Source organism: Anarhichas minor, unplaced genomic scaffold, assembly GCF_050575085.1.
Source record: "Anarhichas minor isolate MPS153535 unplaced genomic scaffold, ASM5057508v1 ptg000011l, whole genome shotgun sequence".
Classification (NCBI taxonomy): Eukaryota; Metazoa; Chordata; class Actinopteri; order Perciformes; family Anarhichadidae; genus Anarhichas; species Anarhichas minor.
This window is the reverse complement of record NW_027466457.1, coordinates 5,642,625-5,786,803: the sequence shown is the minus strand read 5'-3', so window position 1 is coordinate 5,786,803 and position 144,179 is coordinate 5,642,625. Positions and strand designations below refer to the sequence as shown.

At 41.8% G+C, this 144,179-nt stretch overlaps 2 protein-coding genes across 5 annotated transcripts; both read right to left on the bottom strand.

Moving 5' to 3' along the window:
* Positions 1-49,570: 49,570 nt before the first annotated feature.
* mctp2a (multiple C2 domains, transmembrane 2a) lies at positions 49,571-79,594 on the bottom strand. Its single transcript, XM_076089892.1, has 22 exons — positions 78,584-79,594; positions 77,577-77,633; positions 77,384-77,489; positions 74,710-74,852; positions 74,522-74,598; positions 74,298-74,412; positions 74,171-74,194; positions 71,609-71,785; positions 70,786-70,916; positions 70,493-70,679; positions 70,206-70,299; positions 69,998-70,100; positions 69,805-69,907; positions 69,596-69,697; positions 69,407-69,481; positions 68,999-69,118; positions 59,211-59,330; positions 58,105-58,146; positions 53,262-53,371; positions 53,053-53,162; positions 51,780-51,877; positions 49,571-49,630 (listed from the first exon to the last, which is right to left on the bottom strand). Exons 1-22 carry the CDS (start codon positions 79,583-79,585, stop codon positions 49,571-49,573), a joined length of 3,156 nt encoding a protein of 1,051 aa, XP_075946007.1. The 5' UTR covers positions 79,586-79,594.
* Positions 79,595-82,864: 3,270 nt separating this feature from the next.
* mef2aa (myocyte enhancer factor 2aa) lies at positions 82,865-140,497 on the bottom strand. Of its 4 annotated transcripts, none has more exons than XM_076089040.1 (10): positions 140,338-140,497; positions 122,856-123,058; positions 115,291-115,494; positions 98,991-99,122; positions 97,212-97,425; positions 89,972-90,156; positions 88,542-88,565; positions 86,989-87,118; positions 86,719-86,842; positions 82,865-86,526 (listed from the first exon to the last, which is right to left on the bottom strand). In XM_076089040.1, the coding sequence occupies exons 2-10, from the start codon at positions 122,907-122,909 to the stop codon at positions 86,190-86,192; spliced, it is 1,404 nt and encodes a 467-aa protein (XP_075945155.1). In that variant the 5' UTR covers positions 122,910-123,058; positions 140,338-140,497; the 3' UTR covers positions 82,865-86,189. The 4 variants fall into 4 exon arrangements, with proteins under 4 accessions (XP_075945155.1, XP_075945154.1, XP_075945157.1 ...); XM_076089039.1 differs by lacking the exon at positions 98,991-99,122 and adding an exon at positions 98,788-98,922; XM_076089042.1 differs by lacking the exon at positions 88,542-88,565.
* Positions 140,498-144,179: the final 3,682 nt, after the last annotated feature.

Genomic DNA, 144,179 nt, shown 5'->3' with positions numbered 1-144,179 from the left:
CATCATCCAGTTTTTTTTTTTTTTTTACATAAACCTCCTCTACAAGAGGAAAAATAAATGGCGTAGTTTGCAGTTGCTACATAGGGGTGAAAGCATTCCGAATAGTATTCACTATTCACCAGAAGACATTTATTTAATTCAAGCATTAGAAAAATATTGAAGCTCAAATTCAGTGTCATTCTAAAGTTGGTTATAAGCAAAACGTATTTCAGCTGCATTACAGACTGTTTTGCTTTAGTGTTCAAAGTTGACTCAACCACAAAAATAATGGTAAAAATTCATTTTAATTTTAAATTTAATAAATAACGCGTTGTGTTCCATCCCTTATAGTAATAGTAACTATATTTCCTTACTTCTTCCAGAGGAAACAGACTGGCCAATTTATACCATTTGTTGATTACATCATCGTATTTGAGCTGGTATTGATTCTCTCACTGACTAGATCATTACAGTATGGTTAGTCATTTTGTGGTTCCTTTTTTTTAGGGTTGTCTAAATGCAGGACTTCGGAAAAGGGCCCCTCACTGAAGTGAAAAATGAAAAACATTCAGCAGCTGGAACATGCTTGAAGCCCACTCCCACATCCCAGATGTTTTATACAAGTGGAACCGTCGCCCTCCTCAAGTCCCTGCTGCTCAATGTCCAAGCTTCTGCTAATGTGAGACAGGAAATGGCTGCAACAAGGCTTAATGGCTAATGTCTACCTACTCTGTCTGTAAAGTGGTTCTCTAAAGAGCTACGAGGACTGAATGTTAGTGCAGAGAGGAGAGGGGTGCTGTTGGTTGAGGTGCACTGTAGGGGGCAGAGAGACGTAATAAAGTGATGATACATGGCATCTAAAAGTTAAATATAGTGAATGATGGAAGACAGGAGAAGTCAGATTTGTTTTAAATTGTCTGTCAGACGGAGTGTGTCTTCATGTATGACTATAAGGGAAGGGTTTTGGAATGTTAACCATCAGTCAGTAAGTCAATGGTTCTAAGACTGTTGGCTTCTGTATAGACGATGGCTCTCAGATGAAAGCCTTGGACTCTCCTCAAAAACCTTGGAAATGGAGCAGGGTATATAGCAGTGATAACAAGAATTTGGCTTCAAACAGGGAGAACATCAAATACCTCAGTGTGTGTGTGTGTGTGTGTGTGCCAATGTCCACTGTGTGTGTTTTCTTGCATGTAGGTGTGTGTGTGTGTGTGTGTGTGTGTGTGTGTGAACATGCTTGCTGTGCATTTTTGTGTTTTATCCGCCATTATATGTTTGATATGTGTACGTGTGTTTGTACGTGTGTATTTTTTGCAGCAAAACCCTCCCATTTCAGGTCTAATGACACAGTATGTCTAGGCTGAGGCCACAGGATTTCAACATATGTTCACCTTTCTTTTGATGAACAGAAATTGAGACCAGAAGAAAGGCGACAACATTTGGACCAGGGATTCACCAAAGGGAATAAGATGAAAAGGGAAAGACTAGATGGCTAGTGAAACCCTGTCATGACCAGCAGAGTGGCCCATTCATCTGCTCTATTTCAGGGCATTAGTGCCTCACAGGATCAACATTGTCAAGGCTACAAACAAGAATTGTTATAGACTTCACTGCTGTCGATTCTTTCATGTGTCTCGCAGCATTCTTTTATGCAGTGGATTTCATAAGTGTCTGATAGTAGGGTCATTACGGTGGCATCAGCGTGAAGTGCAACACTTTAAAGAAACACAACATGAAAATAGTTTAGTACACAAAACACAATGTTTGTTTTCCAAAGTGCTGAGAATGTGTCCTGTGCACATATGCTGTGACCTTAAGAGCAATATGAGTAATAAGTGTTAGCATGATTAATCACCACATCTGCCACTGAATCTTTGAGGACTGCTGATATTCTATCTCCAAATTTTGTATCGATTCTGATCAGACTGTGTAAAGTTGTGGCATGACCTTTCTTTACAATTCCCCTGCTTGGGTCTCTCTCAGCATCTGTGTCTCTCAGCACTAGAAAGGCTCATTAATGGTTTTGCAGGTGCCTTTATTACTATGTCCCATCTTTGGACCTATGATTGATTGTTGGCATCGAGTGAAATTGGAAATGCTCTTTGCTGTGATTGTTTTGTTAAACACCTGCACAGTATTTATTGCAAAGGTCAGATCACATTGGTTCCCTAATCTAAGAACATATGATTCCAATCTGCCTCACAAAAGAGTTTCATTTGGATATACCTTTATACTTCACTGCTTCTATAGATGGAGCGTTCCACTGCAGCATTCGGCTTTAGAAATGGTAACGCATCTTTTTTATTTTCTGCAGATACTAACAGTGGTGATATTCAGATGTCTGTCTCCATCATAGCTCAATGTCATTTCGCTTTGTGATCAGCACCCTTGTTTTAATTAAGCTGTCATATTTTGCATATTCTTTTTAATAGCTGCGCTATTTGATTATTTGTCTTTTACAGCCACATCTGTATGGTTGAGATCAATAGCTGATTATCAGCGACGCAAAATGTGTGTCAAAGCTTATAAGCATCCAGCTGGAGCTTTAAAGACATGGAGCGCAGTGAACAAATTACCTTTTCATTTCCACAGTCAGACCTGCAGGCAAACATATAATGACAAAGTTGTGTACTAGAACACACAGATTTATGACATGAGTGTGATGTCTTCAATCAGAAACTTGTATATTCATTTACTGTATATAGTAATGTAATGATTGTATTTGGAATATGTTATTATCAAAATGTAACATATAATATGCCTGACCAAACATTTATCCTATTTGTTCAGAGTGATTTTATAAATAAATTGATATTCTCAAAATATCTTAGACTTGAATCAAAGTATAGAGTTAATACACACAATAATAAACTTATAGTCTGTTATATTATAATGATAGGCAGTATCATACAGTAGTTTGGTGATTTACTGAAGCTGTCAAATTTTCAATTTAAGTATTGATTGCAAGCATTACAATATACGGGATACGTACACTACCTGAAGACGTTGAGGTCTGCAGCAAATGAAAGTGTGCACACAAAACACTGATCCACATTAAACAATGCATGCACGAGTTTAGTTCAGTTTAATGTTGTATCATTCATGTTCAAATATGCAGTAAAGGTAAAACATCTGCCTCAGGTTTGAAGAAAATTATGAAATTAGGTTTCAACCATGATCGTACACAAGTCTTTAATTAATTGAATTATCAAAAGTAAGTACATCTGCTGCAGTAATCAGTATAATTGAAGTGGTGTATGCTTAATGAGTTGCTCACTAAGGGCTCTGATATAAAGTGCCTCACACCACTTCCAATTTTTATATTTAGTTAGTGTCCATTTACCTTAATTATATTGAAATTAGATTAGAAATATGCATATTATCTACTGGTATGTTTGCACCATTTTATTTAATTTGTAATGTATTGATTAAACCAAGTAGAAGATTATCAAAGTGGTCCTCTGGTCTCTCATTTGACTCCAGTAAATTATGTTTTATTTTCAGGAATCACAGGATTTTCAAGTTTCAAAATAACACCAGTGTGTTTTACAAGTGCTTTGCAATGACAAACCGCCCTTAGTACACATTACAGGCCATACATTTGAACTTCACAGTTCAAATAGGATTTCCAAGCCAGCATTGTGTATGCTACAAAAGAGGAAAAGTATTGATCCTTTAATGCTGTCCCAAAGGGTCCAGTGGTGGGGTAAAATAAAGAAGCCCTTAAACTCTGCAATTGCCAATAATGAGCCATCATCACTCAAATTACAGCAAGCACTGATTGGGTTTAAAGTAATGAAGAAAACAACATGATTAATCATCATCAAGGCTTGATGTCGTCATGTCAGAGCTCGGGCCTTGTGCTGTTACTGGTGGGGCAGAGCGTCATCTACAGGGGCCAGGACTGGGCCATGTCCTTGGGGCATCCATCCATCCTCCAACATCAACATCTCGGAAACAGCAGCACCTGAAGCGTTCACTTTGATTTTACAGTAAAATATTGCCATGAGCAACACCTAATGATAAACTTAGAGCTACATCAACCAGATGACAGGAAGGTAACTGTAGTGTATATGATGATAATGGTCCAATGCAGGCTTATTTTTCATGGGCACTGCTATCCCGATGCTGACTTTTGTCTGTCTTTTGGCAGTCATTTCCACTGGAGTTGAGATTTGTAAAGAGCTGAATATAATAGTTACTTTTCATAATCTCCACCATGGACGGCTTGTCAAGCACCCACACGCTCTATTATCATTTAAATACCCTGCTTGGACTTATTTCACCAGGGTGCTGACAGAATGGTTTGAGAGTAAGTCGTCTTATGGAGGAGGAAAATTATTTTCGCCTGGTTCATCACAGATAGCTCAATTAAGATAAGAAGGAACAAATTTAAGTCACATTATGAGGAATATGTAAATGGCAAGAAAGCTTTAGGCAGCACGGAGGAGCATTATTGGCCTAATTAGGATATTGCTATTATTGTTTCGCATGGTAATCGTTTTGACAAAATTAAATAGTGAGAATAGTCGAGCCATTCAACATCTAGGCTAATAACCTTTTAGTAGGTCCATGGTATTGTATGCAGGTATTCTCATTTTCTATGTGCACTCTGTCAACTCATCTTCTCCCACTTACTTGCCACTCAACAGTTCAACCAGCCTGCCTGCCCTCAATCTCAAGCAGGGGATGCAGGAGGCACAAAACAAAGTTTTATTGCTGATCCAATCCCTGTTTAGATTCAACGTGCATGAAAGCTCCTAAAGTTGCCTACCATCAATAATGAGGTCTCATTTACACAAATTACTCTGAACGCTGATTAGGTATTATCTAACAGAAAGGGCCACCTCGATCAATCATCATCAGCCTGTGGAGCGTCAATGGACATCGAAAGGTTAACCCAGATCTTGGAGGCCCTGCCAGAGTCAGCAGAATCAGAGTGGGAGGTCTCTATGCTGTCGATTGAGCAGCCAGACAATTAGGTAATGATTAAAATAGCGGCACCTGGGACTCAATAAGAAAATGAGCCATCCCGGCATAATTTGAGAATGATTTGTTTACCAATCCATATAGCTGTAGACGAAAGTCACTGAAGTGCATTGTATTAAATGTACTGAGTCCTTTTTTTTTTGCCACGACAAACTTTCTTAAGTAGTGTATGGACTACTGTGCAGTTGGACACTGTAGGTACTGTATTGTCCCGGAGGTGTACATCTTTAGTACTTTCCATCCGCATTATGTGAAAGTCATCAACCAAGGGAGAGAATTGTAGCCTCAGACTTAACCAAGCATCCTTTATCCTGACTGCGTCACCCTCAAATGCAACGCTGTCAGAGAACACTGAAAATCATCATGCAATGATGTCGAAAGGAAAAATAATGAGTTGAAACAGCAAAAATGCTACTCTTCAGAATATGCCTTTTTCCACGGAAGACATTTTGACATGTCACAGTGAAAAAAGCACAGGTGTAAATAATAAAATGAATAATGGCTGAATTCCATTTAGCTGCTTTAGTTTCAGGTCCCTGGTATTGTGTATGCTGGCTAAGCGGGTGCGAAATGACGAGATTATCATTCAACACAATATTGGTTGGCCTCGATAATGGTCCTCACATTTCCACAATAACGGTCCTCAAGTGTCCACGTTAACAGAACTATATTCAATTATGCAAAGCCGGTTATGAATTCAAGTCTTTCTCTTTGTCCTCTTGCTTCAACAGATTGTTGTAACAAAAAAGTTGCTAGACTGCCCCGTTAATACAGAGGATGCATGAGAGTAAACAGTTTTTGACCGAAGTGAATGAAGCAGAATATGTTTTAGATACAAACACGTTGTACAGTTTCTGTACAGTGATTTGTAAGCTGTGCAATAAACAAGTCAGGACTAAAGATGGACACCCCACGAATCTCCACTGCCATTTTAAAACGAACCAACACAATACGCAAGTCTGCTACCGACTCCATCCACGAAGAGCAGCCGAACCAAAACTTCTATCACAGTGAGCAATCAACCCTCAATCATTGAGGGCTTTTGCAAAGTTAACAAAATATAAACGTGACTGTCCACAGTAAAAGGGCAGGTACTACCAGTTGATTGATCTGATTTATTGATCTCAGCATTCCCTCGTGTAAAATAGCGCTTACTGCCTGTACACTGTGGCCCCGTAAATGGACTTAAACTTGATTTTGTATATTGCTATTCTAGTCTTCTGACCACTGAAAGCGCTGTACACTACATGTCAACATTCACCCGTTCACACACATTCATACACTGATGGCAGAGGCTGCCATGCAAAAGTACCAACCTGCCCATCAGGATCTAATCTAAACATTCATTGTGACACATTCACACACGGATAGCACAGCCTTCAGGAGCAATTTCAGGTTCAGTATCTTGCCCAAGGACATTTCAACATGAGGACTGGAGGAGCCGGGAATCAAACCACGATCCACCATTAAAAATGTACTTCTTTCTTTTTTTTTTGACATTGGTTTGTATAAATTCAGTGTTTAGAGAAATCTAATGAAGAACTAAAATGTCTGCCTTGACAGCATGCACATGTAAGATTGAAGAAAAGCTCTTTTGCTCTCAGACTATGAATGTTGGAACAGAGAGTTTCAAAACAGTTGTGTTGAGATGAATATGTGGTTGACAGTAAGGATGGATTAGTTGCTTGTAGGAATATGCATTCGGAATGTCAGTTACATTTTCAACACTATAAATTAGCATTCAGAGCACCCGAGATGTTTCCCGACACAGAATGGCCCATGTACTGTACAGACCACAGGCATAATGCCCGCTCATGTGTGGGCTTCAAAGTGTTAATGTATCCTCACAGGCCATTTAGACCTCATTGGTGCACTTCAGCTGAGCAAGAGATGCAGCATAACATTCAAAAGTTTGCCAGCTCGGTGGGAAGTTATCTGCCCCTCCATGTGAGAATAACAGCCTCAAGACAAAAGTGAAAATGTAACCTAGTAGACACTCTATGGACAAATGACATCCAGGGGGCAGACATCATATCTGTGGCTGGTGTTCTAAATTATTGCACACTTAATTCCTGACATTTACTCAAGCAAGTCACTCTTCTCTCTGTAAGACAGTACGATAAAACATGTTGGGCTATCTGTCAATGCCTTAATTCCCTCAGTTATGAAGAAATATGATTTTTAGAAAAGAGTTGTTTTGTATTCAGAGTCCATGTGAGGGTGTTTCTGAGTAATTATTACTCCTTTTGTTAAGAAGCGGGGTTTTCAGGGAAAGAACAGCCATGTCGACTACACTGCAGTCTTCTGGTTTGAATAATGAAAATAAATCCCACATCTATATCTCTTTTCCCTCATTTGTTTGACTAGCATTTAGTCTGGGACAGGATATGATGACAATAATTTGAATAATTTGACCTCTAATTTTAGAAAGTATTTGTACTACATTACCAAGGAACAATTGGCAAATGAGAGTAAATTATGAGGGGAGTGGTACTTTAATCAGTAAAAACATGATTAAACTCTGTATATATTATTATAAAAAAGAATAATGAGCAATGGTAAGTTCTGTCTGAAGCTGCAAATATTCAGGGCATTATTGGATATATTACAGTGTTTGACATCTGGACAAGTAGGATTTGCCACCAGGAGTATCATGACACAAAGCCAAAATCTAATACCACACTACTCATTACATACTTTTTATTCAGCACCACTTGGAAGCTACCTCAATCCAAATATTTGCTCTTTGGAAAACCTTGTTACCCAAATCAGCTGGAGGCCCTCAGTATACATCCATCCCATAAGGAGTGAGTGCCAGAGCATGCTGTGTGCGTCCACTAATACAAATGAACTTCTTCAGATAGGTCTGACACTTACAGCGGTGAACAAACAGTGCAGCCTCTTTATGTAATGGGTAGCAGTGGGGCACTGGAAAGAAATGATGAGACATGAAGGGCCACTGCCTCTGGTGCTATCGGGCTGCAAGGATTAAAACATGTCCCCCACAGCCAAGTCACATGCCTGCCCTGCTCTCCGCCAAACAAGTAGGGTTACAAGTGTTATTACTCTCACCTTTCAGAGGGGTTTTGGATAGAGAGATCATTAAATTAACCGCAGGGCACTGCATTTGTGACCAGAAGTACATAAGCCACTCGAGGGTGGTGGCCTGCACCCCGTGTTGCTTGAGATGCACGCACGTATAGCTGTCCTCAGAGAGCCGGTATGACACTGAGGTGAGCCTAGGTCTGTAATAGGGTTAGCCTTTTGATCATTATGTGCTTAACACAGTAGATCTTCATTATCGAGGCTATTTTTCGCTGAATTCACTTAGTTGAACATTATTTTTCCGTGACCCAGTTCAATATCTGGTACTTCACGCTAACTTGACTGGGAGCTCTCCTCTTAGAGGATGGTGAAAGGTAATGAACGAGTGCCTCAAAGAATTCATCATCCATCAGTCTGCAGCCTTTCAAAGAGGAGGTGATTGACAACATCACATCAGTGTAAGTGTGCAGCGTATTATCATAGTTGTCCATCCTGTCTAACAGCAGAGGATGTCCCTGTCTTCAGACGATGCTTTTCATGAAGTGGTTCTGCCCGATCGTTGTCAATAAATAAATCTGATAATTGTCAGTGCAGACAGCTGTTTGTGACAGCTTTGTTGTCTTGACTCACTGCATCCTGTCATTCTCAGAGAGGGAAAAGTGAGTTTTATATACTCTGACTGCCATCCGGGGAGCAGAGCCATTTGCACATGAATCAATTGTCAGCATCACTGTACTCTGACAACTCAGTTGACAGCTCGAATACACCGAGAATGGTGTTGTGCACATTTTTCTCAGCGGCATCCAGAGTTAGTGCAGATATTTTTCCCAGTCATGTGATTCAAGGAATCTGGAATATCAAGGTTATATCTATCATTATAAAAAAACAGAAGTGCAGAAATCTTCAGAATTATGGACTCGAGCAGAACAGGAGAGCAGATGAAACATCTTCTTTTTTTTTTTTTTTTTTCTTTTTTTTTTTTGAATATCTCCTCTTTCAACAGCTACTTGAAAGTGAGCCTCTCCGATTATGATTGTGGCTCTTGTTGCTCAAGATAACTGCTTGACATTTGCTAAATCAGTCAGCGTCAGTCTTGCATACTCAATTTCCCTCCACTTGAAAGCTCTCTCCAACTTTGGCATTTTGCAATGTTCTGTCACTCAAACAGTATTTGCTATGGGTATCGATAAACAAAAAGTCTGACAGCACAGCAAACAAAGAGCTGGTTTTTTTTATGACAGAAATAACTCACAGTGCCTTCCATCAGAGCATCTGGACTTAAATTTGATAGGTGCAGTAAAAAGCAATGCGTTACATGAATCAACATATAGTATTTTAGATTCACCTTGCAATAGTGTGCATTTGACCGTGTTAATATCCTACGCTAAAAAAAAAATCTCACTTAAATGATGGCCGACTGTAGAAATCCTCACTTTACTTTTTGCCTTTTAGTAACATTCTTATCTTTACTGCCTTACGGTGAGTGAGTAGATAGGAGTTTGGCATCTTAATAAGGTATACAAGGTATCAGAAGTGTGATTACAGATTGGAAGTACTGTATGCTGCAGGGATCTATCTGATGAACCTTCTTATACAAGATGGGTTATTGGAGCACTTGGAGATTACTAGACTTGGTTTCAGAAATAAAAGCAGTTAAATATTGTTCTCTGTACATGTTTTGTAATGCCATCAGTAGGCATCACAACCCACGGGTTAATAAGTTTAGAAAAATGAAGATGACCTTCTGTCAACAACAAGCCACTTACCCTGGTAGGCCGTGGCATATTGATCTAGTGGTGAAAGGAACCCTCTCCAGTCGCACTTCATCCTGGACATCTCTTAAATGTTTTGGTATAGTGTCAGTGCACTTTGAGTGCTCCCGGTGAAAAGATAATCACTGCGATCAGTGTTCTTTAAGGCTTGACCAGCCACAGTAATCTGTTCACATCAACGATTGTGCACTCACTTGTGCCTAATGGTTCTTAAGTTCCCCCGCCCTACAACTCCTCTGACTAGCAGCCTGCGAGCTCCGGGGCTGATCAATTAAAACGACTTGAACATTTAAAGGCCCGTCAATAAACAGTCCCCTATGACTCAACACTACCTGTTGAAGTGTGTGGATTTGGATCATGTGCAGAGTTACTTCTACCAGTCATTGCACCTCAATGTCATAAACACAACTAATTATTAGCCAGCGTAAATAAACCAGATTTGTACTGGTGTCAGAACAGTTTAAGTGTAAAAATGTAAAACAGTGGTTAAATTAATTGCATATGTACAGGACAGGTATATTTATGGAAATTATACTGAGATCATTTAAATTTGAATCATTAAAAAATGACCAACCAAGAATATTTCATTATTTCTAAGTTTGTAGCCATTTAGCTGTTGTTGGAATATGTTGTACATTATCCAATAATGCAGATAACAACCCAAAATCTAAATAAACTGCCGTGTTGTTCTATAGATCAGCATGTAAAGGACTGTGCTTTCAGTTGCTGCTGTTGTACTTACCCTCTGTACACCAGCATCAATCCTGAGTCATTAGTTCATCTCCGTCTACCCTTCTGTACTAATTTGTCCTCTTTTATTAAGGACAGAAGCTAAAATGTGTATTGGTGGGAAAACAGAACCAAGACATCCATCCCTCCTTTATTTCCATACCTATATATGGTACAAAAGACTCATCACTAAATTAATAGATTAAATTATGAAAAGTATAGAAGTACCAGGTGCAATTAGAGTTAAGAGAAAAAAAAGAAACCTTGCATTTGCATGAGGAGCGCGAGCTGTAGTCACCTCTCCGTTGTTACAGATTAGATTGAAGTTGATGTTATAAATGGGCCGGGTAACTCCCTTAAGGGAGCCTCGGTTGACATGTGTTACTAAATCTTATGGAGATGCCATCTGCCGCTGTGCTAACTGTTGGGAAATGCTGACCTCTGCAGACACTGAAGTCATCCAAAACTGATCTGATCCTGAGAGGCAGACTCACAGACTCACGGTTTTAAACAGGTTGACGGTCCCTTCTTTTTTTTAATTTTGGAAATCTTCATTTTTCTCTTGACACAAATGGAAAAAAATACCAGGTATAAAACATAGTACTACTATATGACAGCATGTCTCTGTGTACGCATCTCAACTTTTTCTTTCTGCAGCTGAAGTTATCTGCTCAAAACATGGGAAAAAAAATTATCGACTTCCTTCCTCACGCTGCAAGTACATTTTATATGTTTATTTTGTTCAGTGGCCCAAAGTAGAAGAGTTGGATTGAGCATGGTGATCAAGTCCAGACTGTGTAACTGACACTGTGGAGTTGGTCGTGGGTGGATACACTTGCCTGGAGCGTGGGGTCATGACATTGACGTACCAGGCTCTCTGTCCTTAGCAGTGAGTGACAGGAGGAGGCAGCCCGCTGATGCCTTTCACGTGGGAATCACAGCTTGCAGCAATACTGAAACAAAAACGTCTGCAAGACTTTGTGGGAAAATTCAATTGTGAGTTTTTTGGTCCCTTAATGTTTCTCTTAAAGTAAACTGCCGTCCAAAGTTTATTAGTTCAGATAACATTTTTGTCCAAAGAAATGAACAGCTGTGTTTTCAGTCCTGCCCACAAGGTCACTCAATAGACACCGACTAAATATAACCGCTTCTAAAATTCCTTGTTTCAACAATTGTTGTAGATTCAGACGCAGGGACGGTGCTCGTTTCACGTATAATTATTTGTTATCAAAAGAAATCAGTCTTTATTTTCACTTCAACTAATTAATCTAATTTAACGAGTGGATTCTTAATCTATTCTGACAATTGGATGGGACACAAACAGCATATTAGCTGTGACATTTGACTAAAAGGGAAGCTTCAAAGTATGTTCTCCTTAGCAGTGTTTGACAATGAAGGTATCAGTTGTGTCAAAGTATCTGCTTTGCTGTCTTGAACCGTTGTGCAGCGCTAATCAGTTTGTGAGCATTTGGAACTTCTCCTGACTACTGAGCCATACAATCGGCACACCTCAAAGACACCTTTCCTATGGAACAGCGGGGGGCTGCTCGCTTTACAGTTTGTAAGTTCTTCACTGAGTCTTGTGTAGAAGTTTGCAGGCTTATTACTCAAGGGGGGGTCTTCACTGTTTTCCTTGCATGTCCCATGGGTGTCTTTCTCAGCTGTAATGAGGCCTCCTGGACCAGAAAGCTCTCTTTAAAACAGGGAGTAATGAGTCCTTGTTGGCAGAGAGAATGGGGATTTGCACTACTCAGTGGAAAGGGAAGGTCACTGAGAGGAGTTTTATTTTGGGAAACTGTCTTGTTTCTGAACCAAACAAAGCTTAAAGGGAAACACTACAAAGTCCTAGTCCAGGGATTGACTATCATAGTCTAAAGGCAGCAACTCAACACCTTGGAAAGTTCCTACGACTTGACAGCTTATGTTCTATATCCTTGTCCTGATGGCAAGATTTATTACAGTCAGCGATAGAATTTAGCAACAGAATATTTTATTTTTTACTTTATGAAATGCGTGCATTGCACTGGATGTATTTAGGTATTTAAAGCCAGAGCAAACACATACCGGTAACTTCAATGAAACATGGAATAAAAGAGAACACTTCAGGCGTGTCAAATATGGTTTAATTCATGTTATTATTGAGCTTTTCAAGGTCTGGATATGAGCTGTGCAATTGCATTCAGAGCCTAATGGAAACGTATGCTTTTACAAACAATTATTCACAAGCTGTAAATAACCAGCTAGGCATATTTATCTTGTCAAGAATGCCTGTTCTTTGTCCACAAGGCCTTGCCTCAAAGGTAAAGACATGAAAGAGAAATAAACAGACGGATAGATAGATGGATCAAACACAAGATCTCAACCAATGGCGTGAAAAATAAGTGCAATTTGTACTCATTCAACAATCCATGCTAAGTGTAACCTGAAGATGGGTTGTCGCTCTACATCGACCTACAGTGAGGAAGACTGAGGGCAGCACCTGCTAACCTGGGGTTTGGTGGTGGTGGTGGTGGTGGTGGTGGTGGTGGGGGGGGGGGGCAGTTTGTGACAGCCACACGTCATCCCACTGGACCAGTAATAGCAGTCACACAGCCTGCTACCATGACACATCCAAGCATAATTGGCCCTGACAAGAGGGCGAATCATCAACACAGGCCTGATAAGCATTACAGCCAGATGACAGCATACAGAAGTGTATTAGCAGCAGTGTGACATATCACATTACCACTGCGAATACAATAAAGGGGATACTAAACACTATGGCAGCTTCAATGACCATCCATTTCTTCCACGGTGCCATTATGCCATATAATTTATTGCACACAACTGACACCTTAGACAAAGTACATGGATATGATGCATACAGTATGGTGATAGTGGAGATATGCAGTTCAATTATGGAAAGGGTTGAACCCTTTTCCATTCCATCCCTCTTTACTATAGACCATGTTTTGTCTTTTTAGGGGGGACAGGGGATCTCAGGGGGAGATAGCAGGTCAACAATAGATGCCATATAGAGGTGGTATACTAGTAAAACAAATCAATGAATCAATGAATTGGTTAAAATAAATTGTGAAAACGTATAGGGATATGAAGATTATGTGATCAGCAGTATATGATCACTTATGTCTGATAAGTTGTTTTGGCAATTAGTTGGCAAGCACTTCTGTTCTGGAAACTGCTAAGAAGCCCTCTTATTGATTTGAAGTTTCTTTAACTCTAGTTTGTGGTTGTAAAGTTTCATGAGGCTGCAATTAACCTAGAGGTCACAACAGGTCATGCTATACACTGAGGTCAAGATTAAAAAACAATGGTCTCACTATGTGAAACGGCTACTATGAGGACTAACATCGTCCCACTTGAATACAATTTGGCTCAAGCATCTCAGCTTTCAAGTCAAACCCAGGTTATGCGATTCCAACACTGTTTATGGACACCAGTTTGCATTCATATTTAAATACACCATTTTAAAATAGGTGAAATTAGCACATTTATACTACATTAAAAAAGCTGCATTGTTTTTCCCCCAAACTGAACGGTGGGTATGTCTTTAAGGGGGAGACTTGCAGATACCCACAGAACCCGTTTTCATTCTGATATCTTGAGGCGAGAGGTCAAGGGGTTCTGTGAATATGGCCATGTCAGTTTTTCACTCGCAAAAATGTAGCCTAACTTCAGAGCGTTATTTAGCCTCCTTCCAAATAAGCTAGCATGACATTGTTGGTAAAAATGTATTAATTAGGATTTGTTATGATCCCAGTACCATCACTATAGCTCTAAAACTGGAACTTGGGGCTTTTATGATGGACTTGCTAGGCTGCTATTTGACATGCAGACAGTGGAAAATCCATTTCCCTTAATTGTTTTACCACTTGTATTAAAGGCAGTGCCATGTGTAACAGGAGTCTTCAGATACTGGGACAGGTCTTGAACCTGATAACTTGTACATGTTTTATGGCTGTTACATTATAAATTATTTCCACAGACTGAGGCCTTGAGGGATCATATTCTCTCAGCTTCAGTTACTGGTAACATCTTTTAATGATATTAACAAATTTGCAGCTCTAGTGTTTCAGCTCTATCTGGGAAATCTTAAACGGCTCCATGGTAAATACTTGGTTATGATATTATCAGGCACAGCCCATTGTGTGCTGGGTGGATCGTATGGCTATTAAAAGTGGGCCAGCAGTGGTAATAACTAAGCTCATAAAGGACTGTTTTGCTGCCTAACAGCCTGTCTGCATTTCCTGTTGTAACAGTGAGATACTGGCTGGAAAAGCAGGAAAGCACAACCATTTTAATGGTTGCAAAAAGCAGCTTTTTACAGTTTATTTTTAATGGCTCTATGGTGCTTTGTTAAACCTCTCATTAACCTTGTTTTAACTTCCTCTGCCATATTTGAAACAGTATTGTATTTCTGCTCTGCTTCAATGGTGCCATTACTAATGAGGCCCTCAGACAAAAAGCGTATGCCAAAATAAATGTGTTTTAGGGTTCACACTCTTCCAGCCTTTTGTAATGTTCAATTAGCCTCACACTGTTTGCACGTATGGATTCCTTTGGCAAGTTGAGTCTATTTGTTATTAGCAGTATATGTACCTTGCCATGTCTTCTCAATAGTTGCATGTGGGTTTTTATGTTCCAGAACAGTTGTTAAAAGACGGAGGTGTTACTATCAGAGGATAAACAGAGCAATATATCAGAGGCATACGACAACTAATCAAGCTGTTTAACGTATATGTGGTCTATAGGGCTGCCACTAACGACTAGTTTCCATGTGATTAATCTATCCCCCTGAAGGTCAAAAAAACATTTCAGATGAGTTCATTGTATTTTGGCAAACTGCCATTGTATAATGCAGCACAAGAAAAAATATAAAACAAAGGTTTTCATGTTAAAGTGTGAAATGTATATGCTATCGAGATGAGCTACTACTAGCACATGAAAATAATTTCTCGAGTCAGTTGAAAATTGGTAAAGTTTCCCTTCGAACACAGTTTCAATGTAATTTATAATGTAGCAAGTAGATTACTTTATGGTTTTCTGAGTGTATTTAACAGCTAAAAGGACAAAAACGTGAGAAAAAAAAAACATGGATCGGATTAGAATATTGAACATTGCATTTTCAACATCAACGTCACTGATGTTGCCGACTGAAGCTTTGTTTATACTCGCACTTGCATCCGCAGATGGCGTGCGAGCTCTGAGCATGCACGTTTATGCACTATATACGCTATTTGAAATGGCAGAGGGCGTTCAAACAAAATTAACTATGAAGAATCAAAAAGACAACAAGTGTAACCCGGTGTAACCAGCAAAAAGTCAAAAACCAAAGTCCACAATGCCGAGGAGGGATTGTAATTCCATATCTCATATTCATGGGATTCTTTATTGCCTTTGTACAAGCCCTGTAAAGAAACAAGTCAAGTATTACATTCATTATAAAGAAACAAAGGTTTTTAAGACCTCCTGTTTCTAAAGCATTTAAAAATGATATTGGCCTTCTTTTCATAATTCCTACACATGTAAACAGTGCTTTTATATGCTTTTACTACTACTTGCAACAGTCACATGATCGTGCGTCACAATCGTGGACGAACAAGCACACCGACCACTTGCTTAGCACGTCATTTTCTGGCACACGTGCTTCGCGCCGGCTTCACTACGCCGAGTACAAACTAAGCTTAATTGCGGCAGTACTATGTCTACGTTCTCTTTCACAGAGTAATAAAATCCCAACATTGGCCTTCTCAAAAATATTACCATTTGTCATTTGAAGAGTGGAAGCAAAAACTACCTGACAATAAGGAATGGAAGATTGGAGAACATCTACTTCAAAAATGTATCATGTTTAAGTTTTTATGACATTGTAATCCAGAAAAAAATATATAAAATGAGTTCATTCTTATCTCTTTTATATCTGATACCAATGGGAATGTGCATGAAATAATGAGCTGCCAGATAAGATCCTAAAAAGCCATGAAAACCTCTGTGGCCACACAAGACATGACAACTTTTAATCTCAGCATGGAAGTATGCCAAAGCCCATTTTATCCCGAAGACAGGGAGAGGGATTTGCCTCCACTAATGAAGTTCAAAGATTGCAGCATGTCAGATAAGGAGTCATGGGAAGTGAGTGACAGCACTAGGTATGAAGTAGGGAAGGGTATGTACATAGCTATGTGAGTGCTTGTGTGTTGTTTAAAAGTTTTTTTTTTTTTGCTCCATCACTCGTCAGCCACTGTCACAGTATTGTTTTGTAGCAGCAGTTCTGACTTTTAATAGAGTAAACGTCGAGAATGTGGAAATGATGCACCAAAGCTGCTCAGAATCAGAGTCAGAGGAGCACCGGCAGGATAAGACCAGACAGCTATTTATGGGAGATGACAGTTTGCAAATATCTCAATCTGGGAAAGGTTCTCGGGGTGACAATGAGGAGTGCCGTAGAATTGGAGGAGTCAGCAGCCAGCATTTATTTCATCAGGCTTTTTCCAATGAGGTGCAATTGCCTGACAGCATGAGGTTATTGGTGGATATGTCATAACACCCACAAACCCATTCTGCATGAATATGTTTCTAATGAAAATGTGTATTCCAGAAAGACAAAAGAATGGCAGGGAAATAAGCCAATACTTTGAGGTAAAATGTTGATGTTGATGTTGTCTAAAGGACGCTAGTTTCACAATAGCAAAATCATGACTTTGATATGATACCTTCTTAAAGTATCTCAAAACCAATACCACGGCAAAAAGTAATGGAATAATAGATGACAAAGCATCAATGCAAGGTGGAGGAAGTGAAAAGAAGCCATAAAACAAAAAGGGAATTATTGTACCATAGTGTGTTCATACATTACACAGCCAACCAGGACTGGAAAAACTTAAGATCAGCTACAAATTCACATGTCTCCACCTTCACGTCACACTGCAGCTTCTAAAATGTTAAATCCTCGCAGAGTGAACAGTAAAATAAGCTATATTGTTGATATCTCCCACACAGACAGTATACTGTCTATGGTTACCACAGACACGTAGCGCGGCTGTGGTGTCCAAACAGACAGCATTTCTGCTGAGGTCGGCGCTGCTACTGCACGTCTTAAACAGATCATTTTCACTATCTATTTTTTGCTGGGGAAAAGAAATAGGCGCAACACGCCAAATCTCTAGATGAGCTGCCCGCAGCCAAGCCGCGCTGCTCACGATATTGCGATAAATACTGTAATATAAATAATTGTAGTTGTAGACTCCATACAGAAGTTAAACGCATCAATCTGGTGTACTTTCAGAGCAACATTAAAAAAGGCTTGACATACAATATTGTGCTCTATAAAACAATTTAAACAAAGACACATTGTATAGATATGAATCATAATAACACAGCAAAAAAATGGACACCCACAAAGCATGGTGAAGGAGATGTTTCCGTGTTTCGCCAGGAGCCCTGTCTCAGCAAGTCCAGCGTCCACGAAAATGGTAGCACAACGCATGTAGCATGTTTGAGTTCATTTTTTAACATTGCGCATGCGCACATTGTGATGAGGATGCTGAAAAAATATATTGTGCAGCCTTAATGTAATCACTTTTTCAACAAGTAAAATGCAAGTAAGAGTATAAGAAATTGATACTGAAGTCTGGACACAATTTTATTTCCAGAATTGAACTAATTAGACTGTAAATTGCCATTAAAACATGTTATATGTTGCGGTTATTAGACATGTCATAAGAATGCCCTTATGTGACTTTATTCTTACCAAATTACATAACAAAATGGTAATACAATTCTACTATATCAACCAGAACGTTGACCACTGAGTGGCTCCTGTGTATACTCAGCCTACATCCACCACACAAACCCCATTCTACCCTCAGAATGGTGCACAATCAGTCCTACTTTTTGCATCAAAGCTGTGTCACGGCCAATGACTTCCATGAGATACTGAATTAGAGGAGACAGGAAACCAGTATGTGCAGCTCAGTATTACAGCTGTATAAACATTACTAAACAAACTGGGGAAATATTTTCAAAAGGAAGCCGGTAATTCACCCAGAAATCAAGGGCAAGGTGGGGATGAAACAAGGAGTGAATTGCTTGCAACTGAACCTCCGACCTGTGACCTAAATCATTTCAAACATGCTCTCATAGCACCAAACTCAGCCATTTGGTACTTTGGACTGTACTCAAGTAACGCTTTCAAAAGTAAATATGAACTAAAAGCCACATTGAAAATGTAATTATGTTAAGTGCAGGCATATGTTGAATCACAGGCCTATGCTATGCATTGTCATTTTGGTCAACTCTGACCTTTAAATGAGGTCTGGAACCAACTGATTTCATCAGCAACAGCTGCACTTTTTCATGACTTCCAAAATGCTCACATTCCTAAGAGGCTCATATTTCTGTCCACTTGCACCAGTCAAGACCTTTCTCGCTACTTTTAGTTTCAACTGGTATTATGTTGACCTGGATTTTATTGAGCGTGACAGCGTGTCCGCGGCGCGCTGTTTAAACGCCTGATGTCATGGTGAGGTAAAGCGTTCAGGTTAGAAGACTTTCAGCTGGGATTGCAAAAAGTATGAATATCTCCACAAAAGATCTGCACCTACACAGTGTCTGTGAATGTCACCTATTAAATGTGGCCCATCGACTTTCAGAGATTGGGTTCTCATGGGTCTGTTCTTCTAAATCCTTTGATCGTCACCAATATAACGTCACAGCACTTTGACAGAGTGGTCACTGGAGTGCACATCCAGCACAAGTTGGACTTTGGTTCAGGAAACTAATATAGAGACAAGACGAAAAACGACATAATATATACTGTATATTGAAAAAAGGTTAGTGTCACACAGACCTTAATTGCTTGTGAGTCTAAAACACTACATGAATTGAGAGTATGAGGCTTTGTAACATCAAGAAATGCAAAAATATACCGTAAAACTGGGGTAAAGGCATGTAGCTCAAAATTCTACAATGTCCCCAATTCATTTTTTTCTTTAAAACATTTATTTGGAGGTGAAAACAAAAGTTTGTACCTTAACAGTTGAATATATAGACTTGATTTCATATACACTCAAATATCCCTACCACCATCAAAAACTTGTAGAAGAAAACACAAGATCATACTGACCAATCATAGTTCTTGCTTTATATATATATATATATGGCCACTGTAACTTAGGCATGTAGTGTAGCACCTCTCAATATAATGCCCAAGTTGGTGTAACTAACTTTAAATTAAATGAAAACCATAGAACTCAACAAATAAATTGTCAAACTTAGCAGTGGATCTAATCAAGTTGACTATGCTTTATTTTATATAACTGACCCAAGACAAATATTCTGAATGAAAGGGAATAACAAAGTAAGTTGAAATAAGTTGAAAGAAAATTTAAACACAAATAACCCAAATTAAACTTGTATTCAAATTACAAATAGTAATCTTTAAAATAATATTAAACAAATATACCTCTACTGAAATTAGCAGATCAATTAAGTACCTGAAAACAATAAGCAAAATGGAATTGGCTTATACCAAAATATCATGGCCTATTATTGTAATCGCTCAGGTTTCTTTGGCAAAATCCCTGTTTGTCACCCCTTTAACCTCTACTTTCCTTTTGTAAACCGAGCTAAAGTACTTGACCTTTATACCCTGAAGCCCACAGTGGGCCCACAAACACAAAGAGGAGTTGCAGGCCTGCGTGTTGCTCCTCAGGAAGGCAAAAGCACAGACGGGCTAACTCACGGTTCCGCGTCAGTGCTGGAGAAACTGCTCGTTGTCCGAAAGATGAAACCAGACAGCAGCGGAGATGAAGTCCTCCTCTCCAGGGCAGCGATGGCCTAAGCGACTCCCCCACGTCAGCATAGCAGTTGGCACAGACTCTTGCGCACAAACCTTTCACTGTATCAACTGAGCTCAAAGAAAACGTGTGCGTTACGTATTTCTTTTGTTTACGTAACGGTCGCTAATCTACCGTAGTGTTTCTCTTCCCTCGCATCTCTTCACCGTGTTTACTTCTCTTTCTCCCGGCCTCTTCCTGACCTACGACCAATAACCAGAGGTGACACTGACTGATACCTTACAACAACCAATCAAACACAATACCTGAAACTAAAGGATCAATCTGTGTCTTTTTATTCATTTAACCACTGTTTGACTTTCATTATTGTTAACTATTTAATACTGTGGCTTTTGAACAATAGCAGAAATCAACCTACAGTGAGGCTCATACCATGAGCGACCAACATCTTTGTGCTGATTTAGGGATCAGCACAAAGATGCTTGTATAATATGTTTGTTCCATGAAGAGTTAAAACCCACAGAGCCAACATTACTACTCTAAATGACAAGGCAATACACGAATAATGAACGTATCAAAACACGTTTTTGAGCTTCACACGTTTTCTATATGAAATCAATAAGCCTTTACTTTTAATCTATTCATGCCAGATATGCAGGTTAAAGTAAGGTCAAACATGTAGCGCTGCACATGTTTACCTGACAGTAAGAGAAAAGCTGATGTAAAACATATCATTTAGGAGGGGCTGTTTGTGAGGTGATACTTTTTAATTGCTTCAGACAAATTTGTTTTGAGACAAGCATCAAATTCAGAACATTAAAGTGGATTTCAGCGGATGAGCACGTAAAAGGCGTGTCCTTGGGGAGCACTGTGATGTGCTGGTAATGAGTGGAGGTAATGAAAGACTTCACATAGACAGATGTATCCATTTAAAATAGTAATAACTACAGTTAAGATGGCAAAGAGCAAATTACACACAACTTTCACTAAAGCACATGTTTATTCAGACTCCACAGGGACCTGTCATTTTTACTGAGTCCCCGGGAAGTAAAGGGAGCTCCTGACGACTCTCATTGCCCCTCAAACAAGGTCAAAACTGTGATAGAGCCAGCATGACAAGTGCTAGGCTTCTGGGTACTGTACCTCTGAGACCAGACTTGGCTCATCCACTGTTGTGTATGGCAATGTGTATCAATTAAAGTGCAAGTTAAAATGCTTTCTCTAATGTATGAGCATAGTGGTTTATCTTATACATGTCTCTTTACATGATTTAACATGATTTTAACACCAATCCATCACACGGTAAAGTCAGTTTGAAGTATCATATGCATAATTTCTTCATTGAATCCATTTGCACAGGCCATGTACTGTGTAAAGATGTTGCTATCGATGATGATGGACAAGAGATATCCATCACAGAGAGTGAACTTGTGTCCCAAACGGTCTGCAGGCAGAGCATGTGTGACCTAGAGAGGATGCATGTCCATCCATATGGATGGTGTATCTGCCATTTGACAAGGTAAATGACACTTTATAGAGCTGTGTCACTCATCAGGCTGCGTGATGTATGCTGGTGCGTAGGTTAGGCCCAAACCCTTCACCTCGTGTCTGTTGTTTCAGGTACAGCCTGCCGGTGAATCTTCAGAGGTCAATAGACTCAAATGACAGAGCTGAACACTTCTTCATTCTGCTCTGATGGAAAGCGGAGAGCAAGTTAAAGACAACACTGTTGTTCGACAGCAACTCGCTCTCTGCCTGAGCAATCATTTGTGCCATGTAATTCCCCTGGCACTGTGTCACAGAGATATTTCCCAGACAGCTGTGTGGGTTTCAGAGCCTTTGTTGTGGAGTCACATGAAGTGATGGATAGTGCACCATTGAATGAAGATGAACCTCTTCCTGTGCATGAGAAGGTGTCTGCACTATGTGTGTTCGTGCACTCAGCAGTGCTGCCTCCTCCTTGTCTTCTCTTGGAAGATCCGGCCATTTATCCTGATTTAGTCTGGAGTGGTAACATCAGTACTTCCCCTTTGTGCTGGACAGAGACTAATATTCAGCCTCTTGCTGCCTTAGTGGCTTTTGCTGCAAATCTGTGGCGTAAAACTCTGAAGAATGCGTGTTTGTTTAAAACTCTGAAGAATGGAGTGGTATTTTTTGCATTGTGTGTGCATTTGTGTGAGACAGAGCGAGAGAAGGACAGAGAGGAGAAAAGGGAGAAACAGTGAGTACATGAGTGTCTTTGTTTGTGAGAACTGTTGCCTCTCACAGTCTGCGTGCACAGAGCTCGCCTGTGCCAAAGCAGTGCTTCCCACGCAGCTAATGGCGGAGATGTGGAAATGAGTGGCTTGGCGGGGCGGTGGAGGCAGGGGATGTGTTAATTGAAAGTTAGGATCACTTTGTGGCCATTACAAGGAAACCTGAGACGTGTTAACGCAACAGAGTTAGGCAGCACCTGCTGTCACTAGCTAATTGTGTTGGGTTTGGTCATGTGTGTCAGGAGCGGGTTCCCATCACGCTCTGCCTCCAGTTACAGCTGTATTACTGCTAGAGTTGACATTACAGCAGCAGCCACAGGGGAGTTGGAGCCCAACCTGCGACCTCACTGCATGGCTCAGGCTGATGGATCCTCAAAAGCCAATATAAATCTCAGTCATGTCATTATTGTGCCATTTCTCTGATTTCGATTGCATTTTATTCATCTTGATATACCGGTTATACTTTGGATACAGCATATAAGTAGTGTGCCCTTTTTAACATATACTATTTTAGATTCCTCTGAAAGTATTGTATTGACTGACAGAAGGATCCGCGGGCAGGATAAGAAAAGAACGAGCTGCGTGTTTCCAATTCATCCTCACTTACATATGCATCAGTCACAAACCAGGGTGCTGTGCAGATGACTCACTGAGGAGGCATACTGTGCTTTTGAGGACCTGCTAGGGGCAGCAATGTATAATCTGATTTAGACTAGAGCAAGCTCCTATTTATTTTTAATTGTCCCACTTTAGCATTTAAGAGCTATTGATCCCCGGAAAAGCATTAAGTGACAGAATCACTATTACTGTTTGTGCTCCCTGCTTGGGGAAGGCACATCAAAGGACATTTTAATGTCACTGACTTTCTGAGGGAATTTGAAGCCTGGTTTTGAACAGGCCAGCCTATGAACGGAAAGGACACACAATAGACAAACGCAGAAACAAATGTGAGGGCAATTTGCACCTAATCAAAGAATAGCTGGGAATCGATTTTTTTTTTTTTCTGGGTGTTTGTAGTGCAAGGATTTCATAAAACAACATCATTTTAAAAGTCATGTTGGTTTCTTGTTAAATCCCAAATGTTGATGGTCACACTTTATAAAGAAAATGTGGCAGAAACATGAAGAGAAACATTGGACCTATAATGCTGCATCTTTTCTTTGAGATTATAAAATGATTCAGATCCTTGTTGCTTTATTTGAGCACTATTTCTTTGCAGATATCACACCTGTAATCTACCCAGAGCTCTTTGTTGAACAGTTGCCTTGCATTGACTGCGCTCACAAAATACGTCCCTTTCAAGTGAGACCTCCCCCCCTCTTTTGCCACGATCCCCAGATGTTTTGATTAGCAGCAACTCGTATGCTGGTCAGATCCCGGGATTAATGATGGATAATTTGCCTAAGGTTGGCACAGCACACCGCCACGCTGCCAGCCTTTGGATGCCATATGGGCAGAAGCAGCTGTTTTCATTACTCTCCCTTGCCCAGATGTGTCAAACAGGATGCCGACTTCAATCCGCAGTCTTGCTGGCACTTGGTGGGGGGTGCTTTCTACTAGCTCGGCAGCTAATTACTTTAATGTAGCCGAGTATAGAGGCCCTGCTTGTTTTTTAAAGGCCTTTTACAAACAGCTGAATGCCAGCTGTCACCTCTGTGCACAATGAGGGAAGATGGATAGGTAGTAGCTGAGTGTCTGATGAGGTTGGCCGCGGGCACAGACCCAGCCCTAACCAGGGGCAGGCCAGCCTCTGCTCACGAACAATGGGAAGGTCATCCCAAATACATGCTGGCGAGCCACGTGGCCGCAGCACCACAGTGAAACCTTTCACTTTACTAAAATCTGCGCTTTTAGATCCGACCTTGCCCATGTCGTCCATGTCGCTACGTTTGCCCTCTCTCCGCCCAAAAAAGCTACTGCGGAGCTCGTTGGATGGAACCGAATGTGAATGTGGTAATCTGAGCTGCGGGGGTACAGTGCCAAGTCACAGCAAAGACCACACACAGGATAAGCTGGCACAAGAGCAGAGAACGGCAAGCGAAAACAGAAAGGAGGACGCTGCCAGAATGTCAGCTGGGTCTTTACATGAGATTGCACACACCATGGAACATGTGTTCAATGTGTCCCATTTCCTGCTGAGCAGCTCTGTTTTATTGTTCAGTGATAAATCCTGAGATTTGTCCCAACTGCCACATTTTTCATTGTTCAGACATGTATGCCACTGCTGTCTTCAAACTGCATATAATGGTGCCTGAGATCAGTCAGATAAAACCTTCCGTTTTATTCTGGGACATTGACACATGTCAAACGCCCTGAATAATACAAATAATAGCTTGGTGCATTCAGTCAATTTCGTCATTACAGCTGCACAGGGCATCAATAAGTTTTCATTATGTTGAGGTGCCATGTCTATATTATCACTTAAACAGTGCCCAGCAGCCAGGGTTGAGCATTGACATCATGAAAGGGTCAACAGCGCCTGTCTGTGGCTTTGATATTTCCATCAATAAGACTTCATGTTTCCACACCTGTATGTCCTCACTCCTATAATGATCAACAAGGGGTTGCTCTCAGTCAATACAGTATGATAGTTTCTTCCCATGGGCAGGAGATGATGAAAGCATCTTCATCCCGCGCCTCCAGCCACCAAGGTGCTGTAACGTGTCCAACGACCTGACGTTTTTACTGTAATGTGTTTTGTTTTTTTTAACCAGAGAAACGTTGAATTCAAACATTTGGAATTTGAGGCATTGCTCGTTTTATTGACGGGCCTAAGAACACGGGCGGCGTGGGGATAGCAGCAGCAGTAGTGCTCCCTTGCAGCTCGATCCAACAGAGTCACCGGGGTGTTGTTTTCTTGCTGTTGTTTTTGTTAAGTATTGATCTTAATGTTGCACTTCATGTTCGGCCTCCATTGGGGAAAAGATGAGCAAAGCATTTAGTAAATCAAAAAAAATCTTCTTTTAAACAAGGGTACCGCAAGCTTTCTTCTCTTTCTTCCTTTCTTTGTATTTTGAGTGACATTTTGTTCAAATTACTGACAGTGCCTTAGGGAAGGTGATGCCGAGCCTTTTAACTGTTATCATTGTACATACAAGTGCTGCTTTATTTCCTCGATGTACTTCATAATTTGAAATGGTGTTTGCCCAGAATAACTCCTAGACTTTTCCATGTAGTGTGCATTCCCTCCACAGCACTTTTACGGTCATGCTCACTTTTGGGCCTTAGCCTCTTCTCCCATAGGAACCTATTATCCTTCTTAACATATGCAACAGCTTGCTGGATTGTGCATCATACTCTCTTAGGGACTTGACACACTCGTATTATGAGGCCCGTACTTGTGTGCGAGCTGCTCAGCATTATTGTAGGGGTACTTCTCATTTAGAAAGCTCTCCTCGTTCTGAGGGCTTTCACAAAGAAAGTCATTGTAAGTTGTGATTGAACATGAAGGGTCATACATCAGAGAGAAGACATTAACATGCCTTGGTATGAGTTTAATGACAATATGGGAGACTGCACATTATTAATTTGACCTATATTCAGCGTTTATCCATCTTTTTAGTTCAAAGATGGAAGGTATAACCTTGCATTTCTTCTTTCTAGTATACTGGAAACATGTTTTGGGTATTTTATTCACCTACAGACCATTGAATTCTTTTTGAAGAAGCAAAATGTGATAAATATATTTAATTAGATTTGAGGACACAGAAAAACAAGCAGTTTTTCTCATCATCACGCCTGTTCTGAAAGCATAGAGATGGGGGCACCTCAGCAATGCTTTGATTTCAGCTATGAAATTTTAATTTGAAAAAAAGAAAGGAGGGAACATATTGCGCTCATTCAAATCTAACTTTGTTCCCTCAAACTGGAAGATTGGATTTTCTTAATTAAATTATCCCCCTTGTTCACATACTCAAGGGGGCCATTGGCTCAAGGCAGTGAGAAAAATGTGTCTGGGTTTTTGGATGCACGGCTGGCATAATGCTGGTTTGTGAAGAGAATGAAATGTTTTGTTCTGGTTAGACTCCTTTTTTCCATTCCATTTGGACTCCTTTTTTTTAACTGGCCGTCCCTGCTTTCTTCTGTGCTCCTCTGTGTTGTGCCAGCATCAGCCCTGAGCCTCTCACCGAGAGAACGCTTTGATGTGTCCCCACTGTGCCGCCGCCCCCCTGTGCCCTGATTGGTGGATAGCAGGCGGGGCTGGCGGGGCAATGTGGGAGTGGATGGGGGATGAAAGCGAGCGGGGCAGCGAGGGGGCACCTGCACACAGAGCCTTGCCTGTGTGTCTGCTTCATCTTCAACTGCTTCCCTTGACCGCAGGCTGAACTCCTGTGTCAGCGACCATCACACGGTCGCTATGACCTCCCTCTCCCTCTCTCTCCCCCTCTCTCAATTTATTTCCTTTCTCTCTCCCTCCATATCCTCCTCTTTTCTTTCGCTCCCTTTTGTCTGTCTCTCTATTAATGTGTTATGAGAGAGTAGCAGATGACAGGTGAATCTCTCTGTGTGTGGAGCATTAAGCAGAATATGAATCAAATGAGATTCCTTCTTTATTCAGACTGATTTACCAAAGCAGAGAAATAAATTATTATTCTGTGAACCATAAGGTATAACTTTAGAACAACAGTCTTGTGTTAATAATGATAGTCGCTGCATAATTTTATAAATATAAGGCAGATGAACAGTACCCGCCTACATCTTACATCAACTGTAAAGCTGCTCTCCTGATTCTCTGCTCTGTGGGAATTTGATTAACCATAAAACGGTGCATTATGTCATTCCTATTGATGCGATTTAGAGCTGCCAGAAGGTCAGAGCCAAAGGACCCCTTTTTTACTTTTATTGAGATGTCTCAGCAATAAGGGCACTGTTTCAGCACAGCTGTATATCAAGAGAGGCCAATCACCAACAATGAATGTCTCTGTGCCATCACACGCAGACTTTCCTGTGTTCAGAGGAAAAGGGGATTTGGTTCATGGCTGAAGTATGCTTAGGTCATATTACTGACGGAATAGATTTACATTTAGCTTTGAAAAAGTGGTTCATATTGTGCAGGTTTTTTTTCAAACCTACGCTGTGATTAAAACAATATTTCTAAACATATGCTTATATGAAGACCTGCGTGAATATATATAAAGCTGGTTTCATTCTTCATGTTGAAAAATAAATAAATAAACATGTGACATCATATCAATGTATATATACATATAGTATAGACATATGATTTCTCTCCATTTGCATTGTTGTATTTCTTTTGATGCCAGGCTGAGATGTGACCCTTTTCACTTATGTTGCTGATGTGCATTCGTGTCTCCACTCGACACTATATCATTAAGATCTGTCTGCTTTTTAGAGATTTTTGGTGTGCAGAGATCTTAGCTGACCCTGTGTAAATGCAGTTGTTGCAGAGGTGACCTGCTTGTAAATGAGGGTCATGGTTCAGGTGTTAGAGGTCACAGGAGTTGGCCCTCTCTGTGCACGAGGGCACCTTTAGTGGCTGCCACTGCCTCGACCCCCAAATGCTGAACGTGCATTTGATTGTGTTAGGGCCAATAACGTATGGAGCTCAGAGGCAACAGAGAGGTCACGTCTGGGCCCATTGAGATGTGAAAGGTGACAGGCAGCAGGATCTAAGCCAATAGAACTCAAAGAGCATCTGTCAGATGTCTTCGACAGGAGTGTTTGCTCAGCAATCAGACGGCATTCTTTTAAAGACACTTTGTGGATGGAAAGATATTATCTATAGTTAACGATAATGCCATTTCATACTGTTTGACAGCTTGACAGAGGGCAATTATTCAAAATAATAAAATAGCTGTTAAAAATAATATAGTAATATAAATAATATAATATTATTAATATAATATATATAATATATCCTCTAAACAATCTTCTGTTGACTTTAGCCTTGTTTTCACTCACCGAGATGTTTGTGAGAAACTGGAAGGGAATGTTAAAAAAGTGTAAAAGACTTTCATGGCTGCCTGTGCTTGAGAATTTCAGAGCAAAGCATCACAACGCACAGCACTTAGGCCAAATCCCAAAGGCCGTGACTGGCGCAGCGTGTCCCACATTAGCTCAACCACAGCTCCCTGAAATGGACTCGCCTGAGTGGAATGAAGCCCATAAGGCACCATGCACACCACGCCAGCGGCTTTATCAGACAAAGATCAATGGACGGCAGCATTCACTCTGAGCACCCAAGCTGCAAGGACAAATACAGTATCTTGGGGGGTTGTGAGAGTCATTGATAGGCTTAGGCTGTGTATGTGTACGTCTCGCCTCCTTTAATCAGGTTTCCCAACAGCAAACACTGGGCGTCAAGTGATGCGTTTCAGGCAGTGAGGCCTTTCAGGCAGTACAAAAGGTGGGAGAAGCTGTGGGACTCAGGGCCCGGGCCCTTTCCTTCGGTGAATGTTTCTCAGTTTTCCAGTGGAGCTCAAAAGGCCTTTGCCCTTCCAGCTGTAAAATTGGCAGACGGGGAGCCTCTAAAATCCCCTTCTTCTGCGAGTCCACACAAATCTGCAGCATTTACTCTGAGGGAGCTGACCGGGTTTTAGCATAGCCCGTATCAGACAGTGGTAGTGACTAAAAACAACATATTTTACACTGGATAGGTTGTTATACATGATGTGAAAGAGGATTATTGTTAAAACAATGTGAGGTATGATGAATGAAAACAGGTCTTTTTATACAAGTCAGATTTTTAGACGGTTTAGTTTAGAGTTTATTGTTATTTAACACTTTGTGTTGCTTCAACAATGTTGTTTGAGTATATGGATTTGCTATTACTAGAAAGAAACAACAATTGATATTATAGTATTTCTCAGTTACAGTTTTGGTTGAATCAACCTGATATACATAATTATTCCAGTACCATACACTACATCATATCACTACACACCATTCATTTTCAGTAAGAGAAAAAATGGTCATAGATGTTTTTGATATGATGACACAATGAATTTAGAACATAAGTCTTTCTTGTTACAGATTGTGTCTATGCACCATTTGCTACTTGAACATTGCTTCATATAGTGATCCTTGTGTTGTAAGTCTCTATACATTAAAGCACTAAGTGAAAGGGCTGAAGGTCTGCATTCATCATTATTGCATCACAAGCCAGTGAACTGAACTAAACTGGAGCCACAAGCCTCTCAGTGGAGAATATCATTTATTTATGAAGTGGCCCGTGACTTAAGAGGATCATGGATCTTATGAGGGATTAGCAGTACAAACTGTATCATAAAACAGCCGATGTGCATTTAAACAAAGTAACAGGTCATCATTACAAAGCTGTTTATCGTAGCTTCAGAGATCCCTCAAGGTCCCATGAACCCATGTGATAGTAAGTAACATTAACTTTAACATCAGACTCCTGTGGTGCTGTGCAATTCACGCCCTTACTCTGTTGTTTAAACACGATTTGACACGTGAACATTTCTTTAAAATAGAGCTTAAAAAGTTATTTTAGGCTATGCGCAAGAATGATCATGCCACGCTAATGCTAATTACTTAAATGCTTAATAATCTGGGATGTTTTAATCTTCTTAAAAAGATCTGATGGTCAGGTATGACGTTAGATTTTCCATGTGTATTACTAATGTAAATCAACTTTTACTGTCACACATTGTGTTGTACACAGCACAGCACACTGTGAAATTTAGACTACTCTACTGGTATAGAATGATGTATTTTTGCATGCCAACTGGTTCCCTTGACAAGAAGCACATTGGATAATAGATTATTGCAGAAAATAAACTGTGGCAAACACAAGTTTATGACACTTACACGTTTTGTTAAGTTAGATAATCTTCCCAAATGATCAACACTTTTATGATTTTTGAAGTGTGAATGCAATCGGCAGACGTAAAAAGCTAACATTATGCTTTAAACTGACTACACTGCGGTCACATGATTGTAAATATCCCCAACGAGGCTGTGAAGGCGGACTAGTGGGCTTGATGTAGTTTTGTATTCCTATTTAGTTCGTAACCATATACGTAAAAGTATCAAATTCATTCAATTACTTTGAGACAAGGGAACCAGAAGTGCCAAACTTAATTTCAGATTTTATGTCTCCTTCATGCTGCTATTTATAGGAGCAGTGGGCAGCTACTATGCAGCGCCTAGAGAGCAGTTTGGGGGTCTAGTGCATGGCTCAAGGGCTCCTCGGTAGTGCCCAGCAGACTCCAGCTACCAGTCAACACTCCGCACTTGCTCCTTACAGAGACTTGACCGGGTGACCCTTCTGTTCCCGCCCCCAATGACAGGAAGACACATTACACCGCGTATTTGACAGTTCAATTGTTGTTCATGATTGTTTCAGCTTTGGTTCTTTGATTCTGCTCTAATGGTAAATATCTTATAGGCTAAAATCGCCTATGGTAATCGTCGCCTATAACTGACAATCTCAAAGCCTCATATTAGCTCTGAGAAAACACGCTGTAAATGTTTGCTTATCTCTTTTACTACTACTATATCCATGTTGGAGAAAATTGACACCATGAAAAGAAAATACAGCAGATAGACTACTAATTAGAAAGAGTAAGTGGTCTTCTCCAACCTTGAGCAAATTTATGAAATAAGGTAACGACAAGGTTACAACATAGGCACCAGGACACTTTGAAGAAAGACAGTGGAAGAGATGTGCAGTTGACACAGAGCCCATCAGTCAGGGCCTGGCTATGTTGTTTACATGATTCACAGGACTCGCTGCTCATCACGGCCAGTGGCACTCTGTCAGGAAAAGAGTGGAAGGATTGTAACTTTGGCCCTTTTGTTTAACAGCTCCCAAAGACGGAGGACACAGAAATTATTCTGAAGAGCAGGAGGCACACGGTGGAAAATGACCTTTAACTGCACTTCCTTAGCTGAATCTCATCCAATTAGAGCACTGTATATTTCCCCTAATAGCAGCTGATGAGGCAGGGCGTATGAGCGAGCACGCCCGACCGGCGTTGCTATGCAGCGAGATGGCTGCTTAGCACCAGAGGAGCGCTAGGGAATAAGTGAGCAGAGAGCTTTAATTTGATAGGGTTAGAATCCTGCAGGCTCCAGGGTCGTGGGTCACCAGGAGCTTGTCTCACACTGAATATGAAGAAATCAGAAGTAAATTGCTTACATCTGCTGCCAGTGGCTGTGAAGGCTGTGATTGGATCCCAGAGGTGTGCACTATCTAACGCAGGCAGCGGAAGGGGGCCTTGGTGCAAAGAAGGCTTGTAATTGGAGTAATTCTCCATTAATAGATGTTAAAAATCCTCCAAGCAGCTGGTTTGAAAAGCAGTGCCTTCATGAAATGCAGCAGGATCACGGGGGCGTTGTTCCCTTTTTTTCTTTTCCTCTTTCTTCTTGTTCTCGTTCTTCCTCTTTAAATGCCTGCACTACATTGCAATCACAGCAGCCGGCTGTAAATGCTCTGTCTCCCTGATGAAGGCAATAATGGTTATGTCAGACACCACGGCGGATAAATATCGTAAACAAAAGTGACATGTGAAAATTGCATCAACAATGTCCACAGTCTGGAATGAGAGGAAATAGCTTGTAATATTACTGCCAATGAATAATGTTATAGCAGGTCAAAGTTCGAGGTGCTCCATATTGCATCCTCCATGTTTCCATCTATAGATTCCATACCGGCTATCTGGTTTGTTTGCCTTGTACTCATTGTGATGACTGCTGTGCTGAGCTATTTCATCACGCTACAAATACTGTACATTTTCTCTTGTCAGTGTGACACTGTCGAGTGGATCATGTTTCTCATCACAGCGCCTACTTTGGGACTGTGTCCAACAGAAAATGGGACAGGCTGTGAATTATCACAAATGCTCTGGCAAATGACACTTCATTGGAAGGTCTTTGTCACCAATTATGTGTCTATTAAGAAACAGTCAATCAGTCAATGTGCAAATAGCTAACCCTCCAAGGGCTCAGCTATTGACAGGATGCTGTCAATAGTCCATCTAATATGATTTAGCTGTGGAAGATATGTGCTCACCGCAGAAGCTTGACAATCCCGCTGACCATTTGGAGGCTAGCTTCTACTCCTGCTAGTTTATTGACCAACAAATATTATAATGACTCTCAGCCTTTTTAATGTAAACATATTATTCATATCGGATTTGTGGAGCAGCTCGCTGTGTGAGAACCTTGTGATTACCAGGTCCTCAGTACATCAAGTGTAGGCAATTTTTTTTGCTTTGCAAAATAAAAGTTTCTATTTCACATCAAGAGCATTGCATTTGCGTTATGTAACGCAAATGAGCCACTTTCCTCTCGTCTTGTGGCCTCCAGCATATCATGCAGCGGCTACATTTGACTAAACCAAAACGCAAATTGGATGTCTGGCAGACTAATTAGATTTCCCAAAAACCCTGAAATTCAAACCCTGTTAGTTACCTCAAATGATGGACACTAATATTGTGTTTTCAGCATGTAACTGCAGCTCGGCAGACTATCCCATCCCAATCAAAACAGTCACTTCCCAAATGTTATTACATTATGTTGCCATTTTCAGATAAATGACTGTAAAACGGCTCTGCCTCACATTTACTGGCTTACTCTGGTTTCATAGAGCCCCACTGTCTCGTTTAAGTAACTTATATACTTGAGATAATGTGCCACAGAACCATCACTGTGGATTAAAAAAAAAACATCTCTTAACTACATACAGCAATGGCATGGAAGCAGACAATGCAGAATCCATTAATCCTCCTCCTACTACAGGAAAAAGTAAGTACATTTTCAATGGCTCCTGCCTTTCACACACTATTCCTGTCAAAGAATGACTTGGATTGTCAGTAAGCGAATTATAACATGAATGACACTTCTGTGATATTGCATTTGCCTTAACCAGTCGGCTGGTTACAGTGGCACTCACTCACATTCTGACACAGCCTGATGGATAATCAAACATAGCAGCTGAATATGGCCACAGGGCACATGCTGATACTATACCTCAAATACAGTTATTCCTTGCCATAAAATGCATGTGATTTGCCTCAGCTATTGCCATTAGGTAGATAAGTGCATCTTTTCAATTTCCCTCAAGCTCACAGGAGACTCTTTATGCTCAGGATAGATCAGACCGGCAGTGAGCGAGTTGAGGACCTGATGGTCCTCAACTATCCACCATAATTACCATGACAGACTCACTTAAGCTTCTCCTCCATCTAGCAGTATTACTGACATGGATAGATCTCTGGATTCTTGTTGTGCATAATGGTCATACACCGCCGTAAAAAGCAGAGAGGTTACGGCGTCTACAGTTTAGACCTTGTTCTTGTAATGAAAGGTGTCAGAGGAACGTAGGTGGACTGAATATATTCCACCGGGATGCCGTTTAAAGACTGACATGGATTAGATTAATTCAATTTATATTGAAATCTCTTTTTTACTGACTTCCTGTACATAAAAACACATTCATTTAAAAATAGAAATTAAACCAAATGAGTAATTAACTTCAAAATAAACTTTTTAAAATACCCCCCTCCCAGAGGGCATTTCAAAATAAATTGTCTTTTCTTGCATCTTATTTTTACACCTCAGAATTTTCTCAACAGGCAGAAGACTCCAATACTGTGATTCCTTTGATTCCCTTTTTTTTGACACATTTGAATAATATTTCCTGTTTCCTTGTTCCTGATATGATTTGTGGGGAGGAAAATAAACAGATAACCATTAAAAGCAGAGTAGTCGCCAGCTCATAAATCAGTGGTGGGTGTTCCAGCTGAGGTAGCTCAATAAGCTTTCCCTTAAACATTGGCCCATGGTAATGGGAATATCTGAGGGTCAATCGGGGTTAGGCAGTCTTCCTCAACAGGAAATGAGCTTTTGGTGGGCTGTGTTCCCAAGGTAATGAGCAATGTGTGTGTGTGTTTAATTTCAGCTAATATTGTTATAATAACTGGATAAATTATTAAAAACAAGCAAATGGTAACATTCTAAAGACCACCACTGCAACTTGAATTTGTTGCATTATTTTACTTTTAGCAGTGGAGGTTCCATTACTGTGAGCTGTGTGTGGGGGGTTAGATATACTGTATATATAAGATATAACCTCTGTTTTCTTGGGTTAAAGGTCATTGCTACATTACTTACACAAACTCCTGCTCTTCTGGTAAACTTCCTCATCACGTCCATGTTTTTCCCTCCTGTAATTCTTTGCAAATACTGCATTTACTGCCGTCAAATCTTTGTTCTTTTCATCAGCTGTAAGGTCGTTATTGCCTCGAATCTGCCGTGGAGCAGCAGCGGTGAGGGGGGATACATTTCTTGTCCTAATATGCAAATTAATTCATGAATGCTCCATATTGTATAACCGCATGCATCTGGCATGATTGGGCAGTGTGGGACAAATTGTCCTCAGCCAAGGCATTTTGCTACTCAGCAAAAGCTAATGTTGAGGAGTGGAACCGTGTTCACAATTACCATGATAAAGGTGAGCAAGGGAGGAATAAATCGGGAAATTGGGAACTTCTGTGTGCGCGGCAAAAAAAAAAAAGAGTCACCTATATAAATACAATACTTAGTAGTGAAAGCACAGAACAAATGCATCAAATAAATACTATGTGGAGCTAATTTCACCCCGCCATTTTGATCACGTCATTCCCTCTGGAAAATTGCAATTAAGTTTGGAGAGATAAAACATGCCAACTACTCTGCATTTCAAGGCTTGATTGGCCTATCAGCTAGTCAGTATGCCGCCATGGTTTTCATCACTGTTAATTGATCCTTTCTTTAATTAATCTGGAAAGGAAAGCCCATATCTCTATCCTGTCTGATCGTCCCCTCTGTCTGTCATAACACAATAAAGGCCCTATCCTACTGCTGGTAACTCTGCCTTAGCCTCTCCCTCTGGCTCTCGGCCAAATGGACTATTTATGGTGCACCTATCTAACGACAAGCCTGCTGTATGGAGTTCAATGGCTGGGTTCATTAACAGTGCTTTACCCAGGCTACCTCTAATTTGCATGCAGTGACACCTTGCTTTGAATATGGATGTGAAGGTTAGTGGTAGGCCAAGCCACTTTCTCAACGACCATTGCTCTAAATATTGTACTTCCAGCTCCATGTCCCCCCACTGTCACTAACACCGCCTCACTTTCCCTTGATTCAATTACACCACCTCTTTTTTTTTTCATGCTTTGTTCCTCTGCTGGCATTCGTCATGTATGTTAGCATGCATGATGTTGGCGTACCCCGCTGCCACATGGAATAAAACTTTGATTCACATGAATGGAGACCGATTGATTTCTTTGATTGTGAGTAATGTGTTAAGCAGAACGTTATGCTGAAGCAAACAGCTCGTAAAATATAACGAGCATACAACCCAATTGTTTAAATATATGTTTTTGAAAAGTTATACTGAGTGAAACAAGACTGTCTTGTGTCTTGATATCATTATGACTTTATCAAATATGAGTATTTCTGTCTTTTTGAATAAATACTGTTTCTATCGGTCTTTGTTTGAGTAGCATGGGTGTGGTCTTCAGCCAAGAGGACACCTCAAAACTTTTTCAAAAATACTTTCTTTATCCATGGAAAGAAAAGTCTCTGCCCTCTCTTTTGTGTATTTTAACAGTTGGCCTGTGATTCTGACAGCTCTACCTGCTTTAATGGTTGCCTCTAGGAGGTGTGAAACAAGGCCTTAACACTTGGCTTTTCACTATGAATGTGTGGTTCTTTCTGTGCTCACAGTTAAAGTTGCAATTGGACCATAAAGCGTTTTTCCCCAACAGACTGTAAAGAAATGGATGGGAGGCAGCTGAGAAATGAACATGTGAGTATCTGTTTCTGTCTAATTAAATCCGCAGAACAGCCTCAAGCCTTCCTCTGCCAAGACCGGATTCAGACAACTTGCAGATACTGTGGCCGCCTTCTGTGGTAGCACACTGCCACCTATTGTTCAAGGTCCTCACGTCTTCCTCTGAAACCTTTGTCTGTCTTCTCTCTCGATTGTTGAAAAGACAAGTTAGCTGGTAACAGATACCTGATGATGGTGACATCAGTCATATGCTGGGATAAAACACTCTTTTAAGATCACATATCTCTTTTGAAGACTTCTTTATTACTATTTGTACAACACATAGGCTACCTCTAATGGCACAAATCATCTGAGCAGGAGAGTAATGTAACCCCAGCTCTTATGTGTTATCATTGTGAAATGTGTTTTCTTAGTGTGGTATTCTGCAAAGGCCCATTTGTTGTTGTTGCTCTTGAGAACAAAGCAAAAGAAGAAGTGGCAGCTGGAGGAGCAATTTTTGTCCATCAAGGGCTATTGAGGGTTCAATTATTTATCTTGTGAAGTGTTCCAAGGATGTGGTCAGCTCATCAGGGTTATAATGCATGTAGTGAGAGGACATGTGCATGGAACACAGGGAGGAGGATGTTGTTGTAGTCTGAAAAAAGTCAGCCAAAGCTTGTTTCCAGATACTAGCTCTCCCACGCTCTCTGCAGCTGATGAGGTGGTCTTTAGAAACGGACATTGTTCATATATCTGCTGGTGAGGAGGACAAAACTGTGAATGCTCAACACTCAATGAACTTAAACTGACAATAACGAGCAGAGTCGGGAGAGAACAAGTCCATTCCTCTTTTAAAAATATGTATTTGTTGCAAGTGTAAAAAGTGAAACTCAAGGTCAAGTCTGCTGGCCACTCACACAGAAACTTCCGAAACATTCAGTGGGAGTCTTAATGGTAATACACAGTTCATAAAGTGTCCGGAGTTGATGTTTGAATGAAAGAGAATCAACAAAATTAACATAAATAAGAAAATTATATTTTAGGATTCTAAATGGATTTTATGGCAAAAGAGACTGTGATGGTGTTTGAAATTGTATATTGTACATTTTTAAATAGTTATATTAGATCATGGATAGTGGACTCAAAGACAATGTCTTACGAAGTTTATGGACATACTGTACTTAACATCATGCACTGTATTGACAGCCCTGCAGCCCTGTAGTGTGATAACAAGTACAAAGTAACAAAATAAACTGGAAATTGTTTTGCACTGTTTTTTTTACAATTTAGACAATTTATACACCATATAGTTTAAAGGGGAATACTGAATGAGTAGCACGAGAAGAAAATCCCTGCTAGCCGTCCCCAGAGATCATCTTCCTTACACACTACGTGACCAAAATGTTTGAAACCATCCAGCAAACGTTTCCATTCTTTGACATGCTTGATCTGACCGGCCGGACCAAAGCGAATATATTTTTATCCTGAGGTTACAACTACTGTATGCCAAATCTTCATTCAAACATTGGTTGAGTGGCGGAAGAAATGCTGAACTCATCACAGGAGAATTTATCATCTACGCTTAAAGCCAAGGACCCTTCGGCCATATCTTTTCTCGCAAAGATACATAACAACAGTTAATGGAGGAAGGTTGGCAGGGGGAAACAAAAAATGCATTATGTCCATAAAGAACGTCAAAGTGCTGTATGACATCATTGACTGTTTTTGGTCTATCTGTAGCAATAACTAAAGAATAGCATAACAAGTATAGCATATATCATGAATATGATTTTTATTGTTTCTATGTGCGATCAATTATTGGTGAAAATGCCGCCACTATACTACACCTCCATCTTTCACAGAGAGACCTTCACTCTGAATTCTGATTGAACGAACGGTCTCTCACAAAGCTTACAATTCACCAGCATTTCAAATGAAAGGTGCTCTAATGTTCATTGGCCAGGCTCATCGATGCACCAGACCTTCTGGCCCTTCACATCAAGGAAAGACAAAGGCAGCTTCAACCCGTTGAGCCCAACCCCCTGCTATATTCTTTTTCAACATATCGGAACTTGCATAAATACTTTAAAAAGTGTACAAATCTGACGTTACCACAATGCATTTGACAAAAGACAGTAGAAGTGAGATCCAGTGAATTTCAAGCGACTGTTAAAACAGCACCTGAGGCAAAATCCATCACTAGTTTATCCTCCCAAAAAAATGGATCACTTTCAGAATTCCTGCTAATGTCCATCCATTTCTCCCAGTCAAATGGACTCTGGAGAAGTGACTGATTTTACACTGAACTCAATAATCCAAAGCCTGTGCAGCGTAAGTCATGGAGCTCCACTGTGCGTATGTTAACACCATTAAATCACCTCAAATGTCTACATGATTCAATCTTTTTCACAGTGGACGACAACTGAATTGAATTTCCCCAAAGTGGCTGTCCATTTCCTGTCTGTGTGTGACGAGTGGCTATGGTTGCTGGGGAATTCAGAAACACTCTCCCATTCACTTAACTTCCATATCACATTTAGCACAAAGCAAGAGGCTGCCCATTTTTCCAAAAAAAAAAAAGACATTACATGAAAATCTAACAAAATCTACAAGGTAAACATATCCTGGTTTTCTTTGTTTTATTAAACATTTATTCATTTTCAACAGTGAGTAAATATTCGGGACCGATTAATTCTGTTTTATTTCTGCAAGGATATCTTTTCTATATATGTCTCAACAGTGGACCGTATTCAGTGCCTAAATTCTGGCATTGCAGCCAGATGAGGCCCTGGCCTTGTACGAGCCTGTCAGTGGGACTCTATAGCACAGCGGCTCTTAGTGGCCGTGACTCCATGACCTGCTTTCCCGCTTCGTTGTGAATAGCTGCTGGCACATCTCTCCAGCCTGTCTACAAGATGAGGAGCAAGTTTAAAGGGATACAGCGTGTTTTATTCACAACCATTACGTTTTTGCCTTGATTATGTTATTAAACTATATGCTATGTCTGAACGGTTCAGCACAGTTTGACAATGCCCTCCAGGCCAGGTATGAGAATAACAAAAAAAGGAGTCCCCTTCTGTGTTCCTCAAAGAATCTTTGTATAGTTGCACTACACTCCATGGAAATGCTCAGCAGCAATTAAGAAATACAGAGAAAATGTAGGGACAGTGTTTGGCATTAGAACCAAGGAGTTTATTTGGCGTTTCCCAACAAACCTAATTTAACAACCATTGTAGCTGGCAAACACACTAAATATGAAAGAAAAAAAATGAATTTGTACTACTATTTGACATCCATATTCCCAGTAGCTTTTATCAAAAGTCAGAGACGTTTTGCAATGTTTATATTTCCGTGTAACAATTGCGCTTCTGAAGTATGAGCTCTCTAATCAATTGTAAGATAAAACCTTCCACAGTGAGTGCCGCTGCATACGGGCTGAGACAGACGATGTACTCGTAGGCTGGGGAACACTGATTCCCTCAGACAGACTGGGCCTGTTTGCTACCTGCTTAATCCCCAGCATTTTAAAACTGTGTTTGGAATAAACGGACAAAAGGGAATAGAGCACCTAAGAGCTCAAGAAATGGAGAGCTCTGCCGGCTTGATTGGCAGGTCTTGTCAGTAAGTCTCTTCCAGTAAGAGGCACCTGCCTCAGCCCTAGTGGGATCCGCGCTCCAAAGTGAAGCGCAAAGGCATTGTCTTAATTATCCCTCTCCCCAACCCGCCCCCCACCTCCCCCCACCACATCTCAAGAAGAAGAAGAGGAGGAAAAAAAAACACAATTAACGGTAAGCGTTTAGGGGAGAGAGATTATTTACTGGGGCCCATCCAGTGGAGACAGACGCTCACTGGTCCTGAGAGACAAGCATGTCCATCAGCTTGGGGAAGCCAAGCAATCCAATTAAAGTAGAGATCTTTCAGGCGGTCAGTGCTAACCAGTAGTGTTCATCCTCCAATAGTATTTCTTTCATTCCAGTCGTTTTTAATCTTTTAAGGGTAACACTGTAAAATATGCACGATCATCAGTTGTTTGTATCAAGAACATCCTTAAAATGGTCCAAATCACTTTGATTGCACTTGTTAATTAATTAATTCATAGGTGGTATAGAAGAATAGCTGTGGTGATGTTACAGTATGCATGTAGCCAAACCAGTCGTCATGGAGGGTTGACCACTCCGCGATGAACAAGAGGATTCTTACTAAGACAACAGAAGACATGCGAGGATGTGACAGTAAGATTCCAGTACTTACTATAGTATGCAGACTTGACTACAGACCCTCCAGGCTGGGCAAAAAAAAAATAAGAAGAAAAAGATTGCTGTAATTCAAAGAAGAGGACTTTACTTTGAGAAAGGCAAACCAAATGAGAGTCTGGGCCTCGGGTCCCCGGGTCAGCTAGCAGGTGGGAATGAGATGAAGCAGAGCGGGTGGGGGGGGACAGGATGGCGGAGTGGGGACGTCACATCTGGGCTGAATTAGGAAAGTAATACGGCGGGCCCAGGAAAGTGTTTGAGGATCTGGGAGGCAGATCTCCTTTCCTTAGGAACAGCAGGTTAGTATGTCAGCAGGGAGTCCAGATGTGAATGATTAGAGGTGGCCTTTGAGGAGCAGGTGCCTCTTCTACCTCTGCTGCTTATAGCACTGAATTGGCCGTCATTAATCTTACATTGTCATAAGGCATTTAAGCAGATGATACTTTATGAGCTTGTCAAAATCCACCTTGTATGTGGTTTGTTTCAAATGGAGAATTTTCTGCATATGGGCCATTATGGCGCAGCGCTTCATTGAGGTCAACAAGCCTTGAAGTTGAAACTGGAATCTGCTGGTAAAGGAAGAAAAAAGAAAACGGGGCCTCTTAATCATTGTAAGTGGATTACCTCACCTTTACATTACATCACGGTGGAATTTGTGAACGCGTTATTTGACAATATCACAAAATAAAGTCATGTGGCCAGCAAATTTAACATCGCCCGACCAGTTGCTACCAACTATTAAACTGAAGATACATCCACTGACAAAATCCTGTAAGAAGCCGAGAGTAACAACAGTGTCTTCTTAATAGTCTCGTAATTCCCCCTATGGCTCTATCATCCTCACTGTCTCCCTCCGCTCCCCCAACCCGCCTGCTCTGTATAGCAGGGACAGACACATTTGAGAATTGATTCAGCGCTACATTAAGTAATCTAGTAATCATTTACACCAACTGTTTTTTTTTGGAGAAACAGAAGCATATTAAACAGGCATTAATGCCACTATGAGGAGAATGGAGCGGTTTGGGTGCGATGTGAGTGCTATCTGACTTGGACGGCCCACGTTGGGGTTTCGCTCTCAGTTACCTCCTCGAGCGGCACAATGAAGTGGAAGATCTCCTTTTTCACGCCACCGTTTCCACCCAGTTTCTTTGGATTTCATTGTTATCCCTATCTCCAAAACAATTCAGTCAGTCATGAGACCGAAAAGAGCAAAGAATGCATCTGCTCGCAGGCGAGTGGGAAGAGCAGCTGTGGACACAGACCACTGCATGAGAACTACAGTGTAGGTGTTTGTCAACATAAAAGACTAGACAGACAGAGATGCTCTTTTACAATTTCAGATCCGCAGTGGAGCACTCTTTTGTTATTCATTCCACCTCATGATTGTATGCATTTCCAGTATATTCTGCTGCACTTAAGCATTGTTGTACTGATACAAGTAGTGATGTAGGGGGCATAGATTATGTTTTTTTTCTTAGTTTGACGAGTTGTCCGTGAAATATCTTTTGTTCATTTTTGCAAAAAAATGATTTTTAAAACACACCTTTCTGTTTTGTCTATGAAAGCTGAAGTGCTTTAATAAGACTTGTATGCTCTGTAGCTGTGAGCTATCTTAAACCTTAAACCTTGGACAAAGACAAGGAGATGGAAAAGAAATCTGAGCCAAAGGCAGTCTAGTTTGAACAGCTTTGCAGACTTGCCTCAAGTGCGTTGTGCAGATTTTGGGGTGCAAAAGAAGGAAAATGGTTATTCTCACCTGACAATGGTCTTTGCTTAAAAGAGAAAAAGGGTTCGAGTAAAAGAGATTTGAGATGGTTGTTTTCATTCTATGAGAAAAAAGTGAAGTCTGAGGAGACAAAATATTAACTATTGAATGTTACAAGGTTCAAAAAATGTTTGCATGATTTAAAAACATGAATAAAGCGAACATAACAAATATATGTAAATAATACATTTAAAATTTGGATATCTGCAAAACAATGGAGACAATTATGTACATTAGTCTATAAAGTTGACCACACACACATTTTTTTTTTGGTTGATTTGGTTAGATGAGAAATAAACTTTTGAAATGATATTCATCTGCTTCAGCTGCTCAAAACTTTGGCCTGAGTGAAGTGCAGTCTCATCTTCTCGCCTCAGTTTAGGTGTGGGTGTGGGTGGCTGCAGATCAGTAATGATTTACAAATAATAAGTAGTGGAATGAACAAATCAATAAATCAGTAGATCTCTGGATATTTGTGGGGCAACCTTATTTCTTTATTTATCTGGTTGTTTTATTTGTTTTCAGCTCTCCAAGGCAGGAGCAGGAATCCCAAATTATCCAGGGGGTTAGGGGGCGCAGTGCCCCTGAGCCCCGAGCCCCATAGCGGAGGTAACGTATTCAATGGCCTGGGGCGAGTGGAGGAGAAGAGCGGCCCTGCTGCATACTGATGGCAGGGAGAGAAGCCAGTAATTGGAGCTGCAGAGGAGAGGGGAGAGGAGGGCAAGCACTGGGAGATGATGGCTTTGTTTTCTCTCTTCCTGTCTGTACCGCTCAAACTCCTCCCCCCAGACCTCTCTCTCCCTCACACTCACTAAGTAGAGATATGGAGAAATTGAATAGAGATACTTGCTAATTGGTCTCTTGCTGCTTGCTTAAAGGACCATAGACATTTCTTTTTCATTTGCCTATTGAAACTAATAAACTGTCTGTCCGTGTTTGTGTGTGTGTGTGTGTGTGTGTGTGTGTGTGAGTGTGTGTATAGTAATTCAAGGATTACATGAAGCACTGCGTACTTCTAATGGAGAAAAGAAGAAGGTGTGAAGGACTGCTATGACAGTGGTTTTAAGAACAGTGGTTATTGTTATCAAGACTGAAAAAGAAGCTGCTTGCTAAAATGAGCATGTCCTCTAAAAGAGAGTATTTATAATACCATATCAAAGCTGGACTAGATCATTTAGTGCTTTTCTCTTGTGGTAAAACATATGCATTACGTCCATGGAAGCCAATATAAACCCAGTGCTGCCTGATATGATGTAAATTGGTAAATACTATTCTAATCAGAGCACATCGAAGTTAATTAAGAAAATTACTTTGACAAACGGTTTGAAGCTGGTGTAAGAGCTAAAGCCAACATTGCAATCAGGCTCATTCCTTATGGTGGCGCTCCCTCATGTGGGTAAGGAATGCTGAATAGGCTGTTACATACATTACAGAGCATCACTATCAAATCAGCCAGGAGAAAGTGGCGTGGAACTGAATCTGTAGCCTAAACACTTCCAAAGCATTATCCCCGGCGTACTCTGTTGACACAGTTAAATGGTATGAAATATACTGGCAAATGGCCTGAAAGGAGGAGGGAGGTCGTGGTGGCATGTTGGAGTCACCGCTGTTGGCCAGTCTGCCCTTCACAGGTTGAAGCCCACGGGTCACTCAAAGGACATAAGCAAGAGCAGCTTTCATTTCCTGTCAAAGAGGAGCAGCGAGAAGGTTTTCTAAGGCATCAGTCGCAGGCTAATTGGGCCCCGGTGGGTGACACTGCAGCAGCATAAATAAAACAAACACAGTTGTGGTGTTTCTGCCACTGGACTCTTTAAACCTTCATCATAGAGCAAGCAGTTCCGATGAAACACCCAGCCTAATTACTCTGGTACGGGGCTGTTATCTATTCTGCCTCGCAGTAATTGATCCTCTTTTTTCTGCACGCATTTATGTTTTTAATCAGAAATGAGAGCATGCATTGCCTGGGAGCTTGAAGACCTTGTAGGAGCCGATAATTAGCCGCTCTGGTTAATGGGCCTAACTGTGCTCGTGTGCTACATGACTCTCTTGTGTCATAATGTGGCAGAGCTTTGGAGGAGACGGTGCTCAGGGGTGAAACACATGTGATTAGTCTCCTCACTTCACCACAGCCCTCTTCACACCTTAGCTTTGCAGTCAGCACCACAAACCTCTGGTGTAGCAAATGACATACCCTAAACCGCACTCACTAATCAGATCAGCTCTTTGTGAACCTCTGACTGATCCATGACCAGTGTTAGGGTTTAATGTTTTTTTTTTCTTTTTCATTCTCTTGACAGGAACAGAGATGCTGGAACACACAAGTAGTGTCAATGTGTTTTCCAAGTATGAGGAGTAATGCTTCAAGTGTACCAGATGAAAGAAATGTGGCCTCTTTATGTGCTGCATTTGTCTGTTTGTATACCGGCATTTATGCTAATTTGGCTAAATATACAACTTGCCCTTGGCCGTGAATTATAATAATAATAATAATACACATAAGAGTCTGCTGCTTCTTTTAAATTCACATTGGATCAAAATACCCCGATTGTCATGGCGTGCATTCTTCATTCTGCTGGAGATTTCACTTTGTTATTCAGCTTGTGGCTCCTTCCTTGGGAGCATATATCCATATTCATTCAGAACCTATAGAATGTGTCAAATAGAGGTGTCCTAATTGTGTCCTTGATGAAAGGCTATTAATATTGAACACTTTCACATTCACCCATGTGCCAGCACGGAGGAAATGTGTTTTCCCCTTCTTTCAGCGAGACAAAAAGCAGATCTGTTCATATCTCTAATGATACCTGATTCCCCAGGGGTTAGTGGCGAGACTTGCGGTGGCTTTAGCAGATTCATCAAACAAAATATGGTGCTTTTTCCTCAGGAGGCTGAGAGTCACATTGCGTTCTATCACTGTTAATTAGAATGCAATATGCAGTTCAATTATTCTTTGTATTGGTTCCTGACACATGTGCTTGTGCTAACTATAGAGCACTGATGTAACACCAAATGTTAGAAAGCTTAACACTTTATTTCCTCTCCTTTCTTCAAAGCCTCAGTGCAGTTATTTTGTCCAACAGTTTATCCGTCTTTTAACATAACAAAGTAAGCTCATACCATGCAGTGGCCATAGAAAATAAAGCATTTAAGAGTTTGAAGGTTCTTGTAGTTCTCATAAGTACTGAGTACTGTCTCAGTACTGTCATGATTGTGGCAGTAGCTGGCCTGATTGGCTGGGTGGCCGGGTGGCTGTTCCCATGTGACATTGTTTTTCAGTCAGGCAGTAGCTGTCCTGTTGCCGGTGTCAGCATCCAACAACCTCTGATCCGGGATCAGCAACTGTCAGGCCTGCACCTGTAACACTGAGACCTTCTGCCCCCCCCCCATCCACAACGTTGGGTTGCGCTCAGACATGCTTTGCATCTCAGAGGCACTCATTGGCCCAAGCAATACTCACGAGACTGGGCATGATCCCAGCTGTTGTCTTCATTTTAATGCACTCTGAATAATATTAAAGCAGAATCAGTTGAATTTATTAATGCAACTTGGCCCTTGGAGAGATGCTTTTAAAGGCCAATGATTTAATTTCAGCTCTTAAAGGCCATCTTCTATTCTTGATGCTATAAAGAATTATGGCTTTTGCCATGTCTTAACACCAGTGTGTACTGTGGGCCACAAAAGGAATTATTAGTAAACTGGAGCTCCTGTAAACAGTTGCTATTAGCGACCATTTTTCTCTCGGTTGTTATAGCAGTCATATTCCCTCCCTTATTCCCAGAGACAACATCCATCCTGGTTACCATGATTTATACATTCTATCATCGGGAGAGACTGAAGCAATGTGCCGAATGGTTAAGTTACAATCTGGAACGAACAGCAAATGCAGGCAACCGCATCATTTTAAAAGCTCCCCATGCAGCCTCCTCAGGTAGCTGTGCTCATATAGGCAGGACAATCTAACTGTAGCAAACTCAGTCTGTTCTGCCATTTGGACTGCGTTTTCCACCGAGTTGATGCCCTGGCAGATCCTGCTCTTTATTGGTGTCAGAGTTCTGTCTAGAGGCAGACCGTAACCTCTGCACCTTTAATTTAGGCCAGTTGGGACTTGGAGCGCAGCCACTGATCTCCATGACCTGCTTCTCAGGTGGTACAAGCAGACCAAATAACACATGCATAAGAGCTTTAACACATGTAAGTCAACGATGAGTCGTGCTTTTCTTACTTTGTCCTACTGTGCACATTATGTCCCTCGGAGAGGAGGTCAGAGAACGTTAACAGCATTGCACATGTAACAATTACTAAGGAGGTGCTGAGAATAGTGGCTTATTCAAATGAGGTTTCTTTTTTTTCTTTTTTTTTTGCTATGCATCTCCTTGTAAAGCAGCGCAGAACTGCGACAGAGAGAAAGGGTGCAGTGTTCTCTCTCTCTGCACTTGGTAGTTTGACGCCCGCTCCGGGGCTGAACATCAGAGGAGCGGCTGCTGAAAAAACAGGTTGTATGGGTCCTTGCACACAGCCAGCCTGTGGTGCCGCCTGAAGGACTGCCATGGAAACAAGGAGTGTGACAGGCTCTGGGGGGATCCGCCACAGCTGCAGGCACTTCCTTTTTGACAGCCTGATGAAGACATCACTGCCACACCATGCACAACAACAACAACTAGTCGGGGGGGAAAAAAATGCGATCAGACAATGTTAACTGCCGTGTGGCTCAAATGTTCATTAGCAAGCTTGTAGAACATCCAGGGATTTTCCCCACTGCATTCGGGGCCCATATTGCACAGTGACTTCCTCTGCTGAGATTCGTACCCTCTCCCAGGAGAAAAAGCATTGACGAATAATTCCTTAAATATGATTACGCCTCTTTGAAGAGAAGCGTGTGTGCGCACCATATGTGTGCGCATTGTTGCATGCAGAGCCGAATCAACAATTGTTGTAACCCTGTCACACTCTTCTGTATGATCCATTGAATATGAATGATACAGAGAACATCCAAGTCCATGACCCCAGTGCCACAGATCCAAAGATTTGACAGCTTGGAGGCAGGCAACCGTACTCCCATACGACTTCTCGTAATGTCACTGGCAGCATTTGCCTCAATGATATATCTGCCACATCCGACACACTTATTTCAACTTAAAAATCGCTTTTCATCAAAGTCAGTATTTTTTTAAAGTTAAATTTGGCTCCATGTGGCCAGTAAATCTCAGGCCCTCCTTTTTATGGGTTCTGTCGGAGATTTAGATGTCCCGGTGCTGCAATTTGAATGTTTGCTGAAATGTCGATTAAGTGGACCCTGGGAATATTGCTTAATTGGTTTCACCTCTTGGGGACACTTCATCGGGTCTTCCCAGTGATCTCCTTGTACACTCCACACCTCCCTCCCCGGCTCTGCCCTCCTCCCATCACAGCTAAAGCCAGCCCCCCAGCCCCAATGGAGCCAAGAATGTAGGAGGGTTTCAGCCAGTGTGTGGGATTTAGCTCGTCAGAAGCTCAGGGTCACCTCCACACCCTCTCACTTTGAAATGGACCCCTGGTGGCAGATCCTGGGAGAGCCCAGTGATGTCTCTATCAGCCTGTCAAAAGAGATAGCCCGGGGCTCCACCAGGTCCCCCTGAGCCAATCAAACTCTTCACAAAGCACAGATGGATGCTCTTTCACCAGCGTGCTACTGCTGAAGAGGGGGGAACCCGGTCGCGATGCTCAGTCCCCCAATCAGTTAGAACAAACTCCCAGTGGTGGGGTCCAAGGCTCAGTTCAGCCCAACTTCGGTTCTTACTCTGAATACTTTAAAAGAGTGTTTGCCATTTGTCTACTATCAGAGAGACAGAGAGAAGGTAAAGGAGGAAACACATGGTGAACTGCCTCTTATGTAGACTACTGCAGCTAATATAAATAGTTGTTTTTTCCCTTTCTCAGTAGGGCACTCATGTGAGAAACAGAAATGGCCAGAAGTGTCTATAATATATTTTTTGTATGTAAACTAAATATGGATGAGAACATTTATAGAGGATATACTACACCCTCTTCTTGGAAATCGTATTGTGGGGAGACGGATGGAAAAAAAAAAACAGTATGTGTGTGTGTGTGTAACCATTAGATAGACCAGGTGATTTTAGTGGAAATGTAAAGCACTAAGTGCTGAGGATGGAGAGAGTACTCTCTGTGAGATGAGCTCTTTCTCTCTCTCATCTGGACCCTGTTATTGTGAGAAGGCAACAAAGCAATGCATTAGGAAGCACACTGGAGCTACACAGCTTTGATGTGAGCTCGGTAACCAAGGCACAGCGGTGGCCGGTGTGTGAGCTCTGTTCCAATGGCTGTGTTGTGTAATCAGATGTGTTTACTGTGTATTCAAGTAAAGAAGTGGTGTAATCCATCCTCACTAGAGTGCAGTTATTGAAAAAACACAGGCAAAAAACAAGAGCTCAAACTGATCAAGATTCTTTACTCAGGACTCCTGCAAATTCTCCATTTGATGAAGCAGACAAGATACCGGGTGAAAATAAAACTCAAATTAATACAGTGACATAAAAAGTCAGCTGGAAATAAAGCACATGCAATACATAAATATATATTTGTTGCCGACATAAAAATAAGAAAGCTGAGAGAATTATATTATATACATTAAATCCTTACCACAAAAACAATAGCATTCAGTACTCTGTCCTAATATGTTAAATGTGCGAGAAAACATATTTTGATTATAACATAAAAATCTATTGCGAGATATATGACCTTTTGATCTTTAATTCTATTAACACATGAATAAAGAAAAACATTTCCATGTTCGGTTGAAGTTGTATTAACTTGACCGGAAGGCAAATTTCTTAGTTCCAAAGTAAATAAAAGAGAATTTAAAAAGAAGCAATACATTAGAGGTCTAAGGTAAGCCAAACCCGACGATTTTCATTCCTTTTCTAAATGATATCCAAAGATGAAGGCTGAGCCTTGCAGCGCTCTCTTTTCTTTACCTCCAGGCTTGTGATTGACAGCGCCATGTGCTGCCCTTCTAGCTGCTGCAGTTCACAGCCTCTGTCTGGGGGGGGGTGGCACACACGCACCAGCCAGAGAGCGGCTGGCTGCCCCTCAGCAGCAGGGGGCAGAGTTAGGATGGTATGGTGAGGGGGAGGGAGGGAGGGGGGTGCACATGGGTCAGGGGCTCTGCTGGCACTGGAGCATTGTTGTCAGGTGGACTGCATCGTAGCGTATTCAAAAGGAGACCAGCCTTTCATCCAGCAACGCTTACCTCTTCTTCCGCGGCTGGTTCTGGCTGGTGGGCGCTCTCAGCACGCTGTGCTGCACCTGTAAAAACAAACAGGAGTTTGGTCAGAGGCAGGTAATCTGAGCTCAGTGGAGCGCACGGTAATGGCTCCCCTGAGGAGAGCTGGTGCAGGGGAAAGCGAGGCGGGCTCGCCTGTAATGAATCATTTTTTAAACACAGGAGCAGAGGGGATTAATCACAGGGAGGAAGGATTTGAAGAGTCAAGGGTTCCGTACCAGTGTACGCCCCCCTCATTCTGCACCACAATCACAATATTAGAAACAGAAATCAACTGTTGGGATGACCTGCCAGGCCAGTGAGGGAGTTGCAAACTGCATAATAATCACTGAAAGTTATGTCCCCTCAAGAAAACTTTGTTGATGCCTGAGACTGTAGAACTGTATGAAGCGAGTGTTGTTTGAGTAATCAGTTGATGTGTAACTTTCTTCGTGGCTTTACAGCCCCTTGGTGTGACTTTGATTTCTTCACAGAAAAACAAGACCTGCACTGTGACATTTAGACTTTTTTTTCCAGCTAGTTACATGTGTGGAATTAAGCTGTAGATAGATTGGCGAATGTCTTAGTATTTATTTTTCCAGAAATGCCTTGATGTTCAAATGGATTTGCAAAATAAATGTATGTTGTAGAATCATGTTCTCTTTGACATTAAAAAATGTGATTCAATTGTCCATTTTCCTTTAAAACTGCCTACATAATCCAAAGAGGACTGATGATAGGTTAAACTGAAAAGGAGAAGAGCTGGAATTTGAAAAGTTGCTTTTGAAGCATGCTTGCTGAGCTCCAACAATACGGTAAATCTGTTGAATAAAGGTAAGAACTATATGCTAATTAGCTGCTCTCCATTATTAGAATGGGAGATGGAATGTGGGAACAAAGTGACTGCCTCCTGCATCAGAACATGAAACTGTCCTCAGAACTGACAGATGCTTCTTATTTCAGGACAGACACAGTGTTGTCAGAAGTCCCCGTTTGAGGCAGACTTTGTAGATGTGCACAGGCACTAATTGCCAAGTCACATTTGCAAGAAAGACAGGAGTCAATTTTCAGCCTTTGTGGTGTTTTTGTGTCCACACCTATCAGAGGTTTGAAGTTCCAAGTCAACAAAAACAAAATATGTGGTCTATTGTTTTGGGTCTCCTGTGTATATGATGTTAAGGTTATTTTTCACAGGACATAATGAAACGTACTTATGATGAATCTTAAGGGTGTTTTGTTTTTTATGATTGGAGCTATTTTCAAGATGTACTTTCTCCTTTAAACCAGGCTAAAAAGTATTGTTTCCATGAGATTTGAAAGTGAGTCATTTTCAAAGCTCAAACATTGTATCCCAATGGGGAAGAAGACATACAAAGGATTCCGAATCAAAATGTATTCACCACCTTGTTTTGCCAACTCAGTCAGCCAAATCGCAAACAACACAGGCTCCCTCCAACATCACAGAGGAGTCAGCAATGGCTTGCTGCAGGAGGACATCAAGGGTGCCGCAGAGAAACAGACTGGGGTGAGAGTGTCTTTCCAGATCCAGACTGTCAGGCTTTCTCGCTGAATTCAGTCTGGCGAGTTACCTGGGAGATGAAGGCACTGTGTGGCACTTCATTTCCTGGCTGAGCAAAATTCTAAGTCAGAGAACGGCGAGCACCCAGCACCACTTACAAGACCCTGACAGCTCTCCTCAGCTCTGTGATGTAAATGCAAATGACATATCAGCCATGGCTAATATGTAATCACATATGGCACCCAGCAAGACGACTGGGGCTCACGACTACATTAATTGACTCTGCCGCCCTGAAGTGACTGAGGCCACATCAGAGTTTCTGCGCTGACACAACAGTCGGCGACGTCAGGAGCCCTCTGCCAGCCCTCGGCCAATCACCGACTTTAATGTCACAGCGCTTCAATCAGACGGACAAAATTGCTAATAACGGACGAGGCTGCAGCAATATGGCTGAGGACAGATCTGAGCATCTCCTCACGCAGGCAATACGGCGACTACATGGAGCTGCGCTGAGGAATAATTGGGCCAGGGCTGCTTTAAAGGCGAGAGTCCATTAATAATCAAACAAAGCCAGAGGATATATTTCCGCAACACTTGGGAATTCTGGTACAGCAAATAATGCAGACGTCTTCAGGGAATTCCTTCCCTATCTGTATGCAAAATTGGACCCTTACCTTTTGAACATCAGAAGGCACCCTCTTGAGGAAATCCAGTATATCATTATTGTCAACAGTATATGGGTTGCGCAGCTTCTTGGTAAATTTGTTAACACCTGTGAAAACAAGAACACATTAATAAATAAAGGTGTCACACCAACCAGCATTCTTTACAGTGTCCAAAATAAATAAAAAGAGTTGTGTAACTCTATCTATGTTCTCTATAGAGTTCCCACCAGTGTGTCAGCAACTGCGTTATATGATGCGGTTTCAATCGATTCATTTTAGACAAACTGAATTCAAGCCGGACCAATACAATGAAGACGAGGTAACGCAATATGTAATCAATTAAAGCAGATGAATAATGATAACAGCGATTTGAAAATAAGACGCAGGCATTTATGAAAACTTTTCCTCACTTCTGTTTGCTTCAACGTAATCATTCCTAGCATATCTATATTTACTTTGCACATAGCTGCATACCAGAGAGAGAAAAAAAACACTATCTCCAGGGTCCTGTAATGGGACCATTATATTCTCAGCTTGGTACCGCCTGTACCTCAACATGCAGACAAAGAACCTAAGGACTTAAATATGTGCAAGCAACTTGAAAGGCTTGCCTTGCAACCACAGAGATGGGGGTTAACTGGGGAGGCAGAGGAGTGTCTCAGGCTGTGTGTTTTTTGTTTGATATGATGGTTTTTTGGTATCGATTGTGTTGAAGGCAGTGTGGAAGTACAGTGGTTGTGGGCTTTCAGCTGGAGGAGGAGAGCCCGTTAAGGGCAGCATATCTCCCTGACCACTGAGATGACTGTCTATTCTGTATGACTACAGCGGATAATGAGAGGCTAGACCAGGAGCCTACAGACTGCCCAAGGACATCATGTATTATATGCAGCTTGCTACTCTATCTCTGCTTTGTTTCCACACAAACCTTAGGCCTCGCCTCTGCTGCATCAGCCCACACTGAGCGGAGCAAACCTCTGCAGCTGTCTGATCTCTGTGCATCTGCAGAGGTGTAGGCATGGCAGAGTTCTTAAATTACTGTACTTTATTAAATCATGGATTTGCAGTTAGGAAGCTTGAATAAGAGTTTTGTTTTACAACAATGGCATGGGCATTGATTTATATGCTTGTCAGTGTGTTTTGGTCACAGTAATGATGGATCTAAATAGTGGGAGTTTGTCAGCTTTAGGTATTCACAGAATAAAGTTTTGATTGCACAAATGTTTTTTTGTTTTTTTTTTACAATTTTACGAATTAAACAGTGTTTGTTAGATGTAGAACTTACCCCATATCAGCACAATATATCGCAGAGGGATGAAATACAACAGCGCAGTTGCCACAAACAGCATCATGCAGGCCAGGCATGACAAGAAGGGAACAGACCAGTTGAATATGCTATAAAAGAAATAGTGTGTCAGATTCATTTGAAGATCTATTAAAACATTTTTTTACATAAAGATATTTTGTAGGATAAATATAAAACGGTCAAATTACTTCTTGATTCGCTCTCCGATGTTTGCGATTTCCTCCAAAACGTTCTGGACAACCAGCACTACTTCCTGCACCATATGTATCTTCTCCATCAAACCCTTTTTTCCGGATTCCTAAAAAGGAAACAAACAAAAAAGAAAATGCAGAGAGACTGATGAGGTACACTGCACGTCAGTTGTTGGGCAGGGTAGACAAAGAGCAGTTTATCTCTGCTGTGCTATTATGTGTGATTTATCTATTGAATGGCCCATAATGAGCAAACACTGTACATCTTCAGACTATGCTTTAGAAGATGAGACAGACTCAGTGCTCTGAAGCGGTTATGTGGATGGCTGAGAGATTTCAGCTTTTGTCCGCCACACACAATAGAGCCGTTGCACAAGTGCAGCACAATCAAGACTCTCTGCTAGATGAAAAGTACACAAAATGGCCATCCGCAATCAGCCAGACTAGACGACTATAGAAGAGCAGGGGCTTCACGACTTAGGAAAGATTCCTTTCCAGCAGCCTGCACGGGACAAGTTTGAACATGTTTTTAGAAATCTGTCAGGCTTTCTAACCTACCCGAACACTTTCTACGCGTGAGAAAAACACTTCACCCTGCTTAAAACACCAGTTGGATGTTTTCACTGGCATGATTCTTGTCTACGTGTCAACTAACACTGCCCATAAAGTATTATGTGCTTTTAATGCACTGATAGAATAATGACTGAGCCAGGCAAAGAAATAAATCAACACGTAAGGGGGGGTTGGAGTGGTCTCAAAATAAAAAAATAAATGTGATCCCATCAAGGCTAGAAATAACAACGGGTGTGAAGCCTTCCAGAGGCAGAGGACTGACTAGAGATAACACAAGTAACACAAGCTAAAGAGAGCTGAGAAGCCTCACATCAAAAGGAGGAAATAATGACAGGAATGATGACAGAGGGCGGGAGAGGAAGAATGAGAGGGAATAAGGGGAATGAGAGTGATGGGGGAGGGCGCTCTGATGAACCCTAGCAGGAGGCTTGGGGATGTCTATATGTTTATGTTACAAGTCAGCCGGAGCCGCGGCCTGTGTGCATTGACAGGGTCCAGACAGAATGCCTTTATCAGAGCTTCATGAGGCAGCCCCTGGGAACACACGGCCTGCCAGCACATAGAGACTCCCCACCGTCAGGCCCACTCTTCTCAACGAAAGGCGCAGGAAGAGAGCAATTCCCACACTAGCAGAGCCTCCCCCCCACTAGGCTGGGGTCTGGACCGACACTGGAGGCTCAGCACTGTCCAAAAAAGGGAAAACTATCACAAATATGCTTTCTTTGAGATCAACATCTCATGGTCTCATCATGGGGAAAGAGGACTGTCTGTGTTCATGCGTCATCTTACTCCACTCCACTGCAGTGGGGGGGGGGGGGGGCTGAGCAAACCTTCCTACGTGTCCTTTACTCCACATCAGGTGTTAATTGAGCTCTCTGTCCTCGGTTTATTTTAAAAGCGGGGAGCACTGGTAGAGTCTGCTGAAAGCCATTACAATCTGTGCCGTGAGCAGCTGATGGACGCAGAGAGCCTCGCATTGTCAAATGATAGCTCTCTGGATATTAAGCCTCATCAGTTCGGCTCACATTCCTTTTCATTTTACCATTTACATTTGTTTAAGCGACCCAATTACGCAATTTAGAATTCCTACCTAATAAGAGATATGAAGCATTATTTAACTGCACTTGAGACACTTGCAAGGTAAATTCAGCCAGAAATACAGCTCCGGCAAGAAAAAAAAAGAGACACCATATTGTCTTTCATTTCTTAAAGGAAAAACAGACAAATAGACTCTGAAGTATGCATCGACAGGCAAAGCTCTCGTGATTATCATTATTCATGCGCTTTAAGATTCTTCAAGTCCTCCATCTCCTTAGCGACCAAAACTGAAGTCCTTCCTACATTAATCATTTGGATAATATTCTTTATCTTTGTTCATTTTTCTTTCAGAGTGTACATGAGTGCAGAGAAAACAAAAAATAGTAAAAAGATCTCCCTCTGAAATGGAAAAGGATGGGTAAACTGGGGATGGTCTAAATGAATCCTAAATGTCCACTGATTAGAAAACCTGTGTGAAATCATATTCTCATTTCAGATAAAATTGTAAAAGCTTGCTTTTAAGGTGCGGTAATGGAGAACCAATTTGATCTGCTGCACAAAGGTAAACATACTCTCACAGACATGTGGGGTGTTATCAAAGGCTGGAAAAAGCTCATTTAGCATCATTCTAATTAGAATAAACTGTGCCAAATTTGAATTCTGAGACCGAATATCATTCTAGTGACTTTTTTTTTGACAAAGATAAGAAGTGCATCTAAATGAAAAACACCTGTTCCAGGAAAATGATCTCACATGGAGATGAGATAAGCCAACAAACAATTTGCCGGGATAAAACTCTCAGAGGCTCTCAGAGGCTCTAATGTGTTGGTGGGTCCCTGTGCGGTAGCTCTAGTAATGGACGCCACAGATCGTGACACCAGCAGTCTGTCTGACTGGTGCGCTCAAGGAGACCCAGCGGTGACTGTGGACTATCGGGTGAGCGATGGAGTAACCCCATAGTCCAGTCTAGCACCCCCACAATCACCTCCTCCCCCTCCCCCCAAACTCCCCCGGGCAAGGCACTGGGAGCAAGTCAACCCCAGACCAGCACTGCCAGCCGGGGGGCAATGAAAGGGCCGTTTCATCTTCCCTTTTCATTTCTATTGGAGATCTATGGACTTGTTTTGCCTCTCTGTTTCTTTATGTTATGATTAAATATGGTCTATCTGCACAATTGATACCTAAGGCCAAAGGGAAGTCACTTTGCCCACACATAATTTGTAAGCTGTCTCTTTCCCTGAGGACAGATTTGTTCACAGTCAGAGAATCTGTTCTGTATTATCCTGCTGTAACACTGCCGTGCCTTTCGTCTCTCTTTAACGTCATGCCTTCACATTCTTGCTGCTCTGTCTGAGGTTTAAATATTTCCTTCCTCAAGGGGGAAAAAGGGGGATAAAAAACATATTTGAGTGGTAATCATAACCTTCTCAGAGGGAAAAGCCTTTATTCGCATGTGAGAGGAAAGACTAGGGGGGGGGAAAGCAAAGGCTTTGAAGTCATCAAATTTAACACTGATCACTCTTTAACCCCAAATATTTTTCAAGAAGACTTTGATAGGAGGTGTAAAGCTACACTGCTTGATCTAACTGCATGATATCACATTCAAGTGACAGCAAGACCATAACAAGACTTTCAAAAAAGCCACTTTAAATTAAAGCTGACAGCTTAAAACAAACATGGGTGACTGCTTAATTAGTAAATGAAAGGAGATATTTCATTTCCTCTGAGTGTGAAAGGGCTTAGGGAGGCTCATGGAAAACCTTTCAAAAAGCGTTAAGAGTTCGCAAACACATGCAGCTTATTGAGAGAATCTTTAACCTGTCTGAAGACACTGCTTTTTTTTAGCAAAATAAATGGTCAACATTCCTCTATTATATATTGAGGTTTCAAGGTAAAGATAAATGTAATAATCATTCTATATAGCTATGATATTAAATTCAGTGCGTAACGGTAATCCTGTCCGATTCAATATTCATAAATACACAGAATTTCCGGTGTCACTGCTGTTTGTTTAAGCACCAGTTTGCCTGTTCCTAGCAATGAAAGCAAGTGCGGCTTCCCACTTTGTGTGTGCAGACATATCATGCGAGTTTCATCTGGGAATTAGCCCATCCTTTCAGACAGGATTTGGTGGATGTGCCTGCGTTTTTAAAAGAAGCTGGCTTTTTTCATAGCCTCAGGTCATCACAGCAGAATATATTGAGCGCATTATGGATATGAATCCTGGGCCTAGACACGCAGCACAAGGGTCATTGCTTGGAGGCTTTGCGTTAGCTCCACACTTCATTGCCATAAAGCAATAATACACATCCCTGTTAACTCTTCTTTCTTTACAGAAAACAGTGGGACGAGTGTAATTGAATATTATGTGCTGTGGGGAAGTATAAATTTTCAGGCTACTTAAAGATTTCCTGTTTTGTTTTTCAAGAGACACGAGAGAGACACATTAATAAAAATGATCATCCATGATTTCTCACAAACGAACAAGTGAAAGTGACTGATAACCTTTAGGGCAAAGTAAAGTTTACTGCTGTGTTATTCTACTTTGTTCATTTGTTCTGGTTGTAAAAGGTCATTCTCAACTAATGACCATTAAGAAAATGATGGTACAAAAAATATTTCTTTTTTAAATCGACCGACTTAACCCCAACAGCTGTGAAAAATCTATTGACGGTGCTGTTTAAATTTGATTTATAGATTTTCAAAGGGCTGCAGTATCTCGGCGGAGTGCATTTGTAGAGTGACACTGAATTACCAGAGGAACAGAATAAAGATCTACATGCTGCAACTGTTTCAGAGATGTTGCCCTCATTTGGGGATGCATGAAAATATTTCTATTTATAGTCAGAAAATACATAGTAGAACCTGTATGGTTCTTTGGTCAAATATGATCTATTTTCCAAGAAGCAAGTGTTTATTGTATAAGAATAACAGCCATTTGCTGTATCGGGAATTTGTACCCAGCCGAGGCAATGCAGACATTGTCATGCGTTTGATTTAACCTTGGTTATTCAGAAAGAAATATTAGCAGGGTTCACGCTTTCTGATGAGTTCCAAAATGATTTTTACACAAGCCATTGAGCAATGTCACTGCGTAATGTTAAAACTGTTTGTTTTCATGGTTTATCCTAAAAGATGTATTTATGTTTATTCTGCAAAATGAAAAGCGACAACATTCCACCAAAACATATTATCCCGTAAAATGTTAGAAGGAGACAAGATAAAATACCTTCTCGTCTTCCTCTTCGTCGTCACCCATGCTCGTGTTCACCTAAGAGAAAATAAAGGGTAGAGGGTGATTTCAAACGAACGGGACATGTGGGCACTGGAGCATTTTTAACAAACACCTAGTAATGAAATTTTCTTTGAGTACATTCACCCCTATTGGGAGAGGCTTGTTTCCATAGAGACTGCATCACAGGGGTGACCTCACACAAAAGGAGAGGTGAAAGAGGGCCTTCCTCACAAGAGCACTGTCACACCAAAGCAATCTCATTTCTCCACAACATAAGCACACAGAAAAACAGAAAGAGAAAAAAAACACATTTAATTTGGATGCTGTTGCCTAGATCACTTTATATCAAGTCATCCCTGACCCCAATGTGTTGCACACTGTGACATTGCCTCGGAACAGAGCTGTGTCATTGCCGGCCAGAGGGTCACAGAGGGGTGGCAGTGTCTCAACACTGGATATGAGGGTGAGCCTGGACTTTAACATTGCCCAGGGACGGCATCTTTGCCAGCAGCCATAAACACAATCACCGGGCCGGGGATGTGGCTTTGGGGAGGGTGTGTGAGCAGGCCAGGCCCTCGGCTGGCCGGTGAGAAGGCTTACAACACAGTGAAATTGGGGGGCAGTCGGAAGTGTGAACAGCATTAACCTTCACAGACATGTGTAGGGCAAACATCATTTCCATAACAGTAGAAAGAGAGGAGATAGTGGCGTGTTGTGGAGAGAACTATAGTCCTGCATTTACAGATGTGACAATACTAAATCAACAGACTATAGGCAATACACACATTTACAGTGATTTGATTCCTACTGCTTGGTGTTTCATTGGGCCTCTTGAGAAAATGTAGAAACTAATTCAAGCAGCTATAAATGGGGAAAGCTGCTACAACTGGCTGTACTGTGAGGTGCATTTTATAGATCATCTCTTGTACTATACAGTCTACATGTAAGTGCAAGAGTTGTTAATTGACATTACTTTAAAACTGCAATCTGCCCACTGTGTGCCAAAAGGATTTCATTCCAACAGGGTTTGACCAGAGTTGACATGCATCTACAGCTGTGTATGGATGAGCTCTGGAGAGTTGGGAGTCCACGTCACTCACCGGGTCCTGGTTGGAGCTGTCCTTCCCTGTAGAGAGCTGGAAGTAGTGCCAGCCAATGAGCAGAAGCAGGAAGAGGGGCAGCATGAAGACTTCCCAGTGCCACACCGTCACAAGGAAGATCTGAGAAGACAGGACATGACAGTGGAACGCAAATCCCATCACACTGTAGCAGGGACCTAGCTTTCAAATCTCAGCAAGCCTGTTCCCAAAACAAAATATATAATGGATTTAACCACGTTCTAAATCTCATGAAAAGCACTACAGCCCGTAAAGCCTCTGAGATTTACAGCCGATGGCAAATAGATTTTACTCTTAGTGGTTTGAAAGTAACAGACATTCAGGGACAACTTTTAATATCTTGAAATCCTATTTATATACACCAATAACACTGTGCTGGCAGAGTGCCTTACTGCGGAACAGAAAGTATGACATGGATAGGCATGGTATGCTGTCTTTTAACTAGCACATCAAATCCTCTTAGATTCGGAAGCAGCGAGGCTCTCTGACGAGGCGCATATGGCAACTGGAGAAGCATTTGCAACATTTACCCCCTCCATGGCGATGATACTGAGAAAAGCCAAGACCCCTGGTAGAAATAAGATGGATCACACTGAATGAGTAATCCCTCATAATTCTGTAAAGGAGTGGTGCTAAGCACGTTGCACAACACCCACTGCATTTCACAGCAGAGCACTAATTGGACGGCTGCATTTAAACCCATTTAGTGACAGCCTAATTAGTCTGTCTCCAACTGAAATTATCAGGAATGTGCGAGGAGGATCACACCAGCCGGTTGACAGGGATGAAAAAAAAATGTCCCCCACAGTAAGTTGAATCTTAAAATCTATTAGAGTGTGATTATGTGCCAATACATCCAACATATGGTCCACTTATATTTGCCGCAGACATCTTTCACAATGTAAATTGTTCCTCATGCTTTATATACAACGTTTTCAATGCATCCTTTTGCAGAGTTACATTACTTCTACTTTCTTTTCTTTTTTTTTTTTTTTACAAAGTTTATTTCAAAACAGTAGAACCGCTAAGCTGAACCCACACGATGATAGCACTGTGCGGTCTAGGCTCCAAGTGCTTGAGGGTGCTTAGACTATGAACAATATGTTCGAGTTAAGCCCGAGACAGGATGTGAACCACTGGGGCCTTCAGGCCTCAATAGCAGGTCTGTAAACAGCAGACTGCTCCTGTCATAGCAACAGCACAGAGTCTGTGTATGGTGCTCTGGGGGCCGGTCTACCTACTGCCACACCAGGCCTAGGTTCAAACAGCCACCAGGGAAACGTGAACCGTGAGTAATGCAGACAACACTGTGGCCCAACTGCCCTAGGCGTCACCACTGTACTGCTTATTATCCCTCAATACAACCTGGGAGATAGTGGGTGAGTCAAAGCATAATGCAGAAACACAGCAGGATGACCAAGGTATAAATAAATGAATATTAGGAACAATATGTTATTCGTAGAGCTCATTTGAATTACGTATGCAGCAACTAACCAGAGCTTGTGGCGGACCAAAAAAAAGGTAAACAATGAATATGCATGATGTGCAGAGGTAGCTGCAGCACATCTCATCTCTGTTATGAATAACCTACGTCATGTGTTGTCACCTCAGTTCCCATGAGGCGACTCTAAAGCGACGCTTCTCTCACCCCAGAGGAATTCAGCTGGCTGGTGGACAGGTAGCTTGTCATATTCCCAGTATTCTCATAAAAAAGGAGAAAGAGAAGGGGGGGGAATGTGCCTGGAAACTGACATGAGCCCAGCAGGAATGTTGAACCTCCTTGCCCTCCCTGCAAAAGCTGCTACATTAACCACTAAAGTCTAATTGCTTGGTCTCTGTCTTCCTGTGCAAGTCAACAGAGGGAGCCAATTCATTTCCGCCCAGGGAGCCGGCAGAGAGAATCTGTCACAGGTATTCATAATCGCCCACTAATGCAAATTTCTGCTCACCGCGTTCTGGCTCAGTGGACAAGATAAAAGCCTACAGAAATACAATGCCTAGTGTCTAAACTGAGTGCTTAAATTAGGGTATAAACCAAAACTGTCAGAAATATCTTCTCAATTCCTCCCTCATGGTATGTCAGCCCATGTGTTCAGAATTTACATGCTTTTTTTTTTTTTTTGAACACTAATAAAAACGATGGAGAGAAACATCTGGGAAAAGCTCTCGGATTCCTTCACTCAGGTGCACAGACTGAGACTTTGCCGTCAGACATCCCGCAGTAATGAGCAGAGGCAGGACTAAACCTTTCCCTTGTCTCCCCACATTCTCCAGAGTTTCTGTGAAACGGAGACAGAACTAATTCCCCACTAAGTGGTTTATGTTTTATTAGCAAGCAGCTGAGTGATTAAAGGACATGTTGGACAAAGTGCAACCTCTCAGGCGTAAGTGTAAATTCATATAAAAAACGAATCCACATTTTAATTGCCATCAAAGAGGCTCCATTTCAGTCTTAAGGGCCTGACTGCGTATTTTTTTCGTCCGTCAACAAATTACGCATGACAAGTAAAACCTTGAACTTTATAAACACGACAATGCTAACATGCTGCGGTATGAGTGGTGAAAAAGAATAATTATTTAACCAAAAAGGCCATAAAGCAACAAACAAAAGCAAGGGAGGTAATAATTAATGACACACCTGAGCATTTAGGTTTACACACAGCAGAATTGGATAACAAACGACTTGTAATTGAACAAGTGTTAGTATGTATGTCTGGGAGAAGTGTCTCTAATGTAGGAAAACTCCCTTGACAAACACCATTTAGCTGAAAAATGTCTGTATGATTATGCACAGGGTGCCTAGGGAGGGAAAAAAAGAATGAATTCATAAAACTATTAGCACACGGTGGAGTAGATGATGGAGATGCACTCTCCTTAGCCACCTGTAAGCGCTTGGAGAAGGGGGCAACCCTGGGCAGAGCAATTCTGCCAGCAGGGTTAAGAACAGCCTGACAGATTTGTTTTATAGTGCCATTAATATGATTCCTCTAAATGCATTCTGCGCCTTCTCATGCAGATCCCCTGGCCAGCAGAATCCAGTACCTAATAATAAAGCACTCAGCGATTAAAAGTGTGAATAAAATAACTTAAAGCTGAGCAGGCATGGCAGCTCCCACCACCCACACTCTCCCAGGAGAGGGAGAAGAGATCGCAGCAGGAACAAAGGGACAAAGACACCCTCTACAAGAGTTTCTACCATCCTGTAAATTGATTAACAGTGGAGGGGGTTGCCCAGTCTACCAACCCAAACTACTGACTGGCAGACGTACCACCAGACTGCAAGGCTGCCAAATGCTCTCCTTATACACTACAGCAGATAACGGGTTATAAATATAGGCGTCACATCAGTGTATTACACACATAATACTGTTGAAAAGACAATTCAGTGTAATGTCACAGCATGAGGCCACACAATATCATTACGAAAACAGCCAACTAAAAACAACCGTTTGTTTAACGTGGTACATTCCAAAATACCCTTATTCTTAAGACTACGCACTATCCAAAAGCACGGAAGATTTAATCGTGGCTGTGTCTTCATTACTCTCTTCAGTTCCACTCCACTTGGAAAGCTAAACAAAGCGAGGAGAGCGCCAGCCAGCATTATGAGGGTCAGTCATGGGGGCTGTGGCCGGATGCCAGATTACGTGAACATATACTGAAAGAGTTTAACAAGACTGACTAACAGGCTGCAGGGTTTGTGTACGTATGTGTATGGTTGTTTCTGCATTTTTTGTGTGTATGTAATGGACAGAGAAAAGCGAATATCTGTGTGTGTGTGTGTGTGTGACAATGTGCAAATATGATATATAGAATGTATTACAATGATTGTTATTTAAAAAAACAAATAAATAGGAACCTCTAAAAAACCTTGAATAGTCTTTACTCTGATAGAGATGGGGTTTTTTCTGGGTGAAATCAAGGGCAGTACAATTAATCTGCATTACTTCCTCAATTAAAATACAAAAAAAGAGATTAATAATGAATCAAAGGCACAAGTAGCAGCTCAGCTCACGCAGGTCTTTTTCTTTTCCAGCCCAGCTGAAACAGAGTCTGGCTGAGGGCTTATGTTGGGGACAGGAGCGGCAGGCTTTAAAGTAGCTGTAAACGCAGAGCAATGAGACATGTAATTTGTGTTGAGCTCGGGCCAGTGTGGGGACAGGCTTTCAGGGGGTGTCGGAGGCAGAGGAAGCACAGATAAGATTTCTCTTCGGGGCAGGTAGAGTGTGTGGGCAGCCATGGTGCTCTGAGCTAACGCTGAATAAATATTTCACATACGCTCAGCTCAAGTCTTATCGACTGGGGAGAGAGAGAGATAGAGAGGAAGAGAGAGAAAGAGAGGCTCCATATGAGTAAGAGCAATACAATGGGGAATCTCGTGTCCCTCTTCAGCGGGGTGAAATCCGCTCCAACAGTCCTGGAGAGGATTACATTTCACAATTCAGTTTTTATATAAAATATGGTATCATATAACATTTATATTTACTGTAATACATTTTGCTCAATAAAAGCTGAACAAAAAACAAAAACATATTTTAGTAATAACACCATAGTTAAATAGCAAACTATTCCTTATCCTAAAAATAAATTGTAAAAATAAACGTGTTATATAGGCTAGTCTATTTTCCCTTGATTCAATGTTCACTATATTTTTTACAATTTGAAAACAAAAGGCAAGCTAATGATAAACAAATGCCGGTTTATGAGGACGCGTGCACGGTGCAGTGCAAACGTGATAGCAGCTCTTTATCAAAGCACTGAGGAAGAGCAGCCGTGCGAGGTGAAGCATTAGCGCTTGCTCACAGGGCCAGCTCCGGCCGTTGTCTCCCCCCCCTGTCTGACACATGCCAGGGCCAGAGTAGCGCCGGTGCGAGGCTGGAGCAGGGCAGTCGGCGGGGGCCCCGTGGTGCCTGTCAGTGGTGGCTACGCTGACCCTGCACTCCAGCACTGGCCACTAGTGTTTAATCCGTGTCGGGAGCGTTAACACTGAGCGACCTCCTGGGTGACAGATCTGCCATGCGAGCCGTTTCCCCCTGAGGAGGTGGGGAGGGAGTGGCATTGACTCTCGCTCCCTGTCAGCTCGGCTCACGCGCACGTTAACGCGTCGGGGCCAAGACCGGCCCCGAAACACCCACACTCAGGGGCGGACAGGTCACCGCCTCAGCTGCCTGGGGAGAAGTGTCCTCTGTGACCAGGAAGGTGGCGAGTATGCTAAAGGCAGTCATTATTATATGGCACACACAATGGGGTTAAACACAAAGCATACATAAAGATTGCGTAATAGAAAGCTAAGTACAAGCGATGCACAGAAAATACCTGTTGTATTCAGTATGCAGCCAGCTATTATAAATCTGAGCACTACTTGTTTGTACTGTCTGATAATACAAAATAATAATGAAGAATTTGGTCAGTTTGAATTGAATCAAATGTGTTCTCAAAACTGAAATGCATGTTTTAAAACATATGAAAATAGAAACTATTTCACAGCTCTAATGAAGTGAATATGAACAGAGAAAGCTTATTAAACCCACTAATAAGGGGACATGCTTCAAGGTTACACGCTGCATTCAGCCAGAGCTGTCAACTGACACATAGCCAGGGCAGCTAAATAATAACACTGTTAAATCGGGAGGCACTGCTGAGCAGTTTGCAAGTAGTCATAGCCTATCATTTAATAATTAATAGATCTCAGACTCAAAAGCGTGAATACACACCATCGCCATCACTGTCATCTTTTCTCGACTAGACACATTCCCACTACACAGTCTGTGAGAACTCCCACAGCCGTGGAGAAGGAGAGCATAACCCCATGAGACTGAAGAAACCCATTCCTGAAGGGCCTCCAACTTTTTCAAACAGAGAGAAAACAGATGCAGAGCAGAAACAAGGAGACAACTCACAGGCGTGCACGGTCTTGCTGTTCTCACAAGCGCTCGGCCACACTGCAATGCAGTAAACCACAAACAGGCAGATCCTAGACTCACAGAGCATCTCACTTTCAGGGACAGCGTTAACAAGAACAATTACCAAAAGTCTGATTACGGCTTTGATCTTAGCCAGGCTGGTGTTCTGGTTAGCGGCCCCGACTGCTGTGGCTCTACACAGGTGGTCTCCTGGGACCTCTGGAGCCAGATCTGACCCGGTCCTGCCCTCATCTGGGGGAGACGATGATTCTATCAAAACCCCCAAAAAAAGTCCCCGTTGCAGCTGCCAAGTGTGTTTACAGCTGCATCGCATCAAACATTCATCAAATGCCATCTTTACAGTGTGTGATGTGAAGCAATCAGCATTTCACAGGCTGTCAAATGATGTCTAAAGCGGTTGCTACCTGGCAATGACAGAAAGAAAACGGTTCAAATACTCACATAAGGTGTACAGGTTTCTTTCTAGTCTAACTCCTGACAGATGAGGTACCTCATATGTTAAAATATTAATTCTACTTAAATACTTAAAGCGATCTAATGACAGCAAAGCTCAAAATCAGCTTTCAAATGTAAATTATCCTTTTTCTTTCATCCATTTCATCTAAATCAAAATTGTTCTCAACTTTAAACTTCTGAAACAGATTAATTTGGCTGTCTAATACGCGCTCCTTTAGCTTCTCTTTTTTTCTTCTTTTTTGGTGTGGACGAAACTTGTGCTTCTTGGTGTAATGCACAGAGTGGAGGATTTCACTCCCAAGTTGTTCCCACGAATGTTGAGCAAAGTAACCGATCTCCTCAGTGCCTCCGTTCAGGTTTCCAGCAGTGCTGTAGCTCCATCTACAGGTCCTGTTCTTGTGTGCAGCGAAGAACTCTGGGTGACCCCTCTGCAGTCACTGCTGATGTATAGCACATTCATCTCGCTCGGTCTTAGTGAAAAGCACATCTAAAGGCCGTTATTTTATGAAGAGTTTTAGCTGTCACATTTCTTCTCTCTCAGAAAAGGAACATGCTGTTGTCAAACTTATGAAAAGTGCAGATCCTAGGCTCATTATTGTAGCATAAACAAGAGGGGGGGAAAAAATCCAAATTTCTTGTTTGTATTTCCGTTCACTGATGAAAATGTTTATGAGGATTTGCCAGAACTTTGTTTAAATGAGTAAGAGATGTCTTTCTTTTCTTGTTTCTTTTTTTTTGTTACATTACCCAATTAGAGAGATTCTGTTTTAAAACTGCGACACATTGGTGGGAAAACGAAGGCGATTTCAAACAGTATGGACACTCAAAACAAGTAACCTCCTGCACTCGCAAACAGTGACACTACTGCAAGTATTTCCATTCCTCACACGATAGCACGGAAACTAAATAAACAATCAATCTGTAAATGTAGACGTTCCTGAATCTGCAGCTTTCTGCCACTCATGAGAGAAAAGTTGTCTTGATTTCAACAAAGAAGACTATTCCCCCCCCCCCCCCAAAAAAAGAACTTCACATTCCCATTCACTTAGTTAACATGAACCAGAGCAGTGATCCCTCATGCAAAATTTGAATACCACCAACAACCACCTCATAATGCATACAAGAATCTACATAAACAGGATACAAATGTAGACTGCATGCTGTGTGGAGGAGGTCAGAGAATTGGCCTGTGGGACTGAGTGATATAATGGCTGAGTATTCCTGGTAAAGCACTACGCGAGCATCCCGCAGTCCCAGTAGAAACCACAGCAGCGGTAATGCATTACAGGATGTATATGGTGTAAAAGGGTACCGGTCTGCCTGCTTGATAAATAATGTATTGTAATGTATATTAAAGCTAGACCCACCACTGCAGCGTTTCCTACCAGCAGACCCTGAGAAGCCCTGCGCTGCCTGCCGCTGTGGAAAAGAGCAGACACTAGTGGGATAATTATGCACATCTGAGATGCAAGCAGAGGCCATCTGTCAATGTCTGAATCAGTTACCTTATTACCACTGCCTAAAGATATAAAGATAGGAGTGGGAGCTGCTTTCATTAAGGCACATGGTGGCATGCTGCTTTAGACAGCTCCCAACACTAACTTAATTGCAAATGATGACTTGGAGGAGGAGGAGGAGGAGGAGGAGGAGGAGGAGGAGTGGCTGCACAGTAGCTACTCTTGGAGTGGGCAGAGGCACTTGTGTGGATGGCGGCATGGGACTAGGCGTGTAATGACAGTCGGTCAAGACCTTGTCGTTGCTCTCACTGAAAGAAGTTCTGAATTTGTTTCTCCCGGTTACTATCAATTGCGTTTAATATTTACATGTGATTTGCATGTTTCCCTGTGCTTGTTACTTGATGAGAATATAACTTACTGCAAAAAAAAAAAAGAACTTTTCCCTCGCTGAACTCTCAGCATGCTGACGAGTGGGTGATGAAAACACCGTGGCAGATTCACTCGGTTTGGGCAATTCTCGCCATTACCCCTTTGACACTTATCATTTTTGAAGCACACCTAATCGCAGACAAAGGCGTACTCTGACTACACTGTTACTGTCTGCTTTTACAAATATCATGCGTTAGAGTTTTAAAAGAGCAATTGTTTCATTTTTTTAAAAAAGGACAAAGCAGCTACAGTCAATGTCACAAGAATTATCGTACTCACTGACGGGGAGCAGATGACACACAGCTGACAAAAATTAGATTGGGAAGCACCCCACTACAATAGCAATGATGATCCTGATGAAAGTAGTGAGCATGCGAGTCTTTTTTCCTTCATTCTAAGATCTCTATTTGTGTGCTGCACTCCTAAACAGCAGGTGGAGTAGAAGTGGAAATGAAAGATTAGAGTGTGCCACCACACACTCCCATCGCCTGCGGAGGATCTAATTATAGGTGGAGGAAGATGGTCCCATCCCGCTGACCTGTCACCTGTCAGCCTGCCTATCCTCCTGCTCTCCTGCCTCCAAGTCTCTCGCTATCTGCCTTTGGTAGACCGCACCCTTACTCGACTGTCTTCCTCTTTCTGTTCTCCAACTTTCTTTCCCAGATAGTAGCCTGCCTCCCACTCTACCCTTATACAATCGCCTGCATTGTTCTCCGTCTTCCTGTCTGTGTGCCTTGCTGTTCTAAGGGCTGTGATACATTGAGCCTGGCCATTGCCTGGGGGGATTTGCACCTCAGGATCAGTGAGAAGGGCTTACAGAATACACCAGGTATGAATTGCATGTCATTCTGAGACAGAGCAGACAGAAGAAAGGCGGTGAAAGGAGAGTTCTTCACACACCCTGTCTGTGACCGCTTCCTCACCCTGACACGGTGCTGGCAGGGCTTTCATGGCAAGTGTACACTCTTAATCATGACATTACATGTGCTGTACTGAGGGGGATTCACGGGGTGATTTAAGATTATTTAAGCTTAGGACCTTAGATCATATACCCTCATTAAAAACAGCTAAACAGAGACATTTAAACAAGGTTCAAATCTCGGAGGCAGACTGTCACTCCTCCACCCAAAGAAGCTGAGACTGTGATCCTCCTTACACCGTCCCCCGGGCTAGGAGGCTTTGCTAAGAAGTCAGATGTACAAACGCACAAACCCCACCCCTTCAAATGCACTCTAATGTCATCAGAACTGAAGGAAAGCCAAGTGGGGTTTGATTTAAAGGATAGAGCACATCCATCACATACGCATGGGATAGAAACAGAAGGCAGCCATTGTTTTTCATGGGAAAAAGACTAGCGAGAGAGAAAACGACTAAACCAAAGATTCTCCCCAACATCTAATTCACATCAAATGAAAGAGTTAAAATCTGGGCTGCAGTGAAATGGGACAAAACTTGTTCGCCCCAAGGCTTAAAGAGAGTTCATTAACGTGAGGCAATGACTTACCAGAAAGGCTATTAGACTCCGTTGCCTGCTCTCCCATTGAAAACAGCTTTTAATGTACTGTAACGTGTACAGAACTGCTGTGCTGATTTTTCGAACCCGACATATATTCCGGGCAAGAACCTAATGGGAAATAATTGGAACAAAACAACAGTTAGTATCATTTGATACTGGACATAATGTTTATGACTTTGCAATGAGGTTCAATGAGCTTTACAATCCCTTATTTGCTACTTGTGAAGTTAGATGTTTAAAGCCAATTAAACAAATGAGTTTGACTATGTCCGATCCAAACTGCGACCGTGTGTTGCTTTGTAGTGGATACTTTACTATTGGGATGTGAAGAGAACATACTGGCAAGCCTTTTTGTTCCATCTGCTAAATTCTGCTAAAAACATCAATAGAGATGACCTTTTTGGAGAACTTCAGGTTTTCCTCCGTTAATTTGGTCTCCTTTGGTTTGAAGGTTCTGATACCAGCTCTGACCTGGGACAAAAGAAGGAAGCAATAAACACTGCAGTTTAACACACTTCCCGCTATATGATATGAAATATAATAACCTTTCTAAAGGGGTTTGAACATATTTAGTTAGATCCTTACTTTGTTATAGATCACGTCCAGCACCAGTGTGATGGTTCCTTTTGATGCATTTCCCATGTCTTCTTTCTTCAAGAACAGGCATATCTCCTGCCCATTCTGAACCTTTTCGAAATTAAAAAATGTGTATTTTGTAAATCAGATATTAATATGTAAGACCAACTTAATCCTGTCACAGTAGTAATGTGGTGGCTGGTCATAAACAAACTTACTGTCAGTAATGGAATGGCCACTTTCCCTAAAAAGTCTGGGGCTTTTTCTCCATTTTCATCAAGGAGAGTCAACTGTATCACATCATGAATGTCCTTTATTGGGCTGTAACATGAGAGTTAAGAAACACTTTATTCATGTAAAATATACAACACAAAATAAGAAGGACGGTTTTTTTCCAGATGTCCTACTTACAACGTAAAGGCTTTGTTCCACTCCGGATTGAGGGTCTTGTAGATTGTGTGAGTTTGAAGTTTGCTGTTGCCGAGCTCCACAACACAAAAAGCGTTGCTTTTCCCTGCAAATGACAAAGAGCAGTTGTTATTTATTGTTTAATAAAAAAAAAAAAAAAAAGCCACGACCATGATGATAGAAAACAAAAGTGAGTAGTTCTAACAATTACCTTTGAGGTCTGTGGCAAGAACATCATTTGCCTTTACAACTTTGACCTGAAGGATGCCAACCTCCCCCACACACTTGTGTGAGTTCTTTAAGCTCTGGAAAAAAAATATATATATTAAAAACGTGTTATTCTAAACTCTTTTTATGAGCATGATTAATAAAAGTACCACATCAAATTGCACTCTAAACAGAATTAGATTAATGTCAATGAACCACCAGCACTCGGGACTAGGATCGTATCCCAATATGTCACAGAAAACTAAAAAATAAAACTAGAATAGAACTTACAAATTTCTCCAATACCACTTCTCTCTCATCAGGCTTCTCCAAGGCAGCTGTTTCGATGTCAGAGATGGAGACTCCCCAGCAGGGTCTAAGGGTGACCAGAAACACCAGCTTGCCCTTTCCTGGGTCCAGCACATGAGTGTAGAGCTGCCTCTCATTAAGTGGAAGTCTCAATAGGTCAATCTCAAACCTGAGACACAAAAGGAAAATAGTTCCATTGAAACACACGAGGCAAACTGGTTCTGTGGAGGAGCAAATGTAAGCAAAACTTGCACTTCCCACCAGGAAATACTCACATCCCCCATGATTCCTCACTCTTCCTCCCTCTCTTGCAGTACACCTCCACCTGCAGAGGTTCCTGGTTATCTTCAAACTGATTGAAGTCAAACTGCTCTCTCCACTGTGGATTGGCCTGAACGCAAATGTTCTGAGGGCAGTTAAGACACAGATTCAGCACATACAGTAACATGGAAACACATATACACTTTGACACAACATCAGGTTTAATGCATTATCAGACTGAGCAGCTCCTGCATGACAGGTGAATTAAGTCTTCATTCAGTCCAGACAGAAAAAGGCAGGAGAGGAGAAGGAGAGGTGTGTTGTGTGTATGCGCCTCTATTTGTGTGTGCTTGTATGTGTACACCTCAGTCGCCACTCTGGGATTGTAAACACTGACAGCTTCCAATTAGAATCAGCTTTGTCCAACAAACAAACAAGCAGAGAGGAAAGCAGAGAGGTTTACAAAGAAATGACACGACAACACAAGACAAGTGCACCATAGAATCATCAGGGGGGAGGCCAACAAGTACAGGTAGATGAACAGGGCATGCTGGGTATGCAAATGAAGGCAATGAAGCCCAGCACCCGAGGCACAGGGAGAAGTGAGTGGCAGCCTTGCCCAGTCTAATGAGCTGCCTCTGCCATGGCCCAGTGAGCCAAGGTGGAGGTGAGTCACTGACAGGCACCTGCTGAGCGAGAGAAGCGGGGAAGTAAGAGATAGGTGCAGGGAAGAAAGACGTGAAGTATAAAGAGCAGACATTAAAAAGACACGGGAGCATGAGAAAAAGGAGTGTAGGAGAAGTAGGAAAAGAGAAAGACTTAAGAAACAAATCCAACCTTGCTCTTGTACTTCTGATCACCGAGGCGAAAGCGGATGTAAATGTCCCCGTCGCCATGCTGAGGCAGGTCCTGTCCCTCCACCAAGGTGATACCAAGCACCCCAGTCCACATCTGGTTCTTCAGCTGATTTCTCTGCATCTCAGCCTGTCGCGGGGATACTGCGGCCTGGTTCTGCTGCAGGCCAAAGGGTACACAGAGAGTAGAAGTTTTTGTTTTTTTAAAGCTCAATGTGTGTGCAAGCTCTGCGCTCTCCCCTAGGTTTACTTGCTCCTGCCTCAGCCTGGCACCTCATCATGTTCACAGAGTGTATGAAAGTAGGACAAAAGGTCCACACTATACAGCACATCTCTGTTGGAGCACATTACCACATCTCTACTGACAGGTAAGCCACACCATGGCGGCTCCTGGAGAGCAAGGAAGAGAGGAACGTCAGCGAGCAGCCAGATGTCCCTGGCTGTGACAGTCCCACTCATCACTGGCTCCCAGACTGAGTGTGGGGAGGCAGGACACTTGGCATACTGCACAAGAGACAGCAGGCAGCAGTGAGTAATGATGCAAACCGCACAGCTCTCTCATCAGCAAATTATGCATACATGCAGTATGTATGGCCAGCATCACAGTTTACTGCGTGTTGGCAAATTCATCCAATATTTATCTAACCGGGAAAATAACAAATCGTTTCAACTAAATCTGTCGTGAATCTACAAAACTAAAAGAAGATGTTGGGCATTTGAGGATTTTTTTTGGAAATCAAGGACAAGCCCAGCAAACAATCCACTTCTCCTGCCGTGTGTCACAGAGGGAGTGAGAGAGAGAGGCCTTGATATGTTTCCATGTTAGAGTTCCCGTGAGGCCATGCGGTGATAGGCCAGGGCTGTAAAAACAAACAGCAGAGAGGTTGTGTCGGGCTGACTGTAATTAAAGAGCAGGACCGTAATCTGCTCCAGCCTCTTTGATTGCCCAGCTCCTTCGACTGCCCCAGCGACGCCGCTTCAAACAGCCCCACTACAACTCCCCTGCCACTCCGGCCCCTCCTCCTCACTGCGGGGTCACAACCCACATTGCCACCCAATCCGGAGGGGATCAAAGCACATCTCAGGGACCTGAATTAACATGGAATACCACAGGCACAGCCCTATAAATATCAGCCCCCTTCAAAAGAAGAGGAACAGAGGGAGTGGAGGAGCGATATAAAACAGGCCTCAGCCAAGTCATCCCAAGTGTTTATCTTGGACACATTTCTATCTCAGCGGCCAATAAAACAATTCCACTTAACTGTAAGTGGCCCCTAAAGAGAATCTATTCCTGGTCCTAAAAGGGCTGTGCGATTGCTTCCATATGGTGGGACAGCATGGGGACAAGCACGATGAGCTCAGACCCAGGTCCATTTGGCGAGCACCTCAGCACTGTCCATCCACAGCTGTGATATTACATCCTAACATCTGGGTTATTGCCCGCTATGCCTGGGAATTATCAGCAGTGCCGATCTTAGGCATCCCACACTGGCAACATGCCTCGAACAGCAGAGCCCCCCCCCACACACACACACACACACACACACACACACACACACACTTCTCCCATACGCCCCCCTCCTGTTTGAAACACTATCACACAGCAGAGTTTTACTTAGGCACTTGCCATTCCCTGTCTCTGTGGTGGTAACACAGAGGGAGAAAACGATGTTCACAAAGAGGGGGAGTGGAGCTGTAAGAGCTGGGTATTCAGCACTTCCAGGATAGGTGTTAAATGCAATAAGATATTGTACATTTGTCAAAAATGAAATGGGAAAAAAAATGGCATTGTTACATTGTTAAATTAGCACTGTGATTTAGGCAGCCGAACATTGTGAAGAGTCCCATCACACATTTCTGTCTCCCTTTGAGTATCTTTAACCATCTGTAGTGGATAACCTACAATGTGGATGAAAATGGCTTCATTCCTTTGTCATCTAATTTCAAATTGAGATTGTCTTCTGGACCATCAAGAGACTGAACAGTGGCAGATGTAGTGACTACATAGGTGTGAATATAAACCCACTCGCTGCAGCGTGAGTCCCAAACAGCAACCGTCCTATTTCACTCTGAATCTAATTACAGCTGCAATATATTGAAAACCACTTGAGAGGATATGGAACTTTGTTTACTGCAAAACCAAATACTGCTTTATAAGATCCATCTAAAGGCTCTTTCACGACAACATATTCAATCAATATTATTATTTTGGTTTTGATCAGAATGTAATATTGTATCACTTTTTTTTTTTTCCCACAGCATATGATACCACTGAAAATAATATGCATTGCAAAAAAGGTTCACTATGAAACCACAAAAGAAATAGGCTGTGCTGAAACCAAGGTTACACACAAAAGCCTGAGTCCTGAGCGTACACCTCATTCTTTGTTGCTCCATAGTACAGTGAGCTACTGCCCCCTAGTGCTTTAGATCAGGGGAACCAGGAGCGCGGCCGTGCAAACTGTAACACTGGAAACAGGGTGGCATTCCGGATACGACTTGGAAATGATTAAAGTTCAAAAAGTAATGATATACAAATCCATACCTTATTCTTCCTTACTGGCCATCTCTATGGGAAAATAAAAACGCATGAATCAGTACAAACAATTCAGGTAATACTGGGGACAGAGAACTGCATCAACAAATACTGCCTTTATGAGAAACACTCTTACTGGGCTTCTTTTGATGGTGGCGTCTCTAAACATTAAGCAGACTTCCACAGCGATCACTCCCATGTCATCTTCTTTACTTTTTGGATCATCAAGCTGCAACTCCATTTCGTAGGTTCTGTGAAGAGACAGAAAGGACGCGAAGATTAAAAATGATGACCACTTATGGATATCCTTACAATGAGCTTATTCCTTATTAAAATAGAATATTAGGATAAATTCCTCACTTGTACAATTCAAGATTGTTCAGAACAATAGTGCTGGAGCCCATGAACTCATCAGTGGTCCGCTTTTTATTGTAGACCTGCAACAATATTACAAATATCATGAAGTAAATCAACAGAAATTGTATGCGCTGGTACAAGATCACTCTTGAATTGTTAGATGCACTTCTATCCAAACAAACAACGCCTACCCGAACGTCCACGGCGTGGTCTCTGTCTCGAAGAGGATGGGAGAAGGACTCGTTCCACCGTGGGTTCAGGGTTTTATAAACCACTTTGCTTTTATAGAACTGCTTTCCTTCAAGTTTGAACTTCACATAAGGATCACTGGTCCCTTAGAATTAAACACAAAAAAAATGGCAAATTAGCTCAGATAATGTTGTGTGACACAAGTGGTGATTACCTCAACCACAGTGCACACACACTGATTTACATACAAATATATGGCAACAGTGAATTATTGAAAGCAAACTATCTTTACTTCATGTGGAACATATTGTCACTTTAAAAATGTACACTGTATATGAACACACACACACACACCCTTCCCCCATAATCGTTGTGTGAGAGACTGAAATATGTGAGGAGGGGGTGCACCCCACACATGGCAAAAGCATAGGGATGTAACTGTTTAATTGTGAAAGAGTAGAAACACTCGCCAGCATGAGGCAACCAGAAACCAAAATCTAGAAGCAACCAGTGTTAATCTCCCAAGCCTGTTAAGAAAGTCTGTCTGCGAGTGGGGTGGGGGTATGGGACTTCTTTGTTTCTGCAATTGCATGCAGATTGGCCAAAAAATGAAAGCCAGTCCCATGCCTTCATTTGTATAGGGGAATAAAGGGGGTGCTTGAGAGAGCCTGCAGGGAGGCTTGAATCACATGACAAAGGCCCTGTGGGGATGGGCTGTCAGGCCTGTCAGCTCCCCACTCCAAATGAACATCTCGCAAAGGCAGGCAGGACCCACAGCAGCTCCACCCTGCCAGCCTGTGACAGGGAAACCTCCAGGCAACTTGACAGGAGGAGAATGTGGCAGCTAGCAAGGAGAAAAGCTCTGGCATGACTGAGAACGGTGACGATGGAAATTAATGGGAAAAAAAGGGGAGAACAAAAACCGAGGAGGGGGGGGCTGGTGGCGTGGGTCCTTTCAGAATATGTAATGACAGTGTATGCCACTGGTGAGCCTTTGGCACGGTGTTGATTGTTGGGCAAACAGTGGAGAGACAGGGGGCGTGTGGGGATTGCATCATCATGGTGCCATCTTGTCAGGGAAAGTAAGGTCTCAACTAGCAGGGAGGAGGGCACTGGGCTGGGAGGGTCCTCTGCCACCAAGCGGGGGAAACAACGTTAATCATTCTAAGAAGGAAGTCCTTTCACCGGGTGGCTGTACAGTGATATCCCAAAGCTATTCTTTTTTACATGATGTGACACTAATTATGCAAGTCTCAAAAATAGCCACTCTTACCGTTTTTAAGATCAACCATGAACACCTTCTAAAACACCTCACTCCTATCTAACAGACAACTTTAAAGGTTTCTGTCTAAACCTTACTTCACTCCGTTTTGCTCTAACCTGCACATGATGAATTTGCACATCATTATAGTCCAAAGCTAACCTCATTTTATTCAATTTAAAACAAAACAATGTGCACACTTATGTCTAATGTATATAGTATGCTATCCTATATTTAAAATGAATTCTTGTCATGTAGTTTGGTATATTTATAGTTTATTCTACTATATTCTGTATGATGTACATCTCTAGTGCTGCTATGTATATTCACTGTGTATTTACTGTTGTTGTGGATAACCTGCTACTGTAACACAACATTTCTTATTTTTGGATTAATAGAGTACATGTATCCATCTATGAATTTTCTCCTGTTGTCGTTCAGCTTCTGACCACCTGAGGTCACTGCTTTCCCAAAGTAAACTCTCCTGAGCCTCAGAGCGGTCAAGATTAGCTGATATTTGAAGATCACACTTTGTTTCTCCGTCTCTCTCTCACTGATCGAAATCACCGTACATGGATAATCAATTCCAAACAAATCATCCAGTTATTAAAATCAACTCAGTCATGTTAGAATCTGGACCATCTTTAAAAGTTCATTGATTCTATATCTGCATATGACTAACAATAATTGCAACCAAACAGCTACTTTAGTATAAATATATTAATACAATAAATTGCAAAAGTTGTTGTTCCGTGTACAGATCATGACACAACGTAATTATGCTTTAGCTCAGTGTGTCTTTTGTCATACTGGTCTGACTGCATACCTGTCTAGTGTTTTTGTTTTTCTACACACACACACACACACACACACACACACACACACACACACACACACACACACACACACACACACACACACACACACACACACACACACACACACACACACACACACACACACACACACACACACACACACACACACACACACACACACACACACACACACACACACACACACACACACACACACACAACCTGAGAAGTCATCCTCACAAGTTGCAACACGTGCGTTAACTGAACACAGTCCGTCTCCTTTATACACAATAACACATTTCCCATATACAACTGTCCGGTTGGCTCGTAAACACAAGATTAACGAGGTGTATGTACCAGCTGCGTTTCATCCAACGCTCCCCCCTTTAGCTGTAGCCACAAGCCAACCAACAAATAACTGCACAGCAAGTAAAAGAAACCTGATCTGGTATCTCTTGATCTGTAATGATCCACCCAACAGTTTGATGTTAGCTTGTAAAGGGTTAGTAAGTATCTTCTCAAGATCTAAGCGAGGCAGCTTCTTAGTAGGTTGAGATACACCAGGACTTATGGACCACCTGTAGGTTTTTGACCTACCGGAGCGCTTGTCCCGGATGACCAGGTTCTTTCCCTGCTTCAGGTTGATGTTCAGGAGGTATCTCTGACACGGGGCTGCTTGGACGTCAGGCCCTGGTGAGTGAACCTGCGTCGGAGAACAATTCACACTTATACACTTTCTTATACTCGAATGCTTGGCTCACTTCAAAGGGGCAGTCCAGTAATTACTCACAGGGTTGTCCAGAGGATCTTGATTTTCATCAAAGAAATCAAACGGCTCACTGGACATCTACACGGAAAAAATGATGTAAAGACATTTTATAAATCATGAGGATACAAACACTTAATAAAAGTAGTCGAGCTGAGATGTCTATAGTAGGTGTGTGTGTACAGCTTCAATCTTAATCAGAATCAGAATCAGCTTTATTGGCCATGTATGCGTACTCATGACTATGGAGAATGTATTTTAGGGAGACAACCAATGTTACTACAGAATGTACTGCCAACAGCAGTTAGGAAGTAAGATATTATCAGACCCTTTGAGTACTTTTAGTAGACCACTCCCTGCCCATTGTGTCTCTAACTAGTACTACAGGTTTTCAACTGGTATCTAAGAGGCATCTAGACAAAAGAGGACACAAAAGTCAGCTATACCCACTGGCTGTACAAAGTCAAATCCCATGTGGTCCCTTTACATTTAACACCAACCATCTGCGGAGGATGTAGCACCAGCAGACTGAATAGTTACTGTCACAACAGGTTTATAAAGGGTGTCTCTGTGTCAGTGCTACAGGGATAAAGTGTAATAAAAGTCTAAGCTTAGGTTTGGAAAAGGAATGTGGCATTCATGCCATTCGTCATATTAGAGGCTGAGTCCCGCTCTTATAACATAACAGCTGAAGTGGGTGAAAAACCAAACCACACTATTTGAAAGTGAAATAAAAGTGTGCCGCTATAACCACTGTGAGAATACATTACATGCTGTTGACTAGAGCACTAGAGCTTGCATACTTGTATCTAATTCCTATGAGATTATCACTTCCACGTACATTTCTAAAAGAGTAGGGGCTCTGAAGGTTAGTGTACATGCACAGGACTGGATTACCATTCGTTTGATTTATCACTGTAAAAAGGAAATCACAAGTTTGACATGACTGGATACAAATTTTAAACAGCAGTCTACATTACATGCAGACTTCATCTGAGATGTAATGTAAATACACTGGTAATATAACTGACCTCTGCCGTTTCTTCCAGGGCCTCCTCAGCCTGGGCTTGTTCCAGCAGAGCCTCTTCGGCAGTAAACTCTCTCGTGAAAAAGCGAGAGTAGAGTTCTCGGTCCTGTTCCTCCGAGTCCGTCGTCCAGGGCATGTTGACTCGCTCCTCGGTGGGACTGCCACCGGCAGAGTCCAAAGAGGTGCCGTCTGCACTCTCCGCAGGAGTACACAGGGTGTCTAACATCTGAGACGTAGCTGCGCGAGCATTTACTCGGATTGCTGGCGGAGTTCCCTTTTCAGACGATGACTTTCTAGGCTCAAATGATGTGGTCTTCTTGTCTGTGTACGGGTTAACTTGGTCGCCCATTGAGCTTGCTCTGGCTAATGATGCAGCGATAGCACCTGAACACACTCTGTCTACTGGGGCGTCTTCCCCAAAGAGACTCTGTCTCTTTACGTGGTCTGGTCTTGGTGAAGATGCGTGGGGAAAAACAGATCTTGGTGCAGCAATAGGGTCAAAACGAAATCTAGGTGCATACTCTTTGGGTCTTTTGTCTACTTGTGCATACAGACCTTCTTGAGTAAAGGCCACCTTGTTCTGCGAGCGTGAATTAAGCACACCATCAATTTCCTCGTAACTGCTTAATCCCACTGGTGCACTTATTCTATTCAAAGCAGCATTTGTGCGACCTGTGGGAAATCTGAGTCTATAGTCTGGGACTGAATCATTCGGTTTGTCTGTGTAAAGTGGTTCATCAGCGATGGAGCCACTCGCCACAGAATCAGTATCACTCCGACTAGGGGAGTTGCCGAAGAAGATGGCATCAGAGGGAGTGGGCGCCAAGTAGCTGTCTGAAGGAAATGATTCACCTGGAATAAACCGTAGGTCTGGTACAGAAATGCTGCGCCGATGGGCCAGCTTCCTGCCCTGCTTGGGGATGGCCTTCTTCCCCGGCTTCTTCAGGTTCACAAACTTAGTTTTCAGACGAAGGTTCTCCAAGAAGGTCTTTTTCTTGACTTCCATCTTGAATGATAACTTTCAGAAGAAAAAAAAAAAGAACAGTGAGATCAAGATCCCTTGTTTCATACAGGCCTAAGGAAAATGCAGCAAGGTGTCCTGTGAGCACTTAGTTAAAGTGATATTTGTCTGAACAGTCAAATGTATGTGTGACCACTGATTAAGGTGGTAAACACATCTTCAAAAATATATTTTCCTATTATGTCCTATGTTACATTTCCTGCCTTCCTCATTAAATAGCATTTGATAAAAGGCACTGTACGTGGTGTACAGTAGTTAAATAAGTAGCAATACAGGATTCGCCACTATACACAGACAATAGCAAAGACGTCTCTGTTGTTTGTCTGCCATCTGAATCTGTACTGAGGCCAATGTTCTGCCTTCACCTATTGTAATAAAACACAAACAATGCCTACGCAAAACTTCATTAACTCAGCTAAACCAAAAGTAGGTGGCAGGCTACATCAAATAGAATAATCCTGGAATAATCTTACCATTAGCGGGACAGGCAAATATCTGATCTCACAAACATTTCGGAATAAACTACTTCACCTAAATCATCCTACATGGCATTACCTCCTGGGTTATTCCAGTAGAATTCAGATAACGAAAGCACGATACTATACCTGTCAAGTCGACCTCGGCCTGACGAAGCCACACACTGAGTCAGTCTCCACCGAGAGGCAGCTGAACCATCCTAACTATGAAGTCAAAGAAAAGGTGTAGCACAACATGCAGTTTCCTGCTTCCTGGCAACTTTTAGGGCAGGTGATTGGTGGCGAGGCGAGACTGGGTGAAACTGGCCATTCCAGTCTCACAAGGTGTGTTTCAACGACTCTGAGAATGCCACAGATAAGTGTTGGGTCCAACCCAAGTTATTTTTTGTGATGGCTTGAGCTACATACAGTCTGACTTCAGTTGTGAATCCGACGACAAATATTGAATATATATATAAAAGACACAGTGGCTGGAGATTAAATGCACAGTGAGGCACCAACACCGTGATGAAACAGTTCAGCCCGCAGTTTGCTTATCGCCTGCAGTCTGTTTATTGTTGATTTGAATATTTATTTGCATTTGTGAGGCTATTTGTCTGTTTTAAGACTCGCATGCACGACACTTCCTCTAATATGTGTTCTCTTATTGCTCCAAGTATTTGAGAAAAATACTTAATTCCATAATCTACCCTAATTCTACGATACAACTGTCCTTCTTATCTGTCCAAAACGGTCCCAGAATACGACTGATGGATTCTACAACATGACTGAGGCATATGAAATGTTGGCTATCTGTTCGTCTTATCTCATCTCTGATCTTCAGCACGAATCTGGCAGTCGGCGGTTGCCTTGTCGTACCAAAACTCCATTTCTCTCACACAGCCCCATGTTTGTTTACAGAGGAACATGGTTTAGCCTAAGCTCGTCAAAAGTGAGCATTGGTGTTTGCAAAGTATAAACTATAGCTTTCTGTCCACACATCGAAGCTAACGCAACAGACCCACTGGTGTTCGCTCTCTCTCTTTCTCCTTGCCTGTGCCCAACAGTGGAGACTATATGACAACAGATGTGTTTGAGTCTGGACTGAGTCAGGTTCAATATTTGCTGGTGTCTTAAGGAGATCAGGCCCACATGAAAGAACCCCAACTTGGCTCCCAGTTGAAAGGCAGAGCTGGAGGATCTGAACAGGGCAAGCCCCTGTGGCAGGTGGCCTGTCACCCTCCTCCTCACACAACTCAAACAGCCCCAAAACCCGGCTTGGTTACTCTACACATGCACACTGGACCTGGTCCAGACTGCAGCACAGCTGGTTCGACGGACAGGAAGCCAAGTACATGCACTTGGGGACAAATCTACTGAGTGATGCACATGCAAGGCCTTCACACTGAAAGCAGCCGTGAAAGATTGAGGTTGTCAATTACACAGCTGACCCCTGATTGTCTGGCAGGGTTTTTCTACTCAAATTATTTTAGTAAAAATGCTAATTAAGTAGTGAAATTAACTTTTACACCTAAAGTAAAAGTGCTTTAACTGCTTTGGATACCTTTAACTCGGCAAAGTTAAAGTTACTGTTTTGGAGTTTTCAGTTAGCGATGCATGATATTTCACGATGTTTCTCACCTTTGAATTAAAGCACATTTTACATTGTTAAAGTAACAGTTGAAAGTCACCTTGAATTGTGGAAATGGTTGTTCTTGAAATGCTGAAACTTTCCCTTATCTTTTCTTTTTGTAAAGACGGGTTCAACCAAAAACAGGTTAACACCAGCTACCTGTAGTTTTGGCTTGTGCTCCAGTAACTCCAGCTGTTGGAACTTACCTTTAATTAACTCAGTTTAGCATGATGTATCACCAGGCCATCCACCTGCAGCTCTGTGTCATGCATTGTACTACAGTGCCTCCTGCTGGCGATACTGTAGAAATACACGAGGTCGTCTTGCAAAACTGTTCTAAAATGAAATATCACTAGATGTCACCTGCGAAAACACTTTAGTTTCACTTGTATGTTTCTCGCATTTAATCTGGATCAGTCTCTTTATTATGTGCAATACAAAAATAAGCTAAATAAACAAACAAATAAGCTAATTTCACTAACTTCAAATTAACAAAGAAGGTGTATTTGTAACTTTGAAGTTAGTGAATGTTTTAGTGCTGCTGTCGGCACTGGTGAAAAGTAACTACGTACATGCATTCAAACATTGTAGTTAAGCGCAATTTTAAGGTATCCTATAAAAATAAAAGTAAAATAAAATGTTATGGTATTAATATTCAAAACATCTGCAACTACCCACCCATATAGGCTCTTGTATAAATCAGTTAAAATTAGCTCTATCAAATCCAGTTTGAACATCAGCACGCTGCTTACATGTGAAACCATAGTATAATAATCCAGTAATATCATTTCTGTGACAATATATTACATTTATAATTAGAACTCTTTCTTTTTTACATTTTGATAATACAATTTTACTTTAGCTTGTAATGAAATATTCAACACTGTAGCAGTGTTATTTGAGCACTTCTCCCACCACTGGCTGCCACACTGCATGGAGCCATTAATCCAGCATGTGTAAAATTACAATTACAGTAAGTTAAGCAGCACTATTTTAAGAAATAAACATGATTTGATTATTTCATTGAAAGAGTATGTCGAAGAATGTTCTTACATAAAGTCATTAAGATGAAGATCTTCACTGTCACAATGGCAGTGGCCTGAGTGCACTCGCTGATGCACGCAATGAAGAGAAATGCAATTTCAAGGCAACATTCAAAGATGAACAGACATTGAGTTCAGATTGAGCATACACTGAGGTGTTTAATAAAGTTGACAGTTTCTACTGTTTGGGACTTCACAGGAGAACAAATTCTATGCAAGAGTTGTTTACTTCATTTTATACAGAATAAGAGAGATAACCTAAATTACACATTAAAAGCCAATATTTGTACTTTTGTGAAGAATACAAATTTTGTACAACAATATCTAGCATAGTATCTTAATTGTTTAATAAAAAGTTCACTTGAATATTTATTGTATGATGAAAATAAAATAACACATTCAAGGGAAAGAAAATGTTAACTTAAAATTTCTTTCAATTTTGAAACAAATAATTTCAATATTGGCAACAAAGTCCAGCTTGTGCCGCCAAACGGTCTGAGCAATCAAACCGAAAACAGCTTCTTTAGTTTAAGTGAACTATCAACTACAAACACTTACCAAACACATAGTTCTGTTTATAAAAGCCAAGAAGCAAAGCGGTGTACTTTTACACAGCAAAGTGAAGAAAGTCCTCTACAGGTGCATTGATTACCCTTTCCTTTCACATTCATCAGTTGTGCACAAATTTGGACATGGACCAAAAGAGCAAAGTGAACTGTATCGCCGTGCATTCACCGTGCATTTCCTTATGTGGCTCTTTTCTGAGAAGAGGCAGGTCTGGTTAAGTTTGAGTGATATCTGCATTGTTTTGTTTTTTTAAACAAGAGAAAATTAAATATAAATGGTAAATGTAATTTTTCTTTGGGATAAGGCATTTCCTAACTGTGCATATAGATCGACAAACTACAAAACTCCCTGATATGTTATCAAGTGCTAAAGTATGTGCTCAACTACGAGGTGGAGCTGCCAAAACAGGCAGACTATTTTTGTTGTAGTCATTTATTATTGCTATTTTCACCTGCTTCGTTAAACTGGATTGCATTATGGATTACTACATGTTATGTAAAGTATGTCTACCAATGTATATGAACATGAAGAGATTGCCCCGGGGGTATCCAAATCAATCATTTGATAAAATGTATTATATGTAACTTGTAGTCCAGCAACCTCCAGATGTGGCACTTCAGGATAAGAGGCTAACAGTCAATCCTCAGATGCTCTTCTTCCTGATGCTTTGTGGCCTAAACGTGACCTGTAATGACATCGTGTTCTGCATATGTGCTGTGAATTGGGGCTAAAACTGCATAGATGCTTACGGTTGTATATTGAGAACTACCATGGAGCTGACGATGGGGCGGGAAAACCTCAGAAGCACACACGAGATATGTCCCGGTGAATGCAGAGCGATACCTTTCGCGTACAGCAAACTTCTCATACAAATGTGTGCAATCCAGCAGTGAGATTGGAGTCGATGACATTGGGTTTGTGATTTAGCTGCTGAATTATTTGCTCCTGTGGTGATGGAGAAGAAAACAAGTCACAGCACCTTTCTTCCCTCTCTGTCTCTGCACGGTGTGATAAAAGCGTCGCGACACCTTCTGCGTACATGACTTCAAAGCCTTCAGATTTTCACGTTTCCGGCTCCTAAGGCCTATAGTAGTCTTACTAGTAATAGGGCATTGATATAAGATACAATTTCTGGGGCCAATTAAGGAAACACGTGAGTATTTCTGTACATAATTATGACTGACTGTGATATTTACAACCACAAACGTGTATTAGCACAGGCGTGATCAGTTTTGTGTGAAGGTCAGCGGCCACTTCTGCCACGTTTTGTCTTTTGCTTTAATTCAGTGAACCGATACCAGGATAGTGGAACGGGCTTGAGAGATGACATGTCTTTCAGTTGAGCTACATGCAATAACAATCTATTGTTCTTCAGTCTGGGGCTGGGACCGTGGGTTTGAATGTTGGCAGTGCATTCAGCAGCTGCTGGTATACAACTACACTAGGAGGGAAGAAACCCTATTTCCCCTATGAGCCTTGTGATCATCCTTCACAAGTTAGAAAATAGTGGAACTTCAACCTCACAGCATTGCTTTTACAATGTATTCAGGACAAACAGTCATCACTAATGAAGAGAGGGAAAAAACTAATTGACCATCTGGAACTAAAAACACATGGGAGTTTATGTTGATAATCCAATTTAGAAGAGATTACAGTAAAATTAACAAAATAGCAAATATTGACCAGTGAAAGATCTACTTTTTAAGGGTCTACTCTTGTAAACTTGGCTGAAATCCACAAAAATATACTTTTCTTGAAAACGGTGTTGGTACAGTACATTCAGTATGTACTCACACCCTGGTGATATATATTAAAGTCGCTATATACACAACAAAAGAAAATGTTTGGCTCAAATGATCAATTATACAAACAGAACAGCAAATGTTCATGGCTTTAGATATCGATTCAAGATCTGTTTTATACGACTTTACACTGCTTGCAATAAAGCACAAAAACCCCTAAAACTGATGACAGAAATGGTGCTTTGAGTGACATGTTAGGAAACGGTAGCAACTGTACAAAACAACACAAAAGAACAGCTTTGGCTTATATTACTGATGAACTGTTACACAAATGTGAACATGTTGATTTTTCTCACCAGCTCAACTGGACAGGTTCGCATTATCTTAATTGCACATTTATATATCCTACTCTTTTAAATTATAAAATGAATAGTATGTCATTATTGCAATAAATTCGGTTGCTATTTTGTTTTTTACCTCGAGTAAAAACTGTATTTGTTTTCATTTGTTCACTAAAGTAGTCTCAACTGTTATTATTTACTGTGTGATCCAAATTCCCGTATAGTCTTAATTAACTCGGCGTCCTCTGTATCTCCTGAATCAATAACTTACAAGAGGCCACTTGAGATAAAGGTCTTGTGTGGTTACAGCATGATTTTAAAAGATAGTTCTTGCAGTGAACATCATATGTAAGGGTCCTCAGCCTGAAAGCAACACAACTCTCTCTGATTGATTGCAACTTGCGAGCACAACAGCAATACAGCAACTACATGTAAGTGTCTGACTAGACCAGTGACTACAATAATCTACCGCCTATTGTTTAACAATTTCCTTTGAACATCTCTCTTCAGCAAATGTCATCTGAATTGCACCAAGTACCTGATACCACCTGCTTGTGCATATCATTCAGTCCAGCTAACTGAGATTTTATTTTTTTTATCTTACCGTATCAGTTTGAGAATTTACTTTAGATATGTTCTGACACGTCTTGTAACATTTGCCACTCAAGTCATCTTACAAATTGAAATGGAGTTGAATAATAGTATCATAATGATAGCTTTAAGGACCCTTGCTCTTTCTTTTATCTCCATGTCTAACCCCTCCCCCTCTCTCCGACTGGCTGGTGACTGGAGGCTTCAGCGGGGCTCTTTATGTCACCCATGTGTCCATGCGCAAGCGCTTGACCGAGGGGCTCTCCCTGTCCTCAGAGCCAGCAGGGGGCCTGCCCAGCCCCAGCGGGGAGTGGAAGTCTGGCCGGTGGTCCTCGCGATCGCTGCCGTCGTAAGAGCTACAGGAGGAGCTGAGGCTGTCAGCAGGTGACCGTCCCAGGACTTCCTGTCGGCCGGACCCTTGCTGCAGATGCTGATGGGGGAAGCCAGATGGGGTGACACGCTCCCGTGGCGGCGAAATGGGCTCGGACTTGATGTTTATGCTCTGGCTGGTGTTGATGGAGAGGTTGGAGCCCTGAGGTAGGTGACCTCCACCACTGCAGAGAAGATAAGCATGACATTTCGTGCTCAGTCTGATAAAATGAGACATCAAATGTGAAGCGCAGCAACATGAGAAGCCAGGAATATGTAGATGTGTGATTCAGCATGATATCACAGAGGACAGTGGGTGTTGCATTTATGTGAGGGCGTCTGGAGAGTGTGCCTTTGTTTGGAAGTGTGTTACTCACACCAAAGAATTAAGAGCTGCCTGGCCCAGTTGATGCTGTTGCCATGCCGACATGGAGCCCAGTGAGAGCCCGGGAGAGCTGAAGCCCTGTAGGGAAGAGATCTCTGCACTGCTCAGGGAGAACTCTGTAAAAACAAAAACAGCCAAACACAGTGGGAACTTATTTCAGCTACAGCACCATGTGTCACTGAGAAAAGAGCAAGAAACAACAGTGTGTAGTACAGCTGGGGCGGTTGTTTTCAGTGTGAGGGGAGAGGAAGGCCAGACTCACCAGCTGGGTTGTAGGAGGTGGGCATGCCTGAGTAGACCAGGCCCTGTGGGGGTAGGCTGGGGGTCGTGACAGACACTACTGGAGTGCCCAGTGGCTGGCTGGACTGGGAGATGCTTATCCTCTGGGTGTTCTGCAAAACACAAAAAAAAAACAAAGAAAAGGCATAAACACAAAATATAACACACTCTAATCCTCAGCGATGGTCACATTGACATTTCATTTAGAGGCACGTTTTGAATTTGCATATACTATGCAGTATATATTGTGGTAATCCGGGTTATCAATGTAATAATGAAGGCTGCCACTAGGTGGTGGTGGAGCTTCATGGAAGTCAATATTCTGATCGCGGGGTTTGTGTTTCTACAAATATGTCAAAACGAAGATAACAACACTGGAAGAGACATGAAATAACTGATGTGCTTTTTATGGGATTTTATGATATCATCCAGATATATTTGACTAAATACATGTGTATGTATAAAACAAACTGCAGACATACTTGTGAATTCATCCCAAAAAAAGAATTACCACGGGCTTTAAAAGATTTCAGTCATCACAATAAATATATATTTTAAGTAGACAACAGACAGATGTAGTCATCACAAAACCGACATGCAGCAACAGGCACAACAAATTATTAATCAGAATCACTACACTCTGCTTAATGAGTTTTACTTTGTTAGACATAAAAAAGAACGCAGTTATCGGGATAGTGTGGGCGAGGAACCCACAGGATCAGAGTGAGTCTAGTGATCACTTTTACAATCAAATCAACAACTCTTTGGTGCAAAGGGTGCAAACGGATAATCCCAGAGTGACGTAGAGTAAAGCGCCAGTGGTCTTTAGTGCAGTGGCCGGCATGCAGTCCACACAAACGCACACCTACACGGCATGTGGTGTGGTCATGCCGCAAACTGCGCTGTGAGCTACAAACGCACACACTCCCAACTCCACTAACCAAATGCAGTCATAGTTCAGAACAATACTGTAACAAATCCTCAGAATACAATGTAATAAACGTATGTGCAGCTGCCAGCGGTTACATTTGAAGCAGCATTGCATCATGATCTAGCTGATGGCTTCCTTGCATTGTTCTCCAGCCAGATGACTTCACCAAACCCCAAGTATCTCACAGCATGATGTCATTTAGGATGATGTAATGTTCTCTTCCCGAAGAAAAAACTATGAATCATTTCGATTTTTACCCAACACTTTTTAAATTCAGATTGTGACTACAATAGTTAAAAAAATGTAAATTGTTCTAATTAGCACGTAGCTTTCCTCGCTCTCTAACTCTCTCTCTCACACACACTCCTATTGGTATATGACTAACGTGGACGTGTTGGGAACGGAGGAGCCAATTTAGCAGGCTGAGTCAATTTTCACAGGCCAAACCCAAAACATGCAGTGACAAAACATTTTTTTTAATGTATTATTGCTGGCAGTTCTGAGAGCCAATCTCCGGTTCGAGCGCTGCCTTTAGTCTTGCATGTGTGATTACCGGAAGCATGTTCACATTTCAGCCATTTGCCCAGGCATTTATCAAAACTCACCAAATCCATTTCCTCCTCCTCCGACTGCCCTCAACAGAAGAGAAGAAGAGAGGCAGAGTTACAGAAAAGAAGCAGAGCGACTGTAAATCGCTCTGGAAAATCCTGCCAGCTGTCTGGATTTTACAGTAAAAGGGGCGTTAAGGAATATAAAAGTGTGGATGACTTCTCCAGTCATTTTGAAATCGAACATTGTATGTCTATAGTCATCGTGTCACGTTGTCATCGTGAACAATTTTGTCCAAAGCATAGGCACCCGATTAACTTGTCTTTATCATGTAAATGATGAAGAAGAAGAAGCAGTGGATATTGATAACACTGATCTGATCCGGGATGTGAGATTGCACTCACCTCCTAGCCAAAAATTACATATGAATTTTCTCCGCTGGTACCAACAATGGCCGCAGGGTACTTAGTAGAGGAGAGTATTTCAAATCCTCCCTGTGCTGAAAGAGGACCCACAGCCCATCTTCCATCTTCCCTGTGCTGTGGGACATACTGCGACCAGGCCAGGGCTGTCTTAATACCCACACTCAATCAATAGCGGCAGGAAGACACGACAAGGGCGACAAGATATTATCTGGCTCACACCCTGGGCCCCTGATTAAGTCTTCATCTACACTCTGTCACACTGAGATGTGATTAATTTAATACCATTATGGCCTAATGACAGGCTGTCTGCAGACCTGCCACAGCCAGCGCCCTCCACAGCCTCTACCACTCCAAAAGTACCCACAGTACCTCTCTGCCTAACCTGTTTCAGACCTCTTACAACACAACTCTACTGATTCCACATGCCGCCATGGTAATACACAATGTTTAGAAACGGCTCCAGGCTACTTGAAGCTCTGCAAAGGAAGGGCACCCACAGTAACCTGGGGTTTATTTACCAAACACAATCATTTTCCTGGAGTGGCTCCTGTTGCTGACAACACCAGGAACACGCAAAGTTGGAAATGGTTTATTTGCTGGCCGCTTTTTTCCCCCCGAATGCTGATTTATGACCAAGAGAGTCTAGTTTAGCCTCAGTGGTTCGCTGTGGTCAAAGCGCTCTGCACCTTCATTATTATAGTTGGAGAAAGCCTCTCATTTAAATGTGAGTAATTGAGTGTGACTTATGACACCCGGGCTGCAGATTCTTGGCTCTGCCCACATGTTAATGGAGGCGATAGAAGAAGAATGCAGCACAAGAAGAACGCTACTCAGGTGTGGCCTGCACACCCTGTGAGTGAGTCCCACTTGGCAGACAAACAGTCCTTCGCATGCTACGTCGATGTGATAATATCAAAAACGGTTGTGGCAAAATGTTGCAAAACATTCTGCTATGAAAGTCTAGATGACACTGAACAAAGCTCTGGTCCGCCCTGCAGCAGAGGTACTTAAAGGTCCTTTAGCTGGGGATACTTGTGTGCAGTGGAGTGCTCTGTACTCACCAGTGGGGGCATCATCCCTTTGCTAGATGGAGGGATAACAACCCTTAGGTCTGGCTTGCGGCCTCCCATTCCCATGTTCCCTCCAGGTGGTGGTGGAGACTTGGTGGGCATGACTTTACCCAGGCCGTTGCCGCTGGGCGAGCTGAGGACGCCTGGAGAGCCCCTGGGGTTAACAAAACCGTTTCCTGCAGAGGTACACAGCGACAGAAACACATCATCAAACCACGGACTGTGACTGACAACACTCGCAGTCATCAAGCAAACCTCTCACACAGCATTGTTTTCCAGCTTGCTGCAGCACGCAGCGTTAAGTGTTTCCAACCCTCTGGGAAGTTTTAATAGACTTGGATAATTATCCTGCACATTTACAAAAATAAAATGTCCATTTCAAAATTGATGAGCCTTTTATTTTTATTGTGAATGATTACATCAAAGTCAATTCTTTGCATCTTGGGATGAGGAGCAGTTCACTGACAAATGTACTGTGACTGCTTAAAAGAAATAGCTGCCATTACAGTTGAATAAAAAAAACAATAAAAGATCTCTTGGTGTTGTTTTTACACTGTGCACGCAAACAATGGCAAAATGCAAGACACTTCCTTACACATTCACACCATAATGTTCATGTCATGGTCATTAGTCATTTCCTTTCTTAGCAAAGCGATGAGTCCCCTCTAATTTATTTTAGGAACTCCCATCCACCTCACTCCCACTCTATCGCTGGACAACTATCTCTTGCAAAGGGTGAATATTATCCGTGGGTGTGGACAGAGAATGATTTTCTTTGAGACATACTTCAAGAAATGAACATTTTCACAGTGAAACATATCGATGTTTGTCTGTAACACCTACAGTACATGTCTGCATAGATTCATGTAGCAGTTTTTAGATACTGTACCATATTGTATAAAATACTGTAATATGTTATGTACCTTAAAATAATTAATACAAATAATACATTATACTTGCACCAAGAAATGCAAGTGCTCCTGTATTAATGGGGGATCCCTTACAGATTGTTAGATCGCTGGAAACTGTCTTCACTTAGTATTTTGATTGATTTTTTTAAAACACAGGATTCAGGAAAATATGACTTCTTCATGTTGTTGTCGACCTACAGGAGCTGTTTTTTTAATTGAAAGATACCGTGAGTCCGTCTGAACAAGGCGGGATGCTGCGGATTCCACAAAAATCCACTGTAATAAAAATGGAGCCGTGAATTGTTATGAAAAAAATAAGCAAACAAAAGCAATTTTTTCAAGTGCGGATGAATTTAGAATTGAATTCAAGTTATGTAAGTCTAAGTAAAAACTATACTGTTGCAACATATACATGCATCAACAGATCAGTAACACTTCAACAAGTTGCCGACTTCTCCATTGTGTTCAGTGTATCCCAGTGAAACACAAAGTGTGTGCACAATGAGTAGGCTCTTGCATAGGAACATAATGGAACAATAGCCCCTCTGACTACAGATAAGGACACCAACAATTCACGGTTAAATAAACAGTTATGAAGCAGACAATAGTATCTCACAGCTGAATCAACAGTATATACAAGCAGCTATCGCCGTCAGTTCTAGCTTTGATCGTACGAGACTTGGCTGCTGCAAGAATAAAATGTTTTCAGAATTAGCAGAGTAAATGTCCAAGGCCCTAAAAATAGCAAACCTGATTAAAAGCAGTGAAGATGTCATTCAGTGGGAATGAGATGTTAGTGCAAATAGACTGTCATGTAAAGGAATTGTCTGAAGCTTCGCAATACGGCAAGTTAAGACTTTCCGATAACAACCAGTGAGCGTTGATATTGTACTTTAACAGAGACTCAGCTTCACTGAGAAACTGAGAAACAGAGCTTCACAAGCAGTGATCAACAGCTGCAATAGAGACTCCTGGGCTCTGATTGGTTGTTTTCCTTCGGCGCGGTGGAATCTTTAAAATGCCATTAGGAGCACTAAGAGGAGGCAGAGGAACATGATTTATTTTTCACAGATTATCTGTCTCATGCACTACCGTCAGGATAAAGTGACAGTTTGACGTTTGTTTCTTTAAAAAAAGTTACCAACTGAACCTTTAGAGGGTTATTTTCCAAACCTTGACCCTGGTTTCCCCGTTTAAGCGTCTCAGCGACTAATGGGGACAACAGTTTTTGAAACTGGTCCAGTATTGAGCCAGAGTGCTGCAGGCTGTAATGGCTCGGGGTAACTGCTCTCCGTCATTTTGTGTCCACTAAGAGGGCTTATTTTGGCCACTGACAAGCTCATATTGTCCATATAGGTCTCTGACAACATTATGGAAAGGACCCAACAGAGAAATAAAAAGGTTTTTCTTACCCTTCGCGTTCTGTTTGTGAATGTGTCATGTGATTTGTTGCCAGAAGACAACGGTGAAAACGTGAGTGAGAGTTGAAGAGATGTGTGTCGGTGTTGAGGGTTTGTTGTGTTGAAGCACAGAAAGAATAGCTTAGCGTTATCTAAAAGATTTTCAATATCATGTCTGAATAGTTAGCTGATTTCGACAATAATGTGGATGCTACGTTCAGAGCGAGACAAAGAAAGCTAAGAAAAACGTGTTATTTCTCTGTCCTTTCCATGATGTTGTCAGACACTTATAATAACCACCTGAGTCTCGTCAGTGGCACAAACAAGCACTTTTAGTGGACGTTCACTGACGGTGAGGAAACACCCCGAGCGATTACATTGCAGCCCGTTTAGCGGCTGCCACCTGCAGTGCTCTGGCTCAATACTGTACCAATTGAAAAGATTGCTGTCCCCATTAGTCACTAAAACACAAGTTGAAGGTTGAAAAATACCAAAGTCACGCTTGAAGTTGGTTAGTTTCTATTTCTGTGTCAGGCTCTGTCACAAGACACATCTGTTTATCAAACGTCAAAAATACAACACATAAATGATTACATTATATGTATATATACCTTCATTTAATATATATTTTAATGCAAAAGAATAGCTGCAGGCCTGAAGTTTATCCTGAAAAAGAGCTTTTTCTCTCATCGCTGTTTTTGAGCACCATGTACACAATCTTCTTTCTGGCTATTTAATTATTCTATTAAATACTACTGTGTCCATAGCCGACCTTCATTGTTCACTGTTCTTTATAGAGATTTTGACAAAAAGAAAATGTAACTTTAACAGAGCCTAAACATCTAACTGTCCTTTTTTTGCGTTAAACAACATGACTGAAAACAGAATGTATATGTTTCTATAAACATTTCAGTAATTTTCCTTGTTCACTTCTGAACCAACATACATTGGGCTGATAACCAGTGCTAGTGCTTCACAGGGTGATGACAGACAGAAATCAGTGCTGTATTCACTAGCTAATTTAGACTGGTATTAACCCACCTGACTCACATATCTTTGGAATCTGCCTCTGATTATGTCTTCAGATGTCTGATGATACATAAATCCCACTTCTTTCAAATACTTGCCAAGAAGGGAACACATGTCTGAACAAATACTCAGACCACAAAGTTAATTTTGAGCCAAGGTAACAGCCACAAGTTAAGACCCAGCCTTTCAGCGGGAACGTTTCAGTGGGCTTTTCTGATGTCTGCCCTCATTCCATATTCAGACTTCACTAACGGCTCGGTAGTGCCAATAAATCCTCTCTGACTGAAACCAGCGCGTGTTGAAAGCTGTTTGTTTCTGTTCATTGTCCTGAATTATTAACACGGCCTGGGAAGGGGCATTACATAAGGGCTGTGTTTACAACTGAAATGTTTCGTTTTCATTTTAAGGTTGAGGGAAAGAATATCCCACGTGCGTCATGTTCAGGCAAAAAGAGAAAATGCCTTGTTGAATCACAAGAAATAATAGATATATACGAATCAAGGCCTCCAAAACAGTTTTCTAATAATAGATGCCATGCACAGTCCTATTGTTGTGTCTCAGAAAACTACGACCAGACAGGATGTGCAGAAGGTGATTTGTTAAGACTAAAGGCACATGGCAAGAAGGTTAATAATTGTTCTTGTTGTTTTTGTATTCAGCAAGGGTGTAATCACCATCATCATCACCCTCCAACTTTGAATACATGTTTCACATTCAATCCACCTACAATAAAAGAGGACAATTTTCTGAAAGTCACAATTTGCACAAACTATTTATTTCATTACCTGATCTGCAGAACATACAAACATGCTTTGTGTTTCAAAAGCCCATAATGCTCCAATATTGTTGAAAGAGATATCACGCTCTTCAATCCTACAAGTTCACCACAACTATATTTCTGAATGCATACCAGTCAAGGACCAGCATGCAATTAGGTGTAGTTGTATAAGCTGTTGAAAGAAAAGACCTATTATAGAACTGCTCAGTAACAGTATGAAATCAGACACAAAGAGATTTCTTTTTATATATTTTAAATAGAAGATGTGGAAAATAATCCACTTCTTCTATTTAAAATATATATAAAAAAAAAAAAAAAAAAATATATATATATATATATATATATACATACACAACTTGGTGACACCAATGAACAGTAAATATGTCACACGGCACATCTTCCATCTGGCCACTTTGAAAAGTTTCTGCTGTGGTCAAAGCTGCAACTTGTGAAAAATCAGAGCTATGTCAGGAATGGTCATCTGACAGCAGTGCTGGAGACGTTCCTCCACCCTCTCTGCTGTTCTACACACTTGGAACAAACAACAGCTGCAGCATGCTCACACTGTGCCAAATGTTGACGCCCCCTGGCAGAGGATCCTAACTCTACCCCGACCCGGTACCACACCCTAAACTTAAAACGTATCCAGCACTCTCTTTAAATGTTGTAAACCGATCCGAGGTGCTCTTTATACTTTCTAATACTTTCTAATGCCTAACCAAATATCTCATTGTAAGCCTACATTCTTGTGGTCGTCCACAAGCTATGCACATTTAATATCGTACCATTTTGTAACACCATACTGCATTTTGTCGGAAATGCTATATGGAGTGCAGCGGGCTAAGTGACAAGGAAAGAGTTAAAGTCCACCTGCCTTCGCCTCTCTCACAGCACATTGCAGCCATGACAGGCTGTCCGGTCATTGTGTACTGAGGACTTAGTGGGATGTCATGGCCCGAATACCTAAAGGGTTATGCTGGTCTAGGCATCTTACAGACCTTCTCCAGCCTTATAAGGGCTGCCAGAGTAGTGGGGGGAAAACAGATGCACCTGTCAATAGAGGGAAGGAAACAGGATGAGGGAGGGCTACATAGAGGTGACAAGTTGAAAGGAAACGCTGTGTTTATTTATCCGTCAAAGTCAGTTGGACAGCTAATTGCCACGCCTGGTTATACTCGAGTTGGTTTCAAGCACAAACACCACACTTTGTGAATGCTGCTGATCCATTTCCCATCTCTCACACATGCATTTAACAAGCATATAATACATTTCCTCTGTGGAGAGAAGCAACACTTGTATTCCCTACGCATGCAGTGGAAATATAGTCAGGGATAGATAGTGACAACTGTCTTGGACCAATCACAGATGGGTACGCAACTATCCAGCTCGAGTGCTAAGCAGGAGGCCTATTGGGCAGAGCTACAGAGAGCTAATAAATCTATCCGGGAGGACCTACCCACTGGGCTGGAGCCCATACCACTTGGCACTGAAATGACTGCGTTATCCAGCATGCCACCTAATGAGATGCACAGAGTGATACGATTAACCATCTGCATCCTTCTGCAAGCTAGCAGAGCATGTGATGGAGATGCCAGACAAGACATGGAAATGTCATGTCGATCTAACTTCACAGCGCACGAAAGGGAGGCATGTGCTCTCGCCAGTGTCCCCATGATGGGAACATTTTCAATACACTGTATGACTAAAGAGAGCTACATCAAGCTGCGTTCAGAATGGTGTTTTGTCGGAGATGGTGACTGCAGAATTCCATTATGAGGACGCACCTGCAACAAACAATTATTCTCCACTTAGAAATCATCTACTGTATCCTCTCTTAACAGTCAAATGAAAACCCTACCAAGTAGACGCTTTCAAGAGATACACTTAAATCAAGCAGAATGCAAGTTTGCCGCATGAGCCCGGGCATGTTGTTAGCTTTAGAAATACGCTGATCCAGTAAGAACAGATACAGATACAGCAGTGAATAATCAAGAGAGAGGCGTTATTGTGAAAAACAGCCATGAAGTAAACCCCCCTGCATTTTGGGAGGTGTTAGACAATTTTTTTTTACATGTGTTTAATTTTGAATGAAGCATTTCACAACTTGTTGCCTGTACTTCTATCATATGCAGTGTAGCTGAATCTCCAAAAGCCATCTGGACTGACTGAGTCAGAACAGTCTAAACAAGTACTACCGTAGACTGACATTATCTTTCCACAATGCAGGTACAGTAAACAGTGGGATGATAAGGTGTGAAAAAAGATATCACACAAACATGAGCTCAAGTGTGTTATGACATGACTGCTTGACCGTAGGCCGTTTATATCCAAAGCCACCTAGAATTTTTTTTATAAAACTCTATATGCATCAGAGACAACCAAAAAACCCTTGAAGTTACCATAGCAAAACATTAAACATATGCTTGTTTACTTTCTTGCAGATAGTTAGATAATGAGATTGATATCAAACCCATGTCTATGCGCTAAGTATGAAGCTAGAGCCAAGAAACAATTAGCCTAGCTTAGCATAACAAATGTAAGCTTTAGGAAACAGCTAGCCGAGCAACACTGCTAAAGCATTGTAGTTTTACGGGGGTTATGTGCCACAACTATATCATGGTTGGATGGAGTAAGTGGTTTTTTCGTCAATGTGAAGTTGCCAAGCAACCAGCGTAGACTCTGAGAGAAATGCTAGGCAAACATTAGTTCATCCAAAAAAATAGTTAAGAGTAATACAGCTTGTAACTCCCTAAAAGCCACACATTATTCAGTTCTGTTATTAAACAAAGAAGATATAATGTGGTAATGAGCGTCAGAGGAGTAAGTTAGTTTAAGTATTGGAGAGAACCAGGCTAGCTTTTCCCCCCTGCTTCTATGCTATGCTAAGCTAATGTCTTCCTGGATGACAACCATCGGTTCTCACCAGAATTGTCAAATTATTCCACAAAAAAAACCTGTCAGAATGCTGTCAGAATTATTAGAAAGATGATATAATCACGTATGAAAACACAGAAAGGGCGTTTAATCAATTACGTAAATAAATCCCGCTGAGTGGTTTGGAGCGTCCTCTGTACACCACTTTGACCAATTAACAGGGGTTGTTGTCTACTAACCTGCACTGGTGGGCCTCTGGGGTCCTCCACTTGAGCCCACATTCCTGTGCAGAGAGGCCTGTGGAGGGGACAGCATCCCAATGTCACTAAGGGAGGCCGCGGCTGCTGCCAGGGCCTGGCTGCCCAGAGTCCCTCCTGGCTGGTACATGGCGTTGGGATTGGATACAGGCACTGCCACATGCATGGAGAAGTTCTGCTGAGGCAATGCTGTGGGCTACAAGAGGGAGACAAACACACACAGAGGTTTACACACAAACACACTCAAAACCCAAGGTCTAATGATGAATCTGACGGGTCAGTGGTTGTCATGGCATCATTAACAGAGAGCTTCCCTTGAGGGTTTGCTTTATTAAACAAGGACACACTGCACAGCACATTTAAAACTCGGCTGTTGCTTTATAACAAAACATTTTAAGAAACATTTCTGCCACCTTCAAAACAGTTTATTAACATCTCGTTAACATCAGACAAAGAATACACACAAATCCTCGGTGTTACAGCAACACACAGAAAACTAAAAAACATGCATTCAGGTGATCACTTTGGCATTGCAGCAGTCAGCACTACAAATGTACTTTTTGCCTTTTGAAACACCTTTGTGTCTCTGAGTGCAGCAGAGAGGGGTGGTGGGGATTCGCAACTACAAGAATCTTGACTCACTTGCATTTACCTACAAAGTACTGACTGTGCAACGCATAAGTGAGAATGACAGGTGGCAGTGAGAACGTTTCATCATAGCATTATCCAGTGAGCCAGTCAGGTGTTATCATTAGTTTGTTAATGGCAAAGTGATGCTCTTCATGTCAGGAACATAGAGAAAACGACTGCTTAGTAAGCACTACGTTCTTGCAAAATTCTAATATTGTCACGCATGATAAGATCACAAAAGATTTGTGGTATTTTAGAGGGTGAGCCATTGTGGTACTTGATGAAGGAGAGTGAAGATGCTAAATGATAGTGTAGTGTTAGTGTGCTCTGGGAACACTTCAATGCTGGAGCTGTTCAGGAGTAAGAGATATTTTATGCTAGAATGCATTGAGAGAGAGGTAACAGAAAGATTCAAAAGGAGAATTTTTACATTTTACATTACCAAGGAACTGTGTTTTTTTTATGTTAAGAGATGAAAATCAGGTTTGAGATGAAAAAAAAAAAACAGAATCACAGAACCTGCAGATCTTTAGGATAAACTATCACGATATGTGAGTAAGTATTTACTGCACATTCCTGATGTGTTTAAATAGCGACTGCTGTTTGATTTATGATAACATGACCATGATACTAGGGTGTAATCCTTCCAGCAGAAGCATGCAACATTTCACCTGTTCACATGAAATGTGATCTTATCAGGGTGTGCCAAAATATCAGTTGCAGAACAAATCAACATAAGAAACAAATGCACACCCAGTGAAGGGAGCATTAATCTTAAGCTAGAGAAGCTCTGAAAGAAGTTGACAGAGGCTCTGAGGGGGGGGGGGGGGGGGGGGGTAACAAAAAGAGGAAAAAGTTAAATGAAAAAAAGAGTGAAAATCCTTTGTGCCACAAAGCCAAGCAAAAACGTTGCATTGACAGTACTTACGATTTTATGATTTCTCATCATATTATCAAACTCCTCATTAATTTTTTTATACTTTTCTTCTGTGTGAGGAGTGAGGACATATGAGGCATCGGGGTCCGGGCTATCACAACCTCTGTGTTCTTTCTTGTTTAGCGCCTGTAGTGAACATCAACATAAAGACAGGAATCAACACAAAACAGTAGGAGACAAAAGGAAGTACTTACACCACAGCGCTTGTACATTAAATCACTCTCTTCGTTTAGTTTGCCGAAATGGTCGTCCATGAGGGGGCTGTGCCCAAAACAGTCTTCAGGATCAGGACTAGCACAGTCATTATGGCCTTTGTTTCTCAATTTCTGAAAGGAAATTGCACAATTGAAGAGAAACAATATAGCAGTATCCCAGTACCCAATATATAAAATATAAATCAAACATGTACAAAAATCATTATCTGTCCTCCAATTTCTTTATTTTGTTGCAGTACAACATGAACAGCTGCTACACCAATGCTAGGCTGAACTGAAGTTCAAAACAAGGCTCTGCACCAACTGACATGTCACTCTATATCCTTTCACCCTTCAGAGGTGTTCAGAGAAACTAAATATTGTCCTCCTCCCTTTTCCTCTTTTTCTTCTCCCCCCCCTCCCTTACACCATCCCTCTGTGTTCTTCCTTCTCTTGCTGCAAGTGTGTCTTTGCATTTTTCATTATGTTTCAGTTATCGTAAGCCAACCAGCTGGAAGAAACCCCTGCATATGAAGATCCTACAGTAGAGCCCTTTAAAACAGTCCCAGTATGTAATTCAGTATAGTTGTCACTTGTCAAATCATCAATGTTAATGCATGTGGGGGGGGGGGGGGGGGAAATGGATAATCAAATGTGGTCAAAGATGCTTATTTGAGCATGAAATTGAGCAATTATTGTAAAAGCAAAGCACTCATAAGTACATACGGTGGTTTGATGTAATAAATGGCCTATTCTAACTTCAAGAAAAAAAAAAGAGAAAGAAAAGATGTCACACAAGTTAAATGCAACGCAGTGCTCTTTTGCTCACTTTCTTACAGGCTGTTCTCTGCTCCTCATTACAGCTCTGAATAGCGGTGTTAACAAGACTTGCTGACAGCATGTGACAGCATGTGATATCAAGGCAGTGTACATCAAAACATGATTTATGTGTGGCTCTCAAGGTTCCTCTATCAGACTACTGCAGGTCCACAGCAGCGCCCTGCCCTGTCTGTGGGCTGCCTCGGAGGCCTCGCGTCTACAGGAAGGTCACTGACTCCTGTGGATGCAGGGGTCAGAGTGTGAGCCAGACGAGAGGAACCTACACGCACTAATGAGACCGCACTCTCTGTTTCTGGTCTTCATCACCCAAGAAAGTGGAAAATGTGTGTGTGTGTGTGTGAAAGAGGGCGAAAGAGAAACTATATGAGTAGGAGTGTGTGCGGCAAGTGTGTGTGTGTGTGTGTGGGGGGGGGGGGGGTTTCTACAGCTGCTACATCCTCTGACAGCGATGTGACAGTACGTTTAGGCCTGTGCAGACAATGCGGCTAACCCAGCACTGCTCACCACAACCTCAGTTACATTTCCTAAAACCTGTGCCATGGCTTTATGAGAGTCCTGCATAATATCGTTGCTTATTAAACCCAGATGATTCTAAATCCCTCGCTGCTCACTTCGTCCCCGTGCATTCACATGCAGACATTTTCGAAGCGATGTACGTTTTGGGGCCACAGGAATGTTAATCTACAGAACCGTGACGCTGTGCACATAAATGCAGAAGTTCAGTCAGACACCCACATCTCTTCAAACATAGGAAGTGTTGACAATGCCCAGAGGAGAGAGAGAGAGATAGAGAGACAGAGAGACAGAGAGAGGGAGACGTCCTCTAGATAATGAATGGCCAGCATTGTAACACAGATGCATTACTGTTTGGTGCGGTACAGAGGAGTGGCATTCTTCTCATTCTAAGAAAACGCCTTGCTGGTTCATTTCCTGTTTACTGAATGAACCCTCTTTAGTTAGGGTCCTGAAAGGCCTGTGTTTACTGTAGTTAAACTATGCACTTTCTCCACCAGTGAGCCACAGATCTGATCTCAACCTGCAAATTTAGGTTCCAACCTACTCATTATGGGAACATGTTGGTCGGACTGGTCGGGCACGGCTGTGTGAGATGGGCAGGGCTGCTCTACTTTCACAACAAGCCTGGCCAGCATTCGGTTCGCCGCACCCACCAGCCCAAGCCATTTAGGGAGGGGTTACAGCAGCACAGTGGGTGAGCGGGAACCAGATAGCAGCAGACAAGGGCAGGCAGCAACCAGATCTGTTCCATGAAACATTACAGTAATCACCAATACATATTCTCCTCACAAAGATGCATTGAAGGTGCTGTGTATGGACAACATTCGGTGTGCAAGAGTTAATCGTCGCTGTGGCGTTCTGAGGCATAAAACATTGAAGGCCTGGCAGAGCATGGCCGTAATTCTTTGTTAAATGACTTGGCATGTTTTGGGCGTCCCACAGACACTACCCATAGCTCCTAGTGAATGGATCACTGGACCAGCACATGGCCAAACAGGTGTCCCTTTTCCAAACACCTGTCAAGACGTGGCTCCCCACGCTAGCCAATCAGAGGCAGCGGCGCAGAGATATGGCCGTAGAAGGGACCACATGGAGCCCTGAAGGCCACCCGACCCCAGATCAGCTTTGCTCTTACATGTCAATGCTGCAGACTGCTCAAGACTGGTCAAGTGGTCTGACCTAAAAAGGAGTCAAACTTACCGAACAGTTAGATAGGTAACCTCTTTTTGCATAATGAATAGTTGGATAAAAAGCCATTTCAAAATGCCTCTCAAATGTTGAATCAAGTTGTGGGGTTTCAGCTTTGGAAAGTAAAGTTGGCTGGATGTGAATACAGCAGAGGTTGGGATTTTCACAGCAGAGATATGGGCTGTTTGTTGCGGGAGGGGGGCTGGAGAGAGTATGGACAAGGGAACTTGTGTAATCTATTCACAAGGTCCTGAGAGGCTCACAAAGATGAGTGGGAACAAGGCCAGCTGCTATTTTCTCACAGCAGTCCAAACCTGTATTGATAGAAATGTGGCTCTTCAAATAAAAATGAGACTCTGTGTGGCTGACGTCAAACCAACTGGGCACCATTGTCTTTGCGTGCATGTATGTGTGTCCATCCGTTTGCTTGTGTGATACTTGAACTTCTCTTAAAAAAAACATGTTCCATTGCAGGAGGCTTTGAGGCTTCCTTATCATGAAGGAAACATCTATTCGTCATCTCCACCTGAGCCCTGACTATCAACCTACAGTAGCTGTAACCATAGGGAACATTCAGCACAGTAAGTGCCTCTGCAGATTTGCAGTATATGTTCAGCACAGAAGGCTATAGAGCAGCGAAGCGCAACCTTGAAAACCACTTTGATTTTATATATAAATGTGATTCTTTTTTCCAGAAATCTAATCTGTCCAATGAGTACTTTAAGAACTGCTATGCATATACAGTATATATATATACAGTATATATATACAGTATATATATATACATATATATATATATATATATATATACAGTATATATATACAGTATATATATATACATATATATATATATATATATATATACATATATATATATATATATATAGATAGATATATATATAGATATATATATATATATATATATAGTATATAATATATATATATATATATATATATATATATATATATATATATATATATATATATATATAGTATATATATATATATATATATATATAGTATATATATATATATATATATATATAGTATATATATATATATATATATATATATATATATATATATATATATATACACACATTCCTTAGACAGGTCAATTCAAGACCTTAGATTTACTTTTAAGCCTTGTATTCACATTTTTTTATGGCAAAATTGAAGCAAACACTATCCCATGGATTAAAAATAAAACTCAAACCATTGCATAAGCCACCTACATCACCTGTTTCTTGAGGAGTACACTCAGTGAAATGGGCCCGAGCAACGTGCAATGCTGCTGCGAGTCTTGGAAAACAATTTCACTCTGATGTTCTCCCTCTCTTGTGTCAAGAGAGCTTTCTGCATTTAACTTATTCATGTACTGTACAAACTGTACGTGAACAGAAGGCAGGGTGAAAGGAGATAGATAGTGGTTTGGTATAAAAGCTGAACTTCAAAATGGTGGGGGAGATGGCTGAAAGGAAGGCACGAAGAGGCTGTTTCTTCCATTGTGCCTGAATCACATCAGCTTTTACTGACAGTAGCTTTCACTGTTGGTAGAGCACCACCTGACCTTTGACTGGTGCACCACTTCATCTGCGGATCTTGCTGTTGTTGGGGGGGGAAATACTAATTTTTATAGTGGCCAACAGCAAGATGGCGAACCAACTGGAAATTACACAGAAAGTTCCAAAAGTGGAATGTTTAATGCATTATTCCCGCCTTCCCTAAAGTACATAAAAGCTATATTTTAACCGATTGTTGTTGTTGCCGCGGCCTCCCCTCACCTCATTTCAGCCGGGTCTCCTCGCACTGCAGTTGCTGCGAATTAGCCCTTGCGCCTGCCGCTACACTAAGCGAGGTAGCGTGCTAATCCTCATGACATCACCATTGTGTCCAGGCCGTTCCATCTAATGTGCTTATCAAAGGGCTTCTTTGAGTGTGAACGCACTAGGAAATCAGCGCGGGGAGGCGGCTGATAGGAAAGCTTTTATCTGCGAAGGAATATTTCTGCTCTTATATAACATCTTAAGAGACTTTCACTACCATCATGTTCTCTTTCCCCTGTGGTGCTGTAGTCTTCACTTGAGGGGAATGGCCCCTCTCTCTCTCTCGCCATTTTCCCACCACGTATTGTGAGTTGAAAGTGAGGGGCAATTAGATAAGGAGACCTCTGTAATTCCCAGACATATCTTGTTTAATCTCATGAACATTGCACATTACTGACTGATATGAGGATATGAGGCTGGATTCATGTCCTTCCTGTGGCTCACGCCATTGTCTAGTTACACAGCGGACAGGAAGGGCAGCAGGAGGGGGCAACTCGACCGTCTGTATTTTATTTTGATATTATTTTCTTGTAGCTGTATATACATAGTGAGATTCAATCCCCACCTGACAGAATGGCAACGGACAGACCACAATGAACTCGGATTGTAGTGAGATATTAATCCGAAGTGAGTCATGCTCATACAATCTAAACCAGCGATAGATAAATACACGGACAAACTAATCATATTCTATATTGTATACTGCAAAGGATTACCTGCATTTGACCAACTAAATTGCCAATTAAAAATAGCTCATCCATCTTACTGAATAAAAGGAAATTGCTGTGCAGTGAGCAGTCCCTTTGGAGCGTTCTGCTCTGAGACTGTGGTGAATGACTGATGTGACAAAGCTATTAGCCGCCATAGTCAGAGGGAACAGTCTCAATCAGCAGACTGCATATTTTCAGTATAGACAAGAGGGAATTCAACTACAAATTGAGGATAAAGGCAAACCAATGTCATCATTATCTACAGATTAAAAAGAATGAGAACACACTCTGTTCCCACTCCACATAAAGAAAAGGTGGCACACATTAAAAACTGATCAGACTGAATTACACTCCAGCAAAAAAACATTAACATATAGATTATTGAAAATCGTTCTAATCGTTTCTACTCCCTGTCTCTCTGTCTCCCGCTCTCTCTCTCTCTGGTCATCGAGTCGATCATTAGCTGTCAGGGCCCTTGAAACCATACCCCCAACCCTGAACTCCCATTCCTGCTCGCCTCTAAAATATTCATAAGGACAATTAGGAGTTCCGATAAGGCGAGTACGGAGGGCTGGGGGGCGAGCGGCAGAGACGGCAGGATGTGCCAGCAGGACGTCTGTTCTGCAACACTCTATACCCAGACCACAGACCTGTCCTCATCAATCTGAGACACAGCAGCCTCCCTCTTTGCCCCCAGTCAGGCCAGGCAGTCAGAGGAAGGTGGCACAGTGCCAGCTAACCCCCCCCCCATCCCCCCCACCTCCAATCCCAGCAGGCTTTGCTCCGTCCTCGCCCCTGGGCAGGAGGGGTTGGCCGCACAGCACGCAGAGTGGGAGGAGGGGGGCACAAGGGCAAGCTGATTGTTGCACAAGCTAACTCACAGAAGCCGCTGTCCACGAAAGCAAGGTCTCATTTCAGACGCTCAGCCCGCAAGGTCATTGAAGAACGCAGAGGGTGGACTCGTGGTTTGTGGGTCTGGTGATCTCTAACGTAGCTAGCATCACTGTTGCTCTGTAACTAGATCAAACTAAATTAGGCAAGGTCAATGTCTGACCTATTTCATGTCCTTACCACAGTTTATGACAGGTAAGTGGTTTGAGCTCAGTTTGAGGAACTAATGCATTGTTGCATGCCATCCAACATATTGTCACTGCAGAAGGGCAACAAATCATGTTTCCATTACTTTTCTTACTAGCAATAAGTGAATTAGCAGTTACAGTACTCATTACAGTGCATTACTTTTGTGCACCCTGTCTATCAGAGAAATACTGAAGAATAAACCGAAGTAAACACTAATTGTGAGAATAATGAAAAAAATCATAATTTCAGAAATTTTAAGAAGTTTTGAATTTGATGCCATTGTTAGACAATTTTGACAAGTATTATGACTATGAAGAAATTAAATAAATTAAAGAAAACATTTTTATAAAGTATTTCAACATACTTGTCAGCAAAAATAACAACATACAATGTAAACTAGATAGTGTATAATTAGGTTGCACAAGCCTAAAATGTCAAAACAAAGAAAAATATATCAACAATTGGATAACATAGAGAATAATCATGTCTAATTTATGTAAAAGTCAATATAAAATGAATGCCAACATTAACATAACAGCTTGCAAAGTATTAACTACAAAATACTGAAAAGATGCTTTAATCTATTTTATCTGTTAACATAACTGCAGACGAGTGATGCATCCGACTTTCATTTCTGTGGAAGCTGAAATAAAGGAGAAGAAGTCCATTCTATTCTGACTGAAGCACCTGTGCATACAGAAGCAGACATTTCTTTGGGGCATTTAAACAGATAAAATAATAAGTAAAAACTTTGAGAACAGGATAAAACTCTATCCAACTTAACAACTCCTACATCTTTTTCTCTTTGCTGAATAAACTGTACTGTTGTTAAGCTCCAGATTTTAGCATAGCAAAATGTTTGACCTTCACGTATTAACTCATTAGCGTCAATGGAAACTAGTAATTAGAAGGTGGCAGCATGGCTTGTGGTCTTTTGTTGTTTTGTGTCTTCTTCTATTATATGCTCTCTAAGAGACCTTCGATTTGAAAAGACACATACGTAGTTGAGAGGGTGGAAAGTAAGCTCTGACGTCGGTGAAGTGACACATGCTAAAAGCTCAAATCTCTTTGCTGTAACCTGGTAACAAGCATCACACACCGGAGACAATATAAAACAGTGAGATGTAATACATGATGGGTTTGAAATGCACAATTCAAAGGATAACTGTTCAATAGCCACACATTACAAAATCCCATATAAAGAGCAGGGCTAGTGCTGATTATGGCACGTTTAGTTCCAATAATCAAGCTACATTTTCACAAATCAAAGGCCATTAGTCTGCCATCAGGTGGCAATTACTTTGTATCTGTTCCAGCAGAGGACACCTATTACAGAACAGCATGTGATATACTCGCATGAACATTACCACAACTGTTTCATTACACTCAGAAAACTACAAAAGAGGACTGGTGACCCTTTTTCACTGAAAGCCCAGAGGAAAAGGAGTCCTTGTCCTACAAAAAGGGGCACTTTGAAACCCAGCGTGTTGCTCGAAACAGAACCATTAATACTGCTCCACTCACTGTGGCAAGAGGAGACTTTTCAGACTCACCAGAGTCAGATTACTCCATAAGAGATATCAATGTAGATGCAATGCTGTACATCAAGAGGAGAGTGGTAATCAATTAAATGAACTGGAGAATTTACAACACGTTCCTAACTTTATAAAAGAGGACGTAATAAAGTATTACATATACAGAATGTATAAAACCCAGAGGGTGCATTTTGCTCACAGGTGCAAATTGAAACCGCATACTATAACTGTAAGTAACCCATCGCTCTTGTTTTCTTGATAATATTTGAGAGATATTTATTTTGAACTTGTCCTACTGCACTAGTCTGGAAATAGATGCTGGTGTTGTATGGACAACCGGTGTGTTTGTTTTGACTATAGCAACACAAGTTAACTCTGGAGCTGGCCCCGAGGTGAAATGACTGCTCTGAGGTATACAAAACCCTCTGTGCGCACGGGAAATAGAAAGTCAATCATGTGTTTATATGAGCCCCAAATGAAGAGGCGGTAATAGAATTTCAGAAACACTCGTTAATGACTGCCCATGCTGTTAATGTACCATCCCCTCCAGAGACAACAGATTGACTGACAGGTTTAGAATTTATGTGGCAACATACAGAAGATGCTTGAGAAAAAACCTCATCACGGAGAATGTACATATCTATTTATTAAAATAAAATACCCATACTTAAAGGTACAATAATACCATCATACTTAATATAATCTGCAATACTGCAATAAAAATATAGAAAATCATTTTAATATCACTCCAATAAATCACCGGAGACCAAAAGTGCACATACTTTTTTTTTTTCTGTAATATTAAAAATGGGCTGGCGGAAAATTTCACATATATTGAAAAGTCCTGAAAAATCAACATCAACCCAATAAGTCTATGTCAACAGCAATGACATTTGATTTAGCTTAAAAAGGATTTCTCAGCAGTGCTGCTGTGAGCCCGAAGGTGAAATATCAAAAAGAGGAATAAAGTAATATGATGATGGCCTAGTGGTGACTGAGGACTGAAGTAGATAAATAATGACCAAGAGCTGGATATGAAGTGTAATCAAGACTTAAATCATTGAACAATACATTAAACTGATAAAACTTCTGTCCGTCTGTATGTTCTTTGCATATCTTGTGAGCCGTTCATCTGATCTACTTCACACTTGGTATTGCTGGAAACCAAAAGGGAAGTGCCTTTGGACTTGAGCATGTTGCGCGGCGTCCGCAGCGGGCAGACCGCGGCTTATTAACTGCAGTCCACCTAACAACCAAACTCTTCTTCACTTCCCGAGAGTCCAAAAACGAGTGAATAGCCAACTGGAAGCAGATGCCAATCAAAATGTATTTCACCGGTGAGACAATGAGTAAGCCGCAACTTGGCTGTGTCTTTCCCCTGTGAGTAAGACAGTATTTCCCAGGTGTGAGACACAATACTAACTCATAACACTAATAACGTTATCGCCAGCAAAACACCTCTGCTGATTAAACCCATGCTCTTATTTATAACATCAGTGGTTTTGTCAAAACAAGCGACTAATACGCCTGATTGGAAATGACATCCGCTCAGTGTATTTCAGCGATGTTTCTGATGGCAAGTAACCACGACTTGGGTGAGTTTTTCAAGGGTGGATTTAAGGCAAACACTATCTTGCTTTACTTTTCATGCTTTCTCCAACTGGAATGTTGGTAATGGCAGTGGCAGAATAAGAAGGCAACTCAAAACTTTCCTGATGTAAAACTATTGAGTACCAATAGTACTTCAAGTATGGTATGGTATAAGCACAATGTACATACATTTACTTAACATCCATTCAAGGTGGAGCTTTCAATTCTGAAAATATGATGCTGGATGATTTAATGAATAATAATGCATTGTATATTAATTGATTCATTTTGTGAGCCAAATTGTTTGTATGAGCGTGTGACGGTTCCCTATCTGGGTTACTTATGCATGTTCCTTTAAGACAGCAGGAACCAGAGGTGGTGATCGCCTAAGTGGAGGCACCTGGGCCCGGTGCGCTTCCCCTATAAGGCTCCGCCTTCCTAGCAACCTGGGGCCCTCTCCTATCACCCCGTGGAGGCGCGAGGACGGCGTTCCAAACACCATTTGTCATTGGACGACTTGTTATGTCAAATAAAACTCTTTTCTTTTGGTAAACTGTCTGCGTCTCCCTGAATAGGTCATGGCTGTCAGAGCCAGGTCGTGACAGAGCGTTTCTTGAGAAGGCTGCAAGCAGCAACACCACAGGCCAAGCGTTTGTTCTGAACAGGCATGTTTTCAACGGACACTGCACTAGTTTGATCAAAATAAAAATAATTTTAAAAGATCTAAATTCATACTTTGTCGTTTCATTAAAACAGCTGCTTTCCCTTTCTGTGCCACTGTTAATAGACCGGCAATGATAGATAATGATGTAGATAATTATATGCAAAGATCGAGCACCAGTCAGACAACAAGAAATTATGGATTTTTCCAACCAGAAGTGCAATCATCTCAAGATATAAAATGTCTAATTTGACTTTGTATTCTATGTTTCTATAAATGGTAGCTCAGACGTTTATTGAGAAAAACATCACCACAAAGAAAGGTGGCACCAACAGCAGGTACTGAGTTTGGTCTTTCCAGAGAAAAAGGCACTGATGCAAAGGAAGTGATGTGGTTTACGTTTTGGTCAATAGCAACATCAGTTTCTTCAGAATAACCAGATGAAGACATCAGAAAATAGCATCAGATGCAGCAGAGATAAAAATATAAAAGAAAAACCCAGTGTCTGCACAGATGGAACCAAGATAAAAGATCTTCTGAAATACATGAAACCGCATTAGCACTTCCAACGTATAATTATGCAAACTACGGCTCAAACCCAACAACAATAGTAGGAGTGTAATGCCGATATTTATTCAGTCAATATTATGGACATAGACACCAAATTGTGAAAATGTAAAATGTGTACTGGTGACCTCATCCAATGTAATATTATTTAAACAAGCTTTAAAATCAAAAAACGGATACTATTTTATGATATCTCTTTCAAATAAAATATTTATGTGTTTTAGCCCACCAACTACATATTACTGTATGTATGCTACTGCCAACTATTTTCCAAAGCATGCTGTAGGATTTTAGTTTTATGACGAAAACGTGTAAATAATATGACTACACTTACTTTCATCAGTTGCATCATTTTGTGTGCTTTACTACTTTGGGGGACTTTTGTTTTTTTAAGATCAATCTTTAAAACAGTACATGAAAAGATAAATGAGTCACCTATATAAGTTACAGAATACATTTGATGTAGAACAGAGTATCATTTTGAATAAGCACTGGCAGGTATAGTGGGGGTTCTACTCTGCTCCAGTCTAATAGTTTACAAAAATGGAAAGAAAACAAAAATCAGGTGCACAGACGCACCTGATTATTTTTGCAAATCTTGACATCTTTGGTGTCCTTGGCAGGTTTGCTAGTATGAAACTGGACATAGGACGTGCATTTACTTTGTTGTTTGAAGTTGACTGAATAATTTATTATCTTCAGTTATTACGTCTCGTTACCAACAGCTACACCGTACGATGTGTTAGTATAAAAAACAGCTTCATGTGTCTATTATGATCAATTAACTAACTAAAGTGACCTTTTACTAGTTGACTTAAACGTCCAAATCAGTTTTGACAGATATTGTTATTTCATTATTTATATACCATAATACAAAACTACAAAAAGACTCATTATTATAGTTTACTATCATAGAAAGTTTTACACAAAAAATTCTCTGCTGCCTTCACGGCTATAAGACTGCTGCTGTAATACTCTCTATTGCATTAGAGAACATGGTGGTAGGTAGTTTCCCTGTAAGAGCCTCATTTGACCGTCCTGTTGTTTCTGTGCCACAATTATAAATACACACAGAAGACAGTATGCCTCTGCTACTCAGATAAGTCTCACCAGTGTGCTTTGATATTCAAGGATTTGTGCTTACTGTTAAAACAAACACAAACAAGCTGCGCACCACACTATCCTCGACAGACTTCAGAGTTGAAAGAGTACCGATCTACTGAATATTTGCATGGCTGAAGCTCATTTCTCACAGGAATATTTGATCAGGAAATCTGCTGATGGAGAATCAGACACATTATTTAAAATGCAAATTGAGTTTTTGTTCATGTAAAGTTGATGTATCACAATGGAAATGCAATACAAAAAAACAACAAATGAAGTAGAAAAAAAGTCATGATTACACATTCAGAGCCACATGACCTATTAAAAACTTTGTTGCAATAATACACTGAATGTCTTTCTCTGTTTTAATCTGAGGAATATCACCTTCTGATTTCTAACCTACCCCCTTTAGTGTGCCAACCTGGATGCGCGTGTCTTTGTCAAAAGAGTAAAAAAAACAACGATAAAATGACATATTTTTCAATTTTACTCATCTCGTCTATTTTCAAGAACTGTGTGTTAAAGAGAGAGGCCTCTTTGAGTAAAATGAAATTCTATTATTCTTGACTCTAATCAAATAAAGCATCTGATTTATTCATTTTTGGACAGTTTTCTGTTCATTTTTTCTTCTCATGCTCTTTTATCTCTCTTCCTACCCCCACCTCTCTCGTTCCCCCAGCCTCCATTTCCAGTGAGCCACCAGCAGGAGGATAATTGATCAATCATGCTAATTGACGAGTCTGGACAGCTAGCCCACCATAGCAGATGTGCCAATTTGCATTCATTAAGATAGAAATGAGTCTTAATCACCGCTCAGCCTTTGATTGACAACATAAACACCCCCTGTCGGAAACTCATGTTGCACGTTCAGCCCACAGCACTGTATAGGGTCCATTCCATAACTGGCAATAAAATCTGTTTTTTTAAGCTGTACGTCGCTGAAAATGCACTTTGAAGCACAGCGGAATAATCCATTGATTGTCTTCATTGGTCAAAGTAAGTCAACTACAGAATATGGCACACGATGACAAATTGAACTCTTAGTTGTGACGATTGTGTTGCTTTAGTCGATGTAAAATCGGCAAAGGGCAGTCTTGAAATTCACAAACAAAATAGATTCAGTTGAAAACACAGGGCTTGACATTCAGTAATGGTCAAAATTTACATATCTTACTGAATGATTAATACAGCTCCCTTCATAACAACAGTCAATAGAGATCATGAGATAAAACCTAATGGAAATTAGCTGATTATTTTAGTCTCATTTCCTCTCACTGTAGTGGTCTTGTGAGAGGGGGCGTTCCTTCATAAATAGAGAGGGGATTGTCTGTTTTTTCCCAAGTCACATTAACAATGGCCGCCCCACTTTATTATGCGGAAGATAAGCAGAATTTCCCTATGAATGTTGTTTACTCTCACAAATCATCAGGGTAAAAGACATAAAAAGAGCAGTGAAAAGTCAATGCTTTGCATATGGTGCTGCCCAGTTATTTACAATTACGCAGCATTGGTATTTCACTAAAACTGCATTCTCAAACTGGGTTAAAGCCTATTCACAGCCCTGATGTTATAAGATTACAATTAAATGTTGACTTAATGCCTGCAAACCTGATTATTATATGCCATATACCTTAATTGTGTTGAATTGCTCAAAGAGACGACAGATAAATGCCAAACGATGCATGTGAAGTAAAAATCTGATCTCAAGGGTTCTTCCACAGACACAGTGATCGCTCTGTGTGCTGGAGAACGGTGCGAGGTTATGGCGGAGCATGAGCAAAATCTCATTAGCTCCACTAGCGGAGAGTGGAGGAAGAGTAAATATTATTAGATTAATCTAATGACCAACGGCAGCATTTGGATTTGTGGCACAGAATTCAATAAGAAACACAATAGGAACAACACCATCAAACCTTCTGGCATGAATAGCCTACTCTGCTTGGTTCACAACAACACAACCATAATAAATACCACATTTATTTCCAGAGAAATTACTGTATGTTGATAAGTATGATCTTGAGACAGGAGTGTGTTGCTCTTCTGCATTACAAACGACTAAAGATACAGAAATGTGTATTTTTTACAAAGTACATTAGAACATGTATTGGTGTTATACCTTGTCTGTACATGTGTGCGTCTATCTGTGTTGAGGGGTTTGTATGTACTGTTCAATATGATGAAAAGACAATGAATACAGTCACAAAAACTCAAACAATAATATTTCACCTTCATACTGTTAAGAAGTACACACAGGTGAATGCATAAGAGGAGAGATTTCATACAACAGTTCGCCTGTCGCCTGGAGTGTTGGTAAGGTTAACGCTATCAACACATGCGGACGCAGACAAACGCACACACCAACATACACATAGAAGAGAAACCTGGGCCGACTGCTCTGCTTTGGACTACGAGCCAAGTTTGAGACAAAGTCCATAGCCCTCCACTGAGTTATCAAACTGTGGCCCAGGCATGCATCCATCTGTGGAAAACATGGAGACTGTTCTCCCACACTGCACAGCTCAGCCTTTATCTACAGATGGTACTACTGAGCAGGAATGTGACCTTTGATTTAGTTTCTCACACCGAACGAGCTTCCCAATGAAAAGCGGGAGAGGGTTTTTCTGGCCTCCCGTACCGCACAAATGAGCACATGATTGTTTGCATGGCATAAGATGGGTTTAACACAATTGAAACATTTAGATAAGTGTCCAGTGGAAGTGTCCTCATGTGAGACCCATTTCAGGAGATAAATGGAGGAGGGCTGGATTCTTGCCATAAATAAGGCATCAGCTCCTCCGTGTAGTGCACAAAGATCTGTGCAGCTGTAGAGAAGCTCAAAGGCTGAAAAGAAGTCTTTGCCAAAAGAGGCAGTCGGAGAAAACAGTTCAGATCAGAATTTCTCTTAAATTATGTTAAAATCTCTTAGATTACGAACCGCCACCGACAACGGCTATGTGAGGGTTGTGTGGTGATGCTGCGAGTTGGACTGGGTTGGTTACTTCTGCTCTGCTTCCTCACTTCTGAACCTTGACCACATAGCCAGCAGGCAGAGGGACATTTGTGCATATGTGCAAAGATGCTGGCCGAGCGAGCGGGGACAAAAGCGGCTTGTTCTCGCCTTTTGTGCACCGGGGCAGCTTCCTTGAGAGTAGCCAGAAGGGCTAAGTGGGAGATCAGCATGGGACCACTGGTGCTACTTTATGTACAATGTACATTCCAATTCCACCACACTGTCAACATAAACATACATTGGTAGACCACAGATTCATGTTACATATGTGAAATAAGTGGAAAGACCAAACTGATAGGCAGTGACAAACCCCTATGAAGACTCAAGAGTATAAGATGCTGTTGCGTTTGCTTCTTTAAAGTAAGACAGCTTTCAGAGCCACGGCAAAAAGACGAAAATGTGTGGTCACTGTGACGTAAGTAAGGAATGTATCCATGTATTTTTTATGCAGGTGAGCCCCTGCTCTGCTCCGAGGGCCCCTGATGGAGGAGTGACTGCATGAGTCTACTGGATGCCAAAGCACTCTTCTGCAGCTCTGCCAAGCAGGTAATTCACAAGCAGCAGCAGCATGAATAAAAGATAATGGGCCACAGCTGACTCCTTTATGCCGCATGTAATTTCACTAATTCCTCCAAGTGAAAGTCTTTTCCAAAGCTAGGATTCTTGAAATGTTTCAATCTCACCCATCTTAATCCTTTAACGTCTCTTAATTGAGTATCAGTAAAAAAAAAAATGCTGTTTGTTTTAGGTGGCAGTAAAGACACCGGAGAATTGCGATGCAGCAGGCTGCATTGTCTAATAAAACGTATCCTAGTGCAGAGAAAGCTAATCTTATTTTAAATAAGTGCTATTAAAATGAATGGGCAACTACATATTAGCAGTATCAGGCTTTTATCAATAGGCATTAACATACATTGTATATGCTTCCATTTCGTCAGAATGGAGATACCAGCCTCTTAAAGCACATCTTGAATAAGCCGAGAAACCACACAAGTGTGTGCCAATGAAAGATGTTTGGAACAGGATGCATCCCTAATCATTCTCATTTACTTTGGCTTCTACACTTTTGGCTGACAGTTTTGTATGCTGGCATAACAAGTGGTTTACTCTTCCGCTAGTCGCCGGGCACGCAGGAGCTGCCAGAAAACCCAAGTGCTTGTTGAGTTTTATAGAGCAGTATGGAATGTACTAAACACTGTATTTGCACTGCAGCTATAGCCAAGCTGACGGTCTGTGATGAGGAGTAGCCAGAGAACTGAGCCCTACAGGTACAATATCTATGGGAAACAGTGGTGGTCAGCAGCTACTGTGGCATGCATGCGCAGAGATAGGTTTTCCACATCAGTTGATGGCCACACGAGAGCAGCTGAACTTATCAGAGACTGCAGACCTCCTGTGCCCTATCTGAATGGTGACTAAGAGGGAAACTGTTACTTGTTCCTCACTCTTGTTTGTCTAAAACATTACACCCGTGGAGCATTTACAGAGCTGTACAGTCACAGAAGAAATATATCTTATAGTCTTAATCCAGCACTAAAATAATTAATTTAGTCTAAATCTGTTAAATCTGAATGTAAGTTTTGTATGTCAAATCGTAATGAAGAGAAAAATAGGAAAAGGAATGATGTGAAAGAGGTTTTTCCCCACAAAGCAAGAAGGTGACGCTCACTCACCTCTACAATGTCAGAGTTGGTTCGGCTCTCATGGGGCTCGTTGTACTCTGTGTATTTCAGCAACACTTTGTCCATGTCTGTGCTGGCATACTGGAACAGTTTGTTAGTGCTGTTGAAAATGATGAGGGCTATCTCACAGTCACATAGTACGCTCAGCTCATAGGCCTTTTTCATCAGGCCAAACTTCCTCTTTGTGAAGGTAACCTGAGGAGCACACAGAAAACACAAGCATCCGTTACAGAGGGAAACTGTTTCTCAAAATTAAAAAGGAGATCAAAGTCAAGTGAACAAAACATACATTTGTTAAAACGCAATTTTCACAAGTGTAAATGTTAATCTAGGATTCTTATTGCAACAGAAGGAAGTAGTTTATTCATTTCCAAATCCATGTTCATTGCACAATTATCAGTAGTGGAAGAAGTATTCACATATTTTACTTAACTGTAAGTGACAATATCATAGAGTAACAATACTCCCGCAAAAAAAAAAAATGTAGTACTTCACTCAAAGTTAGTGGAGTAGAAGTAAGTAAAAAATACCATAAAATGGAAATACTGCAATTACAGGTACTTAAACATTGTACTATGTGCAGTAAATGTACATCCACAGCTGATACTTGTGGTGGCAAGTTGCTCTAAGAAAAAATGTGGAGCTGCTTTAGGCTGAAATTTAACTTTTTAAAATTAGCATAAGTTAAGAGGCCTAACTTAAGTCCTAAATAACAATATTAACAGTGTCATTATACTACAACAATTATGCTAACCAAGGTGACAGATACCAAGATCATTCCTCCTTTAGGAATGATTGCAATGACATAGTACAAGTCTGAAATGTCTAGTTATCAGAACAGAGGTCAGGGTTAGAGGCACGAGTCAGCGAGCTGAGTCAGAGCTTTGGCAACAACAGGGGTCCATACATTACTGTAGCCCCTGACTCCATATACGGAAAGCTATCTCTGTAGTGCAGCATAAGCCTTGTAACATGAGCCCTCAGATGGGACTTTGGGTCATACATCACTCCAGTGGTAACGCAACCCTCTCTGCAAAGTGACTTTATGTCCTGTATCTCTGCAGCTCTGTCTCTGTGGTCGCTTCGGACCCACACACACACACACACACACACACGTCATCATGTGACACCACCTCTTTACAGTATGCTACAGTCGTTTCTCAAGCTAAAAACACCGTTAACAAGGAGGGAGGATGGAAAGGTAGCCGTTTTCTCTTTTGGTTCAGTATGTTTTGTCGTTAGTGCGTGTGTCTTGTCAAATGTGTACTATACAGTGTGGCTTGTGAATGTGAAAAGCTGTGCTCGGAGCCACAGAGGAGTGCATGTGTCTGTATTCTCCATCAGTTTCACTGACCTACTAAGAGAGGAGTTGAGCAGATGAGCTGGCTTTGTTCAACTTTAATTGGACACAGCTTGCGGCTATACCCTCATTTTAACTGGTATAATGCAGTATAATCCTATGTGTTGCATAGTGTCTATGTAACGCTCAGACAGTGGGGTCACTCCAACTGTGATAAATGAATTTCAAATCGTACACACTACAGGTAATTACACAGGACTATTATCCCCGCTCTAGACATGGAGGAGCCTGTCCTCGTGTCATTTTCTATTCGATGCACCGATGTTAGCCGAGCTCGTATGACAAACCAGATTCTGAAATGACATTTCGTAAAATGACGAGGTTTAAATACGAGCTCAATCAAATGACATGTTTCCTTGCAAATGGCAGACACATAAAGCCTTCGAGTGAGTTCGGTGGAACAGAAAAAACATGGGGGGTTTTTGTCTTTCTGATGATTTCCTCAAGGTGGTTCACTGCATGGAGGCAGATAAGGGGATATGATGTGACCAGAATCAGGGCCGTTTCTACCCACCTAGAGCACCTGCAGTTCTAACCAGCTGACACTAGTTTCCCCTGACTAAACACCAGGGCTGCCCACCCGCTCATTTGCCTGCTTGCATATTTGTTTTGTCCGCCTAACCAACTGGAAAGCAGGGACTGTCATGTGTGGAAAATGATTAACAAATTGTATGCTCTTTAGTCGATGAATGTGGCTGTTAAGCCATGGAGATGTCACCTTTCAGCAGGAAGCCCAGGATGAGACGCTGAGCGAGGACTTTGTTCCACCTGGATGCGTGGCAGAGTGCTGAGTGCAGCGCTGCTGACCCAGGCACTGCTTCATTTCAACCTCAGCAGCAGCATGGATACTTGGTGCTTGCCCCAGCCCCAAACAGAGTACCTCTACAAAAGCCAGCTGCTGCTCACACCGCCATTAAAGGTAGCGACCACATTGCTCTTCTGTACTCATACAGTTACCTTTAACAGTGAACAAAGGAGGCTATTTTATACAGTTTTGCCTCCTTTTGTTAGAGTATGGCCAGTCATGACACAAAACAGCTCTAAACATAAAGACCAACGTACACAAATATAACCTCCATCCACCCACATCTTCTCTGGGGTGACTGGTGAGACGGTGGAAAACCACAGAGATCCTTGAGGTCAAGTGGGAGGTTCACTGGCAGAGCTATCCTATGGTTCACCAAGTCAAAGACACCCACAAAGACACTCAATGTGGTTTGAAAAATTTGAGTTGCATCTATAGTAAGATGTGGTACACATGCAGTCTAGCTCCCTGACTAATTCATGTAATTCACAAAGACAGGATTAGCCTGAGTGTTGTAAAGCTGTGTTGTATCGCTGTACCGGTGCATCTTACATATGTTCTGAGAAATAAAATGTCAAGGCAAAAGAGAAGGGAGGCCACATTTAAACTTCCAATAAACTGGAGTGATTCCAACTTTCTCTGCTTTTGATAAGGTCGTTACAACAGCTCACACAATACCAGACAGATCAGTGACTATACTAGCATTTCATTTAGACTGTGCAAGACTCAAAGCCCTGACCTTTAAGAAGCTCTCACAATGTCAAGATGAGGTGGTAATTCTGCTCTCAATTCACACTTTCTGCATTTCCAACTTCTTCCCAAGTGCCCTACCACCATGACCTGTTTTACTGAGCTTTAATTGAGCTTGGTAATTCATTTCTCATATGTATATTTTATATACTTTGGGTAGCAGTTTTTCATGTTTTACATTCAAGACTCTAAAAAAAATATTTTATGGTGCACGATGCAAATGTTTGTGTAGAAATCTGCAATCATATCAGTAAATATCACAGAGCGGTGCTGCAGCAGAGAAAAGCATACCATAAGAGACTCGCCCTATTTGCCTAAATACAAGTTTGGAATGTTTACTGATGGTAATTCTACTGTGATTTACAGGAATTGACGAAATGAAGATCAAGGGGAAACTACAAAAAATTGCCAATTTGCAAATTTGCCTTCTGGAGAAACTGTGCTTACTAGTTTTAGTTGCTTTTTGAAATAAAATGATTACATTTTGTTTACGACAGCTGGGCATGCCATATTTAACCATCTATGTGTAATATTCTTGAGACAAATGCATCTAAAATCTAAAGCACGAGCATATGTGCCTGCCACACGTGCTTTTACTTCTACATTTATTGTTTCCATCCTCCACAAGACAGTCTGCCACATAAAACGGTATAGTATATAAGAACATATGCTACAACAAACCCCAACACACACGTTCAAACACAGTTGATGTGTCAATCAAAAGGTCTATCAATGTCTGTCTTCAGGCAGAGGTGCCAAGATGACAAACAAGACATCTGGGACTCAGAGTGCAGCTGTGACTGGGGTACAGCAGGAGATGCCTGACTCACTAACACCTTCAGAGGGGTGACGAGCTAGCGGCCTTATAAGAAACTCATGTCACCTCTGACGGCCCCCATGGCAGACATGAGATCGGGCTTGAGAGTCAGAGAGGTCTGGCACCAGCTGGCAGAGTGACCCGGGCCCTGTGGCTGCTGCCCTGGCTACGCGGTGCCAGAGTGTGCGGGCCTGGGAGACAGGCCAGGGCCACCACGACTGTCTGCATGGATCAGCTCTGGCTGGGAGAGAGGACAGCCCCAGGATCCCCATGTGGACAAATGAGACCGCAAAGGCCTCCTCTACTTGGGTGGGCCTGACCTTGAAACCTAGAGTAGCCGTGACTGATCCTGTTTAGTGGAGAGGATGACATGCTGGTTAAGTAAACGTAAGTAGGTTGCTTAGAAATATCATAACCAATAACCAGAATGATCCAGTTTAAAGACAATTGGCTTGTTTAATTTGTTGAAAACTGAAATTGTAATAAGAGGCCATGTGCTATTTTGATAAAATTGCAAATAATTCCGCATCATCCGTGAGCATTGTAGTGATACAAGGTGCACCCTCGGCAGTCAAATTACAAGCACCTGACTTCATGTTTTGCTGCTTCAGCGCAGTTTTATGGAAACTACACATCATCTTGAACAATGATAATATATACGGTGGCTGTCACATTTAACAGTGTTCCTCTGTTCTGTCCATGGTCTATTAACAAGCTCTTTACCTGTCAAAATAATAATGATGAGCGCTCAGAACCACAGGAATGGGTGAAGGCTGAAAAGTGGGAGGTATGCGCTGTGTTGCTCCCTGGGGAGAAAGTGAGAGAGATAGAGCTGCTCGGCGCCTACAGGCATCTGAAGTGCCAGAGCACAATCCAAAATGAGCCACAGCAAGGGCAGGCAACCCTCCACCCAGCAGCAAAATCATCAAACTTTTAATGACTTGGGCAATTACCCCCAGCCTGCTTAATGACATCCATAAGACGTCACTCGACACTGCTCACACCAGCCTCTTCCCTACACTAACTTTCAAGACTAATGTGTGCCCTCCCTTCTCCACCATCGTCCCCCCCCTGCAGATCCAGGGGAAGTAGGTGAAAGACACGAAAAAATGCTCATTAAGTGCCACTGTTGTTATGTTGTGCGGTTTATGAGTTCCCAACCTGCCATGTCAAAACACAATACTTTTCTCTTTTTGAGGGGCCACATTTCACTGGTCCATATTATTCCACTGTTAGGCATTGTTTGTGCGGGAATGATAGTAAAACAGAGAGTGAAGATGAAAACGTAAATGTTAGATAATAGTGTGTAATAAATGCGTGCAAGTCTGTGAGTCAATCTGTATTAATTGCTGCGACTACTGTAAATGAGGAGAACCAACCAGGGTGGTGCTGTTGAATGGTTATCTATAGCATTCATTTACAATCAGCGTGTCGCTGTGTTGTAGAACCATCACTTATGAAGGAAATGGCTCAGTATTTGGGTCTTTACCGTCCTACGGTATGCATGAAAGGACCTCTGCTGCCTTCATGTTTCATTTTGTTCAACGCTGCAGGGCTACACAGCAGTGTGTCAACACAAAGCTGCACAAAAAGGTCTCACTTACACATGACGTATGCAACAACTGGACTAAATGTAATTATCTTATCTTACTTGTCATTTGTGCACAATACACTTCATTACTCTGAATTATGAAAACGTGTTGTCATTATACAGCGTAGGTAATGACTTGAAGCAAAATATCAGCATAGTTCACTGCCTGTCTCCACTCTGCGCTCACAATTCCTGATAGATTGTGCAATTACAGACCTTCTCAGCCTTTGCCACAGTCCGTGTTATAAATCCTGAAAGGTTAACAGCCCTCCGAAAGCACTTGCAGTGATAATGCAAGGGGGCCCCCCCGTTGTCCCCACACAACATCCTGTGTATGGCAATACTATCTAATTAGCCCACTTAGGGACTTCTTTCATTTTAACGCTAAGAGTATGGATAGCTGGCAGCAGAGCGGCGTAGATAAAGATTCAAATTGTCTCACGACAATGGGGACCGTATGCTAATGGTTATTCCCCCTTGTTTAGGAGCACGCCCCAGGGATATGGCATTCGCTTCATGGCCCATGGGGAAAAAAAAAAAAAAGAGAGAGAAAGACACACACGCGTACATGACTTTATACCGAAGCTGTATTTTGCAGGGCGGCCTATTGTTACAGCAATTTCTCTGCTGAGCCAGCTAAAACAAACTAAATGCAAGCTGAAATGCCTGCGTTCTGCTGATAAACTTTCTCACAAATTATACAGTGAGACATTTAAAATCTGATGCAAACACTCGACTTTGGGAGACACTTTAATAATAAGCAACGTTTCTCTCTGTAGGTGCACTTCTCTGTGAAACAATACAGCTAAATGTCTTCCCTCACTCCCTTCATACATGCATGCTCACCTAGCGAACAGTTGACAACCGTTTTTCATGTAATTTCCTCTCTTTTTTCCCCCTGATGTCACAGGTCATTGCACACGGTGTAGATACCAGCAATGAATCCTTCCAACTGTCCTGCTTGGGTCCAACCCAGAGCCAGGTGTTATACTGATAATTGGCCCACAGTGTGGATTGTTCGTCTGCACTTGGCTGACCTGCTAGTCTCACAGTAACAGACACAGACACGGTCAGGGTACCGATTGGCTAGTACCGTATCATGTTACTGTAATACCCTCAGGAGAGGAAGCACCACTGTAGCTCTGTAATATTTCTGTGTGCACAGCAAAATAGTTGTTCCACCTGTGAAGAATGCAAATTATATTTTGAGGGGGTGTTAACAAGATCTGTTCTATTTGGCTATGGGAAACCTACGCATCTTCAATAATTGGTGTAATTTGTCAAAAAGTGCGCTCACGCTTCCTCAACTTAGCTCTTAAATCAAAGAGAGCGTAGCTAAAAAAGAAATGGACCCAGCCTTCTTGCTGTAGATATCAAAGCCTGTTATTCTTGATTCAAACAGGCCTCGGCTGTTTTGTACAGTGTTTTGCTGTTTGGGAGTTTATATTTAACATGAGCAGACAGACTGAATTCCAGCTCTCTCCCTCTCTGCGGCTAGCTGGGACCAGTGTAGCCGAGGCAGAGAAGGGTGCTGTGTGTCCTGCTGACCCACCCTGCAAATGAGAGGGTGCTGTGGTGCAGTGGCTGCTTCTAATTGCTACCAAACAGCTGCAAACACATAGTGTTACAGCAAAGGGGCCCAGCCATACTGCCGGGCCAGGGTACAAGCCCTACAGTGTGGGGAGGCCACAGGCGGCCCGCTGTGCTCCTCGCTGCCCTCAGTTCACTCCCACGCCACGAGGCCCCCGCTGCAGCCCAGTGCTCCTGCTGCCTCATCAACTTCTCGGGCTGAAATTGCAGGGTGGCAGGGGAATCATGTCTGTAAATATGACCACACTGACAAAGAAATGTCATGGTCCCTGTTCAGCTGGCTGGGACTTTGGGGAGGGAGGTATGTCTTTTTAGATCCATGCACACCATGACAGCTGCTGAACTCTGGTCCAAGGCAGAAAGGGAAATAGAAGACGACTGTAACCTTCAAACAGGTACAAAGCAGACGGTCTTCTGAGACACAAAAGGAAGGACGTGGTAGCATCTTGTCAGATAAACTAAGAAAGAAGTTATTAAGATTAAAATATTTATATTATTCATACGTAAACCATATTTGAACCTTTAAAAAAGTGCTCCAGATAAGATATATATATATATATACAGTATATAGATAGATGGATAGATTGATAGAGTGATGATGTCGATAGATGGATTGATGTAGGTAGAAAATTCTGACACTCACCTGCCTGTTCCTCTCATCCATGATCCTGGTGATCTGTATCTTCTTCCGCCCCATGGCTGCGTCCTTTCTGGTCTCTCTGACGCCTCAACAATATCAGAAAAACAACACGATTTCTTCCCGCACTCTCCTAGCACATTGTGCAACAGTCTCTCTTCTTGTATACACTCTTTTCTTCTTCGCAATGTGCTTTTCAACACCACAATCTGCAAGAGGACAGAAAGAGAAAGAGAGGGAGGGGGGGGGGGGGGGGCAGAAAGTTAACTTGACACTCAACAATGTCTCCTTAAGCACTTCAAAGCAGCGGAGGGCTCTGCTTTCTGTTCTCAAGCACATTCAGAAAGTATGAGACCCACATGGTGTACCCTTATCTGATCTGCTGCTGCACTTGAACCACAGCTGAAGTCAATGAAAGACGGCTTCACACTGACAGGGCAGCAGCTACACCAGACTCACTGAACAAGTGTTTTGCACTGTTAGACGACAAGATTGATACCACTAATTCTCAGTTAAATACCAGGCTAAAGAAAGCAGTAAGTTAGCTTAGCAGAAAGGGAAACCAGCTAGCATGGCTCTCTCCAACAGTAACAAAATACGTTTTCCTTTTGTTTCCTGTCTTTGCGCTAAGACAAGCTAACGGGGGGCTGGCTGTAGCTTCATTTTCCCCATAGAGATGTTTCGCTTTATGCACTGCATATAGATTAACGTCTATATTTTCTTTATAGCATTTTACAAAGCGATGTTCACCTTAATAGAAATAATTTGTCTACATTTCCCTTCCTGCAGAAAAAGAAGAGCAACATTTCATTGCTCTTCTCGAGCGGAGCCGCCCTGATGCCAGCTTTGCTCTTAAGATGATTAAGAGAGCACCCAGTCTGGGTTTGACAGTAGTTGAAATCTCCTGGGCTGGAGGAAAAGCCAGCGGGATAAGGAGGGTGGGGTTTATATTCCCACATGAGCTTGTAACCTGGCCAGTGGTTCAGATCGCACTGTTCCCCAGGGAACATCTTACTCTGTCCTGTCTCTGCTTCTCTGCAGGAAGAGATATAGTCCCCTCCCTGGAGGCGCATCCATCACTTACACCCAGCGAATAAAAAATGTCTAAACAACTACATTTCCCATAGGAGTACAAATGTAGAAAGGTTAACAACTCAGGCCATTAGATGCAGTCAGCAGTTGTGAGGCGAGGACGCCAGGGGCCGAATTGGCAGTGAAAACGAAAATGACCGGTTCCAGTGGCACACAGTCATTATGGGTTACAGATGGACTGGCATTATGGTGTCTGGCTGTCTGAATCGGGGCTCCACTGTAGGCAAACTTGACTGAGATCACCTCGCTAACTACCCACGCACAGCTGTCTGCGCCAGGAAAGTCACCGCCTGAACCCTCACTAAGAATTTCCCCAAACCACATCACAACAGGCCAGGGCCAGAATGACGACGTTCTTGTTCATTCCCCATTTCACACACACACACACACACACACACACACACACACACAGACACAGACACACACAAACATTGACAGAGTGGTGTTTGAAGAAGAGGGAAATCGGGGGTGTTCAGCTCCCCCAAAGAGATACCTGAGCCACCCTGAAAGCAATAGCAGCGCAAGTTGCAGAAAGTGATGAGTTCAAAATATTTCATTGTGTTTGTATAATATTTAAACCTTCAGTGATTTAACTGGAAATAACAGGTTTGCTGGTGAATTCTTTGTGTATTTAAAAAGTAAATGCAATGACAGGAAACAACATTTCTCAAGGAATCTTGATTCTTTCTCTCTTTTCTTTTAGGTAATGGAGATTCATTACTTCAGATCACATGACAGTGCCAAGACACTTTTTGTTCACTGCTTTTTGCCGAGCAGCAAGGGATGAACTCGACAGACAACTGACCACTGTGGTGTTTATACTCTGCATAGAGGTAAAGAGATAATCTCTTTCTCTGTTTGTATGCATTAGTATGTGATCTGTGGTAATTGGGGTTTGTACCGTTTGCTTTTTATAGGTGGTTGTAAATAAAGTTGTATTTGTTATCTTTGAATTTTGATGCACTACTTGACAGTTTTCTTCAGTTTTGTCCTTGCGCCTAAGTGTGAACTTATCTGAGGTGGACTAATCTGTAATCATCTGCTGAGACTGGTCTGAATATACAGTACCTACCGCAAGCTGCGTTTGTGAATGTGTTCATCAATGTTACCTGAGCATGAAACTGTACTTCAGGAAGAATCAAGACACTCTCACACATCCTTTCCTCTCTTTATGCAGACGAGCTGTCACAGCAGGACAGTTCAAGTCTAGAGGCATAATAGACTGTGTCATTACATTTCTCAAACACAGATACGAAATGACAAGCTGAGAGGGCCTTCAGACTGCAGGTGTGCCGCACTCTTAGTGTTAGTTGAAAGCTAAAACATTTAGCTGAGAAAACCTAATTTTCAGAATTTTAATTATCACTCCATCTAATGCTGCCATTGCTCATATCCCAACATACTTCATATTACTTCAAATAACGCAATTTTGATCTCCAGAACTAATTGTGAAATGTTCAGCTGGCACCGGTACCCATGATAGACATGTCAGAAGATGGTCAGATTACAAAGGAGAACAATGTCCGCACTGTAGCAGAGTACATGTTTGTGTGTGACACTCTGACTTCTCTTGAGTGTTAGGAGGGGACAAAGTATCTGTTTGTGGCCTAAATCATGTGCTCTGTGTGTGTGTGTGTGTGTGTGTGTGTGTGTGTGTGTGTCTGTGTGTGTCTGTGTGTGTCTGCGTGTGTGTCTGTGTATGTGTGTGTGAGAGAGAAACGGAGACAAAGAGATAAACATAACTAGAATTACCGCCCTGTGGTTTTATGCCTCTGCCAACCAGTCAAGTTGCAGTTTACATCCATGTCTGTCCAGACTGATATAGTTTATGTAGACTTGGAAAGTAATTTATTAAAAGGAATTAAAGGAGCAGGGTGTAAGATTTTGTGGCATCTAGTGGTGAGGTTGCAGATTGTATCCAACTGAATACCCTTCTGTCACTCCTCCCTTTGCATAGGGAGAACTACGCAGGCCTTCAGAGTTTGTCTGTTCTGGGCTACCGTAGAAACATGGCGGTGCAACATGGCGGACTCAGTGAAGAGAACCCGCTTCATATATAGATATAAAAAGATCATGCTGAGCTAGCAAAAAAAGATACTTAGTTTTAGGTCATTATACACCAATGAAAAGATAATTATGAATATCACAATCAATCGTTTCCAATAAATCCTGCTAAATCCTTTACACTGCAACTTTAAGTGTATTTTTTTGGCAAATTTGAAGTTATCACTACATTAGCAGAGAGGAACATGCCGTCTTCACATAGGGACTATTTTTAGAGGGGAGTACAGAGGACCAATAGAGAGCTTCATCACATGTGCAACGACAATCACCTGAAGCTCAATATCAGCGAAAGCATTCGAGCTACCAAAGGAACAGCCTGTCCTGGTTGTCCTCCAGGGAGAGTAAGTGAAGAGGGTGATCTCATACTAGTACCTTGGCTCCAAATGTGTTAACATGCTTGGCCAATAAAGCTGATTCTAATTGAACACAAAGTTGTAGCCATGATAGCGGACAATGCTTCAAATATGGATGGTGCTGCAAAGAAGCTTGAAATTCTAAAACGTGGATCCTTCTCTCACATCTTCAACCCAACAGCACTGAAGCTCTATACATTCCCCACAGTTTTAAGCTTAGTGTCACCAATTCAGTATCCAGCCAAATGCGAAATATGGCCACAATCACTCCTTCTGTTCCTGAGTTATGGCGTTGAATAATGACCATAAAGGTATTTAGCTTCATGTAGCTTTATGATGTCACATTGAATTTGATCTTTGACCTTTTGGATAGAAAATGCCATCCCTTCACCATTGTATCCTATTAGACTATTTGTGTGAAATGTTGTCATGATTAGCATACTCATTCTTGAGTGATGGCCAAAAACCCCCAAAATGTCATCAATTCCCCCTCGAGTTCCAGGTGGATGTTTGAAGAGATGGCCGAAGCATTCTTGAGATATCGTGTACACGACAATGGGACCCAAAATCGTAATGCCTCTGGCCACTGCTGTCGGTCATTAAAAGTATACAGTGTTCCGTTTCACTCCATTAATTTACAGCAGTAAGCTAACATGCTCTTATGTTGTTTTTAACTCGATGCTGTTTTGTTTTAAGTTTGTGGTTTGCACTTTTATGTGAAACTTCTTTTGCTAACGTTTTGGCCAGGACGCTCTCGAGAAAGAGATATTAAATCTTAACGGTAATAACCTGGTGAAATAAATAAAAACAATTTAAGAATTAGAGCTACTGCTGATACTTTGCTACTTTCTGTGTGTGCTGAACTACAGATGTACTTTAATGTGAAGGCAGCTGTCAACCCTTTCTGTGAAACTAGAAGTTTACGTAGTTAGCTAATGTTTGAAAATGTTTACTCCACAGTTTTTCTAACGCTAGATTTAGACATTTTCTGGCCTTTTCGTTTGGGAGGTCGTTTTGCATCTTTGCATGGATGATTTACTTTTTTTTTTTACATGTTTACTGAAGCTCGAAAAGCTCAAGAAACATGGACTGACCTTACAGCGTACGTTTAGAAACTGAAATTAAAAAACGGATGAGCTACATTGTCTGACAGGTCAGTTTTGGTCAGGTAAACCAGACGGAGCACCATGTAATTATACCAGGGGGGGCCCTTTCAATGTGGACGCACAGAGAACAACAAGTACAGCATCAGGTGTGAACATCTCTGCTCACAGCAGCTCAGGGCTATTTGTAATGTCTGTATTCACAACACCGGTAATCCTAAAGCACAAACTGTGTGTACAACATTCATAGACACAACTTGATGGTCCGTCTGTTGTTTTGAGGTTGATAAATTGTATGTGGATCCCTAATTTGTACACACAAAGCAACACATTGTATAACAGCATCTCCTCACATACTCTTTTAAAAGCCCTTGATATATTACACCTGGTCCGCTTTGATATAAACCAGTCCAGCACTTCTGAAAGTTGCTTATCAAACATTTTTAAGTAACACATATATCGATGTGCAGAGAATATGTCGCCAAAGGAACGACGACATCAGCTTGACAGAGAGCCAATATGACGTGTCCGCGCTGGGAGTCCGCGCTGTACTGTACCTTCTGTTAAATAGACTGTCACGCTGTATCCATGGAAGTACCTAAGCATTACAATCATTTCTGACCAGAGCCGATTTGATTCTCCATGACGAGGTGTGAGACTGGTCAAGTGACAGGTGGGTCAGTCCGCCTCCTTCTCCCTTAAGACAGGCCATGGAGAGAGACTGGGAGGCTCTGTGACAGGCCTGGCCCTTTCACAATCAATAAAACATGCTCAATCCCCAGTGTAATTACTGGATCCGGCACGTCCTCCTCCCTCTCTGCGTTCAAGCCTCTGCTCACTCCACACAAAGTTGAGGCATTTCTCCCTCAACCGTTGTCCTATATAAATGGCAACGTAAAATGACAGAGTAGATTTATGTTTTCCTAACGAACAAAAACAATGAGGCCAGTGTTATTCCGTACGTTTGTAACAACACTGTATCAACTACACCACACCAGCTCTTTTCCAGTCTACTCATCTCATATAAATATATTAAAAGGTTATCCGAGAATTCATTCTATCTGACTTGTGTCAAAGAAGCAAGCGAGCCGTCACTTCTCTGAAGGTGATGGACAGCAGCCAAAGTCTTGAGCATAGCCGTGACAGTTGCTCTTCCTGTGTGAGGCACTGTTAGCCTCAGTATCCTACCGCAGGCCGTGGGCAGACAAGACTCAACTTCCTGCCCCTCCACTTCCTGTTATTCACGACCCTTTTACTTACCCCTCTGCGGGGGAGTCAGTGGGAGCCTGGTAGGAGATGGAGAGGAGGAAGAAAGGGAGGGACCACCTTGGGGACACCCTTCCCCTCTGATCCTTCCCCTTATTATCGTCCCGACTGAGTCCGAGACTAAACAACAACAGAGGCTCATCTCCTGTGGCTTCACTCTGTGTGCTTATTATGTTTACTGGAAGGATCATTACGCAGGCTGGACGACGTGCACACGCTGCTCTCAGCCGCTCACTTTACAATTGGTAGGCAGAGACCTTTCCTTGTTATTCAAACACTCCACCGGTTGCATAAGAATGAATCACAGCTCTCACAATACTAGTAAATATGCATTGAAACAACACGATTATGAGAGAAGTACATTTCTGATAGGAAGCTGTAATCCGACGTGCATTGATATGGGGATTCTGTGAAGTAATCCATGAAAACGTACTTCAGTGTATCGAACTCAAAGTGTCAACACTGTGGCTCAGTTTCTGATTAGCTTCTGGCAGACTGGAGACATAAAGCGGAGCAGCCTAAATCCACAGTTTTACCGATTTGTTTCAATGGAGCCTTGACACCAGCGCGGTCGGAAATGAAGATCCCCCTCTTTGTTCTCGCTTTCATCAGGAGGTGCTGTACCTGTAAATGGGGCTGTTGGCCTGAGGGGAGTGGAGGCAAGCCAGCCCTCTCACGCTTTCTCTCTCTCGTCTCCTTTTGTGAGAGAGCGCTTATCTCCCTCTCCAGCAGTGAAAAGCAGGATTGTGGCCCCGGCAGCATCACTAGTGTTAATGTCTCCTGATGTTAATCTGACACAAGGCTGATCCCTCAACAACCACTTTCTCCATCCCCTCTTTTCAACCCTCGCCCCCCCCCCCCCCCCTTCTTTCTTTCTTGCGTTTTCTCATGATTTCTCGCTTTCTTCATCTTTCTCTCCTTCTTTGAACTCATGTTATACATTCCCTCACCTCAGTTTCCACGGCAACTAATGAGATATAATTAATAAGAGCTATCGCAAGGGCATGCGAACAAAAAAGTTAAAAAAAGGAGGCTTTGAGAAATGTAAAGAGCGAGGTGGGGCGGTCTGCAAAACATGGACTTGCAGCACTTCCCCTTCCTCTGCAAAGCGTTGCTTGGGGTGACATTTCTCGCACTGGAGAATGATTTTAATAACATTTAAAGGAGAGGGTGAAATGATATGACATGAGTTCCCTGAAGGTGTCGAAAGAAAATCAAAACACATATACCTGGTTTATGGTCAAATTGAAGACAATTGTTTCATAAATTGCTTACAGATTTAAAGCCAATCCGTGTCAGAAGGTCGTCAAACATCTTTCTTGTCTTATTTCATGAGGCAATATGTTTCCTCGGAATATTTAATCGGTCTGAACCTAACTCAATCGAGTAAGATGTAAAAATGCATTGTTCAAAGGGAGACGGTGACCTGCACAGTAGGGACAGTGACAAAGACATGCAGTGGGAGCCTGCACTGAAATGGCAGTCGAGCAGACAGCGAGTGGTTAATCTGCCCTGATGACTGGTAGCTCAGTCCAACTCTCCAATGACCCAGCTGTAATCCCACATTGGATCGATGCAAGTTCAAACAATTCTCCATGCTGCTAGCACCTTGCTCGGGCTGGGGGATGGGTGCTGTAAGACAGGGACCCGCAGACGGAAAGCTACTTATCACCTCCGAAATGACATCAAAAGGAAAGAAAACCCCACAGGATGAACCTGTTCTCGCTGAGAAAATGTTTCACTACGATACACAGCCGACTGAATGGAAACGATGTCACTCTTCAGATGAATACCAGACATCTATCCAATCAAAAAAAAAAAAGAAATCTGAATGGCGATGAGTGGATATATAACAACCAATAATAAAGGGCATCATGTGCTGACAGCACTACCAGACAGACATCCTCCATCTCACTCTCACAGTACTGTCAGGAGGACTACGCAAGGTGACTTTGACTAAGTGCCTTTGGGGTTTCACGAGAAAACGCCATTGACATTACATTAATTTCGTGTCTCTTTTTTAACTGACTTAGTGCCACAGAGCCCTGGATACCACGGGAGAAAAAAAAAGAAACAGAACATTTTTGCTTCAGCTTCGAGGCAGCTGAGCTCTAGAGGCCAGAAAGACAACAGTGACAAATAGGTGACATGATCAGCTACCAACTTTTTCCTCACTTTAAGAGTCGTTTAACAGGGAGGAGACATTCGCTCAGCAGAGCAGGATAAACGTTAGTCAGAAACTTTCCACTGCTCCTCATGTGTGTGTTTGGGTTTGATAGCAGGTGTGTGTATGGAAAAGAGACAGACAGAAAACAAGAGAGGAAGGGAGGGAGGGTCAGACAGAGAGTGGGAGAGAGTGACCAGTATGACTGTGTTAACTATGTGGAAAGATGTAAGGGAAACAAAACTAAAAGAAGCAACCCGCGCCCATCCCATCCCACCTCAGTGGTAGTGTGCGGCAGCGGCGTTGTAACATAATTACTGCTGGGACACTTCTATTCCCAATGATCCATTTGCGTCAGTCAGGTTCTCGAGCTCAGCCAATGAATGGATTCTCAGTTTCTCAAGGATAAAGAGATGACCCTCTCCTAACAGTTATATCCATTTCATGTTGAAAAGCTGCTCTTCTCCTCAAGGTAAATCCCTTGAAAACTTTTTTTGAACAAAGAAAATGATAATAACTACCCTGATGCAAGAATAGGATGATGAATTATGTTTAATAAAAAAAGGAACGCGCTTGATAATTGAGAGATTATAGACATTAAGGTACAGTTGCTATAATGTCCTACTAGCCCTAGTTTGTGCCTCTAGCATTAACATCTGAGCCACAGAGCTGAGCATCCAAGTTTGGGAAAATGAACTACGCAGCAATCTTTGACAAACTAAAAGATTGTTTAACACTTAATGCCGTTCTGAAGGTATTATCTCTTATCTCTTTTTTCTAACCCAAGCAAAGGTGGTAGCTGGAAATGACATTATATTTGTAATTAATAATGGTACAGTATATACTAGAGATGTTCCGATACTATTTTTTCCAATAACTGACCTTGCGTATCGGCCAATACCCATCACGAATCCATTACCAGTAGGTTAAAAGCAAAAAAACCAACACATATTATTATTATTCTAACATTGCTATCATGGCTGTATGGCCTGCCTCAGGTTAATAAACCCTTAGCAAAACAGGAACAAATAAACACAGTACAGAGCCGGTACTGCGCATGTGCAACTCTAAAAAAGAAAAAGAGACAAAGAAAAAAGAAGCGAGATGGTTCACTCGTTAGCTACTTCCATCATCAGCTCCGGAGAAATACAACCGGCGTGCCGGAAGTCGATGCTGGAAGCAGCTAACGAGTGAGCCCTCTCGCTTCTCTCTCACATCTGTTGAGAGTGGCACATGCGATCAGGCGGGGTGTATGGATCGGGTAGAAAGTGACACGTATTGTTGTTGTTCCTATGTAAAAGGAAATGAGCTGATAAATTGTACGCGATATCGGATCAATGCATAGACTCCCATACTCGCCAATACTTGATCCAGCATTTTAGGCTGTATCGCAGGCATTGCCCATACTGGTACCAGAACAACTCCAGCAGCCTATATTCTCCATACTTTTTACCCTTAGAAGTAAATATTAATAAGCCAATCTACAGTATGCCATCTGTAAAATGCAATTGACAGACTGATATCTAACTACTCACTTTATATTAATGCCATCGGTTTAACAAACTATGTCTCTGAGCAAAAGCTCTCCATCACCAACATTCCTTATGACAGTATGTCAGTTTAACAAGCCAAAGTCTTGACATGGCACTTCCTGTGTCACACGTTGCTTGTTACACATCTGAAATCTCGCAGTCCACTATTTCATTACTTTTTGCTGTAAATTGGTGCAGCAAATATCGACAAGAAAGTTCTGTTTTTCCAACACTCACACAAACACACACACACACACTCATGGATATAAAAAAAAATAATGAAAGCCTGGTCCTAGAGGTTTATAAATGTGCGCAGCATTACAGTGTGGTGCTGTGTGGTCTGATGTGGTGTGATGGCATGTGGCCATTTGCATGGTTGTCTATCATCAGATGGTCTTCTCGGCAGGGAACAAAAGTAATGCCAACACCATAGGGAGCTTCAGTCCCCCACCCTCCAAGGATCCCTGCGAGCTGTGTTAAGTGCCATGGCAGCCTTTTGATGTTGCACAGACCGCAAACTCAGAAATGGTAAACAGCGAGGATGAACCGAGATCTTCCTCCAGGGGGAATCCACACTGTAAGGATATTAGGGACGTCATGCATAATGTGTCTCAGCAGCAGCGCATTTACTCGATCTCAACACATCTTTGGAAACACTGTGGATCCAGATTAGACACTGAGATTCCAGATATTCAACTCTCCCCCAGTGTTTGATGATTTAACCAAACAAATACTGAGCGCTGGGGAAAGACAACAGCTCTTGGTACACGTAGATGTGGTCCATATGTTTGGGATTATATTTACTATCTGCCTTCAGAGAATTGTCTGCTTTTAATGGGGGAAAAAAAAAATTTAAAAGCTCAGAATAAATATTTGATTTTCTCTCCACATTTTGTATCTTCCACTCGATGCCTCTTTCCCACAGTGTTCCATTACATAAAAGGTTTATGCAATCTGAGCAGTGAGGATGGCCATGAGTCATAACAACAGGGAAAAAAAAGGCTAGCTGAAGTAGCATTGATTTTTTTCTTACAATTTCATGTTATAGAATTAGGCCGTTAATGATCTCACACAGGACTGTTTATTCACACATTTTGTTTCATGGAAAACAATTTACCAATAAAGCAATTACTCATCCATTTCTGAAGATACAGTGTGACACATTCAGGCTGGAAATGTAGAAAAACTGCATTTGTAAATGTTTGTCATGGGTTTTTTTTCACGTTACTAGGTTTCTGTACGGTCACACTGAGAAGACAGTTTTCATTTTGAATAATGAGGTTCTGCTTTGTGAATGAGGTGTTTAACAGTAATAACAGAGTATCCCTGAAAGCTCTATTTTCAAATGGCGGATGGGATACATGATGTACACGGCATATCGTAAACTGACTTTAATCTGAAAGATTTTTGTATCTCTATTGACATCAATAAACGGCATTCACTGAGCAAAATAGAAATCTCTGCAGCTACGGCCTACGGTTTCTCCCAAATCAGATGATGTGTGCGAGCTGTCACATGAACACTGTGCGCAAACAGTGTGATAGAGAGAGAGAGGGAGTCCGACAGAGAAAGGGGAAAGAGAGGGAGAGACCCCCACAGGGGCTGCTGCTGCTCGCCTCTCCAGGAATCTTTTCAGTCAAACTGTTTGCTGATAGCCTCTGGTCCTGAACTCAGTTCTGAACACCTCTGTTTGTTGGACCAGTGACAGAGGTTGAGGGGCGGGGGGGGGGGGGGGGGGGGGATCAACAACAACAACAGAGTCTGACATGAATACAGGCTGGCAACAGCTCACTGGTGGAAACACTACGCCGTTCTCAACTAGATCTGCTGCCCACAGCCCGCAGATGGAAAGTGTACTGGGAAAAAGGGAGAGGACAGATGGGCGGACGGACAAACAGCGGGCAGACTCAACACCTCACTCACAATCGCAGTCACACTATGGAGAGCTGGGATCTGGAGACTGGAGATGCAATGGCAATACTTTCTGAATCGTCCTTGATTTCAAAAACGCTAATTTTGACTGAATTAGAAACTTTGCGAGAGATTTCGAAACCGTGTCCACTTAAAGAGGGAGGAGGAGCAATGTTGACCCTTTAGGATGCCGTCTTAACTGCACAAGCCTGTAGAAGATAGCATGGCTTGTAAAAGTGATACTTGACCAGGCTTACACTTCCCCTAAAGTGGACATGGTGTTATCACCCAGAATCAACACACACACACACAACATAAACACAACAAACTGTACCTCGGTCGCATGTATAACAGCTTTGAAGCTGGTGCTCTGGCTAAAAAAGAACACGCATGGAGCGTTGCAGTGTTGCCGCTGCTCGAGCTAAGCCCTGCCAGCAGAGAGAGGAAGACAACTTTGAACTACAAGTCAGAGCCCCTGTTGTTGCTAGGGCAGCTTCCAGAGAGCAAAGGGTGCTGGGTCACTTCCCCTCACTGTTCATATGGCTGGTGTGCTGCAGAATAATGGGAGGAATCCCCCCCCCCAGCTGTCCTGGTTCAGGCTTCTCAGACAAACAGAAAAACAACAATATCGCGGGGCCAGACCTCCTTCCGGCCACAGGTCCGCTCAAGCTGCGCGGGAGATTCTACTTTTCCTCTCAGCAGCTACTGGACTTTTAGTCATCGTGCGGAGATGTGACACCGAGGTCTCACAGCTGTATTTACTACACCAGCCACTGGTTAACACTTCTCCGTGGACTCTACTTTTTTGCTAATCTTGCGTAACATAATAGGAGGCTCAATTAAATGGTTCAAATCACTTACTTTAGCGCTTGGTTAGAACGGCGTAAACATCTTCATCTCACAGAGCTTACCAGACTTTGCAGAAAGTTTACTTTGCACATAATTCAATTGTTTGTTCCTGATGCTTCCACTTCCACTTCGATACAAAGCTAGAGAAGATAAATCTCCAGTGAGAGATGCTTTTTAAGATCTACTGTAGAACATCAGGCATTCAATACAGTGGGGTATATTAGCAATCATGGGAGATCTTTTGATCTAGTAAATTAGATTATAATATATTCCTTTGATTTATGTTTTTTTTTTTTTTTTTTTTCAGAGTCTCATTAAAATTCACATAAAATGCAACTCAGCAAAGAGATGTCTTTCTTAACTTCCTTTTCAACTATCAGTTTTGCTCTATAGATGATTCAACTGAATATAACCACAGTATTGAGTCGCAACATAGTCACTCGCTATTGTTACATCTCCGTGTAGGCAAACGTCTAGTTTCATGGAACAATAAGAAAACAAGCTTAAAAACAATGACTAAAACAAACCACAGGACACACACGTTTTGTTTGTATGCCCTGTCAATGTGGCCAACTCACTCTCGAGATGATGCACAGTGTGATTGCTGTGGTTTTTTTCTTGCACTCCAGAGAGCCAAAACGAGGATGAGGCATCTTACGAGGGTGCTAAATGACTTGACTTCTCAAAGTCACCCTTTGCTCCAATGCATGCTTTCACAGTCTTAACCTCCCAAACCACATAGTGTGCATGTGCTATTCTGCCCGCCCGTTACAGAATGTGGCCTTTCAAAACTTAACACAGTTGCCAGCAACTGATGGAACTCAAAAGTAATGGTATGGTGCTTTACAGACGCTAAAAACACTATAATTAGAGAATACAAGAAAGCAACTACGGTGTTATTTTAGGACGCTACTGTTGCTACGCTGGCTTTGTGACGCCGTGCCTTTTGTGTACTTGTATTTAGTCACAGTCAGTGTCCAGTATGGATGTGGAGTGAGAGACAGACTAGGGGGTCATAGCGGCGAAAGCAGATCAACGGCAGAGTTTAGAGTGCGGCTCCGCTTGAGGATCTTCCTGCTGCTTCTCCTGCGTGTGGTCCCGGTGGAGCAGGTGAAGAGACCTCCGATCGGCCTCGTTTTGGAAGAGCAGGGGGCGACAGGAAAAGACGGTGTGGCCTTAAGCTGCTCTGCCCTGCTCAGCAGCACATGTGCTGAGTGAGCCAAACAGGGTGGCTTAACCACCAGAGGTCTCAGTCAAGGGCAGGACAGTTGAAAGGTCACTGCGAGCAGTCTTGCTATACAAACAGTGCCTCAGCGAGTAACACATTTACCCTCTGAGCTCACCCCGGGCTATTAGAGGGCTTAAACAATACTGAAGACGACCAACAGCCACTAATATCGAGTTATTTAATGTTTTTATTGCAGTATCTATGGCATTTATTTATAGATATTTGGAAAGTAAAAGACTTATTTCGTAAGTATTAACCCGAGTATGAGCTCTATGAATTGACTCAATTATATTTAAAGCTGTATTCAAATGTAAACACTGTATTTTAATGGTTAAGTGAACAGTCCTTTAACGTAGAATCAACCACCCCATGTAAAACGGTAAGTAGTATTTAGCAAGTTGATGTTGTCTTGACACCCAGTGCTAGTTCTCAAGCAGACCCACGGCTCATGATCACAGCACATGAAGATGTTGTTTAACACAGGCAGCACATGCAAACACAGGAGCTAAAGCCAGGACCTCTTGGCAGTGAGGCACTCGTGATAACCAAGGCCCACAGTGACCTATATAACATTAAAGCAAACACAGAGGAAAACAGGTTTTATTAAAAATGTGTCTCTGGACTTGAAAGTGATCTGAAGTTTTCTGCTTTAAATGTACAGTTGAGGGCTGATTAATGGTTTTCTGTCCACCAACTGCCTGCTATCTGTTTACAAAAGTCTTTTCCCTTTAGTCTACAGGGGGACAGTCTACAGTTAACTGCGGTCAAAAACATTATCTGCCAGGCTCAAGATTCTGCATCCAACCTCCAGGTCTCACAGGAAAACGCTGGAATCTCCATATTGATGATAGAGCTCCAATAAACAATGAATCATGTTACTAAGATGCTGAGTGATCCTAATTTTCTTTTTTTTTTTTTACAAAACACCAGTTTTTAAAGTAAGTGCACAAAGAAAAATGAAAAAAAACAATTATTTATTTAAGAGTCTCCAAACACCTCAGTAGTGCCTTTGAACTCATGCAACCTTTCTGATGTTTCAGCTCCTGAAAAGATCCGGATCGTCTACCCAGAGACTCTATTTAATGTTCACATTCTTCACCAGAAAAGTCAACAGCACACAATGCTCACTTTAAGATAACAATCCATAGTATTTAAATGAAGCCAAAAGATTCACAATCATGTTAAAGTTATAAAGAAAACAATGGTTTTATCCATAATCGCTAGATTAGAGCAACATTTGCAGTATAAAAGAACATCTTGGCTCACCAAACAATGACAGAAACACTATCCTCTTTATTGGACCAAGAATGTTCGGCTTCTATCTCTTATTTGTCACTTGATACATCCTTGGCTTTCAGCTTTCTGGTGTTTTTGTCCTCCTTGGAAAAATGTCCTGGGAGGAGGAGAGTGGAGGAGATAGACTATCACTCAGTGATTCAGAGGCATCGTGTAAACGCCAGCATTCTCTTTCTGACAACCAGCGTTAATTGCAGATCCGACTCGCCCACACACTCCACATTTCTCCTGGAAGGAGAAGCTGAGACACCGAGATTGAAGTGGGATGAGGAGTGCAGTAAAAGATGCTGCAGCTGCCCGTTCCTCACACCGTCGCCACCTCTCATTTCTCCCTTTCCACCGAGAACTTGTGCTGAGACGCGAACGCGCACTTACTCACATTTACAGAGACATGCCGGGGCACACAAACATAACATGTAACAAGGCTAAAGCATTTAATAAACAGTGGTAGTCATCGTGTAAGATCCTCCGTCCATTTCACTTAATCGCCACGTGGTTGATTAAATGATACAGGGTGGAATCTAATAGATGTTTTATCAAACCTTTGTGTGTGTGTGTGTGTGTTTGCGTAATGGCAAAGGTAGAACATTTGGGCTCTCTGAGGTTAGAGCAACAGTTCACTGAGAGATATTTGTGATGGCTCTCCCTGCGCCTGCCTTCACACGCATCATATTCAGTCCTTTGACTAATACACAACATAAATTGGTCAAATGATATTCATTTCAGCAGCGCTGATAGAATCCCTCATCCACACATTAGACATAAGAGCTCACGTGATGTGGATCATGAGCAACAAGGCCCATTACTGGCGGGGCCAGGGGCAGTACAGAAGCTAATGACTGCAGATTGAAGGGTGTTTTACTGCTTTGCTTTAGAAATCAAAGGCAACCAGCTGGTATGGTAATGTACACGCCGTCATGAACAGCGGTAACAGTAAATGGACAGTGAAAGATACAAGCATGCTTTAATAGTGCTGCAACAACTCATGTCCCTGGAGAATTACTTTCACGATAAAATGTGTCACTGGATCGCCCCGGTAACTGAGGGATATATAGTAAAATATTTACTACTGGGGTAAAAGGCAAAGACATCATTTTTATATAATAATAATAATAATAATAATAAACAATAGACTGGATATACAGCTTCTATGGATGCTGATGCAGTTTGGATTTACCGATCTACAAAATATACTGTATTTCATCTGTACAGGAACACAAAACACACTTTACGAGTTGCCACATGTCAGACAACCAAACAATTTCCAAAGCAAGAATTAACTTGTGCAGGAGAAGTGAATAGAGCACAATTTCAGGTTATGATAGCTGTATTTTCTGCTACAACTGAATATAGTCTTCTACTTCGGTACAATATTAATGAGACGTGCACAGTGTACGCATACACTAGAAAACATTTGAGAAGGTCGGGTTACTGATGGCCACTGCCCACTCTGGCGAGGGGTTAAGGTCACAAGAGTCCCACAGATTCAAAGATCTTCTCTCACAAGCTCTGTGACCAGGCTGACCGTACAGCTTATCTGAAATGTACTGTCCCACAGTCTGTCACTTTAAAAAATAAAAATAAGTCTATCAATACAATAATAAGCTCCAAGATATGTCACATGTATTCACCCGAGTAGGAACATTTCAGCTGAGCTTATTTTAACCCTCATCATCTCTTCAATAAACTAAATGACGGAGAGGTTTACTTTATAATCAGGAACTATACTATCAGGTATAAGCGGCTGATTCACTGTGCATCATGTTAAATTGCCAGAATAAAATGAATTTAGGCTTGATGTCATGCAGCTAATTGTGCTGATACAGACACCACCGGTAACAACATGTTTGGCAATAAGCAAGTGTGGCGATGCCACCGCGCACCATCTAGATTTCAGTACAAATAATGTCAAGCAATGACCAAAGCTGACAAAGCGCCAACATTCTAAAACTCTAAATATAATACAAAATATGTGCTACATTTGAAGTATGTTGGCAAGGTTTACGTTTTTAGAAGTTTCAATTCAGACTTCAACTTCTACTACTGTGAACCGTAGCCTGCTCTCGTTGTGATGGATCAACGGTGTTATTATAGACACATTGGTTACTATTTTATCCAAACGACGCGCATGTTTTACAAAGTTACAGTTTGACAATCCGCACTTTCGATCCCAGGATTACACGCGAGGTAGTTGTAAGACTCATACCTCCCGACTGGACCATCTTTAAGGATCTACAGTTAGGCTTATCACCGGCGTATTACTGTTGACAACGATTCCTGTAAAAGTTTCTCGCAATTGACTTGATATCAACAGCGCGCGCGCGTCTGACTGCGCCCTTTACGCACACACACACACACGCACACACACACACACACACACACTCACACACTTGGACGTATTACGTTTAACCTAACTGACAATTCAACATGACTGATGTTAAGTGCGACGGAATTGCAATCTGTAGCCTGTCTCACATTCCCCTCGTACCCCGGAGAAGACAGACACATAGAGAGACAGATAACGTCTCCGTCTCCCAAATCCTCTCTCCGTCTCCCTCTTGCGCTCCTCTACTCTCACTCACTGTAGCGCTGCCACACTCAGCAACATTGTTTCTATTTCCGTTACTCACCTTTGCTCCAAACTCAGTCGCCGTGTATAGACACTCTATATCGGTGGCTCCAGTGGATAAACGTAATTTCAGTTCACATTTACACGCTGCCTGCTATTTTAGGGGGAGCTGACAAACTCAGAAAAAGCCAGTCTCCCTCTTGTCAGCGAGAGACTCCTCCCCTTACATGACGAACTGCCTCTCTCTCTCTCTCTCTCTCACACACACTCACACACGCGCGCGCACACACAAACCGCCGTCAAAACATTAGAATAAATAGTACAAATGTAAATACAAACGTAAAAAAACGCAAATAAAGTGAAAATGAATCTGAGCCATGTCAGTTGCGCAATAGTTTACTGTTTATAGCCTTTATAATATAGATGCTACATTGTTTTTTAATGCATTGCTGTTTGACTCGTGTCATAATACTTATAACAACAACTTTGTTCCAGACAGCCTCGAGGACGAGTCAGTTACAACAACATAAAACAGACTCAACTTTGACCAAAAGAACTAACGAAAACCAAATACACAACTAAATCAAACACAATAATTACTGAAGTAAAATATGTTTTCTTTAAGACTGACTTAACATTAGGACAACTACTTTCCCCAAATTACTCGGCTTGGCCTCATCACATTAGACACATTTGACGTCACATCTCTAAGACAACAGCAATGGAATTTGGTTTAAAGGGCACGTCCCATAGCCAATAAGAATCTTCGGCATCTGTTGAGCAGCCAATTAGAGGAGTGAGGCGGGACCTGGATGACTCGCACATGAGCGTCTCACGTGTACGTGCAGGATAAGAGGAAGTGGAGTGCTTGGCTCACTGGACTGTTTACGCTGGCGTTTGGAAGCAGGTGCGATAGAAATTGAGCACAATTATTCATCCTCTGCTTCAGTTATGTATTTAATATGAATGGGAGGCACGTGTGGCCAGGTTTAGATAGAGTAACTACATGCACATGGACACATTTTATAAATACATTTGGCGCAGTTCAAAGCCATGTCAAGTTAATAGGGCTACCCCTTTCACATAGGTACATTTATTACAGTTTATTCGAGTATTATTCATTTTCTGCTACTTTACACTTCTACTCTACTAAATTTTACAAGTACATTTTGTACTTTTACCCAATATCATAGTTACTGTAGTTAAGATTGTATGTATATAAAACCATAATCATTTTTGTACAAATCTATATAACAAACACAAATGTGGTAATTTTACCTCGAGGATTTTTCCTCTTGATAGTTTAAGTAGCCTTCATGTTGCATACAATTCTTATGTTCATTCAACTAAAATTCTAATTACAGGGCTTTAACTTATAATGCAGTATCTTCACTTTGGGATATTGCTACTTTTACTTGAACAAAGGATCTGAATCCTCTGCTTCCACACCTGCTATCACATGGGAGTCAGATGAATTGCACATGTTGCACAAAGGTTTAACTCATCATCTCAAAGGCATGTCATGTTGCTTTTGAATGACTGCTTCCATATCATACGACTTCTCTTTCTATGATTTAGAAATAGCAGCCAAAGCAATCTGGTGTCCCTGAAACCAGAATCAGGGACTTGATGGCACCATTGCCCCGGCAGAGGAGTAAAACAGTGTGTGATTATTTTAGCATCCTCCTCTAATGGCATCCTGTTATATTACACTGCATACTCACTAATGAAGGGAAGGAGTTTTCACAAAGCATGGCTCCTGCTGTATGTAGCTCATTTGTATTAGTCTAGTATAGCTTGGTCCCTGGTGTATTGTGCTACCTTTTTCACCAGTTAGTCCCAGTCCCATAGGAAACGTCTTCCTCCTCCTCAGGGCTCAAGGCCAAGGAGTCAGAACTGTCCTTAATGGATTTTAATACCCGTCCAACACAGTTCCTGCATTCCTTTACCACTACACACACGTGTGTATGTGTGCGTGTGTTAAATTCACAATTCACAAATCAGAAGCTGGAGTTTAAAAATCGATTGCTTGAAGTTTATTAAATGTAATCTGCATAATCCTGCTCCTGGCTTTTAGTCATGCACCGGTTCACGTTAAACGAGGGCATGCGTTATTGCCACATGAGGCGATGTGGGCTGACTCTTCCTGCAGTTTACGCGAGCCTTGGACCACTTTTGCTTTTCCGTGCAAACTCAGGCTCCAAAAGCAAAACTACCACCTGGCAGAATTTTTAACAGGCCAGTGGAGATATAAGAGTCTACTCGTCCATTACAATCTCTGCCAGTTGAGGATAATTGCATATTACATGTAATCACACATGCATGCCCATTCAAAGTAAAAGAATCGAGACTTATGCTAAACCAGAAGGGCACTGTTATTGTTCCCATTGTGGCCACAGTGATGCTTGATTACTAGTACTCCCTTCTGCTTCTCACACCCACATCAGTCCTTTATATTAAGCCATAACATTGCAGCTACATTGTATTACAATACACTACTTTGTATTTGTTTGTTGGGCAGCTTTGTTGTTGTTGTTGAAATTCCCATCACACCTTGACAGCATTTAATGAATCAAATGCTCTGACAAACAAAGAAAATATAATCCAGCCTTTGTTGCTGTCGCAGGACTGTAAAAGCTCGTACAATAATTTCATTTGGCCCAAATGTAATGATTGGACAGGCTTCATACCCGTCTACCTACCTGCCTAAAATCTGTAAATTGTTTCCCGTCTTCTTAAAGTATTTGGTCCAAAAGTGAAAGCCTGTTAGCAATATTGCATTATTTAAGAACACAAAATATTTTTAATTTTTTATAAAAAATATTTTGACAGCATGTTACTCACATTTTATCGTCATGTATGGTATTCTGCACTTTCCTCTGCATTGTGAGCAACAATAGTCACAACAACAAAGAATTATCCGGCCCCAGCTGTTTTCTTGGAGTGTTTTCAATCAGTAAAGTTTCTGCTGTGCAGTGGTTCTTAGTGAGTTCACGCTGATGCCAACTGACAGTGTGGATCCAAATTGCTCTCAGCATCTCCTTCAGCAGCAGTTTTGTTTCAACATACACCCCTGCCTCCCATCTTCCCAAAATGATGCCAGCAACAAAGACGTGATGAGAGCAAAAAATACAAACAACACTAAGGTAGTGATTTACATGATCAGCTCATTAAGTTCCACCTCAACATGACGCTTACAGTATATGTGGTGGGATAATTCCTCAAATCCACATAATCACACAAAGGATACTATCTTGTAGATTCACTATAAACAAGAATGGCAGTAGTGTTAATTGGCATCACAGTTCCATGATGTGCAAGGAGTCAAGACCTGTCCTGACACCTAGTCTCACCTGTTTGCCGTCGTTGTTCACAGAACCTGCTGTTTCAATCAAGAAACAACAAGTTTCTGTCTCTCTTCCTTTCTTTCTGTCTACAACACTTCCTCTTCTTTCGGCTGCCTTTGTTTCAGTCTGTCCATTGATTTACCTCAAAGCCAGACCAGCTGGCTTTGGATGCTTCCCTCAGAGACCTAAGAGGCCCGTCTAAACACGCTGTTCCTCCGCTTGTCCCTTGGTCTCTCTGTAGGCGGAGAGCAAGGGGGGGGGGGGGGGGGGGCAGTGGTTTGAAAGGTAGGACCCCAGATGGACATAGATATGTCGGCATTGCGTTGTGTGGCGGGGCTTGGCTCGGCGCTCTCTGGACCAGCCACAGCTGTCAGTCATAACTCCAGAAAGTGTTGAATATTTTTCCTTCCTCCCACAGAAAGCTGGCAGTAAAAGGAATTTGTGTTGGTTCATAGTAAAATAAATCTTCATAATGGAAGGTATTATCATGTAGATTACACTGTTTTTAAACTTTATCAAATGTCTATGTGAGGTAGATTGTCTTTTTTTTAATTAT

Excerpts from the sequence above, each read along its gene's own strand:
- mctp2a (XM_076089892.1), bottom strand. The coding sequence starts at position 79,585 with ATGGAAGTCAAGAAAAAGACCTTCTTGGAGAACCTTCGTCTGAAAACT. Across the intron at positions 77,490-77,576 it reads AAGATCCTCTGGACAACCCT|GTTCACTCACCAGGGCCTGA; the intron begins GTGAGTAATTAC and ends TCTCCGACGCAG. Across the intron at positions 49,631-51,779 it reads TGCCTTCTGATGTTCAAAAG|GTGCAGCACAGCGTGCTGAG; the intron begins GTAAGGGTCCAA and ends TTGTTTTTACAG.
- mef2aa (XM_076089039.1), bottom strand. The coding sequence starts at position 122,909 with ATGGGGCGGAAGAAGATACAGATCACCAGGATCATGGATGAGAGGAAC. Across the intron at positions 97,426-98,787 it reads TGATGAGAAATCATAAAATC|CCCACAGCATTGCCTCAGCA; the intron begins GTAAGTACTGTC and ends TCCCTCTTGTAG. Across the intron at positions 86,527-86,718 it reads GCAGCTCTTAATTCTTTGGT|TGGTGGAGGTCACCTACCTC; the intron begins GTGAGTAACACA and ends TCTTCTCTGCAG.